Genomic DNA, 132,141 nt, shown 5'->3' on the forward strand with positions numbered 1-132,141 from the left:
TGCAATTTATAAAATAATAAATTCCTTACCAAAAGCTGGTGTCACATTTTCCAGAAGGAGAAGTCTTGAAAGGTGTTGAATAAAAAAATTAATTTGCATATGTCTGTTTTCTAGTCTAACCCCAGGAATTATTATCGTTCATATTGGCATGGCTTTATTCTTAAAATAGATGTTGGAATACAGACAGCTGCAACAAACAATCAAAACAGAGTTACTTACCTTGTTTCAGTTTCACTTACAGTTTGGCTGATTCATGCCATGGAATTTTAGAGTTTATATCTCTTCCATATCGCAGTTTCATCGCTATTCCTTTAAATGAGAATGTTTCCATTTTTCATAAGAATATGAATAAAATGCTAATTAAAAAATAAAATATACTCTTTTAAGACCAGATAATCTCTCACTCTTATACCTTGTAAATCAAGGGGGGTTGTACAGTGTTTGAAATAACATTTCCCTCTTTCCTTGCATGCTCACTGCTATTCTGTCTCTGTGAATGGCTTCTTGTGAAAAACACATGAATGGAAGAATCCCAATGTGCCTCTTTTAAGTGTTCATTTCATGGAATTCATCATAGTCTCCTCCGTTGTCCTGCTACTAAAATTAAGTTTCAGTATTCTTCCTTTAATAGCTATGGTTTTCCATTCTTATGTAAGTCTTACTGCCCATCTCTCAACCATTTTCTTTTAAGTATATTCGTTATTATACCCAGTGGCCAAGCTGAGTACATTATTTCAGAATATTCCTTCAAAAACCCTTTGCTCTGTCTCCAGGTCTCTCCTTCCTTAAATAATACTGACTAGCCTGCAGGTTTTGCCTTCCTGCTTCTCACCTCTTTCCAGATCAGAAATGAACATTCATAAATATATCCATGGTCACCACTTCAAACAAGGAATATAATCTAAGTAGCCCCCAGATAGCAATTTTACAGAAAATAATACAAGTTGGTTTTCTTATTACATAAACAAGAGTTTAATTTGGGTAAATTTTTTTTTAATTGAAGTGTGTTTTATGATGCTTTTCCTTTGGAAGAGTCATAGCAAGTCATAAGAGCATTTGTTCTCTCATTTAATCCTTCTCCCCAGAACAGATCTGGGGAGAGCATTGCTTCTGGCATTTGTGACAGAATAGGTAACACTGTCCCCACCATCACTGCCAGGTCTATATAACACATAATTACAGGGAAAATGCTGTAGGAAGACACCAAGCTGCCAGGATTGGAGTGTCTCCTGCCTTTTGGTACTGCCATGCTGAATATAGCTTCTACTCCAAACTTTTGGCTACTCTGTGTTAACTCTTGGCTGTGATGAACATGGGTGGAGTAACTACTGATTTCTCTCATCTCTGGCCTCTCATGTTATTTTATTTCTCTTGGATAGCTTAACTATTCAAAGGCTCGTTCAAGTCCAACTTTCTGTTTCCTGATTCTTCCTGATTCGTTTTATTGATGGATTTAGAGTACTATAACATAAAGGTGAGACATAAATTTCCTTTTCAGAAGATGTCTAAGGGTTTGTCATATTGGTATCATCTTTCTAGTGTGTCATTCCATTTTGAATTGTAGCTTAACCAGTATCCCAGACACTGAAGCACGATTTCACTATTAGCTGTGTGCATCATGGCTTTCTGGGGTAGCACGGTTTCAGTCTGTGACCTGATACCTTCCTCTAGATTCAGCTGTGACACTGGAAGAAGTTATCACTCCCAAATTTTCTTTGTTGCCTCCCTTCCATGTATTCCTGATCCCTCATATCTGTCATATGAGTCATTTATGTAAGCACTTCCAAACCCATCTCTCTGGCAAAGTGACCTACATTGTGAAAATGAATTATTTCAACTTTTTAAGCCAAGTTGTCCCTTTTTCACTCAAGTGAGTTAGAAAGTATTCCCACTGCTTCACCAGAAGAAACCCATGGAGTTGCTATTTTAAAAGAGAAGAAGGAATAGCCACTTTGGTGGAGAGACATGATGACACAGGCAACAGTGGCCACTTCTTCCACCACCAGCTGGCTCTGGCAGAGATTATTTTTTGACTACTGCTTTCTTTATGCAGGGCATCTGCTCCACACAGATTACAGTGGATAAGACTGGAAACATCTCTGCTGTGCGGATTTGCCAGTATGAATCAGCACTTCCTAAAGGATGTTCTACACTGTGCTCATCTGCATTATACAGGCATTCAGGAGAAGAGTGTGAGCTAGAAGATCTTCATCTAAATCCAGCCAGGATCTTCCACTAGAGCAATCACTGGGCTGTTTTACATCTAAGAGAGCAGTGAAAGTTAAATGAAGAACATACTGCTGATGTTCCTTTTCGGAGACCAGTATTGAAGTTTCCAGACAAAAAATAAACTTTAATTCCCCTGTCCTCTCAACACTAAAACACTGAATGAGCATTCAAGTGTGCTATATAGTTTTATTGGTGTCTCATTGAATCCTAAACTCTTTCAAATCTCTACAGTGACTATACACAGTTTTTCATGCTACCACTTATTCTACATTCCTGTAACTTTGTTCCTTAATCGTTGCTGATAACCTCATATTTTCTCCCATTTGCTGCATTTTCCAGCATATTTTCAGAAGGAAATTTATGCTAAAAAGTAACCTTTCTTCTCTGCACTGTCTTCTCATCCTTTACCATTCCACTCATTCCCTGACTGCACCATGTACAGGATTTACAGGCAATTTACCATTACATTTCCTATATGTCCTATGCAAAACATCATGTATATAAGCTGGAAAGCTAAGTAGATGCTTCATGGAAGGTTGTCCTAATTTATTCCCCCTTTGAAATCATCCTGTATCCTCTTCTGTGGGACAAAATAGTATGTGATGATGTAAATAAAGATGTAATCTGAATATACTTGTGCTCTAGTTGAACAACTGCCGCCCATATTCCTTAGGTTTTCAGGGATGAAGAAAGAAACAAATATTGCACATGTAGAACCAGTGTGAAATTTCACCTATGCTTGACTGCTCAGGCTGCTTGAGCTATAGGGACAAACTATATTCATTGGCAGTACAAGGAGGCAATTGTCCTACAGCAACTGGCATCATGCATACTCTGTGCTGGAACACAGTTACTTGAGTGCTTTCAGGTATTTTCAGGCAACTTAGATGGGCTTCACTGCCCCCAGTACCCCATGTCCATAGCAGAGGTGATTCTGTCTCAGCTAATCCCCTTAGGGTCCGTGTGCAGTCAGTGGAGGAGGCAGCATCATCTCTCCACTCTGGTTTAGACATTTACTTTAGGATGTCCTGATTTTGGTCCTCTGTGCCTGGCTATGAGTGTAGTAAAGGGATGCAATGCAATCCAACACTAATGTTACAATTGTAAAAGAAGAAAAAAAATGAAATAAAAGGTTAACTAAGGGCTCAATATTACAGTCTTCAGTGTCTCTCGGGACACTTTCATACCTGGTGTGAACAGGCCCCTGTTGAGCGGGTCCTATTAAATAAAGCCTGAAAGTTAAAGTATAAATTGAAAAAATATTTGCTTTTTGGAACACTGCTGTGTTACATAAAGGTGGCAAATTTCACAGTGTTGCACAAATAATATATCAAATCAAGACCCTGGTGAAGAGAAGGGAAGTGACAGTAAAAGTTACTCATGTGGATGATAAATCACCAAGGTGAGGATCAGGTGCTCCTCACAGACAAAATAACGGGCAGAGCTGATGCTGAGCATTATTAAACACTTCCCTTGTCCGTGAGAAAAGGAGGGTTATTTCCATTCCACTAGATACTCTCCTCCCTTTTTCTTGAGAATTGATATTCTTGCATCTGCAGCCCTTCCTTTATCAGAACAAAACATTCCCGCCCATCTGCAAAACCTTTCAGGCACCATGCCAGATCAACAGCATTTCCCAATACATAAGGCATGTTTAGCACAGAGCAGAGAACAGTTATCCAGAGGAACAAGACACACAAGATAAGGCAAAATTGTTGTGGTGCCTCAGAAAGCTTGGCAGATTTCAGAAAGAATGCTAACTGATTCCACTGAGACAGAGATTTGTACAGAATTTTATTCCTGATGAAACACCTACAGCCATCTATATCCATTTCTGAGCAGCTCCCTTCAGGAGTCTGTGTGGCCAAATGCTTTAACAAGGGATAAATAAGTGCTTAATGGTGACAGGCACATGAGATCGTTCCCCAAATAACTGGCTTTTATTCCTGACAGTGACTAGCTTTCCTGCATTTTGGAAAAACAAGTTCAATGAATTCATAATTCTTGTATCTCAGTGATATTTGCATTATTAATAATTACTGACATGAAATAGTTTAATTCTTCCACCTGTTATCACCTGACTGAGATTTCAATGGAGATAACACAGATATGAGACACCACACAAAGCAGAAGACCTGAAGAAACTGTATCTCTGAAAATAACACCCTAGTTTCAAAGGAGAGGGCTGTTTGAGGGAAGGATAGGAGGTCTAGAAGAACATTTTCAGAGAAGGATATTTATCTCATAAGACTGTAATCACAGCTGTAAGTGCTCTCTGTGGATTCCAGGCTTGGATAGCTCTTGTCACCTGTTCCACAGAACTAGTGGAGATTTTCTTTCTGTTCTGAAGTAATTCCTTATGAGGTGTTTAAACACCTATTTTCAAACACTCCATCTAGTTAAGTGTAATGGTATCCTTTGATTAAAAAATACAATATTATTGATGTAGCACTGATTGAGCCCTTTCTAGAGCAAGTGAGGTGGTGTCTCAGATCTTGGCTGTATATTACACCTCTCCTACTATTTTTTACCTTTTCCTTGTTCCTATGGCATGAGGTATGTTAGACATTTCATATACATTGTTTTGGGACGTACAAAGGGCTTATACTTTTGAAAATTGTCTAACTTTTCAAACTATACCAGCTGATCCAACAGAAGACTACCAATAAATCTTGTCTCACCAATGTCCACTTGAAGAACAACCCTTTCTGTCTGAGTAGCAGATGGTAGGAACCTGCTACAGCTTGGAAGTTTTCTGCCTTACTTGAGCAAAACGATGGTGATCTTTTATTCTAAAGTGTGGTATTTTACAGACAAAAACAAAATACAAGATTTTTGTCATGTTCACAACAGAGTGTTGGCTTCAGAATCTAGCTAAAGCTTTTCAACTTAAAAGTATTAAAGAATCAAAACCAGAAGAATAAAGATTTTCTAAAAAAAGAAGCACAGTGGTAGTGTCTATGAAAGAGGACAGTGGAAATCTCCACCGGAAAGCTTTAGTGAAATGTTATTTACCCTTAATTTTTCAAAATTTTTCTCATTGTTATTTTCTTTACTAATACTTTATTATTTCTATACTATGGTGGCTCAGCACAAGTTGAGCTCAGTACTGTATACATATGGGCAAATAGCTTTAGAATCTAAATCCAAGACAAAATACAAAAGACCTAGATGGAGAATGGGGAAGCGATGCAAGTGCATTAGCCAGACAGACAGCATGGATTGCCAAGTATTTTCTAGGCATCATGGCCAAGGAGAGCTGCAAGAAGGAATCTAAATTAGAACCATGAATCAGTCTGAGAGATCATTAATAGGAATACTTTTTTTTTTAAACATGGCAAATATGTGGCAGAAGCAAGAGTAGCTCAGTATGCATGATAGGAAGAGAGGACAGAAAAGCTGTTAACCTCAGTGAAGGTGAAGAGATACAGCTGAGTTTTGATGAACACAGAAGGAGAAGTTAGTAAAACAATATAGATGTGGCTATGCATGTAAAGTATGGATTGTACATAAGAACTACACAGCTAAGAGTAATCCATATTCTGAGTAAAGTTTCATATTCTTAAGTAGTTTAATGTTAGACAATTTATGCATCTTGCTCATGCAAAAGACCTAACACTTGCACAGAATTTTTGCCAGTGAGTTGTATAGCAAAGGCTTTATATAGAGGAACCTAAACAATTGAGTCTATATTTAAAGGAATTCAAAAGAGGCCAAAGAAGTCAAAACTGATATCCAGCATATAGGTCTGACCGACTAACAAGATCATGTACAGTGCACAGTGGTGGAAAGAGTGAAAATCAGGTTTTGCTAATGAAGGCTGAAACATCTTCCTTAGTCAGATGGAATATAAACCCATTACAAATCCACTGAAGATGTAAAAGCAAAATGAGGTTTTACTTTGAACAGAAAGGACAGGACTCAGATGCCACTATAGCATATATGTATAAATCCAAGCCAGTAACCCAAGTTTCCTTTATGGATGGTAAAGACCTACTAAATGGATTTTGGGACAAAATCAATTTCATCTAAGTTAAATATCTAACACAGGCCAGTTTTGAATAAAAAGCTCTCTAACCTTAGTCCCTGCAAGTGCCTTTTTCTGTCCACTGACTATGAAAAGCAATTCAGATGCCTGGTTTAGCTGTAGACATCTATGCTACAGATGCCTAATGTTAGGTGAGATGACTCGACCATCGAGGCAGATCTCAAGATCAATGATCGATGTCAGTCTCAAGAACAGAGATGGTAGATTATTATACATGTTAGTGTGAGGCTTCTCAGGGGTAAAGTGCAGAGACAACAAAACTCCATGTGTTTTTGTGTGTAAGTGCTGCTCATCAATCTATCATGTATGGAATTGTTGCTTTCAGAATGGAAAGCTTCCTGCTCTGGAGGAGGAGGAGGCTAGAGGCTCAAACTGCATAGCACATAAGGAAACTGCTAGCATAAGGAAAGCAACAAAGTGATTTCCCTAATGATTACAGTTAAGTCTAGTTCCAAGAATACTGTCTGGGTATCCAGCAAACTCTCTTGGACATGTACATTTCCTCTGGCTCTGAAGTACTAGGCTACAAAATACCATATAAGTGCATGAAATGTCCAGACTTTGTTCCCATGAAAAGAAAGCTTTCAGCATTGCAAAGCCGAATGCAGACATTACTATACATCTTTTTTACTGATGGCAAAGAGCAGGTGGGCATTCTGTGTACATGGCATATCTGCAAATAAAGTAGGTCTGGCACGCAATTCTAAGTTGTCTCTAATTTCCCACCCAGATATCTTGCAGCTGCAAATGAAGGGTGCTTGGTGATAAGCATGTTTGGAAAATAATTCTTTGATAAAGAAAGCCAAAGCTCAACATTTGAATTAGAATCTCACCACTGCAACAAACTGAATTGTGCCAGGATGATCCTTTGAATGGATAAATAGGAATTCTGTGGATAAATAAAACAATAAATGCTGCAAGGCAATGCATTTAAATTCTGTGGTCTCATGGTAAATCACTGTATTGTGCCTATATGCAGGGAAAGGATAGAAAACACTTTGTGACATGACATTTGGCCTCTACAAATAAATATTCATAAGTTACAAGCAAAGAGGAGAAACAAGAAACAAACAAAAAAAAAGAGTTTGTAGCTGCACTAATTCCTGTGGTTAGAAAGTATTTGGATAATGATAAGATATCAATAATAACCAGGAAGCAGAACAACAAACAACATAAAATAGCAAACTCAAAGGCAGTCAGCCCAGAGTTTTCCATCAAAGTCAGCTCTAAAGAAAAAAGACAGATTTTAAATAACTATTGTGGATGAACTTACCACTGTGTTTCTACAGGCTGATGACATGATGACTGCTTTGATTTCAATGTGATGTAAAGCCAACCAGCACACTGTTGACATAGACCCATTGTCTCATACCAACAGAAACACTGTTCAATTAATGGGTCAGGTCCTGACTGATTCAGACCAGAATTTGAGACTGGAATAAGCCAATTGAAGCAGATTATTTGATCCTTTTTTTCCCTCTTTCCTTCCCAGGCCATAGATAAAACAAGTGTCAAGTAACCTATAGAGTGAAGGACCAGAGCAATGAGTGGCACACGGAGGTTGTAATGAAATCCCTGAGGTCCATAGAATTTTCCCTTTTGCAGAGACAATACAGGATCCATATATGTAAGTTCTGCAGGATCTATCCTGTAAGGTCATTAAGGCTAAAATTTTGCTGTTGACAGTGTGGTCCGGGGTAAAGAAGTGTGCTATTGCAATTGAATGTGCAGATCATGTAAGTGCTGTGAGGATGGCAACACATGATAATGCAGACAGAGACAATGCATGGTATCTGGGCAAGGGATCTCCTGTGCCAAGACTCATGTCAGTGATATCACACCCTTGGCAGAGAGAGCTATGTAGCATCTCTCAAATGTCTGTTTGGGGATGCAGACCACAGCTTTGGCCTGAATCACCTTCCGTTTCAGAGGATCATGAAAATGCATTCAGATAAAAGAGGCGTTTCATTGCAGTTCAGGGGCTGCCCACCTCCACCCAAGAGGGTGCTGTATAGCAGTAGCCCTTCTTATGTCACATCCCTCCATCAGCTTCTTGAAACAGAAAAGCCCCACATACTTACAAATTAATGTATTTATTCTGTTAGAATAGCAGATCCCCTCGTGGCTTATATTTAAGCACCTACTTATGAATTTGTAAAAATTATAGCAATCTGCCTATACATGAAATCCTACCAACCAGGGATTTCTTGTCGCATTACTACCGGTCATCTCTACCCTTAGGCTGAAGCTTGAAGATATTCTATTCGACACAGCATTATTATTAGTAGGCTATGTAAGTACCTAGGTGAAACTCATGAGCAGTTTTAACATATTACTGAATTAACAGTAGGTAAAATATATTTTGTGTTCAAACACAATAGTCTAGCATCAGAAATAGGATGGTTCTCCCTGTGCATATTAGGAAAGTGCTAGGTCCCTTTCAGAATGGAAATCTAAATTCATCCTGAGCATCATTTTGACATCTGAGAAAAGGTTTAGTAACATGTCTAGCCAAGCCACAGAACTTTTTCACATCTGGATTTGTCCCATGTGCTAAACTGCTTCAGTCTGTGAACAATTCCAAAATACACTTGGCTTTATTATTGTAAAAGAATGTAATGTTATATAACCAAACGTGAAAGCACATATTGTGGAATATTTCAGAAAGAACAACATGTTAAAACTGCACTTTTAAAACAAGGTTTGAATTTAATGGAGAAAATGGTCTCAACTGGTCTGCATATGTCAATAGTTTACTTTACGTAATCGGCTGAAGGCAGAGAAATTTTCCTGCCAGGAAAACTGCTTTTAAAAATAAAATCACACTGGTGAAATGGGCTTTCTTCAGAGCAGAGGTGGGCCTCAGCTGCAAATATCATATCTGGCTTGTTCAGAAGTTTGAAGCACTTAAATCCCAAGGTATTTCCCCACTACATCTTTGAAACAGATTTAGAAGTTATCCTCAAGGAATTAAGAACGTGTCTCTCTTTATACTATGCAAAGAAATTCTGAAAGGTTATAAAAATAAGATCATGGGATAAGGTGGATTTCCTATGAAATATTAGCAACATCAAAATGGACTTTTCTCTGGTTTTACTGAATGGCTCTTTAGGGTCACAAAATCATCCCGAGTTCTTCTTCATCCTTTATTTAGCTATGGACTGCCAGAATAACAACCAAGCTCATTCCAGGCCCCGAAATGTAGCTGTGTTAGGAAGGAGATTGTGGTACAGTGGAAAAATGCCAGCCCAGACCTTCCACAGACCCTTAGGAAAGGCCTGTCTCAGATTTCTGCCTATAAAAGAGAGAACTTCAGAACAGCACTGTGGGAATATGTGAGAAATATGCCTTAGCTTGCAAATGGCACCACTTACTGACAAGACACCATGGCAGAGAAAGGCGCTAAAGATTTTCTTACTTGTGGACAAGCAAAACGTTTAATGTAAAAGAGAGAAGCAGAACTCCAGACTGGACTTCTTTTAAATTCTTCAAGGTTACTTTTATGTATCATAAAGATGGACCACCTACAGTTTGTTTGTTCCTCTGGAGTTTTTATCTTTTATTATGCTGCAGAATTGCTGAGTTTCACCAGTTAATCATGATCCTTTCTGTTACTTCTGAGGCTTGATAAAAATAACCTGTGCTTTCTGGGAAAAGAATGGACAATGAACAATGCTCAGGATAACACCACTCCCTATTTCTGCACTGCTGTCATCCAAGGAGGGAAACAGCATGTTTAATCAACTGGGGGCAAAGTCTGCCTCATGGATATGCAGCTTCTCTTGAGTGCCTCCAAGAGCGTGGATGTAGTTACCTTGTGCACATATCCCTCGCTAGCTGCATTTCAGCAGCAGGCGATCTCTGTGGGGGAAACACAGCAGTCTTTCCCATTCTGTGCCACCAGGATTACACAAAGGAAGGGAAGTGAGGAATACGTCATCCAACTGAAACTACAGAGAAAATTCAGGAAGAAAGAAAAACATCTGAGCTGGAACATAGCCACGTCTCAGAGGTTAACACCCTACTTCTGTGAAAAGTACCGTAGTCATAACGATAAAAAAGTGGTCAAGTCCTCATGTTTCATACAAAGGAAGGTTTTTCAATTCAATTTCCATTTTAAAAACCCAAAATTCAGAGTAGTGCTGTTCTTTCTAGGCACTCTGGAGTTCTGGGTAAAATCTGCAACAAATAGGATGCCTTTTTTGGTTAGGAAATCTTAAAATATGTGGTGTGTGTCAGAATCCAGTGAGTAAATCAGTTAATAACTCTCAGTCTATGGCTTATTTGTGAATCATTTATTTGCATATTTTACTATCCATTACTCATACTGTGTGGTCTATTCCTTAAGGCTTTGTCTTCACTGCAAAAGGGATCTATTCTTCACTACAAACTACCTGGGCCAGATCAGCTTTGCTCTCTGCAGCTGCATCTTCTTTGAGTTTACAGAGACAGAAACTGCTGAGCTTTGCTTCCATAGGATTTAAACTGGTATAGTCAGTTGGAGAAAGACAGCCATTTTAATGGAAAAAAACCACTGAGCTTGTTTTGGATTTTGTTTGCTTTGCAGTGAACATGTCATTTTTGTCCAAGACATTGTTTCAGCTCTCTAATTGAATGACGAAAATTTTTTAAGCAGAACAATGAAATGTCCTTCTTGTGAAAAAAATTCTGGTTGCATTCCAACTATTTGCAAATAATTCTGATTGTAGAAGTCAGAGTAAAACAAACTCTTTAAATTATTTGTGAATACTTTTGTATTTTTTCAATAGATCCTGCTTAGTATCACACTTGGGCATTGCTTTATGAAGAGAAGGGGATCTTATTTCCTGTCCAGCATCACCAATTTCTCACCCATTTGATCCTATTCAGTATATAAAGCCATGCACCACAGCAGCTCAGCTTTCCTCCATCTTATGCTCCATGAAGATTTAATTCATTCTGATAAAAAACAAGATATCTAGAGGTAAGCAGGAGGGCCTAGCTAAAAATATAACTGAATTAAAAGCTTGCTTTTTGAATGCCTTTTTTGTTACTTAAGATCTGCCTGTCAAGTGAGGTGACATTCAGCATGAACTGGACCTTAGAATCTCAGCCTTAGTCATTTCTGCTTAATGCAATAACATCTTGAATGAAATAGTTTATTTCCTGGCAAAGGGCTTAACAGCAAAATTAGACTGTGTTCTGGCATGGCACTTAAATTGACTTCCAGAAAGCTTGTGATTATCTCCTGAAGCTGGCTGAGCCAAGGGTCTGTTCTTTATCAGTGTTTCGTGGTCTGTTCTGTCCTTTTCATTTGAGGTACAGCCTCACCAGTGCTGAGTAGAGGAGGACAATCCCTGCCCTGCTCCTGCTGGCCGCACTATTGCTTATACAGGCCAGGGTTTCATTAGCCTTCTTGGCCACCCGGGTACACTCTGCTTCAGGATCAGCTGCTGCTGACAAGCACCTCCAGGTCCTTTTCTGCTGGGCAGCTTTCCAGCCATTCTTCCCCAAGCCAGTAGCGCTGCCTGGGGTTGTTGTGACCCAAGGGCAGGACTCGGCACTTTGTTTTATTGAACCTCATACAATTGGCCTTGACCAATCCAGCCTGTCCAGATCCCTCTGCAGACCTTTTCTGCCCTCCAGCAGATCAACACTCCCACCCAACTTGGTGTCATCTGCAAACTGACTGAGGGTGCACTCAATTCCCATGTCTAGATCATCAATAAAGACATTAAAAAGGACTGGCCCCAGCACTGAGCCCTAGGGAGTGCCACGGGTGACTGGCAGCCAACTGCATGTAACTCCATTCCCCACCACTCTCTGGGCCATCCAGACAGCTTTTAACCACAGAGAACTCATCCAAGCCTTTTCTCCAGGAGAATGCTCTGGGAAATGGTGTCAAAGACTTTACTAAAGTATTAGTGTGATGGAAGAGATGTTTAAAGCTTCCATTGCTGCTGGTTATGCAGCCCTTGTTTCTGCAATATCTAAAAAAACTCATTATTCTCTAGACGTGAGTTTACAAGATCAACAGCCTGGCTATGTAAAAGACAAAACAACTTTCATTATCAAGATAATAAATCAATCACCAAGATAATAAATCAATCACTAAGACCTACGAAATTACTTTCTTCTGCCCTTGAGACAAATCCTCCACACATAAAAGGGTAGGTCATCCTCACACCATTCAGTTTTTAATCCATTATCTTGGAAATGTGCACAAATTTATAGAAAACACCACGTGATCTGAGGCTTGTGACAGACATTCCCATGTAGGTAAATGGGATGGGACTACAAGTGTGAAGCATTCTTCAGTGTGTCACTGGCCAGTCTTGAAATCATTACAACCTTCAGCCTAGAAATGAATCCCTAGGAGGTGAATAACTTCAAATCCTTTTTTATTAATCCCTTGAGCTGATCATGCCCTTTCCTCTCTTAGGCATGAATGAAAAAATTAATTTTCCAGAATGCTTTAAACAACATTTGAGTATTTTGCATATGCAGGCAAAACGTGCAAAACCATTAAAGCAAGAACAGAGAAATCCTGAAGAATTTGAGCTATTTAAACTTAGGCCATTTGCTAGCAAAAAAGACCTTTGCTATGGTTTGTTCCATGCTCCTGGTGAACTCTACATTCTGGAGAGTGATCAATATAGGACAAAGTTCTTACAAACTTTTGTTCAGTTGATTAGAATCATGGAATTGTCTAGGTTGGAAAAGACCTCTAAAATTTAGCGTCCAACCATTAACCCAGTACCACCATGTTCACCATGACATGTTGTCCCCAAGTGCCACATCCATATGCCTTTTGAATACTTCTGGGGACAGAGATTTCACTACTTCCCTGGGCAGCCCATTTGAATGCCTGACACAGATTTAACAACAGGGTATTGAGTTAAGGGAAGAAAATTGCAGGAACTGCTGCTTGTATGTTGTCATAAGAAAGATGCTTCAATTTTGATCTGAATTGCTGACAATTCTGAAAAAGTTCATGTGTAGCTGGTTCCAAAGGTGAAGTCTACAGAGAAGTTAATGGCAGCGTGCCAGGAACTTGATCTCCTCTCCCTTGCTTTCCAGCCACTAAATTGTTTTAAAGGAGAACCTAAAAATACATCAAATGCTTGCTGATAAATAATTTTCCACATATGCCATTTCTCTACTTGTCATAGGGCTGTTATGAATGTGAAGTGTTCTACCAGCCACTGTCTCTCTGCTAAGGTGCCCGGCACATAATGACTGTGTTTGAGAGCCTGGGATTTGAATGTCAGTACATCCAAAGCAGAGGAAACCCATAGAACTTCATAGCTCTTACTGGGATGTGGGAAAGCTTCCTGGTTTAAAAAAAGTAATAATAATAAAAAAGCCTGTGAAAACTGGTAATTTCACATTTATGCCTGGTGTTATGTGATCCTTCCTCCCTTTGAGGTACAGAGGATACCTTGTTCTACCTTCCGAAAACATCCGGCTCAGTGGAAGGAGGATGTTTGTTCTGTCCTTCTGAAGAAGTTTGAAGTGGAGCCCAGTCTGGGGCCCCTGATGAAAGGCTTCATGATGCCACACTCCCTTGAGGAGATTTTGAAGGAACCTAATTTGCTGTGAGATACAAATGAAACCGTTTACAACGAACAGGTTTTTCCCTTTTATGTGTAATACAATCCTTCTTTTAAGCTGGTGGATTCCTGTCATTCAGTTTTGTGGAGGCACACACCGACTTGTGCATACCCAGTTATAATGCTAAAAATATTGAAAGCCCCAGCGTGGCTGGGTTATTTGCAATTACAAATGACCACAATTCTCAAACTTGGTGGGCAAAATTTTGGTTTTAGCAAGATGTTTCTCAGCTGATAATCTAGGCACAGAGTTTTAAACCTGATGTCATTATTTGCTTCTTCATGATAACTGCAGAAGATTTAAAAACAGATTGTCTGGTTTACATTTATCCTGGAAAATAGATTGGAGAAGTTGCATAAGTCTTACATAAAGTAAACAAAAAATGGGCCTTAACACATATTTAAAGCATTTTGTCCACCATTTAAGGTAGAATTTTCATTTATTTCTGTTGTTGCTACCCATTAACTCCAATTCCTGACACATATCCTGAAGAAAACCATATCTATTCAAATTCCCATGCCTTATATTTATCTTGCTGAAACTGCTGAAAAATTCTCTGCTGCAAGAAAGGAGAAAGCTGATTTCAAGATTTTAAAAATATAAACAACAATCAAACAAATTCCCAAACAAATAGATTGTGATGCCTCTAAAAATACCCATGTTAAACCATCTCTGTCTCAGATGCCAGGTTCCTGTTCTAACCACGACAGTTTATCTTTCTACACTGCACCACTTTGAGAAGATCACTGGTGCTGTGTGTGTGTCAGATTTCCCCAAAACTTCAATCTTGTCTTGTTTATCTAATAACCAGCCAGCTGAGACCATGCTTGGCTGCTGTTGACATCAGTGGAGGAAATAAATAACCAGTTAAATGCCCAAAAGTGCTCACCCACAGCAAAACATCCCAACAGTCAGAATTACTTCAGCTTTACCACAGCAGAAACAGGGTCAGAAACTTGTCCCATATCATTCTCATCTTGCTAATGATGAGTTCACTGAAGGTAGCAGCTTCTGACTCTAAATGCAGAATAGAAATAAAACAGATAACTAGACTCCTAAAGTTTTTTCAGACTGTTTGGCTTGTAGTGATGGTTCTCATATCTATACTTCACACTTGGAGTATTGCAGCCAGCCCTGGAGTCATCAGTCAAAAGAAGGGCCACAAAAGTGATCAGAGGGCTGGAGTACATCACCTGTGGGGAAAGGCTGAGAGAAGAGGTTTTTCAGCTTGGAGAAGACAAGGCTTCAAAAAGACTTATTGCAGCCTTTCAGTAAAAGGGGGCTTACAAGAAAGATTGAGAGAGACTTTTGACAAGAGCATGTAGTGCAGCACAAGAAGAAATGGAGTTTCTGAAGCAGGGCAGGTTTAGATTAGACATTAGGAAGAAATTATTTACTGTGAGAGTGGCGTGACACTAGCACAGAGAAGTGCTAGATTCCCCATCCCTAGAAACTTTCAAGGGCAGGCTGGATGGGGCTGAAAGCTGGAAGGAAGGAAGGGCAGATGTCCCTGCTCATGGCAGGAAGGTTGGAACGAGATGATCCTCAAAGGTCCCTTCCCACCCATTCTGTGATTCTATGCTTCTATACCTGATCAGCAGGCACCAAACCCACTGCCTAGAAAAAAGTCAAACTCTCACCATGCTCCACCAGTGCAGCCTGCTCCTGTAAAGCCACTTTGGAGCAGTCTTGTATCTACCACACAGCTAAAAAGGCTTAAGAGCATTTTTATCAACCACAATCTTTGTTTGTGAAATAGAAAATGAAGTGGACCAGATTGTTTTGGTTCCAGCTCTAACAGGTACAGCTGCAATTTGATCTTAGCATGTTCTTTTCAAGCCCTGGCTGTGTCAGACTGGTGACTTTATTTTGTTTATTTGTTTATTTGCAAAGAGCCCTTTTGAAAATATCCACTACTTTATTTGTGGGTAATTTCACAGTGTTTAAATACCTTAGTTTTTAATCCTTCTCTCACCACAGCATGGGAAACTATAGAAAGCTAGCTTCACTCCTGGTATATCAAGCAGGAACAGTCCACATCTGGGTCTGACTTCTTTTGATGACATTCAAGAAATTCCATTGCTTGAGGAGTTCTGTCAGGAAGACAAAAGTCAACATTATACAATGCTTTGGTCTGGATGTCTTGGACCAGGGGACCTAGTCAAAAATATTGCCTTTGGTGTACACAATATACTCAGAGCCCTTGAGCACCACTGAATTTTGGACTGACGGGGTGACACAGGTGCATCTCTAAAAATCTCAAGCCCAAAAGCAACTACAACTGGTTTGGCCTCAAAAATAGTATAAATCAAAGCAAACTCAGAGAGACATCAGCTCTGCTGCTCATTACTACAGCAGTGCAACCTTAGAAGCAAATTTCAAATTTGCCTTTAAAGGAGTATTTATAAAAGAGCTAAATGTCATTCAAGTTGTGTAAGAACATCTTGATAATAGCCTCTATACAGTCTATAGGATGAAAACACCTGATTAAATATCTTACATAAACATGCTCTTAGCTTTGTGGTTTGTCCATTGCAGTACTAAAAATATGCTATGCAAAAAATCACTTCAAATATTTCATTAACCTTCTTAACTCTGACCCAGCGTCATGATACTTGCTGAGAAGCTAACAATGTATTTTACATAGCAAATGTATGTCTCTGTCCCAGTAATTTCTGAGCAGAGAATAAATAAATGTCGATTTTCCAGCTGTACCAGCTGAGGAAATTATAGACCCTCCTCAGTAAAACACTTAGCATCTTGTTAATTCGAATAGCTCTGAGGGAAAGCTTTAAGCAGAATAAATGACCCTTTCCCTTAACAAGAAGTAAGGGGCAGAAAATGAGCAAATTTGCATATGGAAAATACTTACTATTCACCAGCACTAAACGTTTCCTGTTCAAACCAGCAAACAGAGAAGAATCTAATTCTCTAGAATGTTTTATTGAGGAGCTAGAAAGTTAAGGGGAGGGGGAAGATACTACTCATGTTTACTTCAGGAGATAAGCTAAAGTCAGCATTGATCATTGTGCTGAAGTGCTCCCAATTTCCATATTAAAGAGGTTCTCATTTGCTTGCTTAAATCCACATCTAAATAAGACAGGTCTGAGGAGGCTTCAGGATTAATGCTGGTAGATTCTAATAATTCCAACAAGTTTTCAGGGTCTTTTAAAACATACATAATAATTATAAGGTCAAAGGATAACTTAGCCAAGATTTTTTGAGTGTCTATGATTTTTGTTGCTGCCCATTTACCTTGTGATAACTGAGAAAGGCTCAGTTTCACAGAAGAGGAGCACAGTTTTTTCCAAAAACAGACTTTCTGAGATATTTTGTGGAGGCCACTCAGATATTAAAGATGTCAGTGCATTCAAGTAATCCGTATCTTTGGAAAATCTTAGCCACAATACAACTGGCTTCTCAGCAATGTTGCAAGCTGTATGAGATAACCAGCTTGGCTTTAGTTTTCTGGCTAGCTCATAATGCAGTCCCTTCTGAAAACAAGCTATGAAAACACAGTCTGCTTGAAGTATTGCAAGAGGCTGTACCATTGGGGAAGCAGAAAAATCTTACATTCCCCTCACTGCATGAAAACATCCAACTGATAATGCTCACATGTTCTCTTTAAGTGACCTAAGAGAAGCTGCCTCACCATTTTGGCAGCCATCCAGGGTGTGTATTTTGTGTCCAAGGTTGGGGGAAAAAAGCCATAGAGGCAAATGATTTTGCAGGAAGACTGACACACAAAAAAAAAGCAGTTGGAGTATTTTTAACAGAAGCAAATGTTTCACACTGTTTTACCTTCAAAGGCCTGGCTGCGGCTCTTGTTTAGTTTCTTTTGCACTTGGCTAGATCCCAGTGTATGATTTGCAGAACATAATCTGCCTTTCCTATACCTATGGGTTTTTTGGTATCTTAGGATTAGCATTCACTGAAAAAAAAAAACCAAACATTTTTCAAGGCAGCATATTCAACTGCACTCACCAAAATCTATGTCAACAAGATCAATAGAAGTATGTGGGTTATATGACCCACATATATAATGAATAGCTCATTTTGGGCACCTCATCAATCATTAGCAGGCAATGGAAAAGCCATAGGATTCCAACAGTGACTGCAGGTAGATATCAAATTTAATTGCAGCCAGAATTACGTGTTTTATGTTGGTGAGCTTTTGTTTAAACAGCTCTGTAAATGGTGTAAAAGTGGCCCATTACAGCTACATAGGTGATTCACATGGAGCACTGCATGTAAAAAATACCATAAAGGAAACCTTATCACTCTCTACAGCTAAAAGGAGGTTGTAGAGAGGTGGGGATGAGTCCCTTCTCCCAGGCAGCAAATGACAGGAGGAAATGGCCCCAACTTGTCCCAGGGAATGTTTAGATTAGATATTAGGATTTTTTTTTTTTTAATCTAAAGAGTTAAAAAGACATGTAGGTGTGGACATAGTTTAGTGCTGGGCTTGGAAGTTCTGGGTTAATGGGTGGACTCCTTGATTTTTCCCACCTTAGTGACTCTATGATTATGTAAAAATAAATTCTCTTCCTCTCAGCTGCTCAGGTTCTCTCCAGAGAGCATGTTGGCTGCCCTATTGTAGTGATGCACAGCAGCCACAAATCCACTGGGATGACCAATGTGACATGAACAGCAAGCACAAGGCAGCAAGAATGTGCTGTCTGACTCAGTAAAAGAGGGCATATATTCATGTATAAGGGATGTGAAGAGAGTCTGTACCTTCGTTAAAAAGCTGTGCATCTAAAAATGCAGAGAAAACATCTCTGCATATTTACATGCAGAGTTGTATAAGGACTTGGAAATTCCACTATCACTATATCCTTGCCATTCCATCTGTGTCAGCAGAAGTGTCCCACTACATTGGACAGACAGTATGGCCTTGGTGGAGAGAGAGGTGGAGAAGAATGAAGCTGTGATTGGAGTGCAGAGACAAAGAAAATATCTTCATGTCATCCACACCTCTGATTTTTATTTGAGCATTGTTTTTATCCCCTTCCTGCATTCCACAAAAGCTTCATATTGTTATGCTCTTAGCAAGGGAACTGTTCTACACTGACTATCCAGCCTAAACCACACAAAGCCTGACAGCTCCCCAAAGCCTGCCTATAGTTTCTGTGTGACACCAAACAGACAAGCTCTTTAGGCCATTGTCCCTTTCAGTGGAAGAGCATGGTCCATGAGGTGAAGTTAGGAGAGGCCAGGTTTGAAACAGACACAACAGGAGATGGGTCTTCATTTAGTGGTTTGGCCACTGTCCCTTTTGTCCCTGTGTCTTAGGGATGGGGATTAGTCCAACTCTGAAACACCATCAAAGCACTCTCTCAGAAAGTAAGAAGGGATCAAAAAAGAGAGAAGGCAGAGAAAAGGAGAAGCCAAAGGACTGGAGGGGATCGTGGCTGAAAAGAAAGACAGACATGGCAACAAATGGTTAAAAAATTAAAAGTAAGGAACTGCAGAGGGACAAAGAGCAAAGGACTCCCAACACTTCTGGCACTCTGGTGAGCTGCTGGAACAGCAGAGCTGTTCTGTCCAGGGGCAGAAGGACAAATGAAAAGAAACCTCACAAATTTGGGGATCAGTGAAGCTCAGTCCTGCTAACACAACTGACAGGCTTGGCCAAGGGCAGAAGGAGGTAAGTGAAGAGCTCCAACATTGTGGTGGAGTCTTAGTTGAGACAAAGGTAAATAAAAAGGTGAGGGGAAAAGTGCAGCTGCAGGAAGAAATTCCATGGGAGCAAAAAGAGGCAACACAGACTGAAAAGCCTTATCTAAATGTGTGATAGAACACACCTTGCAGAAAAGGCATAATTCTGCTTATGAGCTGTTCTGTGAACGTATTTCTGTAATAGAACCATAGAAGAAAAAAATGGTTTGTGTTAGAAGGGACCTTTGAAGAACCTCTAGTCCAAACCCCCTGCCATGACATCTCCCACTAGACTAGGTTGCTAAGAACTCTGTCCAACATGGCCTTGAACATTTCCAGAGATGGGGCATCCACAACCTCTCTGGACAATCTGTTCCAGTGTTTCACCACACTTGCTATAAATAAATGCAATGTCTGAGTGAGATTTTTCCACTTTTTGTCCACAGTGATCAGAGACATTAGATCAGAATATAAACTGAAAGCTTAGATACCAGACTAAATAAAATCAGTGAAGAAAACAGGAAGAGAGGAAGAAATATCATCCTCAGGACAGAACGTTTGGGCAAATTACTCTCCTGGATGTAGGGAGTGAAGGCACAGAGCTACATGGATGATGACTGGACTCTCTTTGCATCTGTTTTCAGGAGATCTTGACACTGTTACCAGTACAGTTCTGGGAGTGCTGAGTAGTTAGAGATCATGACTGGGATCAGGGCTGTTTGTGCTGTATATGCCAGCAGGTTTTATTTCTCAAGTCTGAACACAAGAAACAAAGAGAGACAGTAAACAGAAAGAGGCACTTTAAAAGAAAATGGTAGGTTAAGGAAGGAACACCTATCTCTCTTGTCACTGACATTTAGAAGACATCTATCACCCTGTTTTTAAAATCTCAGACAAATTTACAGAATTACAAGGTTCAGAGGAACCATGTATTTCTCTCTGCTCTTCTGGAATGACAGTGGTAAGTCAACTGAGTCTTAATTAGATGATGTATAGAGGCATCTCCTTCCTCTTCCAGAATTTGGAGCTCTTACTGAGACAGTCATCTTGATGGAGGAAAACTACTTTGTGGCATAAATTTAAGTGCAAAAACACGGACTTTCTGCCATGTACCAGTTAGACACTTCTTCAATAGTTCTTTTTAAGTACAGGAGTTCTTCAGCTAACAGAATTCATAATTCTCTTAGGGAATGCTATCCAGATCCCACATGGAATGCATTGTCCTAAGTGGATGGAGACAATACCTCTCTCTTACTCTGATATTCCCATTAGGATATAAGCCTTGTTAAAGAGCTAACCTAAACAGGTTAAAGGCCCTGTTTTGGCCCCTACCATACTTAGATAGCATATGTTATTCACTGTGAGTTACAGTCTTTGCAAATACATTCCAAATTCTGGTTGATTTAATCAGTGCAATTTTCTCTTTCCTAATGGATTGGCTTTTCCTTCTGCAAGCCAGGAACAATTCAGCTGCAGCAAGAGCAGGGAGGGCTCACTGCTATCACAGCAAACCTTCCACCACCCTGCATTTCATGGTGTTTGTTCCCAATTCCTTAACAGCAGCCCATCCTCTCAAGGTCCACTTCAGTTCAGTGAACTTGAAGCCCTGCCACTTCTCACAGCCACCTCATTGCTCTTGTAAATACAGACTCCTTATAAATTCTCTGTCTCTGCAGTGACAAACTGCAATCTTCAACTCAGAGTGATGGAAAATTTATATCATCACAAAGCTTCCTCTTACCTCTTTTTGTCATCTCTGGGACCTCCCAGAGACCTGATCTCCAAAGGTTGTGGCAGAACTGCTTTTAATACGCTTCAAGGAATGGGAGGAGTTTGTCCCAGACCAGTCCCCACATCTTTCCTCCCTCACCTTCAGCCAGAATTTAACAAATTTGGCTCTTTTCCAAGAACAAAAACAAAGGAGAGAATATTGCCTTTAATCTCCACGTCTTGCTTTCATTGTCAGTAAAGAAAGGGTAATAAAACAAATTTGCATGGCTCTGAGGGGGATTGTGAGGGATAAATTAGTCTGTAGTGTATCTGTAATTGCTCAAAATGCTGTAAGGAAAAGTGTGAACAGCATGTGAAAAAGGGATCACCTTTAGAGTTCAAGTGATGCTGAGCTGAAGCCTTACAGCAAGAAACATTTTAAGAATGCTGTGTGCTGAGCTCACTTTTAATGCTGATGAGGACACTGTATTGAGAAAAGTGGGGAAAAGCCACCACCTATGAGATGTGCCATCCGTTGGCCTAAAGCTCTTTCTTTACTTGGAAAACAATTGTGGAGGTGGAAGCACTGCTTACCTGACATGACTTTTGAGATGTAAGCAGTTATCAGGAAACCTGTTGTACTACTATTAAACAACACAAACTGTGCACTGGGTCTATGACCAGATGTGAGAGTCTGTGGGACTCTCACAATGTATGTATGCCAAGGACATTAAAAGAGGCATTATCAGCAGCCCAGATCTTAAAACAATGTGACTCATACTTCATTACCATGCAATTTGCTTAAAAATCTCACCATTTCCTATAGATAGCAGTTATAGAGAGGGGTTCCCCTTCCTCCTAACCTCTGAGCCCTGAATTCAGAAGTCCTTTCTTTGCAAACCTGAACACTAGAAACCTTCCAAAGAAATAAACAAAAGTTGAATTTCTCACGTAACCACTAAATTCCAGAAGCTGGGCTTTAATGTAAAATGCAAAGAATTATAAATGTTAACAACAGAGATGTCAACTTGGCAAAGTATCCTCTGTTCTTGGCAAAGGCTTCCTACAAGTGGCAAGTTTGAACTCTGGTCTGTCTGTGTCTCACAAGGCACAGAAAGGGACAGGCTGAGGGAAGGGCGCCTGTCCCAACATGATCCCTCAGGTGCAGCAAGGAGTATTGCTAAGGTATAAAGGCTGCATTGACCTGTACTGATTTGCTGAGCAAGTGACTTCAGAAATGGGTATGGCTTCTATCTGTCCTCACATTTTTGAGTCATTAGACAGCAAGGCTGTGAATCAGTTGCTTTCGTGCTACATGGAGAGCAATATTTACAGCACCCAGAAATAGACTGAGGAGGGGAGACACCCCATCAGTATGAAACTCAAAGAGCTTAGCCATTTCCATAATTATGGTTTAGAGCACCTGCAATCACATCTGGAGAGCACAGCAGGATATGCATTCTCCTCCCTCTTCTTCCTCTTTTCCATGTGAAATATATGGTGCTATGATGTACTGTCCAAGGGCTAAGGTCATGTTTGCTTTGATCAGATAACAAATTGTATAATAATAGCTGGTTGGCATTCAAGGAAAAACTGCTTGTTTAAACTTGTGCTTTATCATCAGAAGTGGAAACAAGGATTACTTCTTTTCAGGGACACACCAAATGAAGGACAGTTTGCAGGAGACAAATTACAGACAACTGGTCCATTGTGCAGACACAACTTAATAAACTCCAGCTTTCAACAGTGCTTCCAGCTACCTCTCAGACAGGAAATTCTGACAGTTGTGAGGTGGTATGGGCTTCAATTCCAGCAAGACCCAGTATCTATTCTTACTTCTGCTACAAGTTTGCTTCTCAATGGCTTACTAGTTTCTAGAGGGAAAATGAAGAGCTTAAACTTACTTAAATAAATTCCAGGGCATATCACCTTTGGCAAGCTTCTTTATGGAGATAATAGTGTTTACTCCTTAGCTTTATGAGGGTATTTGAGATGTTATTACAACTGTAGTACTTTGACCATGTAAATGCTACGTTGTCATCATATTCTCTCCTTCACTCTGCTATGTCTAAAACAGGACTTTGAGATTTACAGATGTCTCAGTCATCCTTCTCTCCTGGGTGTCAAAGACATCAGGAAATCATGCTCGCCTGTGACAAAGGCTTGTGAGTCAATATTAAATACAGCTGACAGTTTGACTCCTTGTTATTACATCACTAGGAGAACAGGTAATGTAGCTAGAAGCCATAGATCAAGGATACATAATATATCACCTGCTCTTTGGATACCAATGGCACTCACAGAATCATCTTCTTGGAAAAGCTGACCCTCTGACACTGTTGAGTATATTTCAGAGCCAATGTTATGAACAAACCGTTATTTCCTCTCTCAGAGGCAGATTTTTACTGCAAATAAATATGCTTCAAATTGCATCATCTTCAGAATTGTAACCCATATTTTACTGCTTAAAAAAATGTTATTTCCAGCATCAATAACTTAACTAAGTCAAAGTGTTCATTGACTTTTGACTACAAACTCTCTCCAATTCCAGTATAGAACTCCTATGCAACCCCTTGGATATGATCAGAAATTCTGATATATTAAAAAAATTCAACAAAAAGCTTGCTTAGGATACCTGGCTTTTAAATGTTTCAAGTCTTTCTCACAGTTTGAAACTCCCTAAAGCCTTAAATCTAGATCTCCCTTTTTCTTCCTGAGGAGAAGTCCTGCTGCCTTCCTTAGTCATTTTTAAAGGCTGAATTCTCATAATTTCATGTAAGAATGGAGGAAAAAGCAGTGGAGCATTCTGTTTTGCATTTGTGAAATACATAAGTGAGATGTTCAGCCACTGGGGAGGGAGGGGGGCTGGCAGATAAGTCATAATGGAAATTCAGTAACTGTGCTTCTCTTTTAAAATAGGCTTGCTATAGTTTCAAAAGACATTATTTATAGAGCACCACATGCAGTAAGAGTTTAACAGGCAAAGCTGACAGAAGGTATCAGTCCCAAAGCATGGTTCAACATTCAGTCACTGGACACCAAAGACCCACGGTTTTCATATCCGTGAACACCCACTCTTGCCTGAACATTCCCACCTCTCATTGCCTTTACTCTGCTGACAAGCTGTGGAGCCATATCAACAAATTGGATGAGGAACTCCGATCCAGCTGAAAAGGTAGAGCTTCAAAAAAAGGCTGGATAAACATCAGCCATATTTTTCAGTCAGGTAAGTTCCCTGGTCAGATTTATCACCCAGGAGCACACATGCTGCAAGAACAAGGGTGGTGCAGGAGGAAGGAGTGGCAATAGTTCGAGAAGAAGAGGAGGCTCACTTGTGTGTTTAAGTAATGAAAACAGGGTGATTATTAAACTGGTCCTCTGGTGCCTTCACCCCAATGGTTTGAAGGCAGGCTTCACTTTGGACGTCACTCTCTTTGCTAAATGGCACTATTCACAGCAAAGAAAGCCTAAGGTTCTCCCCTGTTCTTGTGATCTTTGTGGGAGCCTGGAGTCATGTTAGCCATGTGAGAATCTCAGCATCCCTTTGGAAAGGTCAGTTTTACTTGAATACCTCCTGACTGTGGAGAAAAAAGGCATGAAAGTCACATTGTAACAGCTCAAAATGTTGAAAACAAAGAGAAGAATCTCAGTCCCATAACACCAAAAATGTAATGGCTCCATAGCCCTTGCTATGCTACATGATATGATAATGCTCAGATATCTTCTTTAAGTGACCAACGGGAAAGTGCCTCACCATTTTGGGATCATAGCTAGATATTCACATGTTCTGATCAGTGAAACTGTTTAATTACACAGAGTTGCTTCAACATGACGCTGCGCAAATTTCACTTAAAATTGTTAAAGCTTGTTCTGTTCCTGTGCTACAGCAAATGCCCTTGCTGCTTCTTAGGGCTCAGAGAAGTGTCAGCACAGCTCTAAGGCAGAGCATGTGACTCCTGAGACTTGTGTCCTGCTTGGAATCAAAGTTCTATCAAAAGCCCCTCTACTCATGGGAAATCCTCTTCATAATTAACATTTATGTAACGACTCCTTCACAGACCAAACATATGTTTACATTCCTCCAGTCTGTTTTTTTAAGAGACAGAGCTGGCCAGATGTTTTTGCAAGAGCACTGGAATTAGGTCTTTGTTTTCAGCTCTGCTCCATCTACCCATGCAATGTCTCTAAGTTTCTAAGGAGACAAATGCTCCCACACATCCCTTTGTTTACCAAAGAGCATGGATGCATTCTGCTTTTCTTGATATGTATCAGGGAGAAGTGACAGAGAGCCTGTGGAGTGACTGAGTCATGCTACCTCCCCCACCAAAGAAATATGGGGCTGGTGTAGAAAAGGGATCTGAGGATCTTTGAGAAACGATGCCCAAAAATGGAGTCTCACCTAAAGAGGTCACAGCCCTTTGCAGTGTGCTGCAAAGTGAATTGGTGGCCCTGACTTGAGGAAAGGCAAAGATTTCTGCCTCACCCTCTAATCTGCAGGGCTTTTCTGCCTTTGGGCCTCCTGTCTTGATGTTCATTGTCTGTAAAATGGATGAGCTGTTACAATCCTCATCCCCTGTGACTATAGAATACATCTCATAGACGTCTAAAAAATGGAAGCTGGTAAAAGAGTAAGTTGGCTCTTGAGTCCAGTTGGCTTTTGAGTAACTCCCCATTGCAAGTTCCCCTTCAGACTGGCTCATAGCCCTGGGAATATCTAACCTAATTTTGGTAAGAACCCCAATTTTGGGAGCAATTGCCTAAGGGTGCTCATGTCATACTGTAGTTTCTGAAGGCAATTTTTTTAACAGGCAAACCATCCATGCAAGGGAAACTCAGTCCTCTGAAAGGATGAACTGTACTTCTTAGGAAACAAAATTATCTGGATCAGAGAAACACCAAGGGATATGGCAATTAAGAAAAGTTCTGCAGCTACCTGTTTCTTCCAAAATCATGAAATGTTATATCTGGGAATGAGGCAGTCTTCATAATAAAATTCTTGAAGGAAAAAAAATAATTCTAAAGACAGAAAAGGCCACTAGCAGTAAATTCGGTAGCTGTCTGCACACAGCCATCTCATACAAGGGCCAGTGTTAGTCCCAAGCTGAGCTGGGCTGTCTACGGAAAAGTGAATGGGGAGAGCAGCTGCCACATGAACTAATTTAATGAATATCCTCCTCACCTTACTAGCAGGAATTTGAACTGCAATTTAAAACAGTAAAACTTTGCAGGGAGGGTAGCAATGTCCTTCCTCAAGGAATTTCTCTGGATTCAGTCCTCACTGTCCCAGGAAAGATCAGTTTTACCTTTCTGTAACAGGACTGTTTTGAAAGCCGCATCTGATTTCATCAGAGGTTTTCTATTCGGGCTTTTCGTAAGTTTTTTCATTAAAGTTTCTTTTCTTAAGGATTCACATCTGAGAATGAGAGAATTCTGCCCTAAAATTTCTACAGGAAAGTATCTGCTTATTAAGACACTGAAGTTCCACCATACACAGGCAAGTACTACATCTAGTCTAGATTTTGTAAGCACTAATGATGTTTACTCGTTTGATGTTTGTTTCTGTTTAATAAAGAATTTATCCCCATCATAATATTATACCTCTAACCTCATCAAAGCCCTTTTTATGCAAATGGCCACATAGAAATTAAAAAGTGGTGGGTTTTAACATCTTGACAATAGAAAATGTTGTCTCCAGTTGAAACACCTTGAGATTTCATTTGCCAAAAAAGACTGGATTCCCAAATGAACAGAACTGTTTGCAGGGGATGATGTTATTCTCTATCAGTAAGAACACCAGAGCTTGGCCAAAGGACCTCACTAATTTCAATATGTAAGTAGTTTTCTTCAAAATGTTCATGTCACTGATAATCACTTTCTCTAGATTTTGTTTCTTTCAGTAACCCACAACTTTAAAATTGTGCTCTTCTGTTCTGTTAAAATATGTGGGCTAATCTCTGGTAAACCACCATATTTGATTTACTTGAATATGTTTTGGTAACATTTTAAGTTAGCACAGTTAGTTCATGTGCCAAGTATTACATTTTTTCATTCCCCACAAAATCAGGACAAACTGTACGTCTCCTGCTGTGTCCGAAGCTGATTTGGCTAACTTTCAGCTATGTTAATTAAAGAATTCAACAATCCTATTTTTATCTGATTTTAAAATACTACAGATACACTGCTGGAAATTTTACTTGTTTTGATGCAAAATTCCTTTGATGCAAAAAAATTCTGTCGTTCATTTTATACTATTCATTTTCACATCCATGCACAGATACCTGCTATAATGCTGAGAGCTGTCAATCAATTACAAAGGCTTATCAAATCCGCCTTCAGGATAAGGTTTAAGAATATAGATTTGGACAAACTTCACTAAAGAGAATATCATGGAACAGAGGAGGAGGTAAAAAGAAAGACAATACTAATGAGGTTTAAAGGTCTTTCTTGAACAAAACTGGCTGCAATATCAAAAACTTATGGTTTGAAAAGAATGTTTCTACTGCTTCTGAAAACTTGGGTTAGCTGTTTAGAAAACTATTTACTAAACAATGTTTATTAGCATTAATCACTTCAGCCAACGGACTGTAAAATATTGTGGACCAAAAAAAAAAAAAAAAGATTGATGCAATGTTCTAAGAGTAAAAGGGTTTTGTTAATTTGAAAATAAAAGGATTACGATCAGGCAGGCACTAAATTTCCAGCACCAACTCCCTACTCTTCACCTACACGGTTTATTTCTAACTGCATTAGTATTGCTGGCCATACTCCTACCTTAGAGGGACAAAACCTATTCCGTTTGAAGTCAGTGGGCATTTTGCCATAGATCCAATAGGAACAGAATTTGGCATTTGAAAGCATACTGCTATGTGATGAAATATGGACCTACAAAGTATTTGAACTGTGGTTTTACCTGCCCACACTACTGTTTTCTTTACAACTGTTCTTAGTAAAATATTCTTTTAGGCGTCTGATCTTTCAGGTCAACAAGATGTTGCACAAACTATTTATCTTCTTTCCTCCAACTGTGTTATCTAATCTGGATAAGTTCAAGGCATCTGATACCCATTTTTGCTGTTTATCATTCACTGGTTTTTTGGTTGTAAGGGTTAAAAAACACAGCTGCCCAGAATGTTCAGTATCTTGCTTTTGTAGTTCTTCCCAGGTTTCAGCTGCTATTGCAATGCACAAAGTCTTTAACAATGAACAGGCTCTCTTGAAGAATATTAGAAGTGAATACCAATATATGCAGGTTTGACTTGAGAACATCTCAGTGCAATCTGAGAAACTATAATACTTTATTTTGGATCATTATTCCTTCTTTACTCATCTGGCAGCATGCACTGCCAACATGTCTGGATTTCCATTGAAAAGGGATGCTGTATGAAAGGCAAAGGCAGGCTTAACTGATTACTGAAAGCACACAGAACTACTCCAGAGAGAAGAACTAGGTAGGTGGATGCATCAAAAACACAGATCCTCGACTACCTTTGCTCCTGCTTTCAGGAAAAAAAGTGACCAGTGGAAACCATGGTGGTTTTGTGATGCATAGAAAGTGAGTTTGTTGACCTGCAGCCAGTTGCCAGTGGAGAGATCCACATCAAATAGCTTTCAACACAGTGGGTGACTTATGATCTGAAGTCACAGAAGTTTGTTGCCAGATTCACTTGTAGCTTTAAACTGATATGGATTTACTGGGAGGTTACCAAGGAAATTTTACCCTTCTTGTAGCCCCTCTCCCATTCCACTGGTGTAGTGCTAGCAAGTCCCTTGTTCCCAGCATACCATCACATCCCCTCTCTGGCACCTCAACTCTAGCCACAAGCAGTGGGGAGTTGTAGAGAAAGCACAGCCTGAGTCAGGACTGTGAGTATGAATTCTCCTGCATTTGGCCCTCCTCTGTGGGATCTCCTCGAGGCCATTGAGCTGTCACAAAGGTGTGTGCCTGATACAGAGTTGTGAAGGGAGTGCTGTGTCCCTGATGTTAACATCTGGCCTGCATCTGTCCCTGGTTTCAGTGAAGAAGACAAGCAAAACATATAATCCAATCACTTCTGGACAAGGCTCGTGGCTGAAGCACATTATCAAGACAAGCCTGCTGTGCCACTGCTACTAAGAAAATATTGCTTTTTGAGTTCTAAGAAATAAAACTAGGAAAAACAGGATGACAGAAAAGGTGAGAACATTCATTCCAATATTACTCACAATTCTTTTCTTCTCAGATCCTGAAAAAGAAAGCAATTTTAAATTCCCATTAATTTTTTTAATGCATTTCTTCAATTTTACTAAACAGAAAGGGCTTTCATTTATGTACTTGTGTGTACTAGAATGAATTAGGACAAATCCTCTATGGATTTTAAGATTCGGAATAGCTTATACACCATCAGAATGTTAGGATGCATTTAGTTAATATTCTTTTCAGTGCAGTAGTTTGATTTAATCAGCATGAAGTCTGCCCACATGTAAATGCAGTCACTGACCCCTGAAGCACAGAGCCAAACACCGATAGCGTGACTCACTCCAGTGGGCAAGACTCAGATCTCACATAAAGACCAGGGAGTGGAACCTACCCATACAAGGCTTGAAACCAACTCATTGACATAAATGAATTTATTTCCTTGAGGAAGAAAAAAAACAGGACTTACTTTTACTGCACAGACCTGATCATGAGAATACTTTTCACATGTAGGTTTTCTTCTGGGTGAGAAGCCCCATTCAAGTCAGCATTGGCAGGCCCCAGCTATTTACTCTCTATAGTTGGCATTGCCAGCATCAACATTTTTGTTTCAGCTCCACATCAAAATTCATGTGGGTGTAAAGCTTTCCCAGACACAGAGCATGAGCACATGATCCTCAACATTAATGAGGGAATTGATTAAGCTCTGCTGCACGTATATATGTGCAAGAGTGTGAGCATAAGTACCAATACAGCAGTAACTGTTCCATTGATACCCTGCCTATTTGATTGCTTATAACTTTTCTTAAAAATATTCCTTTGGGGCTGGAGTGCATTCTGCTTGCTTTTGGCTCAAAGGTGACTGAAGGAAATGATAGGGGCTGCTTCCAAGTTACAGGAGCCCAAAAGGAATGCAGTTCCTCCTGTACTTGCCCTGCTGGCTTGGTGTTTGTGAACTGGCAGGGGAGTGAAATGAATGACAGTGCCCTCTCAGAGGTGCCCAGAGAAGGATTCTTATCAAATGCTGTCTCCTGCCAAGTCTCACAAACACTGCCAGCCTGCAATGACAGGGAGAAGCATTTGGCAGCAAGACCCTAGGTTTTCGACATCAGACTAGGGGGAAGGGATAAGGACAAGTGTCACTAGCAGGGACGGGGCCACTTTTTTCTCCTGCATGATAGATGGTCTCCAGAAAATTTGAGGAAGTGTATAGGTGCATTTATCATGCTGGTGAGGCTGTGTTGTAAGGCTTGCTTTTCCTTGCTCATTATCTGAGTTACTGTGAGAGTGCCCACTGCTGAGAAAGAATGTGTAAAAAACCACAGTAGGAAAGAGAAGCAGCAGGAGTGCATTAGGAATGTTTACTGATGGGCAGTGCATGGCAGATGCAGAGGACAGCAAGCCTCTTGCTCTTCAGAGGTGTCAATGTTTAACACATCCACTGGGAGGTGTGAACAAAATGTAAGGGAGCTTGTTTCCTTTCTCTCTCACACTCACAGACATTTACTATGTGCATTTGTCAGCCAGCTAGGAATCCTGCTTATAGCATTAATGACATGATCAATCTTGCAGCATGTGCGATTCATGTCAGGACAAGGAGACAAAGGTGTTGGAACACACAAGAGGATTCAGAAGCATCGTATTTGTTTTCCACCTCTACTTAGATACTCTCATGAGGAATGAGAGCTCCTACCCAGATATCCTGCTCCGAAGTGAATATTGTAAAATTAGTTCTGACTGCTGCCCTCCTGTGCAATGGTACTGACTCACTTTTTTCCCTTCCTACATGGTTTTCTCATGTCAAAATTACGTTAGCTTTTGGTCAGCTGCTTTCTTTGTTGACAAAGTCAGCTTCTTTTCAGGGAACATTACCGCAAGGGACATTGACTACTAGATAACTGGAGCTGCATGAGAAGGTAACACAGAGCTTACAATACTGTGTATGAGGAAGGAAGTTGGATATTTGCCTCACAGAGAGATGCACAAAAGAGGAAATGCAAAAGGAACAAAAGAAACATGAAAGCTGTCACTATTTCCAGAAAGAGGGAAGAGAACTGGGAAAGAGATCTCTGATTCACTATAGACTTGAGGAAGCTGTCTTTGCAAAGAATAGATTTGGGGATTGATAGCTTTGGAATAGATGTGAGGACAGTGTGGTGCTCAAAGAAACACAGTGATATAAGAGGAATGCAGAGCAAGAGCTGAATGTCCCTGTTTCAGCAGGAAAATTCTGGATAGACTCAGGGTGGATATTTGGATGGAGAAGGGTGATGTATTTGAAACAGGAATGAACATGAAATAATGATCATTAGGAAAGGAAGAAGCTGAGTACTAAAAGTATGAAGGATAAGAAACAAGATACAAGTGAAACAAAAGGAAAACCCGTGAACAATCATATTTGGAGTAATGAAGAGGTAATACCACTTTAAAAAGTACCCTAACTCCACTGTGTTTCATGACTATTTTGAAATATTCCAGATTGCAATGATCAATTATCTTGTTGCCTCCTTTCTCCCTAGCCAACCAATGTGGCAGCCTTGCCTACCTCTGTTGACTTCTGGTCCTGTTGGCAGCATGAATAACAAGAACCACACTCCTGGACTACTTCATTTCACTGTGCCACTAACAAGTGTTCTTTTAACTACAATTTTTCTTTGTTCCAGTTTAATTTTCTTTATCTTCTCAGAGGCATTGCTGGAAAAAGTTGATTATTGTCCATAAAATTATTTAAGTTGCTATGGTGATGAAAATCATATTGAATTCTTACTATAGTCAGAAAAACAACATTGGGTAAATCTTTGCCAAACTCTTTGAACGTGGTTTTGAAATTATTACACTGGAGTTAAACTGGCACAAGTTTGGGCAAAATTAGGCTACTCAAAAATGCATCACTAACTGTAGATTTCTGCATATGGTCAGTGAGTGGCCTGGTTCAAGCTGTGCAGCTACTCTGGAGTTCTCTGTTGCCAAAGGTGCACAAGAAATGGACTATATAGTGGCCATAGACAAGGACAAATGTCATAGAGAATTATTGGGGGAGCTGGTGTTTTCTACTTCCTACAGTTTATTCTGCATCTTATGTCTACTCTAACGGATTCCTGGGGCTGACATCAAAATCACCTTCCCTGAAAAGCTGGGGAAAATACTATAAACCTTAACAGCAAATGAAACTACAGTGATCCTTTAAATGGGTCATGTGAACATCTGGATTGTAACTTATTTCCAAATCATTTTTACAACACTGATAAGGCATTTCCCAACCTTATACAGGTGGCTTTGCTGCCTTTGCTTTTCCTCCCTGTTGCTGCCTTGCCCCATCACTCCTACCATTTCCTTCAGCTGCTCCAATGCCCAGCCCTATTTCAAACTTATTCCCTCTCTTCAACTTCTCTTCACCAGCCCCCTTGGCTTCCCAAATTAAGGATTTTTTTTTTTATTGCTGTTAGCAGATATGGCCTCAAATCCTTGGTAACGAGCCTGCGACAGTTTATCAGCATATGCTCAGCTTCGTTCCTCATTAGTTTTGTGCCTCAGATGGGCTGATTTCTAATAGACCTGAAATTCAGCCAGAACACCTGGCTTAGATCTAAAGCTGATTAACAGTGCCCCCAACCCATGGCTCTCCTAATAGTGTACAGTAGCATGACAGCATTGGGAACACCAAATCACCCTGTCGGACGGCAGGCAGTGTGACAGGCACCTCACAGAGTGGAAATGACACTGTTGCAAGAATATTATATACATAATAAATTACAGAGGTCGTGCTGAGGCTAGGTTTTCAGTGCTATACAATACACATGGGAAGAAATAGATCTGTTAGCTTGTTTGTCCTTCTAGGAGAGCTGAATACCAGCAAAATACTGTCAGTTTTGGAGAGCTTGTGAATGCAAGATACAGCATTTTCACAGGGGCTAGATCCAGATTCTGGAATAACTTTTCACAAGAGAAAAGAATGTTGTTTAGGTTTGCTGCTTCACTAAATATAGGACTCCTATCTCTGCAGTAGTTTCTCTTTAGATATGTACTCCTTTCTCCTTTCATTCTCAAGCACACCCAGGCACACAAACAAAAACAAATGAGTTATAAACTAATCGAACTTGTTTTCTTCAGGTTGGAAAGGAAAAGAGATAGTATTTTGATTTCAATTTCCAAATCTTTGGGAGGTGCTCAGATATTATCTATCATAGTGCTTCAAGCTTCTTGCTGTAATGGCATCAAGTGTCTCCCAAGCAATTAAAAAGCAACAATCAATTATCAAAATATATTTTGCCATCAGTTCTCTCTCTTGTATTTCTGCTTACGAACAAGCATTACAAACAGAATTTTTAACTGTAGAGTAAAATTGTGAGGTTTCTCTGAGCAAGAAGAGCTGTAAAAAAGGCAAAATTTATTTTTGGTTTTGGACCTCTAAGATCGAGGTCACTTTTTGTTCCCTTAGGAATGAGATATTTTGTCCAAATCTGGTCTCAGTAACTCTTAGAGTCACAGGCTTCCTCTGTTTGGATAGTTTCACTGTTCCTGGAGAAAGTGACAGGCATCATCAAAGAAGAATTGATGGAGCCTAATTTACTCAGGCCAATTCCATGGAATTTCTCCAAACAGCAGCCTGAAATGGGGTGTTGAAATCTAGGTCCTAGATGAAGTTAGCATAAAAAAATACCAACGTGTGCTGCTGTATCAGCAGCCTATAGCAGCCCCTGTGTTTCCATAGTGTGAAGCTTTATACTAAAGCTGTCTTATGCCAGAGTCTGCTGCTGTATACATCAGTGATTTATTTCCCCAGTATGGATATTTGGGACTCCTAAAGGAGATCAGAAGGAGCCAAGAAATACAAATACAACAGTATCCTCAAAGAGCTTGGCATCATGAAGAAAACAAGTTCTACGTGTTGCAAGCCTTTACACACACACACAAATGGCATTATTTGGGTTCAGCTTTCACCAGATGTTCTTCCTCTGACAACAATTTTCCTTACACATTATAAACAGATAATCCTACTTACACATCCTGTCAAGCAGACAGAGCTGAGTATCATTTGCATACTGCTTCTCTTTAAGTTGCCCTATAAACATTTCAGTGGCTTCACAGATGGGGGACACTTACAGGACAGCTCTTCAGGAGGCACTTGTGGGAGAGGAAGAACTTTGTCAGCTGGAATCCTGTGGTTTCGCTGTGTTATTCACTGCTGTGTGTTCGGGGAGCAGGACAAGAGCCCTGTTGCAAGGAGAAAGGGAAGTTGCAGAGGGCTGGGACAGCACTTGGGCCATGGGCGGTAGGAGGTCAGGGCGCCCAGCAGCTGCTCCTCACTGGCCGTCACTGGGATGCTCGTAACCAGCCTTGCAGCTGCAGGTACGAGGCTGGGAGAAGGCACCTTAAAGTAACAGTTTCCAATTTTTATGTACAGAAAACAAGTAACTTCGTAGGAAATCCCAGGCTGCCAAGGACAGAGCCACCCAGCAAGTCCAAGAAGCGTTAGCTGACTAGCAGAACAGTGGGAGGGTAATCATGAAAGACCTGAAAACCAGCAGTGTTTTTGTGCTGGCTGTGACGTACATTTGAGAAATTTTTGGCGAGCTTTCAAATAAAAATAACTCTGAAAAGAAGCCCGATGGCAGCAACCAGCCAGCTCCGAACCCCTCGCTGCCTAAGAACAGATTTTTTTTTTCCCTTTGAGCTTTCCCTAGCCTAAGGTGACGCCAAAGGAGGTTCGACAAAAACGCTGGAGGCTGAGAAATACAAAATTACTTCCTTCAGGAGCGGAGACACCCCCTACTCGCTCCACGGAGACTTTACCCGGCGCTGAACCCGAACAGGGGCTCACCGAATCTCCCGAGGGGGGCCTGCCCAGAAGAAGGGGAGGCTGCCCAGAGGAAGGGCGTGCAGGGACACGCAGGCTGTCCCCGGCTCAGGGATCCCGGGAGAAGCGATCCCGGCCTGAGGAGCGGCCCCCGCCCCCTGCCCTCGCCCCCTGGCGCTGAGGGGGCGGCGCGTGTCACACGGGCGGGGCGTCGGGCGGTCACGTGACGCGGGAGAGGCCCGGCAAGGCCCGAGGAGGAGCTCGGCCGCCGCCATTTTCCTGCGGCGCCCAGTGCGTGTCCCTGTCCCCGGCCGGGCGGGCGCGCAGGGGGAGGGGACGGCGGCCGGGGGAGGGGGGCGGGAGGAGGAGGAGGAGGAGGGGTCCCTGCTCGGGTGACAGGTCCGTCCCTGAGGGCGGAGCGGGGGCCGCCTGCGGCACGGCGGGGTGAGGAGCCCGCGCAGCTCCATCCCCCCGGCGACTCCTCCCGTCCCGGCCCCTGAGGAGGGAGCGGAGCCGCGCTCGGTTCCAGCGCCGCCAGCGAACCCGCCATGTCCGGCCAAAGCCTCACCGACCGCATCACGGCGGCGCAGCACAGCGTGACCGGCTCGGCCGTCTCGAAAACCGTGTGCAAGGCCACGACCCACGAGGTCATGGGCCCCAAGAAAAAGCACCTGGACTGTGAGTACCGGGAGGCGACGGCGGCCCGAGGGATCTCCCCGAGCGTCCCGCCGAGAAGCGGGATTGCCCGGCCTGTCCCGGGGTCCCGCTGCGGGGCTACCGCCCATCCCACCGGCCTCGTGGGGACGGGGAAGCCTCCTCAGGCGGAGGAGCTCAGGGTTTCAGCACAGGGCATACCCGGAGGGCGGGGGCGTAGGGTCGGGGACGTGGCGATGGAGAGCTTGGGAGAGGCTGTTCAGTGTATGTGCTCTCCGAAAGGGGCCTTGCCAGCTCTTCCTGATACACAGGGCCCCGGACAATGTGAGCTTACGAAGGACAGGACCTGCCCCATACCCCTTTCTTTGGGAGAGAGAGAGAACCACGGAGGCCAGGCAGAGGAATGGGCTGCAATTTCCTTACTAATTGATCTCATTTGCGTCGTGCTAGGGCAGCACTCCCCCATTCTCTAGAGGAGGTGCAGGAGTTTCAGGAAGGAATAGCTGATCAGTTGTCTTAATTATTTTCCAGGTAATCAGGGAAAAAAAAAATCCTTCTTTAATAATTATGTAGATCTTCCATGTAGGAAAATATGTGAAACGACTTTTTGAAAGGAGAAGGCAGATCTCTCTCAGTAGGGATGTTCTTAGTCTTCTTTCTAGTCTGTCCCATTCAGTTGGGAAGATGTATCTAAGAGGACTTCTTTAGAACTCGAGTACCTGATCTTAACATACCATACAGGGTCTGGCCATTTTTCAGCTTCTATTAAGAACAGATCAAAGGTGGGAAGGCTTAAAAGATTTTCTATCAGCTGTAATCCGTCCAGGTGATTATGAAGAGAATGATGAACACCAAAGTTCACATTAGTGTGTCTCCCACGAAGCTGTAAGGTCACAGGACTGAGGAAGTTCTTGATCTGAATACCTGATTGTCTTGCATCTGTTTATTCTAGGCCTTTTAAGTACAGCCTCCCCCACTCCCTTTAACTTTCCCAAATATATAATAAAAGATACTGGAGAGATTTGTGTGGCAATGCCTTCTATATGTGTGCTTTCTCCATTCCTCCCACCCACGTCTGCAGGAGAAGGTTGAGTCTTCGTGAGTCTTGAGTTTGTGCCTTCTGAATTGCTCTGTATCCAAATGAGCACTCCAGATGATAGTAGTAAGATTGTTTGTACTGTAGTTCTTTCTTCTTTCCACCAAAATGTGTGCATGTTAAAGGTTTAAGAAACTCTTGTTCTGCAAGTACCTGAGAGCAATGTGATTAATTTTTTAAGGTAGCCCCAAAACACCTACCTCTGTTTCTTTTTGGTAGTCTCTCATTCATTTCATCTTTTGGCTGAAGATGATAATAACTGAGTGGTCTTGTTAATTTTGGTTAGCTAAGGGTGTTAGAACACTGAGGAAATCTTTGGGCTTTGAGTTACTTATTGGCAGGTAGAGAAAACACCTTGTCATATGGCATATGTATGAAATCATGATGTTACTGAATTTCACATAGCAGAAGTGAGGCTTTCTGGAAAACAAACCTTGTCCGGTTTAGCCTGTAATAGTGCTAAAAGCACAGTTTCAGTAATAAGACATTTAGGAGCTGAATTATCTTGTGGTATAAGCTTCGTTGAAAAGAATATGAAGCTGGCCAGAAAACTGCTCCTCAAGTGGGGGTGTATGTGTGTAAAAGGGTGATGTTCTGAACAGGGCTGCTGGAAGACAACCTAATGGAGACCTCCAGTGTGCTGCTGCAGAAAGGTGCCTGGATTTCCTTAGAAAGCTGTCTGGTAGTTGCTGGATGAGAAGACCAATTCTGTTTCTTTTTTCTTCTCTAGACTGTCAGGAGTTTTACTTTCTGCCTCTCTCTGAGAATTCTTTTAGCAAAGCAAATAAAACTTGTTGTTGTTTTTTTTTTTTTTTTTAATTACTCCCTCTTTTTAGTGGTTAAAATAGATCATGGCTAGATGTTTTGTATGCTACCCTAATATGTTTGTTAGAAGTCTCTGTTCCTGGCATCAGGAAATGACACATGGTCTTGTATTTTGAACTTTTTCTTTGTTCATACCCTGTATGGTTGTATGCTTTAAAATAAATAATTTTTACACAAGCTGTGACTCAAGCCCCAGTTCTGAACTATTTGTGCATATCTTCCTTTTACAACCGTTTAGCTTGGTGAATCCTATGAACTGACATCTCATTGTAAATGACAAGTAATATACCGTCTTCATAGGCAGCATGCTGCCTTAATGTTTTTTCTTATTGTTTATTATGATAATACAGTTAAAACTTCACTATAGATTGTGTCCCGGGTGGGTGGATAAGTTGACTTTTCCTATACTGTCCTGTAATGAACTCTTAGTTTTGTATCATGTTCTGTAACCATGACATACATTCTTGTTACTGTATTTCTTGTACAGACCTCAAGATCTGACTGTCCTGTTACTGAAATTGTTTTTTCATTAAGCTTGAGCTCTCATGAACAGATTTAACTAGCTCAGCCTCATGTTAACCCATAAAAATGGAGAGAAGGCCAACATAGATACTTGTGAACATTATTATTCCTGTTCCTATTTATCTTGCTTTTGACAGTGTATGGAGTTTGAGAACTGAAATGCTCTTCATCCTAGGTTACCTCTATTTCCTTCAATGATGGTTATCTTAATCAAGGAAGGTAAAAGCGAATTCTTTTCTTAGCTCATGATGATTAAAATGCAATATACTTCGAAGACTGCTTTCTCTCCCATTACAAAGCTTAGTTGTTTGGTTTGAGGGAGAAAGAGTTCTAATTTACAGAGAAACATGGCTTATGATGGGTAGTAACATCATCTTGAGGCTGTATACTTGAGCCCATGATACTTTCTTTTTCTTCTGCTTTGAAGGTCCAGCCTTAGAGCTGGGTTAAGGATTCTGTTTGGTAATCTAAATGCTACTTTTGTTATGATGGTTTACTTGTTTTACAGTAATCAGGTTTAATAGCCTTGAAACCCTCAAAGCATAGTTCTTGAGTTTCTTGTACAGAAAACCTAGTTCCACTAGGACTTTGTCCCAGTTTTTACACCTATCTGAGTAGTGGGAGCTCTAAACTGGTTTGTGGGTTTAGCTTGCACTGAGACTGATACAACCCTTTCTTTGTAGTTAGCTTTTGGTCTCCACGTTGAGTGATAGATAGTGATGCTAAGAGCAAGTGCTTTAGGTTGTTGGAATATAAACGGTGCTGGAAAACTTGTTGTCAGATTTCACTCCTTCTCTACATGATTCTGAGAGGGAGGTGTGCTTCTGTATGTATGTATGTGTGATGGATAATTAATGTTAGGAATACCTGGATATACATTAATATTAGGAATATCTGAAGTTAATGCCAAGTAGATTTCACTGGGTTGGTTGAGTGAAACTTCTGTAGCAGCGATAGCTCAGTAGCATAAAAATGTTTGTGTACATGTGCATGTTGTGGAGTGTACTTAAAACAGCTTTGTTGTGATATGCATTTAGGGCTGGCCTCTTGAATGAGCGTGGCATAGTAACCCTATCTGCTTGTAGCTAATGGAGTAGCCCTCTTTAAAGGAGAATGTGGACGGGTGACTTGGAAGGAAGTTGTGATGCTGTAATTACCCATTCTTAACAGGAAATCTCTGTAATTAAGCCAGAGTGTAATTTCCTTGATTTCTTATTGTGAAAGAAAATATGTATTTTTAAGGAAGACAGTAGACCAGAACCCTGCCCTGTGCTGGGTAGGTGTCTGTGAGAATCTGTGTAAGTGAAAGTAAACTTGAAGGAGTTTTTTGGGAACTTAGTTCCTAAACCACTAGTGTCAGCTGCTTTGGTTTTGTCTAGAGGCTACTACTAGGACAGAGAAAAGTCCAGCTAAAGACTTGCTTGATGTCTGTGCTGGGGACAGCTTCTGTTCCAAAATGAGATGGTACAAAGCGTGTAACTTGTGGAACTGAGGGACAAGGATTCTTGCTTTTCCCGGAATCACCCAAGACATTTGTAGAAAAGCTGGGAAAACCAGCGTTGTAAGTGTTCACTTGCCTTTACATGCTCAAGTGTAACTGGCTGATGAGGTGAATTAACTCCTAGTTCTGTGGATACTGCTGTGTTCTCTAGAAGAAACAGATTATCCATATTCCTTTTATGGTATTGTAGTGCTTCAACAAACTCATATTTTGTCTCTGGTTTTGGCAGAATCACCTGAAGTTTCTTGCAGCTTTGTTTCCCGTTCTGTAATTGACTCAAATTTCTGGAGGCAATCGATTGTTATTTTTGCTTAGAAATGTTCTTTGTAACTAATTATTTCAAATACAGATAATTGCATTATTACAACTTTCTTTTGAAGTATTCAGTTTTCTCTCCGAGTTATTTCTCTGATTCCTTCATTTCTTCCTTTAGCCAACTTTCTTACTTTTTACAGGAATTCCTTTGGAATATTTGTTCCTGCCTTTTAGTAGACTATGAGAGCTATCATAGTCCTCCTGGCTGCCAGGGGGACAATTTTCTACTACAGCTGCTCATTTGCAGAAAGAATAGCCATGTAGTTGTGCAGCTGTTGTTTTATTTTACTTAGCCTGAAGCAGTATTCTGCTTGAGATGAAGTAAGAGGCAGGAGCTAAGGAGGAGAAGCTGTAGGACGCCTGCAATCAGCTTCCTGTGACTCTTCATACCGCCATTGTTTCCCATCAGCTATGATTATTCAGGTCTCATGTAACTTTGGGCTATAGCTCTAGTTGAGTTTGTTTTGTTTTGTTTTTTAATAGTGCAGTCATCTCTTGTATTTTCTAAAAGGGACGCTTGGGAGAAGCATTCTTTTGTAGTTCAGCCTGTGACCTAATGATCTATTTCAGTCTTCAGTTCCTAATCCTAAAATCAGTTTTTGATTTGTAGATGTGAAAGTTTTAAGTTGTCCCTAATGACTTGTCTCACAAAGTAGTGGTAGTTTGCATAATAATACAAGAGATGACTTAACCAACGTGGAATTTAAAGCTTCCCAACTTTGACGTTTGTTGCCTTATGTAAAGTACATGATTTGTTGATGATGGTAGAATTCTGAGAAAGTTCACTTACAAAATGTTACTGATGTCTTGCTCCCTCTGGAAAATGTAACATTATTTCTGAAGCAGAGACACCTTTTGAATTTGAAAGCTTAATTTATTGAACAGCTTCCTTAAATTGAAATTTCTCAGTACTGTTAAAATATTTTCACTCAAAGTATCTCACACATCAATTACTGCTTTAAAATAGCACATAGTAGCTTTACTACTGGTAGTATATGTGCACTTTTCTGTAAACTGTGAAGTAGCTGTTTTTTAAGCATCATAGAAGAAATCAGGTAAGAATTGTAATGACTTGTTTATAAAGTCTTGAAGCCCTTCATTGGGGCAGTTATTTAATATTTTCAAGTGGTTTGCAATACAAGTTTAAAGCAATATTCTCAAGTATGTGTCCTTTTGAGCATTTTAGCAAACTCTTCTGCTGCAAACTTTGCTTTTTGTTCATGAGTATGTGAATTTAACCATCTCGATTTTCTGTTGGTCAAAGTCAACTCTGGGAATAGTTGCAATTTGGAGCTTAATGTTATCTTGCAAAGACTTGGGTATAAGAGCGATTATATTACTGATTATATCTTCAGCCGGTTAAAAGTAACCAACAAGTAACTAACAAAAAAGAATGCAATCAAGTGGAAAGAAGCTTGTGTTGCTATACAATTGTTGGGTTTGGTGTTTTCTTTGCTCTTCTGGCTGTTTTCTCCTTTGTGAAATCTGATCATGAGTGGGTTATGAACTCTTAGTGGCTTCAAAGAAACTATATCCTTCAAAACTTGAAGAAGAAATATTGTTCTATTTTGTATTTCACCCCTAGTTTTATATCAGAGCTTTATCAACTGGCTGGTAGTTTCTAAACCTAAAAATAATGTTAGTAAATTCAGTACTAAGGTGTGGTAGGCTCACATCTACTAGCAGTAAATCCAAGTTATGAGTAATATGTCACAAATCGGGTATTGGGATTTCAGAAATTAGGGAATTAAGCTGTATTTAACTGTGTGAGAATAACTTAATGAAGTTAAGCGTTTCATGCAGATTTAGCAAATACGCTGGATTTTCTGATTGTGACTAAAAATCTCCTGTGCTATTTTGCTAAAGGAGCTTTATTAAAGTAATGCTTGTCTGGATCTTTTGCAATGTTATACAAGGGTAAATTAGGCTTTTATAAGTTTTACCTCAAAAGAGAGAGTGTAAATTAAGAAGATCTACATTCAAATTTGACTTGGGCATGTTAATTCACAGAATGAAGCATAAGACAATTTACTGGAGTTAACAGTGGTGACATAAAGAGAAATCCTGAGACTTTTATGCAGGTCATGACCTAAGTAGTCTAAATTAAAATAAATGGAAAAACCTCACAAAGTGAGAATTATGCTCATTCTGAGCTCTTCTTTATGCTTTCATTCACACCTGTGTTAATTCACTGAGTTCTCCTCATCATCTCCTTTTTTTTTTCCTGAAAAGATACTTTTGAAATCTTTTCTTGCTATCCTTTATTGCTTTCTCCCAAGCAAGCAGTCCTTCAGTCACAACATTCGTATGCTCCAGCAGCGATGCCATTCTAGCAGGACTGATTCTTTTGCTGATGTGGGAAGTGAGAAGTTTGCATGGGTTGAAACTGCTCTGGTATTTCACATATTTACTCTAAATATGGTGCCTGCAGTAGCTTAGCTATTCCAGTTGCTGGCTGTGTGTTATGACATCAACAAAGCATCTGCATTGTTTGTAACCTTTCTTGATTTTTTGAATAGTTAATTTAATAAAATTTAAAGCACAAATTGTGAATCCTTAATAACACTGTTTCCTAGTTAAATAATTAATGTATAAACAAATTTTCCATATTAATAACTTGTAAAAAATTGTATTCTTTTATCTATTTATAAAAAGGTGATAATGAGGTTCCTATAATTCCTTAATTACTTTAGTTCCAAAAAAAATGAACCCCAAACCAACCCAGGTATTCATCTGCACAGCATAAGTTTCTGAAGTTACTATAGTAAACTAGATTTCAGACTCAAAGTGGATAACATACAAAGTTTTAAATTAAACTCAGGTTACAAAGCTATAGATAGAGGTAAGCATGGTTTAAATACTTATTTTAAATTTAAAGGGAATAAAAAAAAGTCTTTGCTTTCAATCTGGCAGTCAATCCACTCAGAGCAGCCCTGGTTGTGATTTGTTACTTTATCTGCCAGAAAAGTTGAATGTCTTGGCTGTCAAAAGGTAGAAGTTGGTGTCTTCATGTTCCTTGGTGTTCTTAAGGGCTGCTTGTAACTTGCTTTCCTGTTGGTAGTGTTTGGGTTTTTCTGGGGTGGATACTGACCTTTAAAGTGACGTGAAGAGTTTCTGTAGCTCTCTTTTGCTGTTCAAGTCCGTGCTTTTTGTCTTTGGTTTAGTTTAGTGTACCATGTCCTCCTCTTCCCCACTTCTTCCTGTATGTTCAGAAGTTGCATCACCGTTTCACCTACATTTGCTTGCAGTTGCACTTGGTTTATTTGTTCACTCTTGCTGACAAATGGGTCAGTATTTAATTGGAAATAGGGTCACACTTGAATTTGCTTTATCCCCTTTCCTTCTCTCCCTGCCCAGTATTACCATAGTAATTTCAGCCAACATTACAACCTATTTTAAACTTTACGAATTTTTCTAATCAGCGACTCTGTATTCTAGATCTGACCTCATTTTTTGTGTGAAGTGTAAAACCTTGATTGAACTGTTGTGATGGTTAAGTCTCCATACAGGGAATAGTGGTGTTATTTGATCATGTTTAATTCTGTCCCCTTTTCTATTTGCTAGAAGCCGTTGGTGTTCATAATTCAGTATATATACTGTTATGGAGATATTTTAAATAACTTTCATTTAAAAATCAGTTTGTTAGGAATATTTACTTGATTATGCATTGCAGCCTCATACAGTTGTAGTTCCCAAAGCAATTCTTCATTTCTGGGTTGATGTAAAGCTGGCTTCAACAGTCTTGCTTACTCATGAAATACTTTAATTTTTCTGTCTCGCAAGGGGCACTTGAGTTTAATTTTTGTGTAAGTGGTTATGTCAGTTTGTAAGTTTTAGGGCTGAAATTCTGGTGTTTTACTTGCAATTACCTTTTATTCATCATGAACCACAGCTAATTCAAACCCTAGCTGCACATAAAAAAGAAAAATGTCTTTTTGAACAATATCCTTGTGTTCTTTTATTCTCTTCAGAAGTGAAGTTTCTTTACTGTTTAGAAATATACTGGAATCCTTAGGTAGATTTCAATTTTGAATAAACTTTCTGGATGTCTATGTCCCTTAGCTTTCATTGATACAGCCATGCTCTGATCAGATGGATGAAAAATGATTGAATTTGGATTTATTATCCTTTAAATCAGTTTTTCTGTTATATATTAATAACCTGTCTTATATTCATTAGGAATTATTTCTCCCTAGGGTGTTTGCATTTCAGTCATGATTGTTACAGTGCAGTACTGCAGAAAAAGATTTAGAGTATCAAAAATACACGTGAAGTGGATTTTAATCATAGGAATAAAAGAAAAAAATGAACCCAAAAATGAACAACTCTGCATTTATGGACTGTAGTTTTTTCTACTAATATGTCATGTATAGTAAGTTGTCACATTTGATTAGCATTTGAATGGAAAAGCTCAGGATGCACAACTCTTAGCTATAAGCTCTTTCACACACAGGGACTAGTACCCTGTTTGCTGGGCTTTGAGGATAAATGGTTATCTGGATACAGACTTTTATTTTTAGATTGATAATTAATAAGGAGCTAGCCCAAGCTTTTTTCCTGACCAGTCCGATTGAAATGCTTTGCCACTATGTAGCATCATTTAAGCCTATGAAATGTAACATAAATTAAATCAATTTCCAAGCAGATTATTTTGCATTAAAAGTCTGGAATATATGAAGTTTGTTTTGGTGCTGAATTTGGTGTGTAAGTGGATGGAAATCCAAAGAAGTTTTTGTATTACTTCTCAAATACTTGGGAACAGCATAGTTAATTTAACTTCTGAAATTTAGAATTTAATTGCTATGAATTTGAATTGAATATGCTTGGAATTTCATTGTTATGAATTTGAAGCTCATACATTTCTAGGGGCTGATTTTTCTCTCTGGTTTTGCTGGGTTTTTTTTTTTTCTTTTTGTTTACACATGGTTTATGAGTAGACTTTCTTCATATTTAATGATCTGTAAGATACAGTGAGTTGGAGGAGATGCTTTTGTCCTTATTTTAAACTGTTAATGAGGAGTCTTTGTAGACAGGAATGTGGTCAGCCTCTTGGTGTATACTAGGGCTGACACAAGATGTCTTAATGCATAGTTTTACCAGAGTTCCATGTTCATTTTAGCTCTCTGAGGTTTTAACCAATGAACAAACACTACTTTGAAGTAAAAGGAATAACTAACTTTTGCCTTTTTTTGAGCTTTTCTTATGAAACAGTTTAATTTTAAGGATAGAACCTGGCTGAAGATCTCTTTCCTTTTACTGAAAACTGAAAGGCAGATGTTATTTCCTACTTCTCTTGGCTTTAGTTTATCTTAGAGGCTGTTTGTGCTAGGGACATGTCTTTGTTCATGGTAAACAGAGAAATTCCCAGCTGAAAGCTGTGGATACTGAGGAGTTCTTTCTGTATACAATTCCACTTACCCATCCAGTTTCAGACTTAACAGTTTGAAACTCTCTGTTGGCTCTGAAAGTTTGTGAAACTTGATGACCACATGGTCACGAATGAAGGGCTCAGGAACAGTCTCTAAAAGTGAGGCATGAGGAAAAGAATTGATTTGGATTTATGAAACTCAGACGTAAGAGTGGTGTTGTAAAAAGGTTGTGTTCCCCTTGGTAAGGTCATCTGCTTTATCTATTGAAAATTGGTAATGCTTAGTGTATGGTCCTGGAAAAATTCAGCTTCCTTTTTACTCTGCATGTTAAATGAAGGTTGTTCCTGCACCATCTTAACCTCTTATCACAGCATATTTTAAAGTTTTTACTCTGAGCAGCTTTGACATGGTCTGTAAGGAATGGTTTTGTTGTGCCCTCGTAAAAAAGTGCTACTCAAATGTGTATTGAAGACGGACTTGGGATGAGCCAGGGTGAGTCTTGTTTGGTCAGAGAGCTCCAAATATCTCATGGGAGATGTTAGTCTAAATTGAAAAAGGAAATAAAAGCTAAATTAGGCAGGCATTTCCAACATTTCTATTAATAGAATGGAAGAATTTAGCTGTACTTTTGCTTGACTGCCTCCCTTCATGGAAGAGCTGCACACTCACAGTACATGAGTGTCAGTTGAAACAATTTTGTGGTGATATCTCTGTTTTTATGGATAGAGAGGGTTTTTTGGGTTGTTTTTTTAAGCTCTTGTGCTCTGCTTTATCCAGTTTTCTAACAGTTCGTGTCAAAACCTGATCCTGTTTTGGTCAAAAGAAAAGATGCAAAAGTGGCTGTCAGTAACAGATCTCCTTTAATTAGTTCACCTACTTATAAGTGCAAAAAGTGAAATAGATTGTATGGAATTGATGGAGCTTGCATTAAAGTGGCTGCAGAAGTGCTCTAAATCCATGCATCATGAACTTTCCCTGTTGCTTAAAATATGGTAGTTTATAAAGTAGTGACACTTTTTAAACCAAAATGACTAGAATTGTGCATGTCACCAAAAGCCTTGACATGGAAAGAGTAGTTTCTTGGTTGTGCTTCTTTCTCCTATTCCTGATGGGAAAAATTAAGATTAGTCTCACTTAGGAGTAGACAGAAGTCATATAAACGTCTGGTGTGCAGAGAAATTTTTTTTTTCAGTATAGAGAAAGATAAATCTCAGCCACATTGTGCAAAACTGTGTGCTCAGACTGTTTCATATAACACCAGGGAGTATAAAATTTAGTCTATTTGGTCTCTGAGATACCAGCTCAAGTACCCAACTGTGTAAACCTGTGCTGGCCTGTGTGATTTTCTGCCAGTCACTTTGTTAGGAGAAGGATGGTGTTTGATTTTCACTGAATTATAAATATTTGAAGTTTAAGAATTTGCTGCTTTGGTAGTTCAAATAATTCAGATACTTTGTCAGGAGTTTATTTTTTTTTCTTTAAGAAAATTCATTATATGATATAATAGACAAATAGTCTAAACTGATTTCCTCCTTGGTCTGTTAACTGAGATTTGGTAAGGACATTTTTGCAGCAACCTTTGGGCAAGTGTTTTTAGTTTCTAATCTTGAGGGTTACTATTTTGAGGTTGACCAGCTTCTTCTATAGAAACTTGAAGAAAAAAGTATTCCCTGTCAAACCTCCTTCATGAAGTCTATGTTTTGTTTGTCACTTATTAGTCCCATGATTCAACTGTCTTTGCCTTATTTTCCCCTCTTTTCAGGTTCTTCCACTTTTGTTGGGCTGGTTAGGTCATTGTTAATAAGCCTTTAAATCAGAACTACATGGAAACCTGTTAAGCTCTGTTTAGTCAGCTGTAAGTGATCATCTGACAGGACGCTGCTGTATGTATTTATGGAGAGACCCACAGAAAAGTAAGATACATAGATCCATACAAAACAGGAAATGCTGCTTAGCTGGATTGTAGTATGATGTGTGTGAAGTTTATTCGTAGTAAAAATCTGTGTTAAAGCTATCATCTGAGCAGGTTTTCTCCAATAGCTGACCATTGTTCTATTTATAAGGAAAAACATTTGCACTGTTTTGTAATAAACAGTACTCATTTTAAAAATTAAAATCATTTGGACTTGTTCTATTTATTTTATGCCAGAAAAGCACCATTTGCAGTAATTTTATATATTGGACTTTTGATACTATATTAAAACGAACCCGAATGAGTAATTTTTGAATCTATGATGTTGGAAGAACATGATGTAATAATCAAACCATTTTAGAATATGGCTTAAACCTTTTTGGTCTTAGGTGCAAAAATTTCCAAGTTTTTTTTTTCTTCCCTTTATCAGGTTAGTTTTGAAAATCTGTGTAAATAGATAGCAATAGAATGTGGAGTGTTTGGTTTTTAACCAGTATACTATAGGGGCAAAAGGACCTGTAATAGATGCTGGCACACCTTTAGACTCTCTTGACAGTACAGCTGTTTTGCACAACGTATTAGCATGGACTCTTGACAAAAGGAAGCCTACTTCCACACAATTACAAGTTTGGGTTTTGGTTGGGTGTTTTCCAGTATTTAACCAGACAGCCCAGTTTTTTCCAGTACTTAACCAGAAGCTGTAGAGGGTGATATCTACCAAGCATCAGATATACACATCTTCATTGGTAGCTTTGGCACTGATGGAGGAAGGCAAATACAGAGATATAACTCCTTTAACTTAAATACATGCTTCTTGACAGCTTCCAAAGGCATTCAGGAAAAATGTGCTATTCGTGCTCAGAGTTAGATTTTGTCCAGAAGGAAATCTAATTTCCAAAATCTTCTTTTAAGATGGGGGAGAATAACACACATTCCAAACAACTTTGCTGGAGTAAGACCTTTGAGCTACTGAAATGAGACAAGTATTGAAGTAGGAGAACCTCAGGTCAGATGGCTTTGGTTTTCTCCTGTCTTTAGTTTTGTCTATTAAACTAATTAAAGATGCTGCACCACTGTTCAAAGAGAAAATGTGAATTTCGTGTGTGTGAATAATTCCAAAGTTACAAAGGTCTTTGGAATGTTTTGGCTTAAAGATGTGTTCAGTGAGATGTGGTGGAAGGAAGTCAAGTTCGTGTTTATGCTCACTGGTTTCAGTTTCACTGTGCTCTAGTGTGATGGTACATCACTAATACAAAATTGCTTTCTGGTGCATCTTTTAGAATAAAGGGATGTGGAAGGTAAACATGTAAGAAACACCTAAATTACACTTGTGTAGATACTCTGTATATTTAGAAGACACATATCTTTAGATTCAGAAAGTGTGCTACAAGTGTTTACTGCCAAAACATGCAGTGTGTGAAGTCTGGTGTTTTCTCTGTTTGCTTCTCTGTAATGCAAGATCAAGGAAGTCACAGATGTTGGAAGTTGGCATGGGCTGAGAGAGCTGGAGTTGTTCAGTATGGATACAGGAAGGCTTTGGGGAGACCTCACTGCAGCCTTCCAGTACCTGAAGGGGGTTGTTAAAAGGGAGAGGGACATTTTATATAGGTAGATAATGACAGGACAAGGGGAAATGGCTTTAAACTGACAGAAGGTGGGTTTAAATTGCATACTATGAAGAAATTCTTTACTCAGAAGGTGGCGAAGCACTGTTGCCCAGAGAGTGCTGTGGTGGGGGTGTTGGAACTAGATGATCTTTAAGGTTCTTTCCAACATAAGCCATTCTATAGTTCTGTGATCAGTACTTTGACAGTCTTTGGGTGTAATTTTTAACAGATATTGTCTGAATGCCATGTGACCAGGTGAGCTAAAGTTGAGATTAGGAGTTCCTTGCAGGATTGAGGAGGGTTAGATACTGAAGCAAGCCCTAGTTATGTTACAGACTTATCTTCTCAAAAAGTTGTCTTGCTGCAGAACTCCTGTAGAGGTGTGCTCATTGAGAATTTCTGTTTGGTGGTGTCCTCTGTTAACAAAATGGGTTACTTGTTCCAGTGGGCAGGGCTACAGTAATGTTGCTGTACCACTGCTAGCAAGGTGCCAGGTAAGGCATTTGTTGGTACTATGCCTGCATCCAGGAGGTATCCAGAGCAATCTGCAAGGATTGGATATGTGCTATTGGCAGTACAACAGCAGCTTGTACATGTATTTCACAAGCCTTATTTTAAAAATATGTCTGTTAGCACAATTTGTTTTTTGCTTTATGGAGGTTTAATGACTATAGAACATTTACAGGTTCTTTGAAGCAGAAAGAGAGGGCTTTAAGTGCATACTATAACCAAAATTTTACAGTATGCAAATGGTTTGGGCACTATTCCTGTCAGAGACACAGAACTGTGTGATAACATTCGATGTGTACACAGTGATGAAGAGACACGAGGTTTAATATCTCTTGCATCACATACTGATCTCTCATCTATCTATAAACCATGTTATATACCTTCTCTATGCATCTTAAGGTGAAATCATAGGATACTGTATGCAGGCTGCTTGAAATACCTTCATGCTTCCATAGTATATAAAAGCAGTGTTAAAGCTATGCAATTTTCAAAACAATTAGTTTTCATCAGAGTTAAAATGTTCCACCTAATGCAGTTCATCGTGCTTCCACCCATCCACTATAGTGTGACTATTCACACTATAAATATGATATTGGATACTTAGATATTATTATTAATTATTATAATATTTAATATATTAATTTAATATGATACACTAACATATTAATTTTTTTTCAATCTCAAACCAATGGCTGGCTGTCATTCAAAATCAAAGCTGCCCAGCCACCTGTGCTAATATATTCTTAAACAGCAGTGTTCATAGAGAACCCTTAGGGTATGTACCTGCTTTGTCACTTGTCAGAACCTGAAATGGGGTGCATCCTCAAGTGTTTGCAGCTATGTACTCTGGAAATACTGACAATCTTGAACAAAGAACTATTCATAATTTTATTCATGAATGCATTGAAATTAGCATATGATCAGTGAAAAAGAATATTGGTTTCTCCCTGGTTTAATTAGGCCAGTGGGTTAAATATTCAAATTGAATGTACAGCTTATGCAAGAATTGTTATGTTACTTGGCTGATAGATGCAGACATTTTTCATCTTTTAATCAACAATCCTCTTCAAAATGTGATTCATAGGCCTGTTATTAAGCATGTTTGTAAAGATAGGATCAAGGCTCTAAGTTTACAGATACTTTTCAGTGAGAATAATGTGCTAGTGTATGTGTGGGAGCTAATAATTATTTTGGACTAGATTTCATGCTAAAATGCTTTTAAAGAGTAGTATAGGAACTGAATGTAGAGCAAAAGTATTCAGTAGTTTTGGTATGTCTTGCATATTTCTCAGTATTAGGGAGCTGAAGCAATTGTTGATTTGTTCTGTTTTGAGAAAATTTACTCTTAAGAGTGGGTGGCAGCTGGAAAATTAATCTTTAGAAAGGTAACTAATATACCTTAGATACTTTTGTATTGATTAGTGTTTTTAGATTTTAATGAAGATAGTTCTCTCCTGTTATAACAACTGGTAGATGCAGGTAATGACCATGGGTTTTACTGTTTTTTCTTTGACTCAAATTTAGTGGAGCAAGAGAGTGCTACTTCAATACAGATTGCTTAAAACACTTTGCCTACGGTTTGGAGTGTACTTAAAGTGGAGAATATGTCCATATGTGGTTCTAATGATGCTTTTTATTAGTAACTGGTATATTGGTGCACACTGTGTGTCAACAGAGAATTGCATTGTTTTGGAAGTATTTGCAGTTGCTCTTCAGAACCAGATTCGAAGATGAAGTTACACTGATAAATTGGAGTCGTGCTCTACAAATGCTTGCAGAGATCTAAATGTGTAAGGAAAGTGTAAAACTTGAGTCTAAAAGGATTATCTGAACATGCAGGAATGCTGCAAGAGGGTTTGGCTCACTTAATTTTCATTATAAACCACCAATGTGAGAATGTAGGAAAGATGGGCATCCCTCCATATATCTGTAGAAGGAACCAATTTCCATTATCTAGCCTGAATGCTATATTTTACTATATAAATAAATATATGCATTTATATGCGTGTGTGTGTTTATAAATCGGTGAAACTGTAGAGAATCCAGAGGAGGTCAGATGAATTAAGAACACTGAAAAGTTAGGAAATGCTGGAAAAAAAATATATTACTAAGAAAGAAAAAAGTAGTTTTTCTATTGTGAGTTGAAGTTTTTTATGGCGTGTGGATATTCTGTCTCCACTGAGAAGCACAAGGGGAATTTCTTTTTTAATCTGCGCCACAACATCAGACTTTAAGGATATTAATCTAAGAAAATATGGAACTGTAGAGATGTACAGTAACCACTGAAGGCAGAGGCAGACATCTTGGAAGAGCAGAGAGGATGACTGTAGTGGGATGGTTGAGTAACAGTCACTCACTGGTGCCAAAAGTGGGAGGACTTGTCCACTTCCCTTTTTTCTCTTGTTGTTCTTACCTTTGCATGTCATAATTTCCTTTTCTTGTTGCGGCTTTTGCAAATTTTGGTCTTTTCTGAGCCATTTTTTATCTTGTAGGATAAGAAAAAAACTATGCTGTGTTGTGTCACCTCATGTGTCATCCCCATTATCCCACCCACCACCACTGAGGTCAGGGGTTGTATTTTTTTTTCTACTATGAGAAGTTAGTATGGTTCAGAGAAGTACACTGGGGCTGACATAACATAAGCAATGGAAGTGTGTGTAAATGTTTGCAGGTAGAGACAGAAATGGGACCACCCTGTTTTCTCATGAGTTGTCATGAAAACATCCTGTGAGTTATATATCTTAATAATTTGTGTTGATCTAAAATAACTTCTGCAATGTGTTAAACTTGCTTGAAGATCTAGGTGAGTTAAGCTATGGTTTGTATTCAGCTTGAATGATAGAAATGTTAGGGTAATGCAGTAATGGGGTAACTTGTAGCAGTAGCCATAGATGCCAATTTCATTTGCTCCAAGTCTGGTCAGCTGGGAGTTTAATAGCCTTTCTTCATGTACAGAAGGAAAGGAAAAGACATAAAACTGAACAAAACTAATTGTCACTGATGGTGGTTCCACAACTGAGTGTCTTCAGAAGATAATTCCTCAGAGGAATCCAGGCTCCAACAACCTTATATGTAGTCAAGAGTCTGCAGGAACTGACTGGAATTTATATGCTGTCCAGAGGTTCTGGCCAACATGACTTATTTTATAGGTCGGTGATCCTAAATGTGTGTATAAGTAATTTATTCTGCTCTGATGATCTGGCAGTTCAGGTTATTTTCTTGCATTGAGCTTTAGAGAATCAGCTTGTCTTGTCTTGAAAGTGTAACATGAGTCCTTGCAGGATGAACTGAACAGCCTAAAATTTCCATTTTTTTCCAAGGAGAAATATATCTGATTAGATGTGCAGATAAGAGCAAGAATGATGGTGATGGTATGTTCATTTTCTAAACTGCTCAAGCTTGTTCATATGCTGTCAAGGTACACTGAATGCTTGTGTAAATCTGGTTGTAACTGTTTCTGGATTAATGATATATAAATGTATTAGAAATGAGAATGTTATATTTACAATCTGTGGCTGGAGCTGTTGAGGCAATATTTAGCAGTATTTTAATGTTAGTGTTTAAAATGTGATGGGGCACTTGGCAAGTTTAGACAAAAGCAATGTTCAAGTCTGTCTTGAGAAATCAGTTCTCGAAAGGTAACATAGCTACACTTGTCATTTCCACAATATTTGTAACTGAAGGAGTTTGAATAATCATTATGAATATTAAATCAAGTGGTAATGTGGCACCTTCCCATATGCAGGAATTAAGATAAAGAAAAAAGAAAAAGGAAAGTCATGTGACCTACATGGTTTGAGTTGTGCTTCCCTTATTTTTAACTTGTTTTGCTATTTCATTTACCAATGTTTTATTTGTTGAGTTTTGTTAGGCACTACTGTTTTTCAGAGAATTTTTCATTGAAAGCAGTTGTTCAACTGAACTAATTTTTACTGTTTTTTTGCAGAAGGTGTCTTAGTTTTCACAGGTCTCAAACAGAAGTAGTAAGTTACTCAGTGTTGCCATATGAGAAAAATGTAGAGTCAAAAGATACCTGAGGCAGTAATGCTGAGTTCACAGGGTTACTGATGGAGATGTAAAGTAATTTCTAAGAATTCCAATAAGAAACAGTGGTTTTAAGTAGGAGAGAGAACATGATAGTCTCGTTTGAATTGGAAGAAACAGGCACGTTGCAGCTTGATGAAATGAAAATATAAACCTTTGGCTATAGAACAAGTTATTCAACATTATAATAAATCATCTTTCTGCATTTTTTTATCCTGCTTATTTAATATAAATTAGATTAAATCATAGTTCTTTTTAAACATGGAAAGCTCAGAATAGAATGAGTCTTCTCAGGTTTCTTTAACTCTTCCATAAATTGTTTCCCGAGTCCGTGCATGTAACGGTTAAGATGCTGTTTATATGCAGAGAAAGGATTCTCAGTGTGAATTCTTATTCTTAATTTAAGAATGTGTGGTCCAGATTTCCTTGTCCACTTTCTCAAGGGGACTTGGGTGAAGCCCTGGGGCAATCTGATTTAGTAAACTACATCTAGGGAAGGGGTTTGGTACAAATGGGTTTATTCAGAAGAGAAACAAACCTAAACTTAGAAAAAAGAGTGTTTACAACTTATTTTGTTTTAAACTGCGAACATGGATATTTTCTGTTAATTGGGAAAATACTGAAGTGTTTACTCAGTTTTGAAATACATGCTTGTTATATAATGTTCTTCAGATTAAATTCAGCAGATTAAATGTCCTTTAGTGAGTGGCTCAGAATGACATTTAACATCACTGTCTCGTTTGATCACTCCAGTATGTCATTTGGGGTATCCTTGTTTTTTGCACAAGCTTAATTTTTAGTTACCTAATGTATTGTTTTGAGGAAGAAATCAGTGTTTTAAAAATTACAATTTTACCCGTTTGCATTAATGTCAAGAATTAGTCTGAATATTATTTTTAGACTAATTGATTAGTTCGATAATGAAAAGTACTTATTTACATCCAGGAACTTTCTCATCCTATTTCCCATATTTAAATAAGGACATCACCTGTGGAAGAAGTGGGAAATTATTTTGAAAGTTACCATATGCCTGCATTAAGTTGTCTGCTTTTAAAATGTCTGTTGGAACGTGTAGAATCAGATCTGAATGTGTTAGAGTTTGCAGTTAACAGAACTGTTAATCTATAGAAGTAGATTTTAATTATAGATTTTACAGAAAACCTTTTTCTTTTGTTCTTACTTTGGTATTTCTGATTTCTTGAAGTTTTTATAAATGTCCTTTCCTGGCACAGTTAAGTCCTCCTAGTATTTAAATATTAGAGAACATTGTTTATATATGTTCTAGAAATGTTTTCAAAGAGCTTTGCTAGAATAAAACTGGTATGTATTTATGAAGTCATTGCAATTCTGTTAATTTTGTAACTGGATAAAATTAGAGCACAGTCTTCGCAATCATTGTGTCAAGGTGAATAGAAAAAATAGCCTCCATATTCCAAAATATCTATTCTCATCTGTAGCCAGTTGAAAAACTCTACTTGATACTTTTTACTGAACTTTTGGAAATAAGGGACTACCCTGACTTGCCAATTAATCAAAGAAGGAAGATGATCTGTTACAGAAATTTGAAGAAAAAAATACAACCAGGAAAAATATCTACTCTGCAGAGGTTAAATATTTCTAGTATTTTATGTTACATTTCATGCAACCCACTTTGGTTAAAAAGACACTTCTAGTTCAGTAAATAACGAAATAAAAATGGACCATGAAAAACTTTGTTGATGCTAAATTCAGTTTCTCCTTCATTTCAGATCTGCTGACAAATGTTACATTACTGTAACTGGAACATGTTTATTTCTTTAATTCTCCCCCCCCTTCAATAACCTGTATTTTCCCCCTCTAGTGAAACTTTCTCAATGTCCTTCTAGGAAGGAAAGATGGTGGCAGGCCTGTGTGCTTTCCCAGAACGTGCAAGGGGACTATTTAAAATGTACATGGGCATATAGATTGTGAGCTCTTTAGGGGTAAGCAGAGGAATGTTGATCTTAAACCTGTAAAATTTGTTTAGAAATAGTAAAAGGTTGCTGTAACTATTCCTAAGAAAAAAATTGAAGGAAGCAATCTTTTGTCTAGTGGCTGACTACTCAGTGGCGTAAAACCAATCATTTTTCGTATCATTAACCAATTTGATGTGAACTTGCTGACTTCTGATGTCTGAAATTTTTCACCAAATTCCTAAAGTTGTCAGTGTTAACTGCTGCTACACAGTGCATTGTTGCATGGGAAATGATCACATTGCTGGTTTCTCACCTATTCTTTGAAAATGTTTTAGCTGTTTAATATTCAGCCATTTGCATTTTGATTAAGATTGCTGACCAAATGAGGGAGCAGCTCTGTTCCAGTGATCAAATATTTGTATAGAACAGGAAGAAAATGAGACCCTACCACAGAAGAAACTGGTATTATTTGAAAATCATTATATGAATTGAAATCTAGGCAGCCGGAGAAAGGAATTTAACTTGAGTATTGGCAGTGTAGATAACTGTCTTTTCCATTAGTATTTTATTTTTTGTTTCAGCTTTTGGGTTGAGACACCAGCGTTTTTCCCACTCATTTCCAAAAGTACGATAAAATCAAAGTGTGTCAGCTTTGAATGTTTTGTCTTGTTGAGAAACTGGTCTCTTACAGGAGAGCAAAATTGCCCTATATCAATAATTGTTAAATCTTTTGCTCAAATCTAGGTATTGTTTTGCATGGCCTTAGGTGAAAGGGGAATTGATCATAAGGAAATCCACACTCTTAAGTAAAATTATCTTAAGGATAAACACTGTCCTTGGTCACAAGTGATTAGCCACAAGTGTTCCCTCGTGAGTGTCAGCCCACTGACATAACATGCTATCTCTTCAGTTTGAAAGGTACTAAAGTATGTTCTGTTGAACTCCTCTATGTGGACATAAGTTGCATGAATATTAATTCATGCAAGAATTGTTTTATATTTCCTTTTGTATTAAAAAGAGAAACAAGTTTGCTGTGTTGACTTCAATTTTAAATTTACCAGTCAACTTGATCTGATGTGTATTGGCTCTTTGGATCCACCAATATGTATTTAAATATTCTTTTATTATTCCTGTATTTTTTTTAACTGAAGGATGTAATGTGTTTAGCTCTTGGCACTATCTGCCTACTCATGTTGGATGATCAGTAGTTCAATTGCTTACTGAAAGGATACTGTCTCTCCCATTATATGTATTTTTTTAAATGGTACAACTATCAGTAACTTGCAGAATATAACCAGTTACTTGCTTTTTCTAGGTAGTATCTGTGGTATAAAAGATGAAAAAGCAGTAGCTAACAGGATGGATATCTGTCACAGTTGCTTGACCTATTTTGAAGTAACTGGGGTGTGGGACACACTTCCTGGCCTAGAAGATCTTATTCTTGTAAATATTTTCAGATTGATACTTATGAATAGAAATATTGTTCAAAATGAGAGATATAGGTAAACCATTGGAAATAATCAGGTACTGCATGTACATGAAGTATGTAAATCTGGCTTATGTTCAGTCTGCTCATCAAGTTTCCACAAATTACACAGTCTGAAACTATCTGAAATTAAACTGTTAACAAAAGCTATTCTCAGCCAGGTTCTTCATAATCTTACTGTGAATTGAGTAAGATTCTGGGAAAAGAATTCAAAGACTAATTCAGTATACTTTGTGGCACTTTTTTGTGGGGAAGGAAACCAGTTGTTCATAACTTTGTCTTAGCAGACTGCCTGGTGCAGAGTGAGGTCCTGCACAAGGAGTTAGGTCACAGGCACATGCTGAAAGCACGCACATTCTCTGGGGTACTTTGGGACAGATGCCTTTGATGCTTTATTATCCAGCTTGACTGCCTCATGTTTGCCATGGGTCAAGACTCATGATCTCTTACCATGGGGTGGCTAATCCACATCTACATGCCTAACGTGGAGTAGACAGCATACTTTATTTATAATCATAGCCTCGTAGTAGCTACTTTGTGTAGGTGATTGCTCGTTCTTTCTTGTGTATGAATCTTCAGTCCTGTTCTTCTTTTACTCTGCACATTTATACTTCTTTCACCTGGTAACTATGAATTGCATAAGGCAATGGATTGCTTGTTCTTTCCTGTAATGAAGGCTGAATGGTTGAAAGGCAGTAAAACTCTTGGTTGGGAGTTGCAAGTATATTATTTTTCTAAGCCTGAGTGTTGTACAGTATTGTACTGTATGTTTTGCAGTATGTAACTTGAACAGGGTTAGGCAGGCTTGCTTTGGTACAGGTGCAGTTGCAAATCTCAAAGTGTTGCTGAAATGTGTGTTGGCTAGACCTTTGTTATAATTTCTTGTAAAACCCTTGCTTTGATGGAAAAAGACCCAAACAGAAATGAATTATGTGAAAGTCACTTGGTGGTGAAAGCTTTAATTAAAATCTACACCCTGTTTAAAAACAACCTACAAGTGTTTTCTTGGAAAATCTAGTTTTGGCTCTGAAACCTCTGCTGAAATTTGATACATGATTTCATATGGATAGGTAAATGGTGTTCTCAAAAAAATTTTGTCACTCGCTTAAGTCTAAGGTTTCTGATCTTTAGGAATACCTGTTGGACTTGATACTTGTTTCCAACTTGAACTTACTTTGTAACTCACTTCTGTTTGTGCCTGCCTCTATTCTCTCTTTCCATAGATGTTGCATAGATTTGAAAATTGCTTTAAATAGGAAGGGAGCTCAGGTTTTGTGATTAACCCCAGCTTTTGAACCATGCTAGACCTTAACAGATCTGGCTATTTATGGGCTCTGGTGCCTGACCATTTCCCTTTTGCTTCTCATCGTTTTTCTTTGTATCTCTAAGAAATATCTGATTGAAGGTAGTATTTATATTCCCTCTCTCTGCCTCCAGCCTTCTGCTTTGCTGGTGGAATAAACCCACCTCCTTCAACCACTTCTTGTGCATCATGTGCTCTAAGCCCTGGGCAACCTGGTAGCCTTTCCCTTGGCTGTGCCCAGCCACATCCATGGGTAGGACTGTGCATTCGTTGCTGTCTAAGCTTCCCCCATATAAGTCTCCCAGCCAACTGCAAGCTAAAGATTCTTGTTGCTAATTGCTGCCTTCTTTGAAACAAGGAATGACATTTGTTATCTTACACCTGTATGCTGTGTGTCTCATGCTGTGAAAGTTTTAACAGATTTTAGAATCGCAGAATTCTATGATTTTAAGTGGTTGATATTTCCCAGGTGAGTTTCTTTTTCTGCTGTGAGGTATTCTGGGCCTTACTGAAGAAGGTCAATACATAAAATTACTTTCCTTTCTGTAGCATTGATGAGGGTAACTATTCAGTCTTCCTCCTCGATTCCCATAACAAGATGATCAATGAAACAGACATCACTCTTTCACCACGGTTTATCCTTTGTTTTCTTGATTATTTTGTTTGTTTCTATTTTTGCTCTAAGATGAAAGCTGTTCCTTTAGTGCTGTACCCTTTGGTTATACACCTGCCTGTGGTATGTTCATAGCATTTCCAGTAAGTAGCAATCTAGAGATATGTTGCTGTGGGGCCCTTAGGTTTCCAAACACATAGCTAGTATTTTCATAGGTGGGTGTGAGACGACTTGTGTTAAGCGTAGGATGTGAAAATAACTATATATTTGTTCCTCTCCTTTAATGAAGGGTGTTTGTGGGAATAGGATAAACAAGTAAGAACATTGTATATGCAGTGTGGGATGTAGTGTAGCAGTGTGGGATGAAGGATACCATCTTCTGCTGTCTGTACTATACTACTTATAGTATAGACAACACAAAAATTGCTGTTCTAATTTGGGTGTAGCTTTGCAAATATTTTTTTACCTATTTAGCATTGCTCATGAAAATACTTTCAAAAAACATTTCAGAGAGATCTAACTTTTCTGAAGTGTATATGGTGCAGGTGCTTTGAAGTATTAAGACACACCAGATTGTTGTGCATCTGTTCAATCAGCATTTTGGAGAGAAATTTCATGTTTTACTAAATTTAGTTTGTAGTAGCTGCAGTTTTGTAGTGACTCCCTTGTTTGTGGTTGCAAATTTACTTCCACTGAAGGCTGGGGTTGCCTCTGTACTTCTCTTCTTGCTGACGTTCTGTCCCAGCTGGTCACTGGCTCCTCCTAATCTGCTTGCATTCTCTCCCTCTGTGCCCCCCCCAGGTTCATTCATATGCTTTTCACATAAACACTCATCAGTTCTGTGGGGGATGATTTTCTGAGGGTTACAGAGTCAGCACGTTTTCTTTTACACACTGCAACAGATAATGATTTCAAAGTGGCATTTCAGAAAACATTTCTCCCAGCACAAAATATCATTTACACGGGACACTTATTCGGGGTGGGGTTTTTAAAATGTTTTTAGATAGTGGATTTTCAAGTGCCACCTCTTTTTTTGGTATATTTTCATACTGTTGGCAAATGTTGCATTTAAGAATAGAAGTTCTCACTTTGTAATATGCACTTGCACCTCTCATGCCAAAATGTATGACGTGACATTTGGTGATGTGTATACCTTTGTATTTAATGTATGTTCCTGCCAGATAGCCTTGCACAAAACTGCTTGTGTTATTATTTAGGAGGGAAGACCTGAAGGTGAAGAAGCTGCAGGGCTTGGTTTTAATGATCCAGTTCAGTTCTTGCTGAGTAATATCCTGGCATTGTCTTAACAGCCCCAAATCATCATCCAATAATAGATAACCGTGACTTAAAAATGAGGTCATGAATACCTGTACTCATCACAATTTTACTTGTAGATAAAAGAATGTTAATCTCTCCATCTCATTACATTTATGAATGTGGAAATAAGTTCCTGCTTGCTTCCTTTAATATTTAAACATGTAAATAGCAGCTTTTTCAGTTCTGACCATACTAGTTCTGAGTATGTGGTAGCTGTGCTTACCTGCTGCTCTGGCTGAAGGAAGGTCCTGTCTTTTAGGAGTCCTTCAAGGTGAATGATTGCTTATAGCAAGATGAAAAACTGTCTTCAAAGGTGCAATGTTTGCCTTCAGATTAAAAGGGTGTTTCCAGTATGCCTTGGTAGTCCTTAGACAGGCAGGCAGAGGATATTCGGAAGTCTTGATTGTTACTGAGCTAAAGCCTTTGGCAGGGCTGTCAGTTTGAGTGAAAATTACTGGATTATTTTTGGAGTGGTAACAGTGGAAAAATTTCATCACTACTATGTTGCATTAAGTTAAGCTTCATATTAAATAATAGCAAGCTGTATTATCATATAGTTGTTTCTGTTGTATTTGTCAACATAGTGTCGTGATCTTAAGTCATCCTTTCCTTCATCAGCCTTTGGAAATAAGTTACTGGATGATGATACATTATTCTATTGGACGTACTGAAAGTATAGTTCCCCATATTTACATAGGTGAGACAGTAGTCCAGGCTGAACAGAAATTGGAAAGCTTTGTTTTAGCTAACCAAACTCAGGTCTTGTGCTCCTAACCATCTTGTTCATTAACAATCCAACTTTGTTTGAACTTAATTAATCTGTCCAGTTCTGGCATTGCTGCTAGAAGCTCCTTTTTCCACTCAGCAATTCCTCTGCCCTTTTGAAGGTGTTGATTGCATTGTATCAAGACTAAGCAGTATTTGCATCTCTTATTACTCACTTTGAACCAGTGTCTGAAAGGGTTTACTGATCCATTAAGAGGCCAGAAATCTGAGATTACAGTTAATTTGAGTCATAATCTTCCAGTAAAACTTAATTAAATGATACCATGTAATAATTATTTTGCTATTTAATACTTTAGATGTTTGAAAGCTGAGAGTTGTTAGTCAGAGGTAGTGTAAATCATTATGGTGCTTCTGTTCCAGGGCCTTCTCAGGCAGCTGCAAAAGCAGTTGACTCTTGGCAGTGATTAGAGTGAACTTTGTATTATAAAGTTCTGATAGACCAAAGCCATGGTGCTCTTCAATATTTATTTTACTGGAAAACCCCTCAGTTTTCATTAAAAATATTACTACATAAAATGAACGTATTGATTTTTTGAGGGAACATTATTGATTTTCCTTCACAGAACTGATTATAACAGAAATTTCTCTATTGCAGATTTAATCCAGTGCACGAATGAGATGAATGTGAACATCCCACAACTGGCAGACAGTTTATTTGAAAGAACTGCAAACAGTAGCTGGGTAGTGGTCTTCAAATCTCTTATCACAACCCATCATCTAATGGTGTACGGAAATGAGGTAATACAAAAATGATGTGTCTGAGAACAGTTGCATCTCCTCATTCCTGTAAATGTCAGCTAAATGCCTCCACTAACTCTTTTTGTAAGACAATCTTTGGGTTTGCCTTTTTGGGTCCAAGTCTGCATGAACACAGATCTAATTTTCTGTTTGTCTCCATTGTTTCTAATTCAAAGTGTGCAGTTCTAGGGTAAAAAGTAACTGTCCCAAATGCTGAGGGTACTTTTTTCTATGTTCATATTCTAATGATGAAAGAAAAAAACCCAAGATAAACTAACTCACATGGGATTCTAAAAGCTAAAAATGGAAACATTTTTACCTTTGTTTTTACCTAACCCTCTAGTCTTTTCTCCTAGATAACTTGATTCTAGAATAATTTCTACCATCACCCCCTAATCTTTTACAATGCAAACAAATGTGTGCCTATGAGTTGGCTTTGAGGGTCACCTTAGGACAAGGTGAAATAACACCAAACTGTTAACAGTTGAACAATTTAACAAACATAACCCCAAGTTACACAAAAAGGAATAAACTTGTTTTGTCTCACAATTTGAATTCCTGTGGGGCCTTATTGCTTGAAATACCAAGCCAAGCATAGCAGTAGCTTGAATGTTTTGCCTTTAAAAAAAGCGGAAAAAAAAATTTCAAAGGCTTTCTTAGAAAATGTTTATAAGGATTCCTTTTTACTGCAGACAGTCAGAATAAGGAAAGCTATATGAACTTTGGAATTGAGATAGCTTTAGCAAATTAGCAAAATTTTCATTTCAGGTTGCATTCAGAGAACTGCTTCCTCTGCCTGACTTGTCTGGGTTGGAGGGGGAGATTAAGTTTTTAAACATATACTGGTTTCACTTGCAAGTTATTACTGGTCTGGATGAAAATCTAAGCTGTGAAGCTAACTAAGCCACAAGAGGGCAAACTTCTGTTGATGACTTGAAGCTTAAACTTTTTCATTGGGATAATTGACGCTTTTTCAAAACAGTCTATACACTTTCCACTTTGAGTCATATGAATTTTAAACTGATACCAAAATAGTTCATAATAATTAAAGGTATTTTGTGGGACCATTGTCTGAAATACTTTCCATTAAGAATAGAATTTCCAAACAAATTTTGCTTGCCAAATATATTACAGAAGTAGTAAGGGTAAGATTTCTGCTCAAAATGAAAGTTATCACAGTTGGAAATAGTACTTGAACAATGAGAGTGCAAATTGATTATAGCACCATTTAGATTGCAAAGGATATTTAAGATCAAGTCCAACTGCTAACCCAGCACTGCCAAGCCCACCACTAACCCATATCCCCAAATTCCACATCTGTGTCTTTTAAATACCGCCAGGGATGGTGCCTCCAGCTTTGGCTTAATTCCTTTATACTCGGTACTGAGTGCCTTTACTCTTCTCCACTTTCTTCTAACTAACTTATGCATGCTAATGAAAGTAATGAAGTGGTACATGTTACACTAATCAACACTGTTTTTTTCTTTTGTCAAAATGTTTCTTGCAACTAAATGTCTTCTTTTTGTAGCAGCTCTGTACAAAATTTTTTCCTATTAAATTGTGTCGATGTGAAATGTGTCTTTACAAGATGAAAATAGTATCGTTCACCTTGTGAAACATAATTTGTAATTATATATAATTAGAAGTATTGTGATAGAGTGTTAATGCTTTATATGGGTTGTTATGCTTGATATTTGATTTACAAGCAAAATAACATATACATCACCTTATTTTCATATTTCAGCTAAGTACCATTACAATTGTATGCTGAGCGAAGATGACTTGGCTAATTGGTAAAATTAAATCAGTTGCTAAAAAATTGAAGTCAGTGAATCAACTACGAGCATGTAAAATGAGAATGAATTTCTGGAAAAATCCCTTCAAATACAGAGTTCCTTGTTCTGGCTTAAAGTAAACTCTGACTAACAAGACCTTGGTACAAAATGTTACTTGGATTTAGTCACAGATTTATGCATTAAAAAATAATTGGCTTACTTCAATAGTTTAGCTGGTTTTTTTAATAGTTTCCAGATTTGAAGTCAGTCTTAAGGCAGAAAGGCTGAATTTTATAACCTGGATAAAAAGTTTCTAGTACTGTTACCTCAGTTCCTTCTCCTTGGTAACACAGTAAAAGTATTCAATTTTTTCTTTCATCTAGCGTTTTATCCAGTATCTGGCGTCCAGAAACACATTGTTTAATTTGAGCAATTTCCTAGACAAAAGTGGATTGCAAGGTAAGGTGTCTTTTTTTCATTAAAAGTTGGTAATGTGCTGAGGAACAGGGAAGAGAGCTTGGTTACTCTAATGAACACTGTGATTTAGGAAGTAACTTTTGTGCCCATTTTACCCCAGACTGCATTTTTTAAATAAAATGCTGTCATGGTGTGGCAGGAGCAGTCTGCTGGAGGAACATGTTGCATCTTTTCTAACAGGCTTACATAAAAGCTTCTGACTTCCTTAGCAATACAGATCTCAGTATTCCTCTTATTTCTATAGAAATAGGCCTCTCCAAATGAGGCAATTTTGATTATTAACTTAATTCTTAAAAAAAAATGTATCACATGTCAGTGAGACAAGAACTGTATCTAAAAAATATAAAAATGTCTTTTTTGGGAAATTGATCAGAGACCATTCCATTTATCTTTGAGACTAATTTAGTGGGCAAATAAGTGTTTCTCTGGTTCAGATTTTTCAACTGAAATAATCCTCCAAACTGTTTTGCTGCAGTTCAGTGCAGTTCTGACCATACATGTAGCTGTCATTGTTTTTTCTCCTAAGGTGGTTCCTTACTTTGCCTACTGCTTCTTATATTCTTCTGATCTTTGCCACAAGTGTACTAGAACAGGCAGCCAAAGTGGTTGCCTGAGACCAGAAATCCTCTTAGTTATAACCAAGGCTCTACCAAATTGTCATTTTATTGAGTTTTAACTCCTATGTTCTCAGCAGAGACTATAAACAGAACTTTTTCTGAGTCTATACCCCTAGATTGACAGTTATCAAAATATTTCCTATCACTGCTGTCTTAACAGAGAAAAATTTCTGTCATATTGTAGTGTTTCCATCAAAGCCTTTTTTTTCTATTCAGTTGCAAATGAGACAATGTTGCAGAGATGATGTGAATGCCTTTGTGAATGCATCATTTATTTTTTTTTATAGTAATTTCTATTGTAGTATAAGAGAACTTGCATAAAAATTACTCTTTTTTTGCTTGTGGAAGTAATTTCCTTAGGAAGTGAAGTGTAAACTTTTACATAGTTGAGGTTGTCTAGATATTTGTGGTATTGTCGGTTTGATTTGCCTGGTGAATACAATGACGTATGCAGCTATTTTCAGATTATATTTTTGCACAATTTTGCATAGTTGATGGGACTGTTTTCTGTTAATATTTTGCACTTTATTTTGAGTAACATTCTTGTTATTTGATTAGGTAGGTAATAAACTTCTGAAACTTGTTTTTTAGGTTATGACATGTCAACGTTTATCAGGCGGTATAGCAGGTATTTGAATGAAAAGGCAGTTTCCTATAGACAGGTGGCTTTTGACTTCACTAAAGTAAAAAGAGGGTAAGGACTGCATTTTGTTCTGCTGATCTTGGGCTTTTCTCATATGTCCTGTAATTCAAGTGAAAAAATATTGATGTCAGTTCAGGCTTAATACAGACAATAATGACTCCTTTTCTCTTTTGATTATCTCCCATGACAAACAAAGGCTCAACTGCTCAATATTGTATATTGCAAAACATATTTTACTGCAGTTATAATTGTTTATCTTTGAACATTAACAGTTTGATGTAAAGGAATGAAAGATGGTATGAATGGAAATCTATATAAAAAAAGTAGAAGTTTGAACAAGACTTTCACAATACATTATATACTTTGCCTTTTACATAATATAGAGGGCTGTGCAATTTTTGTGCTAGTAGCTCTGGAAGGTTTAAATGACAGATGAAACACCTTGCAGTCAGTCCTTCATGGTTTCTCTGTTCTTGTCACGAAATATTTGTGTGAAGTTTATTACCTTTGTGAAAGTAGTGTAAATTTGTACTTTTAATAATACGTTGCAGCAGGTGCTATCCTGAGTTGATCTACAGGAATTCAGATTTTCCCTGGAAAGTGTGTCATTTAAGAGAAATTACTTGCTTTGAGGCTAGGTAGTTGTTTACATGTAAAATAACAGTGCAGAGGACCAGTAGTTTGGTAAATTACATGTTATGGTGAACGATGGAATTAATCTGGAGGTCTTCTTTGGGAAGGCTGGAGAGAAGGTACCAATCACAGCTGAGTCTTTCTATCTTTGTCCTTTATCTTTTTATATGGTGGTTTTTAAGGTTTGAAAGCATAATACTAGTTTTACATTTGTGTGTTCTATATCATCCTTACATAGGGGAATTTATATTGAAACGAAAAGCTTAATGCTTAATCCACAGAAATCTGAATTTAATAGTATTGAATGAAATAACTGTAGTAATAGGCTGTCTAATGGTATTTTGCATTAATGTTGTAAATGCATTTGGAATGGGCCTCAGAACACTGTCCGAATCCCTTCTGCCTCCTTGCTAAGACTGTAGAGTCCATTTCGGTTTGAAATGTGGTGGTAAAGTGAAAGGAAGGTGCTTGGACTCCTTTTGCTCTTTCTGCCTTTAGAGTTGCTTGGATTGCCAAGAATGAAAAACTGCGTTTTTCGCACCTAAGATTTGTGTGTGGTAAGGTGGCTGCAGCTGCTCTAGAGATACACAGTTGTTTTATCAGGTGTTTTACGTCTAATGAGGTGAATTATTTACCCTGCACCATGTACCTTGAGGTCCTTCTGTGAGCCAATAGGAATAACAGTTCTGATGGCAGCAATCTGCCTTTTCTACTCCTCGATTTTTCTCAGGGCCCTCACACCCATGCTCTACTTCATTAAATTTCTTGCATTTGCTGTTTGCTCTTAGGAGTAAATACACAGCACAAGTAGAGAGCTGGAAGCAGCATGCTCCCCACTGTGTTCCAACCTGGAGAACAGCCACAAACTTTTCCGTGAAGATGCACTATGAGATTTGCACTTGCAGGAAGCCTTTGGTTTGCTTTGTGCATGCTGATGAACTGCAAGGCTGTCTGATTTGTCTTACAGAAAGCAACTGTTTCATGTCACTGAGGGGATTTAGTCTCTTCCTCAGCCGTCACTTTTCTTGGATATTTTTGGTATTCATTTGATGGGCTTTTTCAAATATGCAGCCAATCTTAGTCAATTCAATCTGAACAGTTAATTAACAACCAAATATTGGTAGTCAGCCACTAAAAGGAAATTTCATGTAGTCTCTAGAATCTTTCTGAAAAAGCTTGAAAAACCCACAACTGCATTTTTAAATTATTTCCTACCTCTTTAAGTTGAAAAGAATCTAAACTGACACAAAATAATAATTGGGTGATTGAAAAAAGAATATATAAAAATTGCTTCAAAATAATCTTAAGAGCTTTTTTTTTTTTGTTACCTGATGCATTGTAACTCTCTTATATTTCTGAACACTTGTCAGTTTCATTTTCTCTGAGTAAAAATTCATCTTGGATTTATATTTTGGCTAAATAAGTTGTTGTCTTTCTGCACTGCAGTTATTATGGTTATATTGGCTAGACACCACCACAAGGATGGCTTTGTATGGCAAAGATCTAAATGGTTTCTCTGATGACCTGATATATTTTCTGTTGTTTCTTACTAACAATTGCCTTCAAAATTGATGTGAAGAATTATTCTTTTTTTCACAACAGGGCTGATGGAGTGATGAGAACAATGAGCACAGAAAAACTCTTAAAAACTGTACCAATTATACAAAATCAAATGGATGCACTTCTTGACTTTAATGTAAGTTTAGCAGCATGTACATTTCTAACATACCATCAACTTGTTGTACAAACATGTAAAAATATGTCAAGATTAAAGGTCTTGCACTTGGTTCTATGTTATCTGCACAGCTTAAAGAGCACAAGTTGTTTTGTTCATTGGTATAACCCCAAGAAATCAGAAAAAATAGATACAATGCTCACTGGGAAGAATGCTTTGTGCTAAATTACTGTGTTATTATTGTGCACCTTATGTAAGAATTGCTTGTTTATTGAAAAGCTGATTATTTCTGCCCTCTGTCTTTTAGTTATGTTAGTTAACATGAGGATTGGTTAACAAAAATGTCTGCCAAAATGATTTGATCTAACTCTGTGATGGGAGAAACTGTTGGTTTGTTGTGGTGCTACTTTCTGCTAATAGCCAGTGAGATGATTGGGAAGCCTGTCTTGAGACAGCATTCTGGAGTTTAACTAGAAGTTTTCCAGTAGGAGATGAATCCAGTTCAATTAACTTTTTCTCTGATCTTTTCAGGTTAATAGCAATGAACTTACAAATGGTGTAATTAATGCTGCCTTCATGCTTCTCTTCAAAGATGCCATTAGACTGTTCGCGGCATATAACGAAGGGATCATTAACCTCTTGGGTAAATACAACTGCTTTCTGCAATGCTCTGCTCCGGGGGGAGCTCAGTAGATGATTCACAAGAGCTGCTCTCTTGAGAAACTGAAACAGTCTTACTGTAAAACATCAACATTTTACTGTTATTTTCAACGTTTGTCTGTGCACTTGCATTTGACATTCCTTTGTACCTTGAGATAGGTCAAATCTGAAAGCAAAGACCATCCAAGATTTTACTTACTTAATTTTTTTTCTTGCACTGCTTTGTTGGGGATTTTTGTGTGCGTTGGTTTTGGGTTTGTTTTTTAAAATTTTATCTTACTGTACTGCGTGGCAAACCTGAATTATAATGTTGATGTTGGTTGGGGATTTTTTTAAGAAACAATTTGTATTTTGTAGTAAAGGAATCAGTTATGGTCAGTTACAAATCTGCAGTCAAAACTCAGGGATTGCTTAGCTATTGAGATGTCAATGGTGCTTTGTTTCCATGATTGGCTGTCTTATGTTCTTAGAGCATATCTTATATTTTAAGGAGAATTATGAATTCGGGGTTAAGGCCCTTTCACTTGCACATACTGGAGATGAAGGGGAGGCTAAATATAGGAAAAAATTAAGTTCAAAGTAATCTGTTAACTTGCTTGATTTTGTTGTATGCTGTGATTGGATGAAGCTACCTGGTTGCTGTCATTACCCAGTGCTTGCAAAATGAAAAGTAAAATCCAGAATAAATCAGTAAGGGACAATATGAAGTCAGTGTTCCAGTTTGAAGCCCCTGTCAGCTTCCTTTCCCTTTGTAAGAAGTAACATGCAATTGCTTTCACTTATGCTTTGAGTGAAGCTTAATTTAAAAAAAGAAAGAGGCCTTGAAAGGGCTTTTCAGAAGAGGGGTAGAACTCTCTTGCTTTCAGCACTAGTGTTTTTTAATCAGTTGTACTTCACTTCACCAGACCATAGTAAGAGGCATCCGTTTTTCAGACAAGATCAAAATCTTGCCTGATATCTGGCCACTGGAATAGAAGAGATATTTTACTGCCAGATTGTAAAACTGTCTTTGTTTGTTTCTTCTTCCCAAGAAGATTAATTTACATTTCTTTGAGTGACCTATTCTTAAACTTGATTGTCCTCTTCAAGGTGATTATGCTTTTGTGGTATCTAGTACTGGCAAGGTAAGGTGTAATTGCATGCATGGAACAATAGCTCACATTTGACAGAGCTTTTGTCATTTGGTTGAGTGACCTCTGCAGTTATCATAATAACAGATCCGCAGGTATTTTCTGTTTGTCTTGGTTTACATGCTTTTACTTTGTATATCCTTTGCAAATCTTGATTTCTTATTTAATGCAAATATTCTTACTGTTTCTAGAAAAATACTTTGATATGAAAAAGAACCAATGCAAAGAAGGCCTTGATATATATAAGAAGTTCCTCACTAGAATGACACGGATCTCAGAGTTCCTTAAAGTTGCAGAGGTAAACTTAAGTCATTCAACTTTGCCCTTTATTTGAAACAGCTTGTAAAGTGCTTGTTTTATCATAAAACAGATGCTTCTTCCTTCCTGCTTATTTGCTGTTCTCTCAGGGGTCATCTTGTTCATCTCTACCTACCCTGGTGACTAGTTCATTTGAGGGTGGTATTGAAAAACCTGACTGTGGAGTGCTTATTGGCTTATCTTTTACTTGAGGAGAGTGTATTCATGTACATTTTAAAATGTCCTTGATTGTGTAATCCCTGTGAGCTTTCTTTGAAGAATAGACTTGCTTTAAACAAACAAAGGAACTTCATGGTGATCTGCTTTCTCTGATTCTAGTTGTGTTCTAGTTTGAAACACGCAATTCTAAACCCAGACGTTTTAGATTAAATAACAGCTTCACAAATAAGCAACTGAGACAATCAGATGAATATGGGACTTCTTCAGGATTTCTTGCTGTAGATGTGCTTGTAGAGGGAGAAGCCGTTACTTTGCAAAATGTTTAGTTTGTGGGGCTTTAAAAAAAAAGTGTTTAGTCTGTACCTTGTTGTTTCTAGAGCACTGCTAAATTGATGTCCTAATATTATGGAATTCCTCACTTGAGGTGTGCTCCTCTTCTTGTTTTTACCTCCTTGATATTCATATATATATTCATATATATTCAACAAAAAATAAGCCTTCAAGCTTGGCTTGCTGTCTGTCCTGACAATGTCTCTGTCAGAGATATTATCTTCAACTGATAAGACCATAAATTGAAGTTGAGAATATTGATCTTTCTGTTGTAACAGTATATGTCCTGCTGCACACATCCTAATTTTCATCTGCATTTTAGAAAAATGTTTCTTTACAAAGCTTCGAAGGTGCTTTGTTTCATTAAATATATCCTGTGTATCAGCAGGTCTGAGTTTGCCATGTAAATTGTGAGATAGGCAAACTTCTCCATGTTCTAAAACACTAGGTTCTTAGGCTCTTATTTCTAAGGTTCTATCTGTTAAAATATCTGTGTAACACACATACTTCAATGTGTATACATTTAACAAGAATTTATTACAACCAGCTATTACAGAGTACAGATTCTGCACATTTAAAATGTATATTGAACGGGTTTGTGCTTTTTGCATTACTTCATGTTAATGTTGTTTGCTTTCTGAGCATCTCTGCTTTCAATAAAAGCAAACAGGTTCTAAAGCTCATTTGTTTTATTACAGCAAGTTGGAATTGACAGAGGAGACATACCAGATCTCTCACAGGTAGATAAACCTACTATGTGTTTGCCAGTGCATGTCTGTGTGTTTTTGGCATTGCATGATCAGAAAAACCTTTTGGTACCATTATGTACCATTATGGTACTCACTTAATCATTCTTGTATACGTTGTCACCAAATTACCTCTTAAGTTTGTGATTAAATCCAAGCTCTGTCAGAGCTAGGCTTTTATATTCTGTGATCCTGTTGTAAAATATTTATATAATTTCTGTCATTCTCTAATTGAATTTTAAGATAGCCTTATTTTCATCATGCTTGAAGACTGTTGATATCTGTGAGGTCACATAATGAAGCTCTGACATGATGTTACGAAGCTGTGGTTTTTTGCAGCATTGCTTTTGGCTATATGCCTATTCAAATTAATGTGAAGACTTGCAGAGCATGCACAGAGAAATTACTTTAGATACAATGTCCTTTTTAGTGTCTCCTAAAATACCGACTGCTTCTGATTGTCTACTTGCTGTTTCTTAGCTGTTAGTTTTAAAATTTCTTGACTAATTTCAGTCCTTGCTGATAAATCATTGAGATGGAATAATTAGTGAGGAGAATACATCCCTTTCTACTTGAAGTCATTAAATGCAGAATGCCAAGGGGGGTAGAAGTATTCTGAGCTGTTGTACCTGTTGTCCTACAGTTGCATTCTCTGAAAATATTTTAACTATTGGTTTCTTCAAATGTATTCCCCAATGTCTCTCTTTGCAGGCACCCAGTAGCCTTCTTGATGCTTTGGAACAACATTTAGCTTCTCTAGAGGGGAAGAAAATCAAAGATTCCACAGCTGCAAGCAGGTGCTTATATCCTTGTCCTTTTGGACAATTGTCACATTGAGTGTTAAATCAGTTTTTTTTTTTTCAATTTCACTGTAAATTAGGATTTGAGGAGGCTTCCTTAAAGGTGTTGTATGAGCAATGCTAGATTAGGAAGTTGTCATATCTTGATAATTAGTAAGTTGTCATATCTTAAAACAGCTTCTTCCAGGTTATCAGAACTAGAATCTAAAAACCTGTAAGGGCCTCCTCTAGCATCCCTACTTATGCTTTTAGCATTTGATCCTGAACTTCTGAAGAGGAAGTAAGTTTCTTAAACGTATTGCCTGAAAATGTTCCTTTTTTATTAATAATTAGACTTCTGTAAGATATGCAACATGAATAAATACATGTACTTAAACTTTTACATCTCAGCTTTAATCCTTGTTTTGTTAAAAGCAAGGAAATGCTTCCAGAAGTCTTTACATTAAGAATGGCTTTTGAAAGTAATTGGAAGTTAAAGCCATGATGCATATGGTATAAGGCATTGTATTATTGTGAGTGCTTTCCAAAAAACAGCAAGCAGTATAGAGAAGTCCTCTACATGACATATTTCATTGTTTAAATTTAATAAAGCATAATACTGGGGGTAAGACTTATAAAATTAAATAAAATTTCTTTCTTGCATGTTAAAAAACTAAGGCAGTAATATTTTATAAGTTCTTCATGTCAGTGACTACTAGGGTACTATTTTGCTAGGGCATTACTTTTTGGAATATTTGCTTTCTTTTGTAAGATTACTCTGTTAAAAGTTAAGTGTTTTAAATCTTTGTTAAGTATTTGTTTTAAATCTTTTAGCATACTCTTAAACATGATGATAAATTAAAAATTTCCTTTGGGATATATTAGAAGCATTGACAGTTTGTTCACTAAGCCTGTTAAATTAACAACAGTTTGGTTGAAACGGAGCCCAGATGATTGGAGATTGCTGTGTGCCTGCAAATAATGTCATTTTTGGCAAACAGGAAAAGGGCAAAGGCTTCAAATGTGAATTTTATGATGCCGTTTGGAGGGGAAGCATTTAAGGTGGAAAATCCAAAAGCCAGTAGAGTAGACAGCATGATTTCTGGGCATTTTTAATTTTGCATTTCATATGATGCATCTTATCTCAACTTTTCACTTGTGCAGTGTAAGATATAGCTGATGTTATAGAGAGCTCAGAAGGAGACTGGGTGGATACAAATGAAGTGTTCTTTAGAAGCTCCTGTCACGTGTCATCTGTTAACAGCCAGCTTTGTTCCTGTCCAATTACTTTAGGGCTACCACCCTTTCCAATGCAGTCTCTTCCCTTGCAAGCACTGGCCTGTCCCTCACAAAAGTGGATGAAAGGGAAAAACAAGCTGCGTTAGAGGAAGAGCAGGCTCGCTTAAAAGCTTTAAAGGTAGGCATACAGAATTTTTAATTGAAAATGCTTTTCCTGTGATCTTGTTGATAGTTTATTAGGGTTCTTAAAGAAGCAAAGGGCAAAACAGAGTTATTAAGACTGAACATGTACTGTTGGCAAAGTGCTGGAAGCAGAATTATGTGTACTTAGATTGTACAGCTTGTGGAGGGTTTGTTAAAATAGTTCTCCAAGGCATTTGTGGCACCACGGACTTGTAATTAGAAGTGGCTAACACTAGTGTGTGGAATAAATAATTCTTTAGTTCTGCTTTATTTACCTCCAATGTCACACACACAAATGTTCGTATTTCTCACACCAGCTTACTTTCCCAACAGGAGCAACGTCTAAAAGAACTTGCAAAGAAACCTCATACCTCTTTAACCACGGCAGCTTCTCCTGTGTCAACTGCAGCAGGAAGCATAATGACTACACCAGCCATTGATATTTTTTCTACCCCTAGCTCCTCTAACAGGTATGCTGAATCCTCCACTAGGAGATGTGCTGCAGCAAGGGTTTCCTCTAAATTTCTGCCACAGAGTGTTTGCACAAAATTGGTTGGGTGTAGAGTACATTAGCAATGTGATAAGAAATTATAGTGAAGCTGATGGGAAAATTAGCCTATTGCAATCAATAACATAAAACTGTGTTATTATCTGTTTGCAGAAGTTCCTGGAATGAGCTGACTGTTGACAGCCCTTTTAGCTGTTCTTAGTCAGTAAGCCAGACTGTTGGAACTGTAAAAGAGACATGCTTTATCCCTAAGGAAAATTACAAGTAAATTTGAGACAAGTCAGATAAAAATTCTGTTTGAGAAGTCATAAAGAAAATGCATTTCTAGATATTTAAAAGTAAAGTGGCAAATATTCTGGCTAGTTTTTCAGAAAAAGAAAAGCCTGAAACAACGATTGAAATGAGAGGCAGGTTTTGCGGTCTTGTGTTGTATTTAGAACATCTCTGCAAGGACCTGCAAAACAAGTGCAAGAGTACTCACTGCGTGCTAATCCTGATCTTTGACTAACAGGAGTTGTTGGTATGAGCAAGTGTGTGATCTTCATTCTGTAAAATATCTGTCAAATTAAGCAGCCTCAGAAGGTACAGTGCTTTTATCTGTATAGAAAGAACCGGCGCTCTGAAGTCATATTTTTGCTTTGAGCGTGATCCTAAACCTGAAGGATTGCTTAGTTGTTCTGTTAGAGCTCACATAAGAATCTATTGCTCTTTTGACAGTTTTCTTTTCCCATTAGAAAGCTATTGTAGGAAATTACTTGACACCAAATATGCAGTAAATAGCTGAGTCATGTACAAGAAGCTAGAGAACGTCAGTCTTAGTAATTGAAAGACTTCCTTGTAAAAAGATTTTTTTAAGTTGCTTTCTAGAGGCCGAAAATCTTGAAATGGGTGTGCGCTTTGGACTTGGATATGTGATCTTGCTGCACAAGAGGTCTGAAATATAGAAACATATGATAAAGCTTCCTCAAACAGACAGAAATAGTGCATAGTGAGGACAAGAGTGTTTTCTTGTAAACAAACACCAAATGCTAGTTTTTCTTCATGCTCAAATTTACTTGCTGGCAGAACGACTGCTATGAGCAAAGAACAGATTTTACAGCAGGAGCTGTCATGAAGGGGTTATGCTGGGTCAGAAGTTCAGTGACTTGCTGTTAGGTGCAATGTGTCTGGTTAATCCCTGTCATTATCTTGAACAAGCTTTACCTTGAAAATTATCTTTGTTCAGCTGCTCACATTACAAGGCAGTGCCAGCCTATGCTGCTTTTTAATAGGAGTAGCAGTGACAAATGTGATTGCAATCACTGCTGAAATGAATCCTGCAATACTGAAAACTGTGAATTATACAAGTGATTGGGTGAGCAAGAAAATATACAGAGATCTAGGATGTCACTACTAGCTATTAATCTCTTGTGCTGGTCTCATTTAAAGAAATGTTTGGATGTCACAGTGATTCAGCTTCTGTGCATAGTAGAAGCCATATGTGCAGATTTGGGTTCATTTCATGTCCTAAAAGGCTCTGGGAGAACACCAGTACTATTTTTTTTTCTTTTCTTCCCAAGACTTAATTAAAGTGTGAAAGGAACTCTCTGCAAGAGGATGAATTTTACTGTTCTTGTTTGATTCCTTAAGTTAATGCAGCAGTTGTATATAAGCCTGTGCTGTCAATTTCCATGTGATGTTATAAGGTCTCAATTTGGTTTTGAATGGTCAAAAATGTGCATTTAAATATGTTTTCATTCACAGGCCTGATGTGTGATCAAGTGTTTCAAGGCCTCTTAGATTTTACTTTCCCCAAAGTTCTTTAATAGCATGGTTGTGAGGTAGTTTCACAGTAGTGATTATAGTAGAAAGATCAGAGTTGTGGAATTTTGAGTAATATTTTGGTGGTGCAGCCCACTAGAGTTAATTTTGTCCATCTGTTTTTCTTGCATTATAAAGTTTTCATGAGGTGACTTTACAAGTTGATGAAGAGTTCTGAGCATAACATATCTTAGCCTGGTGTTGGACTGTGAGGACACTTGTCTTTGTCTTGGACAGCTTTGACAAAGTCCCTTGCATAATATGCAACTTATCTTGCTAAACTGACACTTTTTTACAGAACTGAAAATATGGAGCTCACCAGCCCTTCTGATTTTGGCTCAATTCTATCCATTTTGTAACAACTATTTTGTAACAAAGCTTTCATTGCTGTTGACATTGTCATTTGCTTATATTGAAAACTATGCTGTAGTTCAAACAGTTGTATTAATTTATCTTTATAGCACTTCAAAGCTGCCAAATGATCTGCTTGATTTGCAGCCAACTTTTCATCCGTCTGTGCATCCTATATCTGCTGCTCCACAAGTAGGAAGTACCTGGGGAGGTAAGAATTCTGAGTTGGATTAAGGTTCTAATTGCTGTGGCTGTGTTCCTGTACATGCTGCCCCTAGTCTGGGGGCTATTTCTTCCTTAAGGAGAGAGATCTTAATAATACATTACAAGTGAATAAAGGGATCATAAAAAGTAAAATCTGTGTATAGATTAAAATAATGTAGCTGTGTATTATCTTCTTATTAACAAAGTTACTTTGTTGACCAGCTCTGTCAGCCTCATAACTGCTCTCTTCAAGATTCACATAGCCAGCTGCAGAAACGTAGCTGTTTAGAAGTCAATTCAGTGAAGATGTCTATGAGGTAGACTGTGCTGCAAACAGAGGAACCTGAATGCAAAATTGTTTTAGTATGTATTCTAAATTTTGTTTAATGTTAAATCAAATTTGCTGGTGATGATAATGCAGAAGTTGGATGAGGCCTGAAAGGAGGTACCTGTGATAAATGTGCATAGAAAGAATGGCCAGAGTTAGTTGTTGATATGATAATAAAGCTTCTCTTTACAAATTTTCTGCTATATTTCATTAAACTACAATAGCAAATTAGCAAAAAGCTGTGGTTGGGCCTCATAAGTGAAGAGGCAAAATTTATATTTTTCCCTCTGAAATCTACTGCAGAACACCCAAATTTTCATTCTGACCAGTTTCTAGGATGGACTGAATTAGTTGAGATGATCTTATTGGTACAGTCAAGTCCTCAAACCAAGGGGTCAAGCAAGAGAGTTCTAGAAAGGCGTGAATTTTCCTACAAGATTGGTTTGAGTGCTGGAGCATTTCAGTGTTTACTCAAAGTTCTTGGCTGCTTTGCAGTGTTCCAGAATAATCCAGTTATGGTAATACATTGCCAGTATAACTGTTGGTTATACTGGTGGAGGATTAAAAAGCTTTATAACAGAGGGAGGGGGAAGTTGTGTTGTTTTTTTGTTTTTCTACATAAATGACACTTAAAATAGTAAACTCCTGAACTATGTGGCTATTTCCACTTTTTTTTTTTAACTAGATGATTGCAAAAATGCTTTCTTTTATGATGCAAAAAATTGGGAATTGCTGCTTCAGGAAGTTTCATAGACATCAGAACAACCCTGTCCTAAACTTTTACTTTCCTGTTTCTTTTTATGAGCTATAGCTCTTAACATCTTTCCAGCTATCTAATGAATCTTCATAATAAGCTGTGTATGTATTCCACTTTCCTAATTACTTTTTGCTGTGTACTTTGTTTTGTATACCTTCTCACATTTGTTTGTAGGAAAATAACACTATTTTGAGTGAGGAAGGCACTACTAATATGTGTGACAGCTTCTGAAATAAATGATTAGTTTACTTGTTCTTTCATTCTGCTGAGCAAAGCCTCTTTGGAGAAAGATGTAGTGAGGAGTGTATGGAGTTAGGCATATAAATTTCAGTGCTATAATAGGCTTGGAGTTTAGAAATGGAGAAAAATGGTTTGGCTCATCTTGATTGCTTTCTGCAAAATACCTTCTGTTTCAGCTTGTCCTGTTTGTTTTGTGGGTAAGAGATAAAAGGGGAACTCTCTGCCTCTCAAAGGTCACATCACAATCCAGCATTTCTTTATTAACCTGAAAATTGAGCCTGAAAGTTTGTGTTTGTTCCATGTTGTGTTGCTGGTGGTATGAGTCTTCAGTAAAAGTAGTTGATATATCTGCTTACTATTGACACATTTCTAAATAATTGTAAGACTTAATTAACTGTAAAGATTTTGGATTGTCTGCTAAAATTTTAGGCTAAAATTCTGGGATCACCATTTTTTTGTGTTACCTTTCATAAAAGAACCCCCAGCTCTTCAGCTTTACAGACATGAACACTCACTTCACACAGGTGAGGTAGATAAGAAGTGCTTTCCACATTTTACAGATGGGGAAATCTGAGCAATTAACTGACTTGTCTGAAGTCATACGGCAAGTCAGTGGCAGAGCCAAGAATGGAACCTGAACTATTTCCAGTCCTGTGCTCTAACCACTGCACAGCATCCCTCCCTTAGGTAATTTTCTGACATGATGATGTTTGTATTTGGTGTATATGGTGGCTTTGAGAAGAGTATCAAATCAGCTAAAATCAGTTACCGTTAAAAATTTTATGCAGAAGTTCTTAGGTGTGTAATAAACCAATAAATTGCTACAGAAGCATTATATTTGGGTTGCTACCTTTAATTTTGTGCTTCCAAAAATGTAAAAGCTAACAAGGTTAAACTCCTGGGGAATGGGTTCTGTGATTGTATGTTTTCAGTTTACCTATTGCAAATTGTAAGCGATGCCACTGAAAATCCTTTGTCACTGTTGTTTGGGACAAAATACTTCTAATTGGATAACTTAAAGGTAGAAATTTGAAAAATTCAAACTACTCTTTTAAATACGCCTAAGTCATTAATGCCTAATGATAGCATACAGGTGCAGAGTGATTCCATTGACACAAACAGATGCTATTTGTATTTAAGGATGAAATTGGGCTTTATAAACATTGAGACGGTGTTGTCAGAATTGACAGCAATGTTTAAAACTTGAATATGCAAGGATATAAATTATCCAAACCCAATTAATTTTTGGTTACTTTTGTTACTAGCATTTGCAAGTTCTGAGACTTGGACAAGACTGGACGTGCTGGCTAGAGTTAGAATGGGGCAGACAAGCAGAGAATCTGAGAATGGGTTACATTTTTGAGCAAATCTTGATACTCTAAAGTTGCATTGTATTGTTTAACTAGTCAAAACACAGGAAGTTCCATATACACCCTTGAACTGGGAACAGAAAGTAGTTTTTGATTATTTTCTGGATGGGTGCATGTGTAAAATAATTTTAGTGGTTAGTAGATTCAGACAAATACAGTTAAAAACTTGTGCTGCTTAATTTCTTCCATATTGTTTTATCTGCACTTTTTATCAGGGTTCTTTGGAGACCATTCCAACTGTGTCTGGTATATTTGCCAGCTATCAGTTTGTACCTAAACTTCAGAAGCAAAGCAAATGTATTAGTGTGGAAATGAACATTTTGACCCAGCTGTTTGAATTTTTTTCCACTTATACAATATATATAAAGAGAACCAACAAAATCAGCAGAATATGAAGCAGCAACAGAAAGAGCAAGGAAGAACTGATGAATGGATAATCTGTCCCATTTTTATTGTTGGATTTGTTTGTTCTACATCTTTTTAAATGGCATTCAAAGCAGAAAGCAGTTTTAAGGAGTAGCTGAAACAAGGACTCAGTTTCAGGCAACTGGCTGATTGGTATGTCCAGTATATAAAACATACACAGGATAATATGCAATTTTTTTAATTCCTGTTATATATTACAAATATCAGCTTATTCTGCTTATCTTTTATTCAGTGTTGCACACTGTCTTTTTGCTGACTGAATGGTTTAGGAAAAGGTCTTTTAAGGTATTTCACTTATTCTTGCAACATAGCCAAGCAATTTGGGGAAAAATCAGATCTTACCTAATAAGTTGAGCTTGCAGCAAATCAAAGCGTGCATTAAGCCTGCGAAGAATAACGTAGTTATAGTTTTAAAATTTTGTTTCCATTAGGACTTTTGTTCAACTGAGCACAGTATGAAGCTGTGTGGGACTTAGAGCTAAGAATCCGGACGTCAGATTCAAGGAGAGAAAATAATTTACACTTCAAAACTGCTTCATGCAGCACGATAGTATTTACAAGAGTTGTGGATAAATGCATAAACTGGCCAGGTTAAAAAAAGAAAATACCAAGAACTGAAGTATTTAAGACATCTTTCTTATCATTATTATTCAGAAATTTCTCTATAGTGGCTTTGTCTAGAAGAGTAAGCTGCAGTTCTAGGCACCGTGATAAGCAGGACTAGATACAGCCCTTGCTGATGTCACCTAGTGAGTTTTTGAATTTTCCATCAAGGGGTCACAGGCTCTGAAACCAGACAGCTAAACCACAGCTCCTTTAGTCAACAAGTATTGTAACTGCCTTCTCTATCCAGTTTGTCTGTTAGATGCTGAATTATAGGAGTACTTGAGCTTGCCAATTGCATCCATTTTCAGGAAACTTTGAAACTATGTGCCTTGGGAAGTCATTTGTATAGATTCATGTTTCCTTCATTCCAATAAAGTCTGATGGGCTTTTTTTTTTAGTAAGGAACATTTTCCTCATTATGGCTTAGTGTCTGCTGTCTGTAAAAGTGGAGCAGTCCTTTGCTTGCTTGCAGGTAACAGCGTATCCACAACAAGCTGCTTTGTTCCTGATGCTCCAGGTAGCAAGCAAGGTGCTTATGTCCTGTATGCTACCTTGGTAAAATCATAGCTCTTGGAAATTCCATGATGCTCAGTAACAGAAAAATCCATAAGCACGGTTTGAAGAAAGAGAAGTTCAGCTCAGTTGGTTTTGTTCAGGTTTTAAAATTTGTCTTGGGGATGTTATTGCATTGAATCCTCTCATAGCACCTTGGGTTCTGTAGTGCTGACAGGCATCCTCTGCTCCAGAGACTTTGTTGCAAATGTCAGGACATGACTGTGTGAAACAAAAAGTGATTGTGTTTAAAGAAGAATAACATAGTTACTTTCAGTCTAAAACACACTCAGGAAGAAGCACAATTTATAAGATGATGATATTAATTTAAAAAAATTTTAAAAAGAAATTAGTGGCTAGTATCTGCAGTCCTGGACAACTTGAAAATGAAATCATTAGCTAGGTCATCCCAGGCTTAGAGATGTCAGAAGGAAACTAAATCCATCTCCCTTTTCTTCTTTCTCTTGCTCTCTGGAATTGAACAGATCCTTTTTCTGCTACTGTTGATAGTGTTGATGATGCCATTCCAAACCTAAATCCTTTCCTTACAAAAACTAACGATGCTGCTCATCTGTCTGTGTCTTCTGATGTATCTACTTTCACCAGTAGGACACCCACACATGAAATGTTTGTTGGTAAAGTACCATTTTAAACTAATTTCCTATTTCCTAAAACTTTTAACACTATTTTAATTTCTAAAATAAGTTTTTGCAGCCTTTCAGAAACTAAAATGTGGTCGTTTGAGGCTGGTTTTGTGCTATGTTAGAAATTGATTTGGTAGCTGTACAATAAAAATGGTGTTAAAATCCTGGCTTGGCTGCCTAGATGGGATTCTAACCCGATGTAAAGAAACAGTTACAGTTAGAGCAGTTGGTTGAGTGCAATTTGTATGTGGGAATTTTAAGGTAAAATGCTGCATATGCCTGAGACGGAAAAGAAAATGCTGTTACTTTCTTCCTGAGATTGAAAAGCTCTTTTTAAACAAGAGAGCCTAATCTGATTTTTTTTTTTTTTTATAGTGCATGTTTTTGCCCCAGTCATGTTGTTGTTAACAAAGCTGATAAAGCCACACACATATTGATGCATAATCTACTCAGACTGTTTACCTATGGGGCAATAAACTAATAACTCACCTGTTAAAAACTGTTCATATCTTACTTTGGAGGTGGTTTAGCATTGCTGCCTCACTAGCAATCTTTCCAACATTAGTGTTGGTGCAGCTCTACAGTAATTTAATTGCTTTTCAATATGAAGATTCAATTTGTTTTCATAGATGAAAAATCACTTAATTACATATCAGTTCTATTAAACAAAGCAAGTTTAAAGACAGTTGTACACCACAACTGTATTTATGCTGGTTGAACCCCACAAGAATTGATCAAAGAAAAATACAGACTATTAGAACAAAGAGGGTTTTTTATAATACCTCTGGTATTTGTTAACAGAGGTAAAACAAAGGGGTTATCTCTTTAAAGATATTCATACTACCTATACTTTGTCAGCTTAACTAATAAGTTTCCTGGCCTGTCTGTCTTTATTGTAAAGACAAAGCAAACAAGATATATTTATCTTTAAATATATATAAATACTTTTAGTTGGTACTGCTATGTGATAATCTGTCTCTTCCTTGCTTTATTGGAATTTTTATGGTTCATGTAAATGTAGAATGATTATTTGAAATACAGCTGTTTTTTTTTAGTAGGATGGTTATTTAGTCAGATTAGTTTCCTCTGTCTAACTTGTTCTGCAGTCACACAAAAAGTTGCAGCAATGCAGAGCAGTGAACAAGGACCCTGGTGGGTTTTTGTGTTGCTTACTGGTCTTGGTAGTATTTATCACATGACAGCTCTGAAGTCACTGGAAATGGATGGCATTGATACATTACATTCCCTTCCAGTGTCCCATGTTCTGAGGATATATCTAGTACCCAGAGAGTGGCCTCCTGATAGATTGATATAGGACATGTAGATGCAGTTTTAGCTGTAGCATAATCAAGGCACTACAATAACGTGAATGTGGATTTAAAATAACTCTTTCTGGTTCTTTAGATCATTACAATCCATTTACTCAACAAAATCCCTTTGTGGCAACCAAATATGAATATACTTCAGGTATAAGAAAAATGCCTTGAAGCTTTTACACTCATTTCCTCCAAGGGTGTAAAACATGGCATTTGATTGGAAAAAAAATGATCCTAATATAGCAGTTCCTTTGAAGCTGTGCTTTCCCTTTTGTGTTAGAGATTGTGTGAACTTGTTTCTTACTGTCTGTCTGATGTGTATTGATTTCATTCCATTGGTTCTATGTTATTAGACTATATGTGGATTTGTAGACTGATGTGAAATCCAAGTTTTGAATAGCAGATAATCAGTGTATCTTGGTTCTCTTTCTGTAACTCTCCCTCTTCTCCTTTCCTGGCTTTCTCTCTTGTATGATACTCCTTATCAGATTCTTTTTGTGGTCCTCAAGCTTATCCTAACGCTTCTCATTTCCGCAATGAGCCTTCTTCTGTAGCTGGTCTATTTGGAGGTAGGTAACGGGATACAGCCGTACCACACACACAGGTTTGAATGTGTTGTGTGCCTAGAGCTAGTAGGCATGTTACTGACTGCAGGAGTGCCTTGTTGTAGTGGCTCCAATTATTATTCATATGCTTGTGCCAGGTGTGTGGTCACAAATGGTATGTGTTTTTTCCATTTGTGCCAAACTAAGGCTTATTTAGTCTAAACATGAAATGAGTATCTCCCCATTTCAGGACCTCTCATAGTTTACCTATGTTGCTACATATTACACAAAAGACATGCATGTTTATACATCACTTCTCATCTTGCTCTACCTCACTGTTTTTAAGATAAAGGGATTGGGATGTTCGTGCTGGCTTATGGCTGTTGTTGATCTATTACTCTTAAACGGTGTGATAAACTAGTGTTAAGCTTTGCAACAGAACAGGAGAAAGAGATCTCTGCTGCATTAAAGTACTGACTAGCCATTTGTGCAGCTGTGTCACATCTGTATGGTAGCCCATACTGGTGCTGATTCTGGAGCACCATCCTGATAGTTGCTAGAGAGACTGTGGGCTGTGGCAGGTTATAACCTGTCCAAACCAGGTTGAGCAGAGTGTGTAAATATTGCTGCAGTGCAAGGCTTTACCTTCAGTAAATGGTTTGTGGAAGGCTTAGTTCTTAAAAGCTCCATCAAGTCACATTTTGGTTTAGTGTCTTTGCAGAAAAATCAGTAAAAATCATTTAACAAAAGGTTAAATACTACAAATTATTCTGTTCCCTTTGTTCCTTATTAAAAAAGCAGGATTATTAGTTTCTGTGAAGTCTTGATGCTTAAAGAAGCTCCATTAAGAATACTGACCTTTGCACCTTTCAAAATAACCCTGTTAAACAAAATGCCCTGAGTTGGTGATTGATATCAAGAGTAGGATTTGGTCTTTCTCAGGGGCTGATTCAAAGGAGTCCTGTGTATTGTTTTGTCTTGGAGATGGTTTCATCATCTTAGTTTCATAAAAGTTGAAACTTCTAAAATGTGAGAGTGGGAAACTCAGCTTGTTTCAGTTGAGGCTGATTGCTAAAGCAAAATATGAACTATTGTAAGTCAAGTTATTTGTTGGTACAGACACGGTTTTAAGAGTTGCAGGACATCCCATCAAAGGAATTCCTACCTGCAGTTCAGAGTCTCTGAAATGGCTTGTTACAACTTGATGGTATACATGTCATAAAGATACTCATTTTGGCTTGCTGATTATTTACTCTCTCTTTTCCCACATTACTACTTCCCATGTTTTGCTGTATGCAGTTTACTTTGATTTATTTTTAATGAAAACTACATTGTCTAAATTTTAGTGATGAAGTTAGGAGTCTTATGTTCCTTTAAGACAAAAAGAAATAGGTGATCCAAATTTGGTTTTTTTCTGTGACATTTATGTTCAAGAATAACATCCTGTAGTTACTATTTTTTTTTTGTTGAAATGTGACTTATTTCAGAAAAACAATAAGATTGAAATGAGGTGTTGTCACAGCAAGAGAAATGAAATCCAAGCAGTGTTCTTTGTCAGTTATTTCTACCCAGTGTTTAACTGCTGAAGTAGTTGTGATCCTTTCATTTCTCCATGTCATCATACTTTTTGTCAGAAACCAGAAGAGCTAATTTTCAAGGTGGCTTTTTTTAGATGCTTTTCATATAAAGCAGTAACTACTTCTGTTATTGTCCGATTACCAAGGTGGTGCACATGCATGTGCTTGTGTGTGATCATATATAACATTTTAAAAATACTATAAACAAATGGCTATTACCTCCCTTATTACTGAACTATCAACTTAATGCTGCTGAACATCACATGCAATGCTTCATGCTGCAATAAATTTTCAGCCTTGAAAAATAATTGTGTATCTGTAGAACACTACAGATACATGGAAGAAAAATGAAGTAAGTTTAGACAGCACTAGGAGTTGAAATGTGACTGTACCTCCCCATATCTTACCATAATTTCTAGAAATTTGACTGCAAATCATGGTCAACTGCAAAATGTGTGTCCACAAATAACTAAGAGCTATGAGAACTATTAGTATTAAAAGGCATTACTAGTTCAGGCACCTTGGGATGGTTGGGATCTTGTTCCGGTTGTATCTAAGAGAATTGCTGACTTAATATAAAACATGGAGAAATAATCTTCAGTCAAATAATTTTAAAACAGATTTTGCACTAGCCAGCTTCTTTTCCTGGAGAAGCAAGGTGACTTTTTTTCTCAGTCATTTTATTATGAGCCTATGGTAAAAGAATAAGGAAGGTGTCCAGAGATTAAGCAGTGGCAGGGGAGAATCTTTCATGACCTGTCTGTTCAGTTTTTGAGACAAAATCTTTCTTTGGAGGAGTAACTTCAAATAAAGACCAAATAAACTGCTCAGTGTCAGGATGTAATCTGGATTTTTGAGGTATTCCTAGTCTTTCTGCAGTGCTGAAATATTTATTTGGCTTCTCTTGCCTAAAGGTAAATTTGTGGGAAATGCTGTATAAAAACATACAGTTTGCAATTTCTTTCTTTTTTTCCCCCCACAGGGTTCACTCCATCTCCTGTTGCTCAACCACAGCCATCAGCTGGCCTTAATGTTGACTTTGAGTCTGTGTTTGGAAACAAATCTTCTAATGTTGTCCCAGATTCTGGTGGTAAGACACTTGCTAAAATAAATTACGTATGTCCTTTAATTGATTTTATTCTTGAGGTATAAATCTCTTAATATGTATTTACTTACACTACTGGGACAATTTCAGATGAAGAAAAGAAAGCTGATTTTAAAAGGTCAATAACAGCATTAATCAAATAATTTTTCTTTACAGACTATTTCTGCTCTGCTGAAATGTTTACACTGATTTCCCTCACTTAAATATTTTGTATATTAAAACTTCACACAGTGAAAAGCCTTCATTTTTATATATTATCAGCTGAAATTAAGTGTATATTTGTAGATTGTGGTTGGAAGAGATAAAATTTCACCTTAATTTTATGTATCTGCAACATGGTTTTTGGGACTCCTTTGCCTCCTCTTTTAACATTGCTTCAGAAAATTATCAGTTAATATACAGTTAGAGTATTATGACTTCAATCCAAACTTTCTGTTCTTTTGAGCATCTGGAAAGTAGATGTTTTCTGGATTTTGCATTAGACTCTTGACATCAGATTTTTTTTTTGTAAGCCAGTGATTTGCTAAAAGCCAATACATGTTTTTGTAAGATTGAAACACTTTATATTTTTTTTCTTTGTTTTATGTTTTGACTGCTTTACAGTCACTCTGAATCCATTCCATGAAAAATTGTCTCATAGGTTAAACCACTGAAGTGAAATCTTATTTCCATGGTAAATATCTTTTTTATCTAGAGGCAAGGAAGTTTTGTCCTTATTATATAGAGTAGCATCATCAGGTTAAATTTTGTATTTTAGCCATTGTGTTGGCTTTGCTGTCTGTTTAATTGAATGTCATGACATTTCTGGAACGCCTGTGATTCAAATGACCTATGTTTCTCATTCTAAGGCTTTGATGAACTAGGTGGTCTCCTAAAACCAACAGTGGCCTCTCAAAACCAGAGTCTTCCAGTTGCCAAAGTACCACCTAATAAATTAGTGTCAGATGATCTGGATTCATCTTTAGCCAATCTTGTAGGCAGTAAGTATGGAATCACTGACATGTAAATACTTACATGATTTCTTTTAAACAAACAGAATTTCAGTAGTCTCTTTTTCTCCCTTGTGACAGATTTGGGCATTGGAAATGGAACTACTAAAAAGTGAGTATGCTTAATCAGAAGTTGAGCATTTGGATTTTCATGATAGTAAATTTTCATGAGTGTACTCGTTGAAACCTGTGCATAGCAACATAATATTAGTCTTCAGAACACATGTTGGATTGTACTTGTACAAGGTGTAGTGAATTGTTGAGAGCTGTTGGAAGGTAACTGTAGACTGAGTAGCAGTGACAGTGATAACAGCAGGCAATGTGTCCTGTTTCTGATTTGTTTCAGACTTTAAGTGTATTAAAAAAATCAGTTCATCAAAATGTTTCTTTGGAGTTGTTGCAGGTAGTCATAACATTCGTTAAATACTTGGTATGATCTGAGTGTGAGCAGAGTGATTTTAAAGATTGTGAAACTGCAACCTTGGTCTGGCAGCTGACCTTTAGACAAGTGAATTGTGCAGCATGATGTGTATTCAAGGGTAGTGAACATCTGCTCTAGCAGCAAAGTTGAGAAATGGAATTGGCGAATTTCAAGTTTATTGGGACCATCTGTGCCAACACTGAAATAATTCAGAAATCTAATATGCTGTGATATGTAACTCAAATGTCTTGACCCGAATCAGATACATTAACTTACCTATTCTAGGCAACTTGACTGAGGTGTGAGGGGGCTCATGCTGAACCTCTTTTCTTACTTTTCCAAGTCAAAACATGTTGTCACAAAATTTTTTATCAATCCCTTTGCTAAATGAGCTTCATTAATACAAGAAACCTCATTCCCAATTGGAAATGGTGTTTACCTGAGAAAGTTTTATAAGAAAGCCCAATGTTTTCTAACATTTTTTTTTAAAATTTATTTGAAGTGATGTAAACTGGACTCAGCCAGGTGAAAAGAAACTAACTGGTGGTTCCAACTGGCAGCCCAAGATTGCACCTACAACTGCGTGGAATGCTCCGACGTTGGTAAGCAAATGCTCATTTTTAAAATAGTGAGTTCCCTGCAATTTATATCTGCAGGGTGATGTATAATGGATGACCTTGAAAATGGTCTATAGTTGCAGTAAAAGGATAATAGAAAATTGAAGAAGTAGTCATTTGGAGCTGTGTACTACTGGGATTTGTTTTTCTTGTCTGCGATTCTAGTAAATAGTTTGTGATGTGACGTGCAGGTTTAACACAAACTTGAGTAGTGTTTGAGCAGCATCTCTCATGGGAGATGGGGGTCTCTGGGTTTCACTCAATGGACTTTTCAAGTGCATGTGGAGACAGGACAAGGGGCAATGGCTGTGAACTGACAGAGGTCAGATTTAGATTAGATACTAGGAAAAAATTCTTTACTGCAAAGGTAATGAGGCACACCAAAGGTTTCCCAGAGAAGCTGTGGATGCCCCAATCCCTGGAAGTGTTCAAGGCCAGGCCGGATGGGGCTTTGAGCAGCCTAGTCTAGTGGAAGGTGTCCCTGCCCACAGCAGGGGGATTGAAGCAAGGTGTGATCATCCAACCCAAACCATTCTATGAGTTTATGACATAAAACTCTGAATTCCAGTGAGTGAGGAGGTACTTTACGGTCTAGAAAAGTTGAAGTGTTAGTGTCCTTCAGGTAAATTTATAGGTCACTCATCATGACACTGTAACTTAGCCAGCTTTGGGGGTGGGAACTGGCCCCACTGATACTTGCAGAGGTGTCTGTGGCCACAGTTTTCCTAATGGACGTAACTTCTGCTTTCCTGCCCCAATGTGTGCAGTTGCTTTTAATCCGTGTCAGTTTTGATGAGCAAGTTCACGTCTATTTTAACAGGTAGTATAGGCAAGGATTTTGGGGTAGCAGTGTAGGGACAGTGCTTTTAAGTACATATTAAGGCTTTACAGAGGTAGTTTTCACAATGTTCACAGAACATTATTGCATGTGAATCCTACTCACCCTTTCACCAATAACCTGGGGAACTGTACCTGGACTGAACAGGTAACAAACTGCCCCCAAGGATTTATTGTATCTGACTCTGACTGGGGGAGGTTGAATCCACAGTGTAGTAATGCAGCGTTGTGCATTTGGAAAGATAGAACTTGCTTCCCTGCATCCACCAGCTCTTCCCTACCAGATGTCCCCTATCAACTCTCTACACTTATTTAGGGAGAAATATGTTTGTTGATTCTTACTGGAGGGTGTGTAGTTATTGAAGAAATTGTAACTACTTATCTACATTAATGACTAGTGGTTTGAGTTTACCTGTGTGCTTGAATCTGTTTAATAACTCATGTCTTATATCTACATCTTGTGATGATAAGTCATTACGTTTAACAGTTTTTATTATGAAGAGATACTGTTGAGACACTTCCTGTGAAACTGCTCTATAAACATCAAAAACTTGAAATGTGAGGGGGAAAAATAAGCTTTGTTTTCCTCTGCTGGTCCATTTATTGTGGAGTTGCTGCTGCTTGCTAAATAAATATGCTTTTGAAAGTCTTTGGTGAAAAAGGCATATACCAAATAAATGGACTATGCAAACCTATGTCAAACCTAATACCAATGACAGTATCACAGGTGTGTTGTCTCAGTGAATGACTTGAATTACAAGAATGTGTTGGAGTAAACATTTAATGTATTTGTGAACTAAAATGCTATCTGTGTATATTCTGTTGTGTAAGTATTTGCTTCTAATCCAGTGTTATTGCATTATGTAATTGTTCTCCCTGGGAAATACAGAATGGCATGCATTTTCCACAATACGTAAGTCAAACAACCCACAGCCTTTTTGCAATCAACTGGCATGCTGATATTAACCACTGCTGTTGCAGAATCTCATAACCTCCTTGCTATTTACACATTTCTCATTTGAAAATCTTTGGTGTGCCAAAAATTGAGCTTTTCCTAGCATACACAAACTTCATAGGTGGTGTGCAGGCTCTTGAATTGAATGATGGCATGGGAAATACCGAGATTATTTTTCCTCGCTTTAAACTGTACCATCTGCTGCCAGAGAGCTGGGGTGTGTGTCTGTGCTGCCTTTAATGCATTTGGTGACTTCTGAATGAAGATAAAAATACTGTGTTTGAATAACTGCATGAAACCTCACAGGCTTCTGTTATACGTGGCACTTGATCCACATTTATGGTAGATCTTGATTTTTATTTTTTTTTTATAAGTGGGGAGAGACCAATATGTCATGAATACTCATATGAAAAAAAAAAAATGCAGATAGTTTACAGAGGGCAAGAAATAACCTGTGCTTGCTGTCTGAGGAATGCAGGCTTTCATTTCAAAGGACTTTTTTCTTTATGTCAACAGTAATATTGGTCTTTCCCTGTATTCTGTTTTTATTCCAGGGTAACTCTGTAACTAAAGGGTGGTAGGTCCTTATTTGAGCACTCAACAATAAGTTTATTCAGCATGTTTGTGTAGGTGTGTACACAAGCAAAACAAAAAAAAAAGTTGTAATTTTCAGGTTAGCTTTGCCCCATGTGAAACACATGGCGACTATACTGTCTAGATGATTTTCTATCTGTTCTCATGGCAATTGAAATGCCAGTTGCACTGGCTCTGCTATATAAGAAAAAGCAGCTGATAGCTTAGAACTGAATTCAGAAGCAGCTTTCTTGATGCCCTGTTCTTGATGAAACAATTTATCTGCTTTAATTGATCCACTATGATTAAAGCTTTATTGTTTGCTCCTTTCTGTAGCAGTAATGTCTGTGTTCCAAGAAATGCTTATCATGTTTGTCTTAAATAGAAATCCCTACAGCAAAAGCATGAAAATTACTGTTTTTTTCTAAAAGGGAAGACTGACAGGAGGTGGAGTGGATAGGCAGCAAGCTATCTGAATATCTGTAAGCACCAGTTTAGTCTGAAAAAAAAAAAATCCAACTCTTTTGTCCTTGTAATAGTTAATACTAATTTAGAAAGTGGATAATAAATTGTAGAATAAAGAATATGGCTAAGAGATGAAGTACTGTCTATATTTCTAAGAGTTATCAGCTGTTTTTCTACATATATATTGCCAAGCTGTTTACAAAACAGAAGCTCACCCAGGCTTTGTCTGTTGATAGCAATTGTATTGTACCTTCATAAAAGTACAGTAAGCACACCAGGGTAATATAAATGTATCTGCTGAGCACTAAGAGGACTTCTGGCATGTTCAGGTGCAGTGAATAGAGTGAGGAAGAGGAAATGCAAACTGGGTATTCCTGTGAGAGTCTAATTTATATTAAAACTTGCTAGGAGAATCCCCATAGTATGTCCATACTGGCTAGAGAGAATTCCTGTAAGTGTTAGCAGATGGAATGGTAATTTACTCTTTTGGTCTTTCAAATTCTCTCTTAAGACTCCTTGTGTACCATTACTTTTGATACTGAAATATAGGTATATATTTAATGGGATTTTAAAAAGTGCCTCTACTTCATGAATATTTTCTCTCAAACTTCTTTGAGTCTTGTACTGTATTTTCTAAATAGGATGTTGAGAGAGTGGTACTTGCAGTTTACTTCAAACAGCCAGAATCCTAACATAAAAGCAAATACATTGTTAGAGATTTGTCAAAATTGCCCAGAAACTTTCGCTTAGGTATTGCACTCCATCTGAAATAATTAGGGTGCACTCTTAACATCAGACTGCAAATCCTGTTTATTCTTTGCAATGTTCATCATAAGCTGAGTGCTGCAGTTATCCTTAGAAAGCAATGTCTTTGAGTATGCAGCAGATCTCCTCTCAGTTCACCACTGTTTCTCACGCCAGGCACCCCCTGTAATGGCCTATCCTGCCACAACACCAACAGGAATGATGGGCTACGTGATGGTGAGTGCAATTGCTACAACTCCAACCAGGCAGATGCTATGTGTTGTTTGATTGCTTATTGTTTGATAGCTCTTGTTTTTCTGAACTGTTCTACTGAAAACTGAATTTCAACTTCGATTCATTTATTCCTCACCAAATTATTAACTTCTGGTTTTCTGAACCACTTACATGCTGTTTGTCTGAAATTAAGTCTGCCCTTCCTTACTTCACTTGTTTTATTCATAATCCTCTTAAAATGTAATGAGATTATGTTTAAGGACCCTTCCAACCCAAACCATTCTGTGATTCTATGAAAAATAACGTGGTGTCTGTTCCTGGTGATCTTTATTGGCATAGAAATAAGTGTATCATAGAAGTAGGTTTATAGTGTCAGTATAAATAGCTACTTTCAGAACAGAAATGGTTTCTTGGTGAAGTGAAACCTTCCTTAAATACCTTCTACTGAGGTTGAGAGCAAGTATCTGTGATGATTAATGCTACAAAAGTGCAAGTTTGTGACACTGCACTGTGGTGTGGTTTTGTTTGAGAATTGGATCTGTTAGTGACACACCAGTGCCTCAAGGCTTTTGACATAAACCTGACCTTCTTGCTTTTTGCTCTGAAAATGTTTGTTCTTACCTTAAATTTTAGAATATTTCTGAAATTACATGCCTTAGCTCTTCTTAGTACGGTTTTGATGCAGGCACAGCTTTCCAGGGTGAATAAAAGGCAAGAAAATTTCATTCAAGCAGTTATTCTATTAAATGCCTCACAGATTAAAGGAAAAAAGTTAAATGTTTCATCATATAACCAAATTAGTTTAATGACTTATAACTTGTATACACTTGTAAGTGAACTGCAGAAGGGATCAACTGTGTTCTTGAGTGCCTCTTGGGAGAGTATCATATATCATTCCCTATCCACAAACTCCCATATTTTTGATCAAAGCTGTTATGATTAAATTAACATTAGTGTGGATTCTAACTTGATCTACACAACTTTGCTCTTATGGTACCAGCAGCATTTTCATAGTTATTTTGAGTCATCAGCGAGGAAAGGTAACATATGTAGTATACCAGAAGTAATCTTCCTTGTTATGTTTAATTGTGGGGCTTAAATGTCACTGTGAAATGGAAATTGGGATTAAGGAGCTGTAACTCTGTTACCCTGAGTTGCTGCTGCTTGTTCAAACACGTGCAGTATCACACGTGCAGGTGGGTGAGATGGGCCATGACAGAATGACCAGTGGGCTCCATAGCACATCCTGAAATCTGCCCTAGCTCATTCAGACTTTACTGAAGACATTTACCATGAGCAATCTCTGAAATGTTGACTCAATTTACAACCCTTGATGTGGAACCTTTTAGTTTTTCATAAAAGCAGTAGTGGGGACCAGAGTTCTGAGGATGGTCCTCTTTTAGTGCAGACTTTTCCCTTGAGTTCCCATATGTTGTGAGTGTGCTGGGACAGGCAGCTTGCTTAGTGCCCTAACACTGTGCCTGGGCATTCCCTGGCTGCTGCTTCCTATGTCTTGGGCCAGCAGTTGTTCAGTTGTTCTTATAATTTTTTATAGGGTGTTTTTGTTAGAGTCAGTTTATTGAATGGGTTCACCCTCTGATTGCCCAAACAGCTGAGGACTACCACCACCACCAGGATTAGTCAGGAAAAAGCTGCTTGGAATGGGGATTGCTTCAGTAGGACTGCTGCTGGCTGTCAACCTAAGGCTGAGAGGAATGCCAAAAGCAGTGCCAGAGATGGGCATCTGTGTTAAATATAATCTGACTTGTAAGACCATTAATACACATTAAACTTGTAATTTGGCTCAGCTGGAGTGTTGGTAACACTGATTCTGATTGCATAATGACTTAACATTAATTCCACATACAGCTCTCAGTTTTCAGTTTTGTCCTGAACTCTGTCAGCACTGCACTGCTGTCTGCAAAACTGTGCTTGTGCTTTCAGAGGCAGTCAGGGAAGTGCTGTCAGCCCTCATGTTTGGGAGCAGAAGGACCAGCACAAATGCTTGTCAAACAAGTGTTTTTGTGCTTCATATCTTTGCAGGAAGAGATTGAATGGGCTCAGTTGTTATTGAGAAAATTCCTTTGAAAGGCTCTAATGTTCCTTTCTGGTAACGTTTATTTTCAGAATATTGTAGAAGGATCTCACATGTTTGCATATCTCAAATATGACTGAGACTTTTCACCCACTTGCCATTTCCTTTATCTCCTTAAATACTTGGCAATGTATTAATGCTGTGTGTGATTTGATGCTGTCTGGGTTTTTTTCAGCCATCACAGATGGGAGGCATACCAGTAATGACACAGCCAACTTTGATATACAGTCAGCCAGTCATGAGACCACCAAACCCCTTTGGCCCTGTACCGGGAGCACAGGTGTGTATATTCAAATTATTGGTGCTGGAAATGAATTACACGAGGCAGTTTCTTTAGAAGTATACTTAATATGTTAATTTTATACATAGATATAATTAATATCTCTTACTTGTGTTGGGCAAATTATTGCACAAGCCCAGTGGTTCATGGGAGGCTTGCTTCCTATGTGCTTGTATCCATGTTGACAGAAGCAAGTTCAGGTTACCAAAGCAAAGAGGGTAGGTTTTTTCAGGAACTGTTTTTCTGGGAATGTGACAAAGAATAGGAAAAGCTGATGTCTGTGCTCTTTGCTGAAGATGAGGTTTTTCCCCAAAGTCATGTTCCATGCTGCTTTACCCTCAGTGTGGCTTGTGAGATTGGCTATTACAACTTTTTCCTAAGTATATGTGTTACCATTCTTTCCCCTGTTACAATTAAAGGTATTAGATTATAAAGTACCCAAGATGCAAGGTGTGTGCTTATATTACAGCATTTTGTAGGGCCCAAACAAAGTGTGTATAGCCTTTTATGTCCATGACTGCATTGGATGGGTTTGAAAAAATTGTGAACTCAAACTTAGTGGAACCTCAACCCACCACCCAGTTCGACCACCTCAGTGGGAGGCACATGGCACATCTGTCTAGTTTTAATCATCATAGTCTCCAGTGGGTTTTGTGTTCCTCCATGGTTATGCAGGAAACTGCATTTGCAGCATAGTAAAGATGTGCAATAGCAATACCCATCTACCTGGCCTTTCCTTTTTAAGTCCTGCCTTAGATGGAGTGCTCCTTAAATCCCCTGGTTACCTGTTTCTCAAGATGTGTTATATCCATCTAGATGACCTAACCTACTGGAATGAGTGTGCCAAAGGGCCACTCAGAACTGATTGCATCAATACTGGAGTTAAATACATACCTGTTATTGATTTGTTTTACTGTTTGTTTTGCAAATGTCTGTCACTGGGAAGTTTCTATGTGAACCCACTTTTATAACGCAATAGGCATCCTTAAAAGAGGGGCTTTTTTTTACAGTTGGAAGAACATTTTAAAAAGTAGGAGGAAGAGGGGGTGGACCTCTCCTGACCACCTTCATAGTACTTTTGGAAAATTCTGAGATCATTAAGACTTGGTGTTTGTGAACTGCAGTTAGAGGCAGAGCCAAGTTTAGCTGGCAGACTGAAGCTCCAGGATTAAGTGTGGTTTTATTCACCTATCAGATGCTTCTTTTTCCAAGTTCACTCTGTACATCTGACTTCTATTAGAAAAATGAAATATATTGTGCCTGTGTTTTGATCTTACTATAAAGAGCTCTGTCTCTATAGGTGACTATTTAAAGGCATTCATGTGTAACTTCACCTAGATATAGGTTGGTTTAACTGCAGAGTTTGGGACTAGACTGTGAAGGGAAGAGAATTCAGCAGTAAGCTGGAACTAAAAAGAGCCTCAAGCATTTTCCAGTGCCTCAGTCTGATTCTTGAATAAGAAAGGTTCTGCTGTGTGCTGCCAGTGGGCTGTATGCCCATTGTCTTCTTCAAAATACAGCCTTGTGGACAGGGTTTTTTTCTAAATATCTTCTTTCAAATGCTTTATCTGAAAGGGATGCTGGTAGACTTCTCTAGCTAGAAATGCGATTCTCTTTGGCTTTTTCTTGGATTTCTGCGAGCTGCTTTGCACCTTCACTGTCACTTAAATAATTTGGTATTTTTTCACATGGGTTTTATACCATTTCAAGAGGACAGATAGTGTTTTTGACAGTTTTTAAATATTGACCAAGTAAAAGGATCTTCAAGGATAGGTGTCTTCTCTACATTTAAAAAAAAATAAATTGAAATGATCCTTAAAAAACAAAACACCTGCCTACCTGCCTGATTCAGTTATGAACAGGTAGATGGGTCTGAATAGCTCAGTGAGCCTTTCTGCTTCATTTGACGTTGCAGGGCGTGGCCTAGGTTGAATCCCAGCTGGCTGTCAGAACAGGAGAAAGAGGAATTAGTCACAAGTGAGGTGTGTGGAGCTATATTTATTGTCTTATCTGACATTGTTTAGCTCCTGTGAGAATTAATTGAAATTATTGAATTAATTGAAAACACACCCTTTGAGTCAGCATTTGCTGTAACCGAGAAGGGTTTTCCCTGAGACACACAATCTGTGTTGCTGGAAGGTGTTGAGTTCTCAGAAACTTGACATCAGTAAAGCATCTTAAATTAAACAAGGGCTGCATGTGAGAGCTTCCCCATACACAAGAGAGTTTGTTAATATATTATATATATATATATAGTATATATATAGTATAGCCATGGAGGGGAATTACACTTTTATCACACTGAATTTACTGTGTGCTGAGTCTTGAGGCTCTTCTGAGAGAGTATTTCACAATTTTAATTAATGCTCTTGTGACAGAAATAGAAAAAGGAAAGTAAAAGAAATAGGAACGTGTGTCCTTGATATCAGTAAACAAATCCTAAGGAATAAGAGTTATCTGAAAGGCACACAACTCAAAGTGCCCACGTGGATCACTGTAAACACCATTACACTAATACTGTTTTTGTCCATGGCATCATCACCTCCAAAAACTAAATTGTTTTTCATATTTACTTTTAAAGCATCAGATTATATCACCACTAGTCTCCTGACAGATCTTGGGTGTTGTCTACAGTAAAGAAAGCTGAAGGTACTTAAAAGCATGATGACAGATATGAAGTTGTTGCCAAAAATTTTATTGCTGAGTTGTAGTGAGTTGAGAACATATTGGGAAAATAGGCATCTTAATGTTGTGCAGTTTTTGTATAAATTAAACTGCTGTTCATAACATGATACTCTCAAGGATTAGTCTTAAGAAATAAGTTGGTTTTTTATCTCTAGGTATACCTATTTTACTTCTCTTCCAAGTGTTCTTGTTACATGCTGGCAACTTTTTTCCTAATTATTGCAGTCAAAAGCAAGGGTAGTTTGTGTTTTAAGGGCAAAATAATTGAGAATTAAACTAGAACGTTGTTTCTTTGAAAATCTGAGTGCAGAAGGCATTCATAGTTTTAAAAGGTGTGTAATTTTTCTTTGAAAATACTTATCTTGCAGTATTTCCCACCTGAGAAAGAAAATAAGTTTTCATCACGATAAAATAGTGGGTGTTGCCCACTGCAAACTATTACATGGTGCTACCCAGAACGGTGAGAATGGCTGGAGTTGTTTGATGACATTGTAGCTGCTCAGGGGGAAGTGTGTGTCTGAGGAGGGGGCAGGCTGAATCAGTGGTTCAAGCAGAGGGATGGCAGATGTGATACAGGACAGCAAACGGAGAATGTTCCAGACAAGCCAGATCTGACTGATGTACAGGGGCTGGAATGTGCCGGCCCATCACAAGGCCTGAGTGTCACAACAGGCAGCAGCAGGGCTTGGCTGTTAAACCAACAACGGTGTTATATTGGCCAATATAAAACGGTACAACTGGGACAAATGCAGGCGCCTTCACATGTCACGTTTCTGATGTGATTGTCCAGAAAGACATAGCCTTAGGAGGGAGATGCAGATGGAGAGTGCGAAATTTAAGATTTAAAATAGAATAAAGAAATCAGTCCACCTACTGCCAGCACCTATGTAAATTGTAACACTGCAGTTGTTAACACAGCCAATTGTACACTGCGAGTAGCAGGAGTGATCACCTGGGTGATGGAGGATAGGTAAATGTGCAAATGAGTAAGGTGGTTTGGTGGATGTCTTTTGTGGTTGTTTTTTGGCTGGGTGTAGGGGGGTTGATATAACAGGTGTTTGAAACAGGGTATGAAGAACAGGGTATGAAGTTCAGGACAGACTTATGGCAGAAAGAGATGCTTGCTTTGGCACATTACCCCTAAAATATATGCTAAAACAGCTTGACAGACTTGTTTCATGGGAAACCAGAATGTAGCTAATGATGGCAATCAGCCCAATGCTCACTTAACAGACGGGTTCATAGGTTTTACTGTGACTCCAGGGAACTTTGTCTTTGTTGGAGACCGTGAGAAGTGATGGATGATGCTGAAAGTAAGACTAAGCTGTCTGAGCAGCACAGTGCAGTGCATTTCACATCACACCAGTTCTGGGCAGTAGGGGCACTAAATCCAAAGCTCCAGTTAGATCAGGACTAGAGAAACTGATGTTTTAAATGCTGCTTCTTCGAAACTGCTAAGAATGGTCCTGGTTTTCAGATCTGTTTATAAACAGTAATCTGGAGAGATGCAATGTAGGAAACTAAATATACTTTCCATGTATTTTTTTTTTTAGGCCTCCTTTTTAATAATTAGAGGATTCTTGTTAAAATGTGTATTTACTGCAAGATGTTGTGTCTTGTCTAAATTCAATTATGGCATCAGGTTTTTTTTCCATGCATTTTAACCTGAACAGGCTTCTGAAATTTCCTGTCTGGTTACATGTTGGATAACACACTCTAACTTACCAGTCTTCCACACTGCTTTCAAATTGGGATGTTACTTTGGACTTGATATGGGTTAGAGATTTGACAGTTTGATAGGAGTTTTAGTATGTGACTTTGAGGCATTTGACCATAAAGAGGATGAGTGTCTCCTGAAATCAAGTGGCAGCAGGCATTCTTTGCTGAAGTTAGGACTCTATTGGACCATATCACTAATCTGCCTATGGTTTTCCAAAGGGAAGAACCAATTTTAAGATGGGAAATTCTGACATCCTGAAACTGCTTCTCAAGCATTTCCTATTCTGTCTCATGACTTTTCCATAATTTATTTCTGGTGACTGGATCTGAGTGCCCCATTGGGAGTGGGGTTTCAGGAGGAGATGATTCCAACACAGATCAAGCACGTACTGGTCCTGAAGGAAGTCCTTCTGCTCATGTGATTTCCGAGATAGACATTCATGTGAAAAATTTAAATGTGCAATGGCAATATTTACACTCTGAGCACTTCTGCAAACAATTCCCATGAGCAGATGCCCTGTCATGCGTAGGTTAGCAGGTGCCTGGCATTTCCAAAGGAAAAGGTCTTCATGCAGTGTTTTTTGCCATGGGCACAGAGTGCAAGTGACTCGGTTATGAACAAACTGTTCCAGTGAGGAACACCAATTGGAGCATGCTGACTTTGATTTGTAACTGCAAAAACATGCAGGGGGGAGGGGCCAATTGGATTTAATAAAACAACATTTATAACAGGAAAAGTACTAATACAGAAGTAAAAATAAATCAACAAATAGCAGATACTCCTGCAAGTATAGCCTGCAGATTATTGGTCTTTCCCAGCAGCAGCAGTGGCAATGTCAGTATTACCCACCTCTAAGTTGTGTGCTAATATGACTGAGTTTGTGGTGTGGTGCTTTAGGTACATGACTATAGGATGCAATTTTTATGAGTGTACAGACTATGAGTCACAGTCTTCAGTTCTCACCTAAAACAGCCACAGTAGCAGTTGATTTCTCATCTTTTATCTTTTTTTTTTCTTTTTTCTCCTACTCACAGATTATATCCCATGTTCTCCTCCCAGGTCCCAAATTGAGAATTACTTATTCTCTGCTATCTAGCCTCTTTTTATATACATTCTGTTTTGACAAGAAAAGATGCTGAGAGCTATTCCTTCTGGAGAAACCATCTGGAAAGCTGCCATGCTCTCGCTAGACCCCAGCATCATCTCTCCCTGCCAGGCTGTTGTTTTCCCAGTAAAGCAAAGAGAGGACTAACCTGTTTCACAGGAGTCAGGCTGAATGTTTTGTATCTTCTTTCGAGGAAAACTGATGTGAAGGTGTGAGGTTATCTGCTTGTTTGGCAAATGCCACTAGCGTTTCCTTTCTGCAGGGTCATGTCCAGCTTGTTTCTGCATTACACCAAACATTGAAGAGGCTTTGTTTTCCATATGACCAAACACCTTGTTTTAATAGTTGACTTCTGCAAAGTTTGCCTCTTAACCTCCCCTTGTCCTTTCATTACACGTTCAGCTTTCATATTCTGTCATTCTGAGACCTTGTTTTCTTTTTCTTTCCCTTTCTCTGTCGTCTTTCTTACTAGCTGTCTGCAGCATCCAGCCCTTCCAGTCAGAGTCCTCACAGAGCCTCAGGAAAGGATCCCTTTGCAGAGCTCTCTCTCCAGGATTTCTTGTAGAGCAACTTAGGTATTGTCCATTATTCTGGGGAGATGCTGGTGTTTGTGATATGAAACAAAAAATAATTCAAGTTTTATTAACATGGCTAGAACTGTTTCTGCAGGAAATAAAACCAAATCTTGTTGAGTTGGAAGCACTGTGGAAGTGACTTGGAAACTGTCTATTTAACTTCAGCTGTTTAGAGGCTGATTGAGTGGTTTTGCCTCAGTCCATTGCAAATAGAACCAGCTCATGTGGTACTTGCTGCAATTAGGGAGAAGGAACTGGTGCTACCTGTATTTACCACCTTATCAGGAAAATGTTCAGAGTTCCCCATTAGTAGCAGAGCCCTGAGTGCTGCTGGCTGAGTGCTCGTGTGGTTCCCCATGGCTTGACCAGAGAGTTCCCTTCATGCAGGAGGAGGTGCTTGTTTCACATGTGCCAAGGATTCATTTTGGTACAGAGTTGCAGTGGAGAAGTTGTGTTGTTTTTGACCAGTCCAGGAGCAGGTGGGAATTAAATAGTAAAATGAGTGACAACATGAAAAAGAAATTCAAGAATTCATAGTATAAACAGAGAGTACGCTTATTGCACACAGCAGCTGCTTTTCTCTGTGCACTTCCTCTGGTTCAACATGAAAAATGACCCTGAAAATTCTCTTCATAATGGTGTTGGTCTGTGTTATGCTGCCACTGGTGACAATATTTCAAGGATAACTAGGTGGGTTTTTTTTTAATGCAGAGCTTTTCCAAAGGCTGGTGTCGTTGGAAGAACATCCTGATGGCTTTTGTTGTTTCCTGGCCCTGATTTTTAAAAATATTTTATTTCTGTTCAAAACTTCAGATCATGGGGTAGCTTGGGCATCAGAAGAACGGAAATTTTTGAAGAAAAAAAGTTTAGCGTGAAGTCCTACTTCTGTTGCTTGTTAACCCCAGGGTTTTTCATCTTTCCAGATTCAGTTTATGTAACTGTGTTAGATGGAAGAGAAAGAAACGTTTCCAAAAGGATGTGCTCAGCAGTAAACTCCCACTTCCAGGAATAAAATGAACTTCAGTCTCTCAAACTCTCCTCTTCCATTGATGCAGTGAAATAATGAAGACCAATGAAAGAAGCTGGGACACCTCCATAAGAAGACATGAGTACACAACACAAAGCCAGGAATTGCCATGAATTAAGGCCAAGATCTATTTTTGTCCTAGTGACTAACATGTCAATACTGTCAGCTTCTAATAATATCCTTAATTGGTAACGTATGAAGAGAAGCCTTTCTTCTGGAAATTGATATTGGTGTTTGGAAATGCTGTCTGCATTGGAGATGCGTCCTTTACCGTAACTCGAAACAAGACTCTAGGCAGGGGAGGGTCAAATCCTAACTCTTAATTCTGCAGTTACCTTTTCTTCAGTCCTCACAAATGTAGGCACAGCAGTAATGGAAATTAACTTTTTTTAAAAATTATATATTCAGTTTGCAGTAGACATTCCTTATGTATTATTGTTTGTATTTATTTATGATTATCAATTTAACATTAATATTGTATCAAAAAAACCTCCTTATGAAAATGAGTATGGATGTATACAGTATGTCTGATTTTTATCCACAAAGAATGAATCTGATTCAGAATGCTTTTCAGCTGACATACAGAGCACTAAATATTTTAAAGGTCTGAATCTAATGAATTCTCAGTATATATGGGAATTAGGGAAGAGCTGTAAAACGCATTAATCCTTATAGTCAATTCTGTGCCTAGGATTTTGCAAGGGAACAGTTAACTGACTAGAAGAAGCACTACATTTTTAATTCAGCATTAGTGCATTGGGAAGGAACTTTATTGCTTTGTGCTTGGCATGTCATTATTTTTACATTTGACATTATAAGGCCTTTCCAAGATGAATGTGAGGAATTGCTTTCACTTTAAGACTTTCCTTCTCTTCTGTAAAAAAAAAAAAAATAAATTGAGGTGTTGTGTGTTGGGGGGGGAAAGCCTTTTCATTTGGCTCGTTTATGATCATGTACCTTTTAAAAGTAAAAAAGGGGAAGTAGCTTCCTTACATATGTTAGTGGGTATTTAGTTCACGAGGAATTAAAGTAGCGCTGTTGATCGGTGCTTTGTGTAAATACATCATAACTTCTGGGTGGAGTGGGGCCTTCAGAAGGTTAGTCAATGATACGAAAGCAATTCTGTACATGAATTAAGCATACTTGCTGCATTGTCTCTGCAGATTCTATTTTTGTTTAAAATATTAAAATGTATGTTAGCAAAAATGGGTGGATTTTCAAATAAAATGCAGCTTCCACAGAACTTTTGTTACGGTATGAAAGTCTGAGGTGCTTCTTTTCTTTTTGCTGCTTAAAATGTGCACTGATAATTGCTTTGTTTACTTAATAAAATACCAAATGTATTTCATACGTGCATATTGTATTGCAGGAAGTGCAGCACTCTGAACCTGTGGCTGACGTGGTCCATGCAGCTTCTTCCCTGGGCTGGCATCACAGACAGCCTCAGTGTTCCAGTAACAAGGTGTCTCCTTCTTCCTGATGTAAAGTGATATTTCACCATCTTCCAGTTTTCAAAATAGTCATGGCAATAAACTTGTACAGTTTATAACTGAGCAAGAAGAATAAATATGTCCCCAAAAATTATTATCTTCCCTAATCTTCCAGCAGAAGGTAGTGCTGGAAAAGCTATGAACAGTTGGTTGTGACCATCTTCTGTAATTAGACACGGGAAGAGTTGATAGAAGTGGAACTTTCCTCCCCACAATGACCTGAGGCTTGTCCTGGAGGCCAGGGTATCATAAACTGAGCAGTACAGGTCAGTAGATTTAAAACTTCTTTCTCAAAACACGAATAAAAAAACCCTGAACCTGTTACAGAGCATGTAATAGACACACCCAGATCTGAGGAGTTGCATACACATTTACTAAAATTTTGCCTTCCTACCACTGAGGCTTTCAGTGCCCATGGGACGGTGCCCTCAGAACAACTCACCTGAGTTTTTATATTCTGACCACCTTGCTTGTGATCAGAATATAAACAAGGTGAATTGTTTGAATTGGAGACCAGCTGGAAAAAGGGTGCACATCTGTGACCTGTTAGCTACATCAGTAACTACCAGGGAACAGATTGTTCTGACCAGCCCAGACCTTGTGTGAAGGAAGAAGTTAGAACTTCATCCTCCTCCAGAGCCTGATGAGCTCAGTTATGCTAAAACATGCCAACCTTCTTTCTAGGTCTGTGGTGCTCTCTGCAGAGTCTATCTTGAGGCTTTTGGTTGAGCAGAGATCTGTGTTCCTAGATCTCTTTGATCCCTTGGACTCTTTGTGTGGCTGTGGACTTGAGGCTGCAAATCATGAAAGCACCAAAGAATTGCCAACACCCAAACCCGTGTCTTCTGCAGGGATGCTGAACTCCTGTAACCCTTTACTGCTCTCTCGTTGTTGCTCCATGTTTCTTGAAACAGCTGCTGTGCAGATTAGGTTTTCTTGCTGAAGGCCTTGCTAAAAACCCTTGCTCTTGGGTTACTCTTGGGAGACAAACTGGCTTGAGAATTGTCCCGAGTAGTATTTTCTCATTTGCTTTGTTCCCAGTAAGTGTTCGCTTTCAGTATCACTGAAATAACACTCAGTTTAGCTTAATTTGAAAAGCACAGCACACAGATGTATTTTGTTTTTTAATTACTGGCACTTTTCAATAATAGGGGGTTGTGAAAACCTGGTTCTTTTCAGAATTGAGTTGAAAGGCTGTTTAATCTATGAGAGCAAACTGTGTAGGGAAGCTGCCTGCCCTTAACAAGCAGAGGACAATGGAGTGCTTTGTTACAGGGATGTGGTTCCTCTTCAAGCTTTGTGTAGAGAACTGGTGTGTCAGAATGACCACAATATTTTTATTTTTTTTTATCAAGGAATTGTATAATGAAAACAACTGGATTTACCTCTTGAGACAATTACTCTTGCCAGAACAAGAACTTGAACAGGTCCTAACTGAGTTTTTTAACAGCACAAATGTAGAGCCTTCACCTGAAGACAGATCTAAATTCCTTTGCTGCTTCTCTTCTTTGTTTTAAAGTCACAAACTAAACTGAGCTGGTACCTCAGGACATGTTTAAAGTCTGTCTTTGCGTGACTTTGTGACATCAGACGTTCCATTCAGCCAACTGCCAAACTTCAGCAAGGAAAAGGGACAGGGTGAAACCCTGCATCTTTCATTAGACAAAAAGTGCCCATTTCCAGAGCCTGACACAAAGTTTGTAGCAGCATAAATGAATTGCAACTTAAAGGCCATGACATAATTGAGATAAAGATTGTGGCAGAGAAATGAGAATTAAGTGCTAAAAACACTGGGAATGATAGCAAATGCTGATGGGAGCAGAAGATTGACAAGATAATGTGAGGGGCAGTGAAAAAACGTGCTGAATACAGACAAAAGAGTAATGCTAATGGCGGCATATGTAAAGTGAACAAGAGGTTTCTCCTTGGCCTGTTGTCAATCTCTTGACTTGACCTTTGGAGCTCTCACACCACAGTGGAGAGAGCAGAAACAGGCTTGACATCTTCCTCTGAGTTTGCCCAAGAAAAATCTGTAAGCTGCTGCTGTTTTCCAAGTTCAAACTGAAGGGCAGAGGGACTAAGCTGACTGTTCAGCTGCATGGTGGCTGGATCAGGAGAATGAGGGAGAAGAGAACCCTGGGCACGTTCACTGAAGCTGCAACATTGCTTCCACCTACTCAGCACCTTTTTGTACCTGAAGGTTGAGTAATACTCAATGGAAAATGGCCTCCCTGAGATAATAGGTCATTCTAGGAGTGGTAAAACACATTTAATTCTGTTCCTGCTTCTCTGATGATGAAATTTCCTGAAGCAGAGATCAAAAAGCCTTGGAACAAAGAGCCAACTGGCTTAAATTTCTGTGTGAGGTGATAATGGGTACAGAGAATGTGTTGGATACAAACATGGTGCTTTGGATATCCGGCAACTGCAGTATACAAGGGTCTTGGGTTTATTTTCATAGCATGGATCTCTATGTTCTTGGCACTAGCTGCTCAACTTCTCTCTGCTAGCTACAGCAATTGCCCAAGTACTGGCGTTTTTTTAGAAAAGCAATATTTGATACAATTTTAGCTTCTTGTTTTACTTTAATCAGTAAGTGAGCAAAGATCCAGCACCATTTTAAATCCCAGTTTTCAGCATGGCTAAGTGTTCAGTTGCCCATATATGAGAACAGTTGTTGGCATCTTGTTGCCATGTCATTTCTTAAACCAATATGGTACTTGTGGGAGGCAGATTGCAGAACATGAGCTCTGAAATGTAGCATTGCAAAAACCATCCTTACTTTCACAATTGACTCAAAATCCAAGGAAAGCGTTTTTTCTTTTTTTGGAGGAACACCCAGCTGCAAAACCTCATTGGCTAAAGATGCTAACACCAATAGATTCTCTCTTCTGTGCTTGTCACTATAGTGTAACTTTTCAGTCCATTACCTTCTGCCTTGGCCTTATTCTGGCAAACTCCTTTTAGCCCACAGAAGCAGAGCGTTTAATAACTTCTCTCAGAAAGCAGCCAAACAAGAATAAATGCTGCAGAACGAGTCTCTTACCCTCATTTCCTAAACCATGCAGGTCTGAACCTGTGGCAAGATTGCCTTGTTATATAACCTCCTGCAGCAGAGGCTGCAAACCTCACAAAAACCAGACCAAAAGTGAAATCACCCACATTCCCTGCAGCTCAGGCTGGGGGAGATCATACCAGCACAGCCAGACTATAAAGCAGAACAATCCAGTTGCTCAGAGAGGGTTCAGGCCAGCAAAGAGCTGAGGTAAGCAGCTCCTTTCATCACTGGAGTGGATACAGGCTCTCAGCACACCTTTCCCCATTATGCTTTTTAGATATTCCATGGATTGATGTTTCTCAGTTCTATTAAATAGTTTTTATTTCCATGCCATTTGAGTGATGCTTGTATTTTTTAAATTTTGAACTCCAAGGAAGACTTGTTGTTTCTTTCTGTTGAAATTGTAAGTTTCTTTGAGCTATGTTCTAGTTAAATACATTAACTCCAGCTCACCAGAAGCTTAGCTTGGATTTTAGTTGTGGAGACACCTGGACCCTCGCTTGCATCCTAGAGTGTCTTGTGCAACAGTAACACAGTAAAGAAGAGGTATTTCATAACATTAGGAATACAAGGGTGACTCCTATAAGTTTGGTCCGAACTGGGGTAGTGAACTCCAAGTGGGCCTTGGAAGCACTGGCTGCGCTGCCAGAAAGTGACTGATCAGCCCCCTGTTTTACAACATGCTGCTCATTTCTGAGAGATTTTGCCAGTAACAAATTTATCAAATCCAGATGCCTTGGGCTGAAGACGAAGCTTTCTCTGTATGAAAGCCTCAAAGTTGCCTTAATGCTAATCCTGTAGAAATCAAGGGGATTTGGGACACTTCACTAAATATGTTTTGCTGCAGGCTGTTGCTTCTGGCTTGTGCAGGCTGCCTGTGGCTTGTACCCTAATTAGCATGTTTGGGATTTCTTTTTAACTCCCTCTCAGCCACACAGGCTGTTATGGGAAAAGGCTAAACTGACTAGAGGAGGCAAGGGTTCTTTTTTCCAAGGTGGAGGTTGATGTTGTCCTGCCATATGTCCTGCACATGGTGTTCTGCATTATGGGCAAAAGCCAAGAGAAGCCTAGAGGCGGGCCCTACATTTACACCACTAGAAAATGTAAATCCCCTCTGGGGAGTGGTGGGAAGGAGAGGCCTTTAACAGAAAAGCCATTCAGCATAAGCCACATTCTAATTCTGCTTCTAAAGGAGAAGCTAAACTAATCACAGAGCAGAACTAATCTCTCTTTCAAGTCAGTCATTTCATGGGGCTTGTGCTGAACTCAAAGCAAGGCAGGGGAGCCAAGGGGAGGCTTCTATTAGGCTGCAGACACAGCAGGAGCTGCCCAAGTGTGGATCCCCATTCCATGGACACTCAAAGGATAGCAATCACCTCAGCCTTCACAGTAACTCCACTGGGTTAACTCCACGTCCAAACTCACTTTACTGTTCACCATATGGCAGAGAAGTGAAAGTTGGTGTGAGGTGGAGTCTGCCACCTTTACCTGTCTGCTTTAGCCTCGGAGGAGGAGCTGGGTCAGTGGAGCCCAGAGACCAGTGGGACTCACCTGCAGCCCAAGGAGACACCTGCTGGGCAGGAACAGCTGGGAGTGCTTGACAAACCAAAAGTGTTTGCACTGAAGTACATGTACACTGAAATACTGCACAGAGATACAGCTTGGTTTAAAACACACTTTTAAAAAAAGCTTTATTCTAAACAGCTGATTATCCTGTCAAGGGTTTAAATCAGATTATTCAATGCTGTCACAAAGTTTCTAATGAGGAAATGCACGGGTCAGAGCCTACATGTGGGGAAGGACCTGTTGTGTGGTGCTGAGAGGGTGTCCAGAGGGAACCTCCCACTGCATCAATGCACTAAGAGATATGTTCAAAGAGACCAGTCACAAACCAAGGATATGGACTTACACAATATATTTGGCCAATTCTAAACAAACAAAATATTTAAGACCATAGAGATTTCTATGCTAGTTTTAAATTGTTTTAAATTAATTTTTGTTTATTTCAATGCATTTAAGTAGGGGTCATGTGGAGACAGATAAGAAAGCATTCAAACATTCAATTTATAGCAATAGTTGAATTATGCTTGTATAAATTAATTCTGCTTTAGCAGACCATTAAGTAATTTGTAACAGTTCTGTGTTTTATGGCAGCCTGCATATGGGCAGACTCATTCACTGTCTGATCAAGAGGGAATTCTACATCTGCAAGTGGAGACCACACAAATTAAATATTAGCTCAGACCTTTTAGTAGATATATGTGCTGCTACATAGACTGAATACCCTAAGAAGTGCACAAGACCTCTCTCAGTGGTAAGGAAAGGAACCTTTCAATGAGCCTCCACACAGACATACGTCTCATGAAACTTATAATCATGATTCAGGCACTCTAAAATAGTTTCCTCAAAGCCCCGTGCCACATAGAAGAGAGCAAATATTTAATGAATGGAGAATGTTACATTTCTGTGTAAACAGCACAGCTTGTCTAGTTTTCATCAACATTTTCCTTAAATAAGGCCTTGATCATCTCAGCTGTGATATGCCCATCTGATTTACCAACAGTGTCTTCTCTGTGGCTCTCACTTGACATTTCTTCTGGCTCCTTACAAGTAGGCACAGCTTTTCCAATCACGTACAGCTTTCTCTTCAGAGGTCCCAGTTTTGAGAATACCTTAAGAAGAAAGAATATGTTTCCTTTGCAATTTCATAGGAAAACAACTACTCTTAAAAAAAACCCAAAAAACTCAGCAACTTTTCTTTTTAAAGCAACTGTAGAGATGCTGCCCTGGGGTTGTGTTTGATAATGTCAGTAATAATGGGCTTCTTTTGCAAGCCAACTCATTTTTAGGAGGCTACAGCACTGCTGCCCTCTTACTCTCCTGTGTGTTTTCACAAATACCATCTTCTCTATAAACCAAATTCTAATCTCAAATTCGGCTCTGTGAGAAGAATTAAACTAATCCAATAGCTTGTTCCTGCCAAAGAGAGAGAGGTCCAAGCCCAGCCACGTGCTTTCACCACATCTGCATTGGCTCTGGTCTTCTCAAAACGTGTGAGTCTACTTGGTTGACCAACCCAACAGAAACTAGTTCAGTTGGAGAAAGAAAAGGAAAGCTTTTCTGCTGGGTTAGAGTCCATCAGCTACAGGAAAGGCCAATGTGCACTCTTTTCTCAACCCCACAGTTTGCACCCAGGAACACCTTCATCCTGGCTTTCTACTGAAGGAATATTGATCCTTTAATGCTACTGTGCAACACAGACTCTAAAGGACCAGTCTGTTACCATCCAAGCAAAGTAATCTCTCATGAGGTGACATTCAGAATTCTTTCTAGGGGAATTTCATCCTGATGCTCCATGGGATGGTTCCTAGGACACCATTCAATTGCCAAAACACGTGCCTCATTACATCAGAGATGCTTGAAGGCTTCCAAAACATCCATGTGAGGCTGGTCTGTAGGACACAGAACCTATGCTCTTTTGGCCCAGCATCTGAAAGATATGGAGTGACCTTACTGTCCCAAACAGCACCAGAGGACTACAGTCAAGCATCTGAATTGCCCACCAGGCAAAGGACATTGGATGCCATAAAACCACTGGAAATAGGATGGTCCTGACAGTAGCTCATGCTCCACACTGAAAGGTGGTGGTGTCAGTGAACGACCTGATAACTCTAACTCATACCTGGAACTCTTCTTCATCTTCATCCAAGCTGTCCAGAGCTGGAGTGGAAAATTTTTTCCACAGCTTTTCATCACTGTCTTGAGGATTCTCATAATCTGTTTTAGACTGAATCTTTGCAAAGGCACTTCTGAGGCTCTTTCCATCTGTCTTTGCTTTTTAAAGAGAAGAAAAATTAAGTGTATGTGATTGTTAAGTCTTATGGAGGTCAGAATCAGTACTTGATATGAGCATTGCCTGTAATCTTTAATATGGCTTAGCCCGTGCTATGCAAAGAACAGCTTGGTACCATTTTTAATGGGCAAGTCAAGCCAAATGCTCATTTACGTTGGGGCTTTTCATGTGTTTTTTGTTCACAATTTCTGATCAAGACCAAGGGACTGAAATTGATTGAAAGTTAGAACTATTGGATCTCTGGGAGGGGGCAGGGAAAAAAATGAACTTTTTTCAGTTCAACTTAAATCTTGTAGAGCCCTGAATAGTTAAAAAGAATAAGAAAGGCAGCAAAAACAAGTATAAACTTCTACTATACCCATGTTTGTCTATCTGTAGGTACATAACTACAAGTTCCTGAAACACAGTTAGTCTACTTATAACTTCCCTAAAGAGATCACATCTGTAGTTGACTAATTCTCAGGATGATAGAAGACTCTGAACATGGACTGCCAAGTTGCAGGTTTGCCTGGGACAGTGCCCCATCTTATTGGAACAAAGCCTTCTCCTCCAAGTAACTACTACAAAAGTCTAGGTTTTCAAATACAGAAATACATCTTTGTCAACATGTTTGCTGGTGCCTGATGGTTTCAAAAGGCACACCTATTGCTGGGACTGATCAGAAATTCAACAAACCTGTTCATGTATCCATAACTGTATGACTTCAATTTTTCTAACATATCTCTTTAATTTTGTATTAAAGAGGTATGTTAGAATCATCTTTCTTCTACTTTTTTCCCCATCCTCTTTCTTCTATTCGCACAAAGATGTAAAAATAAAACTTGTGAAACTTAGGAATCCACAGAGACTGTCCTAAACAGATAAGCCCAGATTCATGCTCCTTCTTGCCTAATGGTATATCCTTTCCTTGGGCACAGCTACCAGAAGACATGGAGATTCAGCCCAAAATTCAGTACCACATACCAAGATTTTCAGTTCAGACTGAGCTCCATGTAGCTTCACCTGCTCTTGGTAGGGATTTAGTTATAATTTAACTCTGGTGTATTGGCTGAATGACTGCAAAGTGCACGTACACTTAAAGTGAAAGCCAAACAGAGTTTAAGAGTGTCCTCTCAGGGACAAGCTATATTGAAATTATGATATGGATCAGTACAGAACTGATTAAGATATGATTTATATCTTCATAAAAGATGGCCAATCCCATAAACTGCATTCCAGGGTAGCTCTAGATGAGTAATTATATTCCACAATCTAAAACCAATTTCAATTTTAAAACTGTATTACAGCTAGATTGTGATTTTGTCTCCTTCTGTAAATTACAATCTATCATGGCTGTGGTGGCTACATTCAAGAGGGAAATAAGGTGTTCACCATGTCAAACAGGTAGTTTGATTAAAAAGCTTCAGAAATAAAAAGTCTGTAAATGTTCAGTAACTTATCAATTCTTATAAGCTGCTGGCATTTGCATTACCTGCATATTCTCTGTTTTCCCTTTTCATTTCATCCTTAGGAAGTTCTTCATGCAAGCCAGATCCCTTTGTAAGAAACAAATGCCTATGGAGTAAAAAGTATAAAGTGAAATCAATAATAAGGGTCTGAATTTTCTCTCTAGTGTCCTGTGCAATGATTTGGGGTGAGGGGGAGGCCACCCTTTCTGAAAGCCACTGCTGCTTAACCACAAAGGCCAAATAGCGCAATGGTTCAAAAATGCAATGGAGGCAGCCAGGTAGCTTAGTGGCTAATAAGCTGCTCTTTTTTATTCTTAGTGCTTTAGTTCAGCTATGTCCATGAGACTAAAAGAAAACAAATGTTATAGTCTCCAGTCAGTCCAAGATTCAGACCACAGCTGGCAGCTCTCACTTCAAAGAAATCCAAAGTTCAGAAAGGAGAGAAAAATTCCAAGGAGACTTGGAACTTTTTGTGCAATGCGGCTAAAATCACTGAGCTGGGGCTGGAAACTGAAGATCGATCTCTCACGTTGTTGCATTGTGTTTTTGATACTATTAGTGTTGACATTTTGTAGCTAAATTAATCTTTCTCTAGGGAAAAAGTTAAATTGTTTCAATACAAAAGAAGCTAATACGACAGACACCTCTGCAGACATTTCTCAAGGTCTCTTCCTTTCTCAGTTGTTAGGTCATTTGTTTCACTCTAGATTGCAAACCCCCATATATTTGCAAATTAATCTTCCCATCCTTTAACATTTTGTGAACAGTAAAGTAAAAATCTATTATTCAGCACTTAGTCTGAAAAGCTTGGGCTGAGACCATCTAATTGCAACACAAATAAATTATTTCCAAGACTCAGTGATGTAAAGTGAGTGGTGTTAGGTCTTCGTAGGTTAATTAAGGACCCAGTTTCTTCCCTGAAATTTGGTACTTGGGAAGTCACAACGTTACTGTCATCTTTCAGTGATACTACCCCCACTTATACTCAGTTAAATCCTGTCTTCCCTCAACTAGGAAACTACCTTGGCTTTGATGTGGGAGAGCGCAAATAGCTCTAGAGGCCGACAAGAGCATTATCTTTAAAACAAAATTAATCACTTTTGAGTCCACAAAATCATTATTTTACCCTGATACTCTTAGATGCTGAAGTTTGATATCAATCAGTTTTGTGACTAAACTGGTATTTTCTTCTTCCAGAAGCTGGACAGCAGCTTTCAAATCACTTTCTTCCTTTCGGTAGATCTTAACCTTTTGATAATTAAGAAAATAATAGAAGAAAGTCTTAGAATTTTGAGAAGCTTTGATAGCAACTACTTTACCAGCACAACTCTAGAAAAAATGCAGCTGTATCAGCAAGATTGCACATTTTGTGGGGAAACATAGTGACACTTTTTCAGACAAAGGGAAGGTCTCTCTGGTTCTTTCACACCTTTATTAGAACCCTTTTCCTGTCACAGCCCACATGTGTCAATCACAGCCACACATTTGGGCTATGCAACCCTGACAGCACAACCTTCTTGTGTAGTCAAACACGTCTACATGACAGGAGCTCTGGATTTTTCTTTCATGCTTTCACATCAGAGCTTTGAGAGAGGAAAAGCTTCTTTGCAGAGGTAAATTCAGGGTCTTGCTCAGCAAGTGTTGTTTTTCTGATTCCTTTTTATACACAAAGCCTTCTTACCCAGAATTAGTGAAGTTTTCAGTCCAAGTTACCACAACATTTCTTCACTCAGAGTGTGGTTGGGCACTGGAACAGGATCCCCAGGAAAATGGTCACAGCCCCAAGGCTGACAGCTCAAGGAGCATTTGGACAACGCTCTCAGGCACATGTTGGGGCTTTGCAGGACCAGGAGTTGGACTCAATGATCCTTGTGGGCCCCTTCCAGCTCAGGATGTTCTATGGTTCTGTGACATTGGCTAAGCCCCAGGTACTAATTGATTTCAGACTGTAATTACCCCTTATCACCATGGAGTTATACTGACCAAAGGATGCTGGTTATTCAGTTCCTACAATTCCTCACACTTAAGCAAGTTCTTACCCCCTACACTGGGGAGGTGAATGTACTATGGGAAAGAAACCTTCCCATAAAACTTAGCCATATCCACATGTTTAGGAGAAGTACCTATTGATCTGAAAGCATCCATTCTCATCAAAACCAAATTAACCAGCTATAACCATCCAAATTTGCAGTTTAAACTAATTCCAACTTCTCCCAAGGATTAAAAAGGTGAAAATGACTGGAAATTAACCAGTAACAGGATGTGGCTTGGCATGGTGAGGTGATGCAGCTTTGCTCCATCTTGGTGTGACTCAGTAACCATGGAAAAATGTGACTGAAGTCTCTGTTTAAATTTGGAGGTAACTAATCTAGGGCTATTTTTGTAAGTAGTTTTTCAGTGCAGTGGCCAAACTTAAAAAAAAAACCAAAAAACTGAGACAAAACTAAAATTTTTGGTCTATCTCCCCCAAAGGAAATACTGAAACAGTCTGTCAGCTACATATAAACATCAGTCTGAGAGAAAATATTTCATCCATGTAAGAAAAGCAGGGAAAATGAATGGGTGAATTCAGAGGACTGGAGAAGTTAGTGATAATAGTTTTGTTTTCCCCCAAAATTTAAAGCAGTTATTCATAACATAGGAAAGTGGCAACATAGGAAAGTAATTCATAACATAGGAAACTTCTAGTTGTGAGGAAAGAAATCCAAATCCCTCAGCTCTGAGGTGAGGGCCTGTCAGGACATAAGAGTACTCCAAAGTGCTCTCTTGTTGGCACTGCTAATGTACAGTAAGTGTTCAGTGAGACAGGGAGAAGGGAGGAGAATTCATACTCATTCAGTGATGGGATGTATAGATTTGAGCTCCTGTTTGTTTATACAGAATAAAACATTAATTCTTTCCCATTTCTTTTCCCTACCCTCATTGCTTCAGAAGCTGTGGTTTGGATACTGTCCCTGGAAAGTTAAAGATGCATGCTCAGAGCTCATTAAGGGGAAGAAGGAAAGCTGTGTCCCTGCACACTGGCAAGTACCTTAAATTAGTAACTAAAACGAAGAAACCTCTGCCAGGTTCGTTGATGTGGCACGGAAAAGTAAGAAGTACATTTATTAACTTCCCAAAAAATTTTGCTCAGTTCTCAACTGTGAGGCTGTAAAAGTGAGGAAAGGCATTTCACCCACCAATCTCATGCTTACATTTGATTGAAACAAAGAACCTATATTGACTGGAATAAATAAAATCAAACTTCCACCATGGAAAAAAATTAGTTTCTTAAATCTGACTCACATTTCTTTCTTGTCGAGACAATTACAGCTATCTAATATATAGCTCTAAATTCTCATTAAAGGATAGTATAAAAGCTATCAAGCAATTTATTACAATTATATATGATTTTCCTCTCTTCAATGTAGATCCCCCATGGTTTCTTTAAGGTTTTCCATTTAACGTTGTTACAAGCCATTTCTCAGAACATGCTTCCAACATCCATATCCATTTTCTTTCAATACAGCAGCACTAGAACTTTAATGCAATTCAAACCTCCCCTCTTCAGCTACTTACCTGGTCGATCCTTTATACTATACAGCATCCCAATCTTCGCAGATAAAAGTCCTTCATTGTATGGAATGTTATAGTTCTTCATGTAACAGCTTGGGCAGGAAAGGGGGTCCTCCATTTGTGAAAGCAGATGTTCACCTCTTACCTTTATTCACAACATTGCAATGTTTACTGCTCAGGATTACAGATCAATTACTGGAAAATTGCTTCCCTTTGCCAACAGAAGTCTCCCGAGGCCCATGACTGGAAACAGTTTTGACCGTAGGCCACAGTATTTAAAAAATGAACTGCCATGATAAACTGCAGGCAAGTGATCCTCTTACCTCTTCCTTTAGCCACTCATTCTCTTCAATCTCTCTGCGACAGTTTTTATCTAAGTATCCCACAGCTTTCTGAGAAAACACAATTTAAGATCATCTCATCTGAGAGCAGAACTTTGACAGTCCTGCATACTATAAAGAAGAACCTTCTGCTCTTTCATAGGAAATAATTAAGAAACATCCACACAACAGACTGTAGCATCCCCTGAGGGATTACAAGGGGATTTAGTTCACAAGGCCAGATGTGTCTCCTCTATCATCCTGCCTAGAGCAGATTATATGTCAAGCAATTTACCAATATTTTTTGATTTCCCATATTAAAATAGGACATTTCCCTTTTTGCCTAACAATTTCTTCTATGTTCCCAGTGCTGCTCAAATCTTATTGCTTTCAGAAAATCAAACCTTCAGCAATCAAGAACCCCAAGTAAAATCCCAAATGAGTGACCTAAGCACATAGAAGTCTGTGCTAATGAGACAAGGCTACAATTTAATTATTGATGTCAGTAAAGCGGGAAGGAAGAACTGGGAGGGAAGATGCCCCTGTAGATCACCATAAACACAGGGCTCTGGATTATGTTCTCACATGACTGGAAATTCCAGCACTGAAGTCAGGGAATTTAAACACCTAATGGGCCCAGTGGTTTGTACTGAAGTATGATTTGCATTTTGTGAAAGTAAGAAGCTGTCACTAGAGCTATTTCTAAACCATGTTTTCAAATCAGAACTGGCAGAGATGACAAATAAAATAGTGAATCAGTAAACCTATATTTTCCTGAGACTGCACTATTGTGGCATTTTTAAAATGTTGTACTTTACAAATACAGTGAAACCTTTTTTTTTTTTTTTCAAATTGATGTATATTTTCATGCAATTTCTTTGTATGTTACTACTTTTTGAAGTCTGTGAAAATGTCAAAACCAAGGCCATGGCAAAAGCAATAGTTCTCAAGCAAGCCTTGTCAGTGCATGGTGCCCCAGTTTTCCGTGCCTTGTTTGTAAAATGCCCTCATGTCTACCCATTGTTATTCTGATAGAAAGAAAAAAAAGGTACATGCATGCATAGCAATAACCAAATCCAATACCCAAATCCAAGATTTACAGATTATTTTACTCTCAATTTATTAGAAAAGTTTGAAGTCTCAATATGAGTTAAAATAATAATGCAGAGTACATGTATCCCAACTATAATGCAGTTAGCAGTTTTCTGAAAAAGCAAAAAAGAATACCTTAAGAGCCGCTTCACTGAGCAACTGCATGTGCCGATCAAACAGTTTCTGATTTTCTTCTTTCACAACCTTCAAAGCTTCTCTATAATATTCTTCAAAATAAAAAAAAAAATAACAAAACAACAGGGAAATCAGAAATCATTATTTGACATCAATTTTTCCTGATAATAGATAGATAACTGGCATGTCATTACTAAACTGGAACTTATCAGTGAGTATCACCTGCACAGATGCTCCACAGAAAAAGATTCAAATATCCTTCTCCACAGTAATTATCCTCCTAAACCCAAAGAACAGCAGTATTAAGTATAAAACTAGAAATTGGAAGTGGCTTACACATTTCTGTTGACAACTGCAACAGCTGAGCAATTCACTGCTAACTGAGCAGTGAGCTAAGCAATTCTCTGCAAAAATACTGGCATCTTAATATTAAATTTTATCTCTATCAATAGCAGAACTGTTGGAGCCATGTGAGAGATTTGCTTAAAAAATTTATTTTTTGCATATAGAAGCTATTGGATCACCTTATCCACATGACATTTTTTTCAGATAGTTCTTATAATGTGTCTAATATATTTTCTCTTATCTAAGGCTCTAAGGTTCTAATTTGACAACAGGACAAAATGGAGAATGTGGCAACTGCCACAATTATTTGCTTCTATCATTACTTGTGATCATTATTTAGAAAGTGTGTCTTACATTGAATTGAATAGGTTTGGCTTCATATTCTAGTCACTTGCTATTTAATTATTTCATCCTTCACTTATTTTTTTGTTGCTCTTCTAAATAGCCCACTTCTGCTTGATATTTCCTCCTTTTGAAGGAATGAATGAGATTATAGTAAATTTCTTTGAAGTAAGGCACTACACACTTATTCCAAAGGGTTGAAATTCAGTCTTTCACTGCACTTGTGCTGCAGACTGCCTATTTCTGATGTAGCTGTAAATGAATATCTGCTCATGGATGCACTGTGGAGTCAAAAGTAGTGAAATAGGAAAGGTGTATTAGTTGTGCATTAATTATTAATTTAACATTGTGGAAGCTGGACCCCATCATTTAGACTTGGCAGAACGAAAAGGAAGTACTTCCATATTATAATGAATTCATTCTTTCATTATTTCAGACAGCTAAATAACCTGTGTTGCACTTAGAGAATGAAAATGGAGAAACTGTATGTCTGAACTGCTCCTAAAGAGGCTATCTTCCCTAATCCTTTCACTGCAACGTCACCTGAACGTGTGGCTCTCTCTTATTCCTCTCCTCTCCAGCAGTTTTAAAATGTCACCACCAGACAAGATGAACTATGCTAGTTTCAAGCCCTACCGTGGTACACACAGAGACAGAAACCTGTTCACCTATGCTTATTCTCTAAGCCTGTTACACATTCAAGGTGTGAACAAGCCCAATTTGTTGCTGCCTTGCTCTGAAAGCTTCTTAGATTCCCACTGGCAGGCTGTACTCCCCAGACTAGGGGAATTTCAAGGTTCAGTTTTAGGGAGTTAAACAAAATAGTCTGGTGAACATCCAGTACTGGCAGCATCATTTTCCAGTATGTTATGTAGGCCACTTACATATGTACCACTATAATATGACTTTGAATAAATACACTTTTGTTGTACCATGAATTTTCGTTAAACCCCGACATTCTGTACCCTATAACATGCAGAAGGTCAGACTGCCTGTCCCTGCTGGCATTCTATGTAAAAGACCATTCTCTTTTTCATTTCCTATTTCAGCAGCTATATAGCAAAGTTTAAAATCAATTAGGAACGTGGAAAATGCATAATGAAAAAACCCAACCTCTCCTGAATACAGATGTGGATATCCGACAAGCTATCTGGAAATGTTGAAATCACAGAGCAGATCTTAATCGTGGTAAAATATGTTTTGAGAGACAAAAAGATAGCTAGCTGGCTCTTATTCACAGTAGCTGATGCCTGGTAATGGCTGGCACAGAATATACAGAGACCCTTAGAGCAGTGTCACTGCCTGTTACTACCAGCTGCTTGGCTGCGGTCATGCATACTGAGAGGGACATAAAGAAAGAAAACCAGGACATCTTTCTCCTGATGGAAGCATGGGTTATGTAACAGCAAAATATTTAAATGTTTTTAAAATAATGCAGTAATAAAGAAATCTTTGTAAAGCGCACAGCACCACAATATATAAGCTCTCAAATTAATTCCTCTGCTGTGACAGTGCTGAAACAGTTCCCAGTATGTGTCTGTCTGTACTGGTGATTTTGCAGGGCCTCACACTGTGTAACTACGAGGAAAGGTCCAGACCACTGGCTAAAGAGCTCCCTCTAGTCCTGCGTGTAAACCAGTGTGCTCCATAGAAAAGACTGTTCCAACAATGAGCTCATACTACTTTACTGTCAAAGGAGCTTTCAATATGTGAAGTGCTTGTAGATAATGAGAAGTAACAGCAGCAGAGTCAACATTTTCAAGTATGACTGCTAAGGGAGCCCTCTGTGTAGGTGACCGAAATATGGATAGACTTATTTTTACAAAATACTGCTGTCCTTCTCAGTAATATTTTTTTTTAAATGGGTTGCCTGTATTTTACAAGAAAACCATCAAAGGACCAGCTTATCAGTTTCTTTAAATGTCATAATTTCTGTAAACGTTATCAATTTCTTTAATAAAGGAACTTCTACAGAGAAAGAAAGAAAGAAAGAAAGAAAGAAAGAAAGAAAGAAAGAAAGAAAGAAAGAAAGAAAGAAAGAAAGAAAGAAAGAAAGAAAGAAAGAAAGAAAGAAAGAAAGAAAGAAAGAAAGAAAGAAAGAAAGAAAGAAAGAAAGAAAGAAAGAAAGAAAGAAAGAAAGAAAGAAAGAAAGAAAGAAAGAAAGAAAGAAAGAAAGAAAGAAAGAAAGAGAAAGAAAGAAAGAAAGAAAGAAAGAAAGAAAGAAAGAAAGAAAGAAAGAAAGAAAGAAAGAAAGAAAGAGAAAGAAAGAAAGAAAGAAAGAAAGAAAGAAAGAAAGAAAGAAAGAAAGAAAGAAAGAAAGAAAGAAGAGAAAGAAAGAAAGAAAGAAAGAAAGAAAGAAAGAAAGAAAGAAAGAAAGAAAGAAAGAAAGAAAGAAAGAAAGAAAGAAAGAAAGAAAGAAAGAAAGAAAGAAAGAAAGAAAGAAAGAGAAAGAAAGAAAGAAAGAAAGAAAGAAAGAAAGAAAGAAAGAAAGAAAGAAAGAAAGAAAGAAAGAAAGAAAGCTAGCTAGCTTTCAGGATTTTTCAGGATTATGCAGCCCATCTTAGGTGTCTTAGGTGTACTTAGAAAAATTCATGCAAATTACTAGAAAAGTTCAAACAAGGTACTTGAACTTGACCTAAAATTAATTTTATCATTTAATTCCTGCAAGCAATATGCAAAGACCCTGTAAGACTTGTATTACACCAGCTATAAACTGACCTTCAGTTCTTTCAAGTTCACATTTGACTTCCACAGTTTCTTTTTCCAGACTGCTAATCCTCTCAGCATGTATTTTACTTCCAACATTTTTGTATTCCAACCAATAATCTCTCTCACGCTGCTTTTCTGAAATTTTCTTCTTAGTTTCTTCAATTTGGGAGCGCAGATCTATTAAAATAAGAATGTCAAAGTTAATTACCGATTTCTTGAACTTATAATTCTTACAATGTCAACTTCTTCAGGAAAGGTGCTTTCACAGGGAATGGAAAATGAAGGGGGATTCTTCCACACTACAGTACATTACAACCTGATGGCCCTACACAGTTTCAAGGGCCACCATCATTGCTGAAAACAGCTTGATCTTATTCTTCCAAGGAGAGACAACAATTCTACCCAAAATGTTGTAACAACACGTCTCCCACAGAGAACTGCAGGGATGGCAGCCAGAATTTTCAACACTGGTCTTTTTTCCTGCCATCAATAATTTTATTTTAATCTTTAGTAGAGCCAGTGCTTAGGACTTTCATGAGTTTCCAAAAAGAGGAAGCCTCTGTACTTGCACAATACTATACCTCACTTAGAAGGGACAGATTGATTTATAAGGCCTCCACAATCTTACACTAAATTGAGAGACCCCAATTTTGGGAGAGGAAAAGTTTTATATTTTTTATACAACAAAGAAGTTGAATCTCTACTTAAATTGCAAAACAGCAACACATACTCAATCCCAAGTGTGTGAACTGCAAACACACTTCCCTAACTCACAACATACCTTGAAGAAGTTGTTCTTTGTCCTTCACAAGCTGAAAAACTGCTTTCAGTGACTCCTCCACATCTTCTCTGGTTACAACCTTCTGCTCATCTCGTTTTTTCTCCTTTTCTTCTATTTGCCTTACTAAGCGCCTGATAAGCACCTTCTGCTCTTCCTTCAGAACAACATTCTAAGAAAGAAGACACAGCCGATATTAAAATGTTTTCAAAGTGACAAATTCTAGTAAAAAAAGTAAAATCTGGTCTAGTGCCAGATGAAATACAAGAACACTGAGCTAAACACCTGTTCTTCATATTCTGAAAGGTTAGAGCAGAAGGGAGAATTTGTAAGGTTCAGACATTTCCTCAGTAAGTTCAAGACCACTGGAAGGAAATGAGAGACAAATGACAGCTGTACTTGGTACAGCACACCAATAATCCTCCATTGCCTGGAAAGAAAGGTGTTTGTGGATAATTTAATAACAATATTTATATGTAGGAGCTATTTGCTTCATGTCAACATTCTTCATGAGAACGTACCATCTTCATACAGAAAAATCATGAGACACTGAATACTTTCTTTGGGGATTAGAGCTTGTCTGTGCGTTGCTTTGAATATGTTTTTGCAAGGAGATACTGTCATAACTGTCATAACTTTATGTTAATAAAGAACATTATTCCATAAACTGTCAGTATGAGTCCTTCACGGGTACTGGCCATCAGTAACACACTCAAACTGGGGAGACCCACTGAGGGGTCACAAAGTGGGGGAAGTCACTGAGGGGTCTCCCTTATGCTGTTGCTCTGTGTCCCTGAACAAGGCAGTCAAACCGCCCTCTGATCCAGCAGTATAACCACAAGAGACATAAAATACAACAATAATCCTAAAAGCCTTCAGATACCTGCAGAAAGAAGAGCAATTGCCACTTCCAGTGATAGTCAAGCCACAAATGAAACACCATCCAGGCTTCAAGACTGAAAGAAGTACCACAGAAAGCTAAACAGATGGATGCTTATAAAAGCAGGGCAAGCATCAGCACGGGAAAGACAGAGAGACGTTGTTTCAATGTTTCACTGCTATGAAGTACAGGCTGCAACATGATCCAGAATAAGGATTTTTGAGCACTTTCAATTAATTTCAAAAGGTGACTCTCTAATAACTATTTTCAAAGTTCACTGCTCACAGTTATCAGATGCCATATTATGGCTATTTATATACAGCTCATATGCATGGTTCTTTAAAGTGTCACTCAGGTGCGATCAGTAGTTACACAACCTTGTTCCAAAAATTACCCAAAACAATTCTTTATCCATGAGAAAGTGTGTTGTCATCGATCAGTACTAGAAATTGCAGCTAGTAAATAGCATGATGGTCTTTCTCCTTTATTCAATTTTTATTGTAACTAAGTTTGCAGCAATAACTAGATTCTCGCAGAAACCTGTGCAATTCCATTACTTCAGAAGTGATTCAAAGAAGGTCAGCAATTCTCAGTGCTTGGTTAGGTCTGCCAATACTACTGACAAAAATGAAACTTATACCGTTTATTCTTCATGCATTGAAATACTGAAGAATATGTGTAGGACTGGTTAAAAGGCCTATCTGCAGAAAAGGTGCCTACTGAAAGAGGGCTTACTGTCCTGTGCTTGCTGCAGAGAAAGATGCCAAAGAAGGGCAACAAAGTAGATAAAAGGACTAGAGTACAAGTCTGATGTGGAGCAGCTGAGGTTATTTAGTCTGGAGAAAAGGAGGCTCAGGTGGCACCTTATCACTCTCTACAACCATCTGGAACAACTATAGCCATGTGAAGGTTGGTCTCTCCTCCCAGGTAATAAGTAACAGGGCAAGAGGAAAAGGAAATTGTGACAGATTTAGATTTGATATTAGGGAAAATTTCTTCACAGAAAAGGTGGTGAGGCATTAGAACATGTTGCCTAGGAAAATGGTGGAGTCACTATCCCTGGAAGTGTTCAGAAGATATGTGGTTGTGGCACTTGTGGAACTGGTTTAGTGATGAACACAGTAGTGCTGGGTTAAACGGTTGGACATGATGATCTGAGAAGTCTTTCCCATCCTTAACGATTCTGTGAGTCCATGAAATACGAAGGTGGTTATAAAGATCTCTTGTGAATTGGAAAGCACCTGCACTGAACTCACATTACCTTACTGCTCTGTCATATTCAGTAATGTTCTACTCCTGCAGCTTCTTTTTAGCATGTTATAGTTAGGACATTTATGCCATATGTCACATTTAGTTCAGGTAACACTTTAACTTTCAGCGCATAAAGTGACTCACTAACTCTAGTTTCATTGACTGTAACAAATTCACTGCAATAACTAATTTTAATGTATGTAGTATTAGAATGGAAAGAATAAAACTGAATCTGTGAGTAAGAATACCACAGATAAAATTTTTTGCATATTCACTTACTTTTTTAAGATTTTCTTTGATCTTTTCTTCCAATCCTTTCAGATGAAACAAAACCCGTTCAATTGCTGCTTCTTTTGCTACAATGCTATGAAGAGAGAGTGAAGAAAGAGACATTCTTAGAAATAAAATAGAGAAAGGAATGCTATTTAAGATAGATTAGATGTAAATACTACCAAAATGTTTATTTTCATATCATATTGCTTGACTCATTTGGGCAAATACCACTGCCTGCTTACTACACACAAAGAAATTATTTCCCATATACATCTGGGCCTGCACATTAGTCAGGATTTCATACCCTTACAGAGCAGCAGACTCCCTGGTTATACTGTTCCTGTGAAGCCTCCTGAGAGGCTGGAGCTGGTTTGTTCATTCTGCATGAGGTTTAGATGACCAGTTACACAGGTCACTTTCAGGACATGATAATTTATTCTCCAGGAAATATTACTCATCACTAGCTATAGAGAAAGCCTAGGGAACTCACTCACACATAGGTCAAATAAATCCCAAACTGGAGAATGAAATGGGATTCAATTCTACTGATAATGTGCTTTGTTAAGCTTCATAAACTACTTTTGTTAGCCTTGAAGAAGAACTAAGGGAATAGGGACTCTAGCCTAAGTAGTATGTTCTGTTTGTATTTTTTTTGTCAAAGAACTAGCTCACTGATTTCACATTTTCATAGGCTACTCATCAACCTCTTTACCACAGCTATAAAATAAATATTTCTTTTTGGTGTTCTCTCTTCTAGAATGAGAAACACTAGGCTGCAAATGGTGTCTATCTGAAAAATTCTCAGCAGTATGTACCTCTGTTTCCATCATTCATTCATCATATGGCACATTAGAGGCAAGTATTACAATTATTACAAAGCCTTTTGTTGTTTTAACAGTTCTTCTTCCTTCAGTTTTTAGTTTGGGGGTTTTGGATGCTTTTTTGTGGTTTTGGGAGTTTTCCCCCTTCCCTATTGCCTTAAGCTATTTTAAAAGAAGATAGTATTTTTCCTGGTTAATTTGCTAAGTTTGGATCACTGAATCATGCAAATTGCAGGTTACTAAATTTGCATCCTCTGGTGTCAGTGTGCTCCAAGGTATTCTTCAGGCTTTCTATTAAGTAGAAAGATATTAGTTAGAGAGAGACTAGACCAGAGATATGGGGGTGAGGGGGTCATCATAAGGTTGTTGTTCCTAAGAAATGCTGAAACTGAGAATTTTAATGAAAATGCAAAATAACAAACTCCCTAGGAACAGTGACCATTTTTCAGTGTATGGAAATAAAAAACAGGAATGAAGTTAAATAAATACTACATACTTGATAAATCCTAAAGTGGAATGTAACAGCTATTCACTTGTATGATTATCCACGTTTGAGCAGTCAAGTGGTACAGAGAAGTTACAGATTACAGAGGTGAAGAGAAAGAAAAGGAGAGCAAGAGGGACAGAGAAGAGTGAAAAAGATAAAAACAGCAAGAAGAATACTTTTCTTCCCTTTTTCCTCTACTGTTGCTGTAGAAACTACATATTCCCTTTCAGTGAAGCACTTATTTCAGTGGAAGACTCTTTAGACAAATGAGTCATTTGCTTTGATATTTGCATATGCATAGTAATAATTTTATCATAAAGTGGCACCTTTTTTTTTTCTCAGCTCAGTTATACAGTTTCCTTATTCCTTCACAAAATAGGTGAGTTAGTTTTGGATTTTTCAGATGGTATTTGTTTGTGACATGATTCACCTAAGTCTAGGTTATTTCACCATTGAAAATTGTACTCTGGGCTCTGCAAAATGAAACAGAAAATCCCACATAAACCCTGTGAACTCATATAGATGTCACTACAACTATAGGAGCATACTTTTCAGTTTGCTTACTCCAATTTTCATTTCCACACCAAGGCACTACTCCTTGCTCCCTAAACACTGGTAATTGTTGGATATTGGGTGTTCCTGAGCATTTCCCTTTCAATTTCTGTCTCTTAGATAAAAGTCATGAACCTTGCTTTTTCTAGTTTTAATCAGTAACTCAAGAGACTAGAAATCAAATAAGTTGGACTGGTATGTAACTGCTTCAGATATTTCCCCCTTGGCTCTTATTTTTTCTCTGTTTTGATTTTAATTTATCCATCTCTTACTTTCAAAATAAAACACTTTGTGCTCTGCTCTCAGCTGCACCAAGGAAGACTGTAGGTCTTGAGGTTCTGGCTAGTGACAACAAACCTCCGCGAACACCAAGGAATCCTAAAAAATACAGTCAAATGTGATCTTGCAACTTCAGCATATGCTGATCAAAAGCTTGTTACTAACAGAAAAAATGAGAGGATTTTTTGGTTTTAATAATTTTTTTCCCTGAGCTATAGCCTAATGGCATAAAATTTCTGAGCCACTGAATTGCTTTCTTACAGCTACAGTTTAAAAAGTGTACCTTTCTGAAATAGCCTGAAAACCTCAAAACAATCAGCTCAGGCTCTAAATTGTATAAGTTGTCTTTGTTATCTGATTCCTTCATTCACATATTCTATCTGAGTGAAAAGTTAAAATATATTAAACCTACTGATATTCTAGTAAGGCTTCTGGTAAATCTGGTTCAGGCTCTTGAACTTGCTCTTCTGGTTTCTTCTTTTTCTTACTCTCTTCCATTTTTTTTTTTTTTTTATATTTGTGCTAGAAGTGAAGGAAAAAAGTATAGAGATGAATGATATACAAAACATTGCATGTTCACTGGCATTTGTCACTTGTGACAAGCTTGTAACAGCTCTGAAATAAAGTTGGGTTTTTGACAGCAATAATCCTGCCCAGGGGTAGCACTCAGGCCCATGTCTATATATACGTGTGTGTATATATATACATATATATATGTAATATATATCTATGAAATGTATACCTAAGTAGATACAGTGGTCTCTATCACCAGTTACTTATTGCATCCCTTGCTGCAGGTTGTCTTTTACATTCTTGCAAATCAAACCAGCAGTTGTTCCTTTTCCAGTCCTTTGTTTCTTTATCAGACTTCTTTTATTAAGTCCACTTGTCCACATGCCTGTCTTTCCCTCTCCTTCTCTTCTCCTAGCACGATTAATATCTCCCTTTCACCACAACTCTGGTACCAGTTTTCATTGTCAGAACTGGAACAAAAGCACTTTCTGAAAGCATATGCATGTCAGCAGTATTCCCTGGGCATGCTGTCACAACTACCAACCTCAGAACTCAACTGGTAATTAAGAGTTCTGCAATGAACTGGTAGCATATATTATAAAAAATAAAAAATGTCACAAGAAAGGGCACTTATAAAGATTCCTCGCTTTTAGCAGTCACATAATCAAATGTCTAAACCAGAATAGTTTATATAATGTAGAATGTTTTATTACTGAATAAGTAGAAGCATCGTATATAACCTGTTTTCGTATTAAACTGCTTCTCTGAATTTAAATTCTGAATTTTACAATAACAGCTGAAATTGATAAAAACTCATTCTGTGACTAAATACAGAAGGCTGGATACTTTTTCCTGTTAAAATGAGCACAAGTAAACAGGAAAAAAAATCAGTAAAAAGCCCCATAAGCAAGCCTGTAAAATCAAGGGAATTAAGTGAAACCAACTATTGACAGATACACTATAATCCATACACTGTCCTATGCCTTCTCACCACACTCACCATACCGTGAAGCAAGGTAATGTCAGCTTTCTGTATACAAAATAACTTTCTATCCTATTTCACATACAACCTTTGCAGTTTCCAATTCAGTACAATATTTTTTCATTAAACTTTCAAAAATCCTAAAGACATAGCTGCTATAAGACTTGAGATTTGAAAGAAACCCAAACAAAAAGTGAATTAAGAAAAAAAATCTCACTGAGGCAGGAAGTTAGATACTTTGCTCCTCCTAGACCCTTTTGAAATTTCCAAACCAAATGCACAAGTGCAGGATACACTTGTTAAGCGTAAAAAATAATCCACACTTCTTTAGCGCAGAATTAACTGGACTGCTATTGATTCCATTTCCACTTGAGCATTTGTTTTGACTGATTTTCCTCAGAAACTGAAGATCACTAGAGCACTCCCTAAAGTTTTCTTTAAATTGTTTCTGTCCTTTTCACTAAATGGATAATCAAATTCCCTGCTTAAAACTGAATACAAAACGGAAAATTTTGAGCAGAAGTATTTTGCAAAGGCTTAGGGCCTTTTTTTTTAAACTACAGACACGGATGAACTCCGGTGATGTATTTATGAAATTCTTCCCAAGTAGAGAGGAACAAGAAAGCCTCCAAGCTGTACAAGGTGAAAAAAACACATAATACAATAAAGGATTTTGCAAACCTTAGAAAATACACACACATGAGAGGGAGAGGAACATATCTAAGGGGACTGAGAATTGGCTGCACATTTTAAACCCAGTGGAGAACATTTGCAGAAGCAAAGATCTATTTCTTCTCCTAGGTAAAACTGTGGGGCCCTTGACTGACCCTTTACCAGTACCAGCACTGTCTCAAGCAATAACTACACTGCCACTGCATCCTTAGAAGGAGCAGGCAGTTTCCTGACACTGCAACCCAACTACAGTGACTCCCCAAACACTCTGTAAAGAGCCCACCTATATGGCAGCTCGCCACTCTCGTGAGCTCAATCATTGCCATTAATGCCATGCAAACTAGCACTTGCACTGACACAATTAAACCCATATATTGAGCAGCTGCACTACCAGAAGCCTCCACCCCCTCAGTCTCCAACATTTATAGTCACAAAATACAGAATACAGTTGGAAGGGACCTCACAGGATCATCAAGTCCAACTTCTGGCCCTATGCAGCACACTCCAAGAATCACACCACGTGCCTGACAACATTGTCCAAAAACGTCTTGAACTCAGCTTCAGGCCAACCCCTTGGGTCCTCTCACTGGTTACTAGAGAGGAGATTGGTACCAGCCCCTCTGTTTCTCCTCATGAGGAAGTTGCAGACTGTGATGAGGTCTCCCCTCAGTCTCCTCTTCACCAGGCTGAACAGACCAAGTGCCCTCAGCCACTCCTCATACGGCTTGCCCTGAGGACCCTTCACCATCCTTTGGCCCTCCTTTGGATACTCTCCAATAGCTTAATGCCTTTCTTGTGGCACCAAAAGCTGCACAGAATATCCAAGGTGAGGCCACCCCAGCTCAGAGCAGGACAATCCCCTCCCGTGCCCGGCTGGCGATGCCTGATGCACCCCAGAACACACTCGGCCCTCCTGGCTGCCAGGGCACTGCTGACACATGTCCAGCTTGCCATGGACCAAGACCGCCAGGTCCCTGCCCACTGGCTCCATCCTCTCGCTCCTTGATCTGTCGGTACACCCGGAGTTGCAGAATACAGAAAATCCATTTCCTCAGCAACGCTACAACATGGTGCAGTCACACGGTAACCCCTTCTCAATCTCCAAAGCAGGCTAACAATTCATTCTGCCTTCAATCTGTCCCTGGCTAACACTTCCCTCACGTTTCTTACACTATTCTCCTCAGCCCCCCTCGCCACCAGCTCTGTGGACAATTCTGGGCCACCCCTCACCGAGGCCAGCGCCTCGCTGCCCGCAGGCAGGCACCAAACCCCGCTGGCACTGTCACCCTGTGCCTCAGCCGCCCGCCAGCCCTCCCTGCCCCGCCGGAGAGCTCCCTGAGGCACCTCCCGGCGCTGCCGCCACCCACACCCGCGTCCCCCTCAGCTCCCCGCGCCCGGCCCGCACCGCGCGCTGTGTCTGCCCCGGCCCTCCCGCCGGCCCCGGGCACGGCCCGGCCCTGCCGAGCGCCCCGCCCGCCGGTCGCCATCGCGACGGGGCCGGCCGCCACGGGGGCCGCCGGCGCCCTCTGCCCCGCGGAACGAGAAGGACGGGAAACAAGGTTTGAGAGACGGCCTGGGTTTCGCCCAAATGCGGTGCGAGGCTGGAAGCCTGAAGTGGTAGCTCTCTTCAGGAAAGAGAGCGTGTCCCAGCTCCGGAATGGGACAGTCCCACACCGAACGTGGGCTGGGCCGCCCATCAGCGCGGAGCTGCTTGCCCAGGAACCGGCTCCCTCAGTCCAAGGCACGGCTATGGAGCCTTGGCCGGCTCCTGTACTGCAGTAACAACAGCTGTACTCTGCGGCCCCTTTGCTCCACATCAGTGCAAAAGGCCATGCCTAGCGTGAGGACAGGGCTCAAGATGGTAGAAAGGAAGGCTGGAGTCTCATCCTGAGCTACTTCTGCTTCTCTCCTCCTGTCCAGTGGACTGCAATAGATTTTGGATAGGCTCTGGTCATTTCCTTCCTTCATGGGATATCAGTGCCTGAGCCACATAATCCTGATAGCCGTGCTCAACTACAGAAATAAATTATCAGTCACTGAAGTGCTGCTGTGCAGATTCTTGGGCAACATAGAATCCTAGAAAGGCTTGTTGGAAGGGACCTTAAAGATCATCTCGTTTTAACCCCCTGCCAGGGGCAGAGATGTCATCACTAGTTCAGTTTGCTCAGGGCCCCATCCAGCCTGGCCTTGAAAACTTTTAGGGATGGGGCATCCACAACCTCTCTGGGCTCTCCTCTTTTAGTTTTAAACCATTCAGCCTTGTCCTATAACTGTCTGCCTGTGTAAAATAAGTCACTCTCCCTCTTTTATAGAAGCCCCCTCTAAGGACTGAAAGGATGCAATGGGGTGCTGCCATAGCTGCCTTTTCTCCATAATGAACATTCACATTTACTTACTTTGTTCATAATTTTTGGCCATCCTTGTGGGAATTTGTATTTTCCTTTGACAAGTCCTCTTTGACATAGTAGAGCAGTCTCTGTAATTAAGACATATTAATTAAAGTAAGGACAAAATGCTATTAGTACTACAGACAGAGATCTCTAGCAATGCTGCATAAGACAGTAAATTTAAAGATGCCCTGGTCACTGGCAGCAGGACTTAAAGTTGTTTTGTTTGGGAGCAAAAGAGAAGGAAAATGATCAGGCCCTATTCATGCACATTTGATCTTTGAAGCTATTCCTTTCATGATCATTATTATTAAGCCAGTCTTTTTCTTACCACAGAGAATATTGTATAGAGTAATATAAATTATCCACACTGTTTCCTTTTATAGTTTGCACTTCTGGTATACATTTTCTTGTAACATTTTAAAATAAATTCTAAATAATTGTAAAATATTTTTGGAGGATTACTTTTTAAAGACTCTGCACTCCTTCACGCGTGAAGAGATGGACATTTGATGGGCTGAGAGTTCCTGTGGTGGACTTGGGGGCAGCTAGGCAGGGTATTTCGCAAGCTCCTCCACTCACCATTATTTATCAGCCTTCCTTTGTGCATGTGGAGAACTTTTTACAGCATAACCTAACAGCGTGGAAGATTTTAAAAGAAACAAAAAGGTTACCTTGATGCCCAGGAACCAGCTGAAGGATGAAAAGCAAGGGATGATGTGGTCAAAGCCACCTGGGAAATATCACTACAGCCATTAAATTAACAACATCAGAGTTAGCTGTGATTTGTGTTAGTTCATCAGAGAGCAGTTCAATATCAAAGGCAGTTGAGTGACAGGAGGAAACTGGAGGAAGGAAAGCATTTTCAGCTCGATTTGCTTCACTGGAAGTTACTGTCTCTTCAACTAATACCTGCCATTTTGTAACCACACCAAGGAACTCACTAATTTTTTTCATTATTGGAAGAAGATGGGACTACTTCCTTTTTACTTTGGGAAATCACTAGAGAGACAGACATGCTGGATGAGGGGGTGAAGGAAGAAAGGTGGTCCATTTTCTGAATGATAGCAATACCACCATACAAAGATACATGCAGACTTGGTTGGGTTGGGTCTTTCTCCTGAAGAGGCCATAACACTCTCTGTTGCACTGCAATCAAAACCATGCTTATATCTTTTGATTGTGCTGAGAACTTAACTCTGTGACTGTGTCTGGGGAACACAAAGAGGAGGGTGGGTAGAGTATACCCTTCTATGATTAATTTTTGTTCTCTTGCTGCCACCTTGAGAGTGTTTGGGCTCAATTAACTTGAAAAACGGCTGTTCTGTGCTTAAATGAAATGTATAGATTCTTCAAATTACTGCACCACTGCAGAGTGGCTGTGGGGACAGGCTGGATACTGGATGCAGATTTTTCATCTGTAGTTACTGAGAAATGAGTCTAAGGGTCCTCCAGATAGTTTCTTCTTTATGAAGATATCAACTGGCAGCTGGTCTGAGCTGAGACAGTCCTTACACACATAATCCCACAGATTTCATCTGACTCCATTTCAAGAACACATCACAGAATTAATTTTGAGAAGGAGAGCTCACTTATGTTATTTAATAGACACAGCACACACCACATACACTGTTTCTCAGCAGTCACTTCTCACAGTGCTGGAGATCTTGGCCATTTAGTAGCGAGGAGTTGCTTTTTCCTAAGCTTGGGTCCGAAGTCCTTGACTAGAGAGGGAATTATTCTGGGCAGCGTACTCCAGACCCATCAGTTCCAAGTCCATCCAGCAGGGGTCAAGCGCACTCACAGCTGATACAGCGCGTCTGGTCCTGAACTACTGTTCTACTCATGCCTTCCTATTTCTTCGGGACTGCCGTGAGAGGGTGGAAAGAGGTATTTTACGCACGAGAAAAATATATTTCATCTACGAAGAGTGTCAAAAGGGCTTCGCATCACTTGTAATTAAGTGATGTTTCTTATTCTGCACTGAACAGTACCTTAGTGTGTGTTTGAATATATGCAGCTTAGTATATGCTACATTGGCATGAATAAACAGGATATGAAGATGAGAGGTGATTGAATGAAAATTATTGAGGGGAGCAAGCGACTTTCAATCTTTTATAAGGTCTCCAATTCACTCTGATCCTTGTGAGCTGAATGTAAGCCTTATTAAAGGCTTATGAAGCCAGAATTTTACTGCATAGTGCGTGAAAAGCATGCTCTAGTCCCTTATTTTGTCATCAAAAAGGAAGAGCCGCGCATCAAATGTATGAAATTGAAAAGATATGTAATTGACCAAAATTTTACACCAATGCTATGAACACTAAATTTTCTCAAAAAATTGCTTCACCATATCCAAAATGTCCAAAAAAATGAGATTATAGCATGGGTTGGTTTGGGAGAGACCTTTAAGGCCATCTAGATCTAACCTCCCTGCCATGGACAGGGACACCTTCCACTAGTCCAGGTTACTCAGAGCCACATCCAGCCTGGCCTAGAACATTTTCAGGGATGAGAAACGCTTTCATATCCAAGTTTGAGAAGGAAGTGAAACATAAGAATTCATTGTTAGCAGGAAGCCAGCGCTGATGGTATAGGATTTGGGGAGTGAATGGACTCGGGCTGGGAGCACAGCGGGCTGTAATTTAAAGCAGAGCTGCTGCGAGCGAGAGCCGAGCCAGAGCTCCGGGCGGCAGACGTGGGCAGGGGACAACAGGGCTGCCCTCGGGGCACAGCGGCCCCGCTCCCGGGCACGCCAGACCCTGAAATCCTCTAGCTGCCCCAAACCAGAATTAAATCAGTTAGAGCAAGCACTCTGAGAAGAAGGTGTGTAAGGAGAAAATGCCAGCACAGCAGCTCTCCCCATGCCGGGGTCGGTGCTTTCACCCTGCTGGCAGAGGCGCTCCGGCTTCAGAAAATCGCCGTGGTGCCTGGCTGCTGAGGGGAAGGTCCTGCTGAAACACCCCAAGAAATGGCGGCATGTGTATTTTGTGCCACTAATTAAACAGAAAAGCACTTACAGCGGCTTCCTGAACAAATAATGACTGAAACCTCTGTTATCGCGGCCCATATCTTTACTCAAACAGGGGCGTATGTTCACACTTCTCGGGTTGCCTATCACCAAGTAAAGTGAAATACTGATCATTGTCCCTCAAGGCAGCTCG

General features: G+C 38.7%; 2 protein-coding genes and 1 long non-coding RNA gene across 14 annotated transcripts; 1 reads left to right on the top strand and 2 right to left on the bottom strand.

The window, feature by feature from the left end:
• Positions 1 to 15,821: 15,821 nt before the first annotated feature.
• Positions 15,822 to 35,343, bottom strand: LOC148224725 (uncharacterized). Its single transcript, XR_015801941.1, has 3 exons — positions 35,236 to 35,343; positions 34,518 to 34,628; positions 15,822 to 15,963 (listed from the first exon to the last, which is right to left on the bottom strand). It is a non-coding gene; the product is annotated as an uncharacterized LOC148224725 (long non-coding RNA).
• A 158-nt stretch (positions 35,344 to 35,501) lies between these two features.
• PICALM (phosphatidylinositol binding clathrin assembly protein) lies at positions 35,502 to 102,001 on the top strand. 11 transcript variants are annotated; one of them, XM_088159266.1, is made up of 24 exons: positions 35,572 to 35,889; positions 61,601 to 61,743; positions 63,902 to 63,977; positions 65,204 to 65,306; positions 67,491 to 67,584; positions 68,095 to 68,206; positions 69,545 to 69,651; positions 70,859 to 70,900; positions 71,618 to 71,703; positions 72,979 to 73,102; positions 73,441 to 73,577; positions 75,877 to 75,977; positions 80,735 to 80,884; positions 82,298 to 82,371; positions 82,688 to 82,778; positions 85,314 to 85,421; positions 86,285 to 86,416; positions 86,507 to 86,537; positions 87,349 to 87,448; positions 89,190 to 89,213; positions 91,215 to 91,274; positions 93,542 to 93,646; positions 99,629 to 99,731; positions 100,655 to 102,001. In XM_088159266.1, the coding sequence occupies exons 1-23, from the start codon at positions 35,760 to 35,762 to the stop codon at positions 99,719 to 99,721; spliced, it is 2,223 nt and encodes a 740-aa protein (XP_088015392.1). In that variant the 5' UTR covers positions 35,572 to 35,759; the 3' UTR covers positions 99,722 to 99,731; positions 100,655 to 102,001. The 11 variants fall into 11 exon arrangements, with proteins under 11 accessions (XP_014731218.1, XP_014731217.1, XP_014731219.1 ...); XM_088159260.1 differs by lacking the exon at positions 82,298 to 82,371 and having other exon boundaries at positions 82,698 to 82,778; XM_088159262.1 differs by lacking the exons at positions 82,298 to 82,371; positions 99,629 to 99,731 and having other exon boundaries at positions 82,698 to 82,778.
• A 4,966-nt stretch (positions 102,002 to 106,967) lies between these two features.
• On the bottom strand, positions 106,968 to 128,048 carry CCDC83 (coiled-coil domain containing 83). 2 transcript variants are annotated; one of them, XM_014875775.2, is made up of 11 exons: positions 127,999 to 128,048; positions 124,839 to 124,948; positions 122,294 to 122,378; positions 119,887 to 120,055; positions 119,115 to 119,282; positions 115,710 to 115,801; positions 114,486 to 114,554; positions 111,734 to 111,855; positions 110,631 to 110,713; positions 108,989 to 109,140; positions 106,968 to 107,978 (listed from the first exon to the last, which is right to left on the bottom strand). In XM_014875775.2, the coding sequence occupies exons 2-11, from the start codon at positions 124,922 to 124,924 to the stop codon at positions 107,793 to 107,795; spliced, it is 1,212 nt and encodes a 403-aa protein (XP_014731261.1). In that variant the 5' UTR covers positions 124,925 to 124,948; positions 127,999 to 128,048; the 3' UTR covers positions 106,968 to 107,792. The 2 variants fall into 2 exon arrangements, with proteins under 2 accessions (XP_014731261.1, XP_088015393.1); XM_088159267.1 differs by lacking the exon at positions 114,486 to 114,554.
• Between the last annotated feature and the right edge of the window lie 4,093 nt (positions 128,049 to 132,141).

This window comes from Sturnus vulgaris, chromosome 2 (genome assembly GCF_052056855.1).
Source record: "Sturnus vulgaris isolate bStuVul1 chromosome 2, bStuVul1.hap1, whole genome shotgun sequence".
NCBI classification, from domain to species: Eukaryota; Metazoa; Chordata; class Aves; order Passeriformes; family Sturnidae; genus Sturnus; species Sturnus vulgaris.

Excerpts from the sequence above, each read along its gene's own strand:
- PICALM (XM_088159266.1), top strand. The coding sequence starts at position 35,760 with ATGTCCGGCCAAAGCCTCACCGACCGCATCACGGCGGCGCAGCACAGC. Across the intron at positions 68,207-69,544 it reads AGGGATCATTAACCTCTTGG|AAAAATACTTTGATATGAAA; the intron begins GTAAATACAACT and ends TACTGTTTCTAG. Across the intron at positions 71,704-72,978 it reads GATTCCACAGCTGCAAGCAG|GGCTACCACCCTTTCCAATG; the intron begins GTGCTTATATCC and ends CAATTACTTTAG.
- CCDC83 (XM_014875775.2), bottom strand. The coding sequence starts at position 124,924 with ATGGAAGAGAGTAAGAAAAAGAAGAAACCAGAAGAGCAAGTTCAAGAG. Across the intron at positions 122,379-124,838 it reads GAAGCCTTACTAGAATATCA|CATTGTAGCAAAAGAAGCAG; the intron begins GTAGGTTTAATA and ends CTCTCTTCATAG. Across the intron at positions 119,283-119,886 it reads CAAAGAACAACTTCTTCAAG|ATCTGCGCTCCCAAATTGAA; the intron begins GTATGTTGTGAG and ends TTATTTTAATAG.